At 39.9% G+C, this 121896-nt stretch overlaps 4 protein-coding genes across 7 annotated transcripts; 3 read left to right on the forward strand and 1 right to left on the reverse strand.

Moving 5' to 3' along the window:
- Nucleotides 1–22850: 22850 nt before the first annotated feature.
- On the forward strand, nucleotides 22851–42922 carry CCDC80 (coiled-coil domain containing 80). Its single transcript, XM_030943359.1, has 8 exons — nucleotides 22851–23502; nucleotides 23881–25781; nucleotides 29902–30058; nucleotides 33946–34082; nucleotides 34721–34869; nucleotides 38144–38247; nucleotides 39822–39902; nucleotides 41917–42922. The coding sequence occupies exons 2-8, from the start codon at nucleotides 23889–23891 to the stop codon at nucleotides 42261–42263; spliced, it is 2868 nt and encodes a 955-aa protein (XP_030799219.1). The 5' UTR covers nucleotides 22851–23502; nucleotides 23881–23888; the 3' UTR covers nucleotides 42264–42922.
- Nucleotides 42923–46575: 3653 nt separating this feature from the next.
- SLC35A5 (solute carrier family 35 member A5) lies at nucleotides 46576–58218 on the reverse strand. Of its 3 annotated transcripts, none has more exons than XM_030943381.1 (7): nucleotides 58123–58218; nucleotides 56640–56792; nucleotides 55801–55899; nucleotides 54487–54623; nucleotides 51127–51194; nucleotides 49148–49940; nucleotides 46576–47745 (listed from the first exon to the last, which is right to left on the reverse strand). In XM_030943381.1, the coding sequence occupies exons 2-7, from the start codon at nucleotides 56767–56769 to the stop codon at nucleotides 47677–47679; spliced, it is 1296 nt and encodes a 431-aa protein (XP_030799241.1). In that variant the 5' UTR covers nucleotides 56770–56792; nucleotides 58123–58218; the 3' UTR covers nucleotides 46576–47676. The 3 variants fall into 3 exon arrangements, with proteins under 3 accessions (XP_030799241.1, XP_030799233.1, XP_030799251.1); XM_030943373.1 differs by lacking the exon at nucleotides 58123–58218 and adding an exon at nucleotides 57796–58031; XM_030943391.1 differs by lacking the exon at nucleotides 58123–58218 and having other exon boundaries at nucleotides 56640–57441.
- Nucleotides 58219–58407: 189 nt separating this feature from the next.
- On the forward strand, nucleotides 58408–80961 carry ATG3 (autophagy related 3). Its single transcript, XM_030970211.1, has 12 exons — nucleotides 58408–58573; nucleotides 61260–61301; nucleotides 64451–64500; nucleotides 65620–65690; nucleotides 67408–67515; nucleotides 69086–69135; nucleotides 71744–71825; nucleotides 72340–72374; nucleotides 73117–73272; nucleotides 73864–73991; nucleotides 79430–79498; nucleotides 80740–80961. Exons 1-12 carry the CDS (start codon nucleotides 58502–58504, stop codon nucleotides 80819–80821), a joined length of 945 nt encoding a protein of 314 aa, XP_030826071.1. The 5' UTR covers nucleotides 58408–58501; the 3' UTR covers nucleotides 80822–80961.
- A 139-nt stretch (nucleotides 80962–81100) lies between these two features.
- On the forward strand, nucleotides 81101–121491 carry F5 (coagulation factor V). Of its 2 annotated transcripts, XM_030970096.1 has the most exons (26): nucleotides 81101–84810; nucleotides 87834–88019; nucleotides 91066–91157; nucleotides 92145–92267; nucleotides 93327–93539; nucleotides 96353–96496; nucleotides 97419–97640; nucleotides 98164–98329; nucleotides 100000–100177; nucleotides 101247–101349; nucleotides 101721–101932; nucleotides 102679–102829; nucleotides 103495–103707; nucleotides 105452–107393; nucleotides 109435–109600; nucleotides 110400–110633; nucleotides 111124–111334; nucleotides 112110–112289; nucleotides 113365–113481; nucleotides 113971–114042; nucleotides 115111–115202; nucleotides 116483–116638; nucleotides 117465–117609; nucleotides 117761–117909; nucleotides 118664–118846; nucleotides 119663–121491. In XM_030970096.1, exons 2-26 carry the CDS (start codon nucleotides 87859–87861, stop codon nucleotides 119849–119851), a joined length of 5814 nt encoding a protein of 1937 aa, XP_030825956.1. In that variant the 5' UTR covers nucleotides 81101–84810; nucleotides 87834–87858; the 3' UTR covers nucleotides 119852–121491. The 2 variants fall into 2 exon arrangements, with proteins under 2 accessions (XP_030825956.1, XP_030825886.1); XM_030970026.1 differs by having other exon boundaries at nucleotides 81101–88019.
- Nucleotides 121492–121896: the final 405 nt, after the last annotated feature.

Raw genomic sequence — 121896 nt, forward strand, 5'->3', positions numbered from 1 at the left:
TCTCCTTTTGCCTTCAGTCTGTTTTGTTCAGGGTCAGGGTCTGAGCACACACAGACTTACAGTGCTGGTCCTGCCTCACTGGGCAGCTGACGTGGGTAGCTGACACACGAGGTCTGATTGCATCACATGTCTTCAGTGGATTCCTTTCAAAAAAACTGGTTACACTAGCTCAAAAGTGCATGTAGCACAGTGTATCCTTCCAAAGCATGAGATCTTACTGCTGACCTGCTGCTCTCGGGTGAATACTTATGAAACACCAAATGTGTTTCTCATGAAGCTTTACATAATCAGTCACGGACCTTTCAACTGAAACATACTGTACCTTCCACATTGCAGTTATGCTGCCGTAGCCAAGGGGTAATATTTCATCCAGCTCAACACCACAAACATCCCTGGCTCTCTTTAATGCTTAACTGCAGCCAAAGATAAAGCTGAGTTATTTGTAGAAGAGTGATAATAGTGATGATGATGATGATGATGATGATGATGATGATGATGATGATGATGATGATGATGATGATGATGATGATTATTATTATTATTATTATTATTATTATTATTATTATTATTTCTCCTGTAGCATTTTCCCGCTCTGCTCTGCACTTGTGTGGCCTCACCTCGAATCCTGTTTGCAGTTTTGGGCAACACAAATGTAAGAAAAATATAAAGCTATTAGAGGGCTATGAAAATAGTGCCATGCCTTGAGGGGAAGCCGTATGAGGAGCAGCTGAGGTCACTTGATCTGCTCAGCCTGGAGAAGATGAGATCTCACTGTAGTTACAGCTTCCCTGTGAGAAGAAGAGGAGGGGCAGGCACTGATCTCTTCTCTTGGTGACCAGTGATGAGACCTGAGGGAGTGGCCTAAAGTTGTGTCAGGAGAAGTTTAGGTTGGATATTAGGAACAGGTTCTTCCCCCAGAGGGTGGTGGGCCCTGGAACAGGCTCACCAGGAAAGTGGTCACAGCACCAAGCCTGGCAGAGTTCAGAAAGTGTTTGAACAACATTCTGAGGCACATGGTGTGACTTGGGGATGGTCCTGTGCAGAGCCAGGAGCTGGCCTTTGATGATTCATGTGGGTCACTTCAAATTCAGCACATTCTATGATTCTAGAATCATAGCTTCTATTATTATTTGCAGTTTCAGTGACAGAAAAGACAAAAATTTTGCTATGCTAGAAGCTATATGAAAAACAGCTAAATACAGAGCTTTGCTACTCTACAATGACAATGTCCAAATTTGATGTACAGAAATTACAGAAACACTAAAACCACTCAGTGTTTTCATCTGAAATGCCTCAAGAGAAATACAGAATACAGGAAAACACCTATATGTGGGAAGGTGGGGAGAGAAAATGAAAAGACAGGTGATTGCAAGCAGCTGAATATAGTCAAAACTAAAAAGTATTTGAATTGGTGGTCATCCACAAAAGTTACTGTGGAAATGCAGTGAAATTTTGGGATCCTATTTCTTCAGTTTTTACCTATCCAGCCTTCTCATGAACCTTGTAAGAGCAATAATTCTACAAGTCCCTAGACAACCATAACTTAACTACCCTTACAGCTAGAAAGATTTTTTCTTTGTTTTTTTCTACCTTTCTTATATATCTAATGTAAGTCTTCTTTGCTGAACTTAGGCTGATTTCTCCTTGCTGTACCCGATCCTGACCTGTTAAACTGATCACTGCGTAACACCCCTGGAAATGTTCTAACAGTATCATATTTCCCACCTCTGCTCCTGCCATGTTCTTTTTCGTAGACTAAACAAAACTAATTCTCTCAGTCTTTACTCCCAGTTCATGTTCTCTCAGCCTCTTATCACTCTTTTAGCTCCAGAAGTGACTCTTTCTTACTGACGTAAGATAGAGAAGTCTGTCAGGATGTGGAATGGACTTAAAAGGAAGGGAGAGCACTTACTCTGTAAGAAATACAAGAAGATATCAGCATCATAGTAAGAGTTATTCCACATTGCCAGAGATTAATTAGGAGAGACCAAATGTATTGCTTCTACCTTTGGTTTCTTCTGGAATGGAAGTAGATGGAAGCCGAAACAGCCAGGTCTGCATCAACTCACACTTTAACAAAAAAGTCATTAGTAAGACAGCGCTTCCCCTGTGTCTGGATAGCAGTCAGTGCCCTGTCAGTGGAAAAGCTGGAGTGGAGGAGCCTGTGGTTCACAAGTTTTAGTGGCACTAAAATGCCTTTTTACTCCTGCTGCTGAAACAGGAGCATGATGGCATCAGATCACAGACACACAGATGCCCTGTGAGGCAATGGTAGAGCAGAAAATCATGTCCACGCTGCCCATGCTGTGCAGAGAAGCACGGTGGAAATGCCCTTCAAGCTGGTGTCTGCTGGGTCTGGCATAGGAGGCAGTCCTGTTGTACTGTAGGTGATGGGTTTGGGGGGTAGGGTTTATTAAATGCCTTGTAGCAGAATGAAGCCCCTTCAGCACATTTATAAACCACTCCAAAAGCCATCTAAACCATTCTTTATTTTTTTCTGGGCTCTGAGCTGAGATTTTTGTTTGGCTGTGTCACACTATGGTGGACCTCAGCTGCAAAGTAGCCTACCCTGCCTCCTTCATTTTCCCCTTCCAGAAGAATCACAGGGATGTACACACCTCTGCCCTGTTCTTCTGTGTGAATTCTCTATCTCCCTTGCTGGGCACATCTATCAACATCAGCTTTCAGGAGGAAAGACTCAGAATCTTTCCAAAACAGGTTAGAAGAGTGTGACAAATTGAGTGGGGAGGGAAGGGAGGGAATTTTTCTTCTAAGTTCTAAAGGAAAGTTTGAGCCTACAATTTGTTTAGAATTTGATTTATTTTAACCTTTACTATGGGAAATAAGGAAGGGGAAAGTTAAGGTTGTCTGTAATAGGCTTAGATCCAAGCTATGCTGCTGAGAAAAGGAAAAATAATCAGAAGAGTCACATGAGTAAACAGACAGCTAAGTCCAGCAATTCTTTGCTTGACCAAATAATTCCCCACCCTGTACACCTCAATTACTGCCTCACCTACAGCCACTTCAAACTGGAGGTTGTGCTGTGCTGCTTCTCCAGTATTCCAGGGGCTCTTATCCCCCATTTTTAAAAATCATTTACACCAAAGTCAAGAATGAGTAGAAAGCTATGAGGTCAAGAGACAGAGCTTCAGCTAATGGAAAACAGTTAACCATCATCCGTGTTAGCAAGGGTCTCTCCCTGCCTGCACACCTCCTCATGGGATGAGATACTGGAAGAGAACCCTGCAATTCCTCCCTAACCCACCTCAGCTTGTCTAGGCATGTACCAGAAGTTTCCTGCATGTACCTTCATCTCATCTCTCAATACCCTCTTCCTCACTGACTCCTCTGCAGCTACTGTCATCTCCAGCAGCATTTGTAAGAGGCCTTCTGCCCCCTAAAATCTTCACACCACAGAAAATCTTCTCAGTATTTCCTCTTCTGTGCATGTGTGGCAGGGGAAGGAGGGTGATTTTAGATTCTCTTCCTGCTTCTATCTCACTCTGAGGAAGAGTTCCAGACCCATCACTTGCAGGGGAAACAATTACCTGCACGGCCGAAGACTGCACTGTAAACATCCTGTTGTGGCCAGCCTGCATTACTAACCTAGATGCCTTGTGAGAGATTAAAAATAAAAAACAAAACAAAACCCCACACCCACAAAAAGCCTGAAAACCAAATAAAAATGAGCAAAATTAAAAAAAAAAAAAAAAACAAACCAACAAAACACTAAAAAGTAAAGGGGGAGATGAAGAGAGGGCTAATTTAAATCAGAACTTCAGGGGGCTAATTTGAATCAGAGCTTCAGTAATAATACTACCCCAAAACAGATATATCTGTTCTTCTGGAGTCTTTGGTCTTAAGAATTTACAGATGGAAAATATGAACGTCCTTCTGCATATTACTTTTCCCAGTACACTTGACTTGGCAGCTCAAAACCTTATAGCAGGAAGACGGCTGTAGAATTTCAGGGATCAGTTCAAAGCCTTGTGCTTTAGCAGATCATCTGGCACTTGACCTATACACCAGCTGAAAGCCTTGGTAAGGACTCCACCCTGGAGTTTTCAGCTCCTTTAAAATCAAGATCTGTGTGAGCACTGTGCACATGCACATTGCATCTAAAATACACACAGGGGCTTCTGGTCTCAGCGGGAATTAGGATGCCAGTTGATATCCTCCACATGCAACAGCAGCAACAAGCTGAGGCGCTTACAAGTACCCTGCTCACTGGCAAAATGCAAGTTTAGGTTCTAGCTCAGGTGAATGACGACATATGTCCAACTTTCACTGAGGTAATGAAAGTAATTAATGATACAGTAATTACAGGTTAGGCAATCTGAAGCTTACCCTGTTCTGGCAGCTCAGTTGGACTTAAATAATCAGGTAAGTGGTGATTACCTCACCACCTGTCTGAACCAGAAGGTGCTCCAGTCTTTTCCACGAGGATGAATTGAATCTGGGGTCTCTATTCCACCTTGCCCCTGTGCTCTTGCCTATGAAGGGAACAAGTGTCTCTCAGGGCAGTGTTTAGGATGAGTCCATGGAGAGCATGCACATCTGTGTGCAGGCAGTCATGGTCCATGTGCACAGAGCCCATCCTGTGCTCCAGTGCTGGGATCACACACTCCGTCCAGCCCAAACTCCCTGTGTCCCCTGCCCTCGTGAGCCAGTGCTCCATTCCTGCCAACAGGCCCTCTTGTTTTTGCTGTATCTGTCTGCCTTTCCTGCCACCCCACGGGGCGGCACCTAGGAGCCAGCAGTTGGGTGGATTAGCTCATTTTGTTCAGGTGCCCAAGTAGCCAGTGGGTGGGTAATGGCTTTTGGTCAAAAGCCATGCTAAGACAGTGTTGAAAAGGAAGGCTTGACGACAAACTACAGAACTCCAAGTGCCCAGTCTCTAATTAGATAAATGTAAACAAGCTAAAAATCTTAAAAAGCAATTTTCTTGGGCATTGGAGAAGTTAAGATCATGCTGGGATTTCAGGATTCACATTGTGACTCATCATAGGTGACACGCTGTTTTTCACTTACTTTCCTCAGCAACAGTCACTTGATGTTTTAGAATAAACATCTGTCAGGAAACAGATCATATCCTATAGGAACAGAAGGAGGAAGCTAAGCTTTGTTCATGAAATGCTAAGAATGTATTTTTAATGACAGAAGCCTGGGGCAGTTTCCCATAATTAGTTTACAGAAGTATCTCAGAAAGGCTCTGGCAGGCTGCACAGTGCTCATAAATCTGTACTATTGTGAAGTGTTCCAGGGTCCCTTCAAAGGGCCTGGACCAGAGGCAAAAATAGCAGGATACTCTTCATGTGGTAATCCCAGCCTCTGCAGACTGGGAGGTATCGGAAATCTTAATGAGGAACTCACTCTCTGGAGAATTTTACCTCTTATCTACACCAAAGAGAAGGGAGGGGAGAGTAAATAAACAGAAGTGCTCACAGTGCTCTTTAACAGGTCCAAAGTGGGCTTCCAGAGTGTTTTAAGTTCCTTCATTGCTGACCAGCCATGACCTCGTAGACAAAAGTAGTCGATATATTCTTCATTAAAACAAGATCAAGTTCCCAGGCAAGTTTAAATGCATCTTCACTGGTGTCACCTGCACCTTTTCCAAGAGAATCCTTCCAGGGGTGTATCAGTTAGCATGGAAAGCAGGATGTATTTTCAGCTAGGGTAGGAGAGATGGTACATTTAAGACTCAGAAAGAGAGACCTGCTTCAGAGAGATCCCAGGCTCGCAGTACTGGGAAATTGTTTGGATATGAGAGAGGGCAGCAGCTGCCTGTATGCCCAGGAGGGAGAGATGAGCTACCTCCATGAAAACTGCAGTTCTACAGTGGTTTTGGCTTGTGGAAATGGCTTATTCCCACAAAGGTGCAAGCACCTGTATAGCAAACTTAAACAATTTTCATTAATTTATCTTAATTTTTCTTTCAAATCCTGGAGGTGTTGCACAGATGTCCTGATGAATATCAATGCTCCACTGGTAGGTACCATAGCAATAATGGAGACATTTACTTTTGTTTGTTTGGGGATTTTTTTAGTCTCTAGGGAAGAAGGCTGTGCCATTAGTTCTCATTGCTGACCATCATTACGGCCCTACAACAAACTTCCTTTGCTTGCCTCCCACAAAGCCAAGAAAACATTTCCTTATTCTCTGCTTGTGGTTTCCACAGACTGAAGATAAAATCTGAGCAAGTTAAGAATAAGGAAGGAATAAAATTGAAACAATAATACTAAGAGACATAGCAGTAGTAACTACCTCCTTCAAACCTTGTATCCAAACATCTTGAGGCTCTTTACACACCCCTGGCACCCTGGTGATGAATGGTAAGCGCTATTGTCCTTTTCAAATGAAGGAACACTAAGCCAGAAAATGGAGTCTCCTGACATGCAGATCTGTGTTTTAGATCAGAAAAGTTTTGCTATACTGCAGTCTGCATATTAACACTGAAATAGTTACATGTTCCAAGACAGAGACACTTCTCTGAGAAATCTCATTTCCAAACTATTTAACAAATTTAAGAATGAAGAATCCTAATTCAAATCTTCTCTTGTAATAGAGCAACTCTTCGCCTCCAGAAAGCCCTTTTAGAACACGTAGAAGAACTTATGACTTTAATTCCATCATGAACGTTTATGCACCAGAGCACACCAAAGAGAGTCACACCTCCTTTATCTTTCATTCCTACAGAAGTTGTCTTAATTCTGTCAGTAAGAGACCTTGGGACCACCACATTTATTCATCAAACTCAAGATGCTTCACATGAGGATCTATAGTAGGTTAGACAATACGATCTGCCTCTTCCTCCCTCCATTTCTCCCTTCTATAAAATGAAAACCCTTCCACTTTGTAAAGAGCTTTGAAAGTTACAGAAGAAAAAAAACCAAACTGAAATGCAGTGAACCATCAACCAGATTAGCTTACCAGTATATTGATTGAAGTATGCCATGATCTGATGCCAAAGGCAATGCCTGCTGAAGGCATTTATTTTTCAAAGAAAGGATTTATCTTTCATTCTTAGTTGAAAAAATTAATTGTGCAGTATTTTGCATTTGTACTAGCTAAGACAACTTCATTCAAAACTGGAACCTGAGCAGCCCCAGTCAATCAGTGGCTTTAATTCTCATTACATTCAGAATGGCAGGGCCCAGCTGGGAAAGGCAACCAGCTACCTTTTCACCAGCTGGCAACAGTCAAGGACAAAGTGCATGGAGTAAGTGAGTGCTTCACTTCAGACACTTGAATGAAGTAATGTTTTACAGAGCTAATGTAAATACAGTTCAATGGACAGGATGCTGGCAGAAAGCCACAGCAGGGACATAAATTCATGGTGCTGGAAGACCAACTTGGATTGGCCTGCTGGAGTAATTTGCAAAGCAATCCAGCATTTCATATAAATAAACTTTTTACTCAGGTAGTAAACCAAGAAAACGGCTGGATTTCTGGATTTTCTATCAGATGTCATGATTCAACAGATGGTTCAATTTCCTTCACAACTCACCCTTGTTCTGAGAAGAGCAAGTAAAATGAAAGAGGCTCTCAGATATGTCTGAGTTGTTTCAGCTAGCCAGTTCAATTGGACAGTGCACAACACAAATTACAGGGTACTCCCTTCTTGCTTGTTCTCACTTACATTGCACAAGGAGCTAATTGATGCTGTCCCAAACTAGGAGATTTGGGCTGTGAACATGTATGGTGGTTCCTCCAAAGTCGAGAAGCTCTCAAAATGTTCCTTCAAAGAGGAGCCACAGAATCCTCTTGAATTATTGGTTAGTGGTATTCTGCATCCTTCCCACTTGCCTCTTACAATCTCTTTATAAGTTTTATGAATGCTTGGGAATTCCTCCAGCACCTGGTTCAAGTGACAGAGGAATAGCACTGGAGGTGGATGATGTCCATAAGCATTTGTGCAAACTGGCATCTGCAAATATTCTGACAAAGGCAATATCAACCCACTGAAAACATCCTGGAGGACTTTCACTTCTTCTGCTCCTGGTAAATCAAGTAGTTGTATTTCCATCATAAGTAACGAGTTGTGCCAGATTCAGTGTTAACTCAGGGAAGATGCTCAGTTTACCTCACTGTTTACAGGCTGCAATAGCCCAAATTTCAAGAAAAGTAGAGCTATTCCTTACAGGCTTTCCATTTCCTTCTCCCTTCCTTCAGCTTGAACCAGTGCAGTGGCTGATCACAAATACTTACTCAAATATCTACTAATATTTTTGCTCCCTCCTCTGAACAATTCTGCATGTTGGTATTTTGGTGATTTTTTTTTTTTAATATGGCTAACTTTGTTCTATCACAGTCTTTCAAATAAGCTGGAATTACATAATCCTCAAACCACCTTCCCTTTAATTAGAGAATCACTATGTCTGAAAATGTATCTGTGGCCACCAAGGCTGCATATTGTAACATAATATGTACCAACAGATTCCTTATCCCTGCTGTGGTTTTCAGGATGAAACAAAATTCTCTCCTCTCAAACCATCTAGGACCACAGAGCTTCATAGACATTGACAGCACTCATCCCAGTATCTTACAGGTATTACAGCATTCCCTGGGCTAACAGGCTCCCTCAGGCCACCATCTGCAGAGTGTTCAGAAACCAAGGAAAACATAACAAGCTGTTGCTGTACAGAGGACACCAGCAGTGCAGCATGCTCTGCCTGCTCTGCAGGAAGACACCTGGGATGTCTGAACTCAAGAGGAAGACTGTGTGTGTAGCTGCTTCACTTACATCTGGAGTTCATATAGTGCACTATGCAGTCCATGTCCTCATCCTTGTCTCTAATCCTTCTCTAGATCTATAAAATTTCCATGAAGATTAAGGCATACTTCAAGAGCCAAGACCTGGTCCAAACAAATTTAAGCTCTTTCTGAACTCAATAGCTTAGGTCAGCTCTCCAATATGCTCTTTCTCCTCTTCCTCATCAGAACTTCTACTTTTTTAACTGAGCTGGGACTCAGTTAAACTCTGAACTTGAGGGGTCAGTCTTCTCACATCCAGGACTGTCTTTACCATCTCAGATTTGTCATGCTGACATTGGGTACTGCAGGCAATGATTTAAGACCTGGCCACTGCCAAAGTGGAAATGAAATGGCAAAGTGAAAATGAAATGGCAAAGAGCAGCAATCATAAGCAAGTCATTCATAACCAGGTTTAACTCCCAGCCAGGGCAGGAGAAGAGAAAGGGAGAAGGGGGTCATCTGCCATGGAAGAAAGGAAGAGATGACAACACTTTCAGAAATAGTGGCAGAGTGTGAAGAGTTAGGACAGTAGTGCTTAGAGAGCTATTTTTAAAATCAAAGGAAAAAGTTTCTCAGCCGTGATCAGGGTAGAAGGGAAGGTGCTGATAAGGGAGAATTTAGTGGTGAGTTGCAATTTATAGGCTCCATCCTGCCATCAGCTTCCAGTCTGTCAGCCAATGCATTTATGTTCTGGTAGGCAAAGCCATGCTCTCTCAGTCCACTTGGCCTAGGTGAGCCTAAAAGCTCCTGCCTGGCTTTGAAGCCTGCCCTGTGCTCTACCTGCTGCTCTCCTAGTGTGATTTTGGATGTCTATCCTTTTTGGGTTTCCGTTTATATGCACAGCTGCCTGCCAGGCTCCCTGAACTGTAATAACCTCCCTTGACATCAGGGCTGCATAGTCATTGCTACTCATGAAGCATGCTCAGTCAAAGGGAGCAGGACACTTTGCATTGTTCCAACAAACCCACAGCTAACACTGTAGCATTTTATGGGGTGGAGAAGTTGCATTAATGGGAATCCTATCTTTTGTCAGTAAGGACAAAAAAAGGCAGAAATACACAGAGGAGGCGATGAGAGGCCCACTAGAAGCAGCAACAGAAAAAAATCCATTTTAAAAAATGAATCATACATTCCAGAGTTAAAAATATGCATTTTCTTAAGCCTGTCTGCTTTAACAGGACATTTATAGGCCATGCATTTCCAAACTAGAATGATGGAACTTGTGTCATACCCTTAGGAAGCTTTTCAAGAATTAGATAAGAATGAAGGATCATCTACATCTTTGTTCATGTACTTCCCCCCCCCCTTCTGCATAGTTTTATTGACTAGAAGTGATGATGAGATACAAACCCACTTTCAAGAACAGCAGGTCTGAGTCCATGTCCTATGCAGGCTAAAACAGAGTAGGAGCTGACATTGCTGAAGTGTATTCTAAATAGAAGGAGTGACAGAGAAAACCGCTGAATTTCTTACAATCTTTGCTTGTGTATTTACAGACTCTGGCTGACAGAAAGGCTATCATGAGGCAAAGGCTGTATTTCAAAAGTGCCTCTATTGCAGAGGCTTACATATTGCTAAATGTCAACTTCCAGTTTAGGAACTCCAATAGGAAATAATAGATATAGACAACATTATCCTCCAAGATAGGCCACAATGTGTGAAACAGGAAAAAACCCACAGCACTGCCATAATATCTCCTTTGTGAATGGCGCGACAGGGACTGAGGCTTGTATTTATATGAGTCTGTTCAGAGCCACATAAAAACACTGGCCTGAGATGGGTCAGTGGATGTTCTAAATGAAGGCACCATGGCATTGTTCAGCATTGTCTCACTTGATTCTAATAAAAACACTTAGCAATGCCTAGACACATGTATTTCTGACCTGTTACATAGTGTGTTATTACACTTGCTTCCTGGAATAACAGAAACGGAACTGACCTCCTACAGACGTGGATCTGTGGGCAGAGGTTTTATAGGTAAAACAGGTTTAGCACACAAATGTGGCTTCTGGTTATCACTGCGTCACATGCACCCTCACAGCTTCTGCTCAAGCTACAGGCTGCCTTCTAGAGGGCACCCAGTACTCAGTACAGATGATGGAGAATTCCCCGGGATAGAATGTGTTCATTTTTTCCCCACACACATGGAGTAGAAAGTTTTAAGTACCATTTTTCCCCCTACAAGTGTGTTTGGCCTGTGCTGGCTGCTGCTGAGAGAAGAGCATATCCCTTAATCACACAGCCCTCTGGCTAGAGAGTCAGCTAGAGAGAAGGATGAGGGAAGAGATGTCTGGTTTGGATTAAGGGATTGTTCCAAAACTTTCTGTTCAATGCAAAAAACACAGCACCAAACGTTTGTGCTGTGAAATAGAACAGAATGGAGCAGAACCTTTCAAAAGGGACAGGATGGGAAGAATTTAGAAGATACAAAGTAACTTCTCATTATGTCCTGTCCAAGAAAGCGAATGAAGAACCACAGTAAGAATTACCATTAGAAAGGCAGAGAATTAAGTTATTAACTTGTTACAGGATAAAAAAGGCTTCACCACTCCTCCAAATTACTACATTTTTCAAGCATAAGGTTTTCATTAATCCTTTCTTACAAATAAATTGAGAAAAAAAGTATCAGTTCCAAAAAAAAAAAAAAAATCCAACAATAATCCAACACTTTCCAAAATATTAAAGTTTTTAAAAGTAGGGGAGGAAATGGTTTGTTGCTTTCTAGACAGCTAAAGATTATAGAAGAATGAGGTTATTGGTTTTACTGGGACTATATCACTCTTCTCCCCTCTCATTCCTCAGAGATTTATAAATCTTGGAAGCTTGCTATGTTTCAGGTTCATCAAGTGGGGAACTCATCAGTAACTTCTTAGCAAGCCTTCCATTTTAATAGGCCTATGATTAAGTGAAGGGTATTTTAATTTGCTCTAAAAGAGCACCAGCATAATTTACATACTGTGCTTATCTGGGGGCTCTTTTGCCATGGAACATAAATGGACATAGGTTTTTTAATATTGACATTAAAAGCAAAGGGAATCTGGGTATCATGAAGCCTCACACCAAGACCTGAAGCTGGGGTGGGACTCTGAGTATTGCCTGGGAACTGGTTATTGCCTCAGTACACAACTTTTGTCCCATTTAGAATAAACTAACAGCTCAATTCCTATGGATCAAATGCTCCTCTCCTATCTGTTGGTTTAATTGTCAGTGCTGTCAAATGCAAACATTTCTTCTCCTTGCAAAGCCATGGCTGTTTAACTCGGTGCAACAGGATAAAAGCAGTATCCCGAGCGCTCCGAGGATCCCCGTGTGGCACTAGATGGCGGTGCAAATCAGTTACGGCACAGTTTGGTGGCAGACGACAGGGCTGGGAAAGTTGTGTAATAGACTGCTCTGTTACAGTGCAATGCCCCAGAGAGCCTGTTTATGTCTACCCGGTCACTAAAACAGGCTATCTCTTTTAATCATATTTAACTCACGTGTGAATAAACTGCAAGAATCAATGCATAGGAATCACCCATTTTCTTTCTCTACCACATGCTGCTCCTGCAAATGAAGCCACACACTCACTCATACCAAGCTAATCCGCTGAAACCAGGGAAAGTGGCAAAGTTGGGGGGGCTGTTTCCACACTGAATATGGCCCTAACTTGGAAAATTTGTCAGGCACATTGTAATGTCAAGCAGCCAATTCAGTCACCGCCTTCCCTTAAAGCTTGTGGTGTAGCTGATTTTCCAAAAACTGTATGGGGAGGTCATATGTCTATTAATACTTAAGATTAGCTCATGGAACCCTGACAATATGAAAAATAAAAACTAGGAGTTAGTTTGCTGCTTTGCTGGGAGCTTTGGGAATCAAGTCAGTATCGCATCTCCACCTGGCCCAGGGATGTCAGCTGAATTTACCTCTGAATTACAACTGCACTGCCCCTTGCCTCTGAGGTCTGTGCTCAGTTACAGCTGTGTAGCTGAACTGGAGGCATTAGATTTGGCAGATATTGAAAGGGAGAACAGTTTGGCTGTGCCTGTACAGTGTAGCTAATGAGTTTGCTGAGCCTGGCACAGCCCAGTTCCCTTGTCAAGAGCTGTGCCTGTTCTGCAGTTAGCAGGCTCATATTTACAAAAGGCCAAGTCACACCTGAAAGCTTGGGTGGGCACTTCCTATTTTCCTTTTTCTTACTGCACGGGATGTGTGTATGCACCCAACACTCTCCAGGACTGGAATGCCAGATTGAGATGGAGCAGAGACAAAAGGCCAATACAGTCATCTGGGACTTAATCCCCTGCCAACAAGAGATCCTCTAGAGCTCTGGCCAGCTCAGATATACATGACTCACAATGAGCTCTTGCTATCTCCCTTGGAGAGTTACTTGCAAAGTTTTAATACAAGTCCTCCTTAGCCTCCAAAGCTTCACCCTGGACTTGTCTTTGACCAGTGATCCCATCACTCTAGGCTCTCTAGCAAGAAATCTCCTCTCTGATTCTTCATATCACAGGCTGGTGGCTGATCATTTGCCCAAGCTTAACATGGCTACTTTTTTCATTACCTCCTCATTAGTCAGTCTCTCAGTCTCTCAATCACCTGTACTGTTCTTCTCAAAGAAAATTAAATCTCTCCTTTTATAAATAGTTCTGGTGTGTACTTCTGTCTGCTGCTGATCTTTCCATTACCAAAATTTCTTGACATTTTATAGCCCACCATCTGGCTGTGCATGATGGCATGCAGATGTTAGTCATGCAGATGTCAGACATTTTTGGCTACCAGTGCAGCAATAAAGAAATATTTCTCTAACACAAAAACCTGAGATCTCTCCTTAAATGAACTAAGTAATGAAAGGCTAGTTCTGTACTGGGCTCTCTTTGCTTTTTGCTGTTGATGAATAACATCACATTTTGCTACTTACATTTGGAAAAAATAGTGCTTATTCTTCTCCTTCATGTTGTTCCTTAAAAATCCCTGAAATCTCTTCTTAGCCAAAATGCCCCCACACCACTGCCACTGAGTTAATTGACAAAACTTTGGCCACCACCACAATGGCCTGACACTCCTGCCTCCATACGCTCATTGTCCCTTGAGCCCTGCATCCATCTCTCCACCTTGTCTCAACAGAGATTATCGTCTCCCTGAAGAGGAGATTTTCTTCATGTCCAGGTTTTAGACTGCAGATACAATAGAATCATGGCCACAGCCAGGCTACTAATAGCCACGGGTGAAACCATAAACTCCTTACAGGAGTTCATAGCAGTTAACAAGAATAAGGTTTTTTCAGATGTAATAGTATATTTCCAAGGGTGAGATTAAGGACAAATAGGATCAGTGTGCTGGCTACAGTTTTAGCACCAGAAAAATATTGGCAGTAGATATTTGCAGACAGTTTTCAAGGCGGGATGGGCAGCATTAGTTGACGAGTGAAACTGTATTTTTCAGTAGGTAGTTTTTGATAAATTTGCAGTACTGTTAGTCTACAATAGGACTGGGTTGCTTTCTCTGTTTTTTGGTGGTTGTTTGTTGGTTTTTTTTTTTTTAATTCCTCTGAAAGGGTTAGTAACTATAATCCTAGTGACGCAATGAAAATCAGAGAAGAAAGTCTGTGGAAAAGGAATTAAATGGACTGGGTATCTGATCATCTCCTTTGTATCCAGCAGAGATGAGGCTGATCCCAAATGCTTTTGGAGAGCATGGATATATTCTTATGCTTCTGGAGATTAGAAAATCATTCATTATGGGAGGTGAATTGGCTACTGTAATATGAGTCACCTCTGTGGAAAGGACACTGAAGAGAACTGGAGCTCCAAATACAGTAGCCTTCCCAACAGTAGCAGATGTCCTGTGTCAGCTGAAGGTGGTATTGGTGTCAATTGCGCTTCCTTATTCCAACAATGTGACTTTCAAAGATAACTGAACAAAATGAGATATGTAAATCATGTTTTACCCATGCCTACATTCCTGTGCATTACCTGGTACTTAAGACAATCTTTTCTTGCTAGATAGAGGTTTTTGGTTCCTTAGTCTGCATTTTGAGTGCATGGACACACAAATACAGTCACAAAATTTTGCTTTTGACTAAATTATGTCAGCTATATCTTTGATCTCCAAGTGCTGACATACATGAGTAAAAAAGCTTTAACAATTCTGGTCATTTGAGTGTTAAATTTCCATTGCTACTGGAAAAATCCCAGGTCACCTCCCCTCGGTGAAAGCAGAAGTTTGTTATAGCAATTATGGAAAAAATAACAACATCCAGACATGAAAACTTGGACCAATTATTTCACCTGGGATCTCTTTCACCACATATTTGCTTTCTCATTTCTTTCTCTCTCCTCTTTAAGTTTTGGAAGGCTGTGGTCTCTCTTAACTTTTCAGCTTAATTGTATCCTATAAATACGAGCAAAATCCAAGAGTCTTCACTGAAAACAGGAACCTTGCCATTGATTTCAAGGCAGCTGGGTTCCACATATCAGGAACACGTGTGGCTTCACATACAAGGCTGCCTTTAACATGAAGATAAGAAAGCAAAATCAGCAGTGGAAATATCAGTCCTTACCATGTATTTCTCTGAAGAAATCTGTTATCCCTCTCTTTTTTGTTATTTTTGGAGTTTGTGAATAGCTGGGGAGTTTTTATTACTAACATAACTCTCTAAGGTGAGGTGACACTGAGGTGACAGTCTTCCAGGTCTTCCTAGGCCTCCTGACACTTCCAGAGACTCAGCCCACTCATTGGACAGAAATCTTGGCAGCACTGAGCTGCTTTATTCCATGTATTTAGACAGAAGCTGCCTGGGCTAGAAAGTCTCTTATCATAAAATACGTACAGAGGTACCAAACTCGCTGGTAAGAGCTAGCTGCACTGTATTTATACCTGTGCTTCTAGCACTAATGTGCTCCATGAGCAGCCCACAATTATCTTTTGCAGAAAGGCACTGAGATTTTTTCTCTGAATGCTTAAAAATAGGAATATGCATGGCCCCTGTATATTGTAAGGGAAACTCATCCAAAGAATAAACCTTGAAATGCTATCTAATTTATAGACTATCAGATGTGTCATTGCAGATGTGAGCCTCTACAGGGGTATAATCCAAGAACAGCAGCAATATATTAATAAAACATGCTTCGACCACATTTTTTCTGGCAGATAGTACTTTTGCACTGTAGCCCAAAATACATAATGAAATCCAGATCTCACTAGTTGCTGGAATGTCCTTTGTCAATAACTGTGAAAAATGTCTCTTACCCTGCAGTGCAAAATTGAGCTGGAATTTATGTGCATAATTTCTTCCACCCTTTAAAAGTATTTTATCTTGAATGAAAATACTGATACTGATTGTGCCTGGCAGAGACCACTCCCTACCTCTGCTGTATATATTAATCCCTTCTGCACCAATTTTGTTTATGTGAATTTATTGCCTGTGAAGTTACTACATCAACAACATCCAAAAAACCAGCTTTTTTTATTATTGTTTGATTATAAAGTAGTATTGGTATTACCAATCAGCAAAGAGATACATATGTATGTCTCCTCAATGTGAGACATTCTATGTGGGATGAGTCTTTTCTATTCTTTTTTTTTTTTTCTGCTAAGGAAACTGTTAGGATTCAGCTGTATTATTAGGTTTTGGCCTGGTGGGAATCTATCCACATGACACCAGGGTTCATTTCCAACCTCAGCTGAGATTATGTCAAAGACTTTAAAAAAACAGACAAGAGAACTCCTAATTCCCAACCTTTGGGCCAATAGCATGACTTCTCACACTATTTTTCACCCTCTTCCTGTTACCAGCTGAAAGCACCAGAGTAGTCAGCATTGTTCTATTGGCAGCTGCTGACCACTTGCCATCATCTCATGAATTATGGTTTAAGAACCAGCTACCTACATTGTTCTGTGCTTACTTCTACTTCCAGAAGTAGCACAGGGAAGTCACAAGATTCATGTCCCTGTCTGTGGAATGATGACACTAACCAGGTTAGCCATTTTCCCCCTCTACCAGGTGAGTAGGTTCTGACCCTACATAGCCACAGAAGGGAAAAAAATTCTGTAAGGAAATAGGAATATCTGTATTCACCAGCCAAAGAGAGTATTCAGGAGGCTGGCATGGGCCTTCCTGAAGCAAACGAAACCCCTGAAAGGAGAACATGGATCTTTTTCTCCCTCTAAATAAGATAGCTTCTGGTTTGATTTTCTAAATACTCGAGTTTAAGTCGATATTTGTCCCCTTCTTCTCTGTCTCCCAGTGGACATTGGATAGTAGACACTGCTGCTGAAAACTACTTCAAGAAAATAACTAAAGGGCCCTGAGTTTCCACCTATTTGTACTCCTTTTCCCAATATTTTGATTCTACCTACAGACACCTGGCCTGTGGAGCACCTGACAGACCATCCCCTGCAGTGGGTGCCCCGCTCTGCCATCCATCAAGGAAAAATTCCAGAAATGTCTGGCAGAGAAGATCTGGTTCAGGCCAGATGAGACAAGGGAGAGCCAAAGGTTGCCACTGAGTGAGACACAGGAGTGCCTATTTCTATGAAGGAAAGAGAGAAGAGTGGCTCCTCTGAAGATTAAACACTGTGATGTACCTGATAACTTGTAAATAAAGACAAGGCCCATGAGTGCTTGCAAGTGAGCATAAACAGCCTGAAATGAAGAGTGGTACATTATCCACACATGATATTTCCTGCTGTCACTTTCAGGCTTGAACTGTATTCAGTCTGACTCGAAGTAATGGGACATAAATGGTAAATTCTCATTCTACCTCAGTCTTTTGCCTTGCTTTGCCTTCCCTCCACTGAGCCATGCAAGCAACAAAGTGAGGTGGTACTTCAGTATATGCTTAATTGCTTTTCTGACTTAAAACCATCAGAGAATTTGAATCTTCTCCATTGACTACCAATGAATGTTAGTCAAGAATGTGTGCAACCAGTAATTTTTTATATTCATCCCCAAGGCATTCTGACATGTAGTCCCTGAGAGTAATCACTGTGCACAGCCCTGTTTTGGAAGACTCTTCTACAGATGAACTGTGGCACAGTCTGTTTTTAAACAGGATACTACTCCATTTCTACCCTTTCAATTTCATAATCAAAACTAGTCTTCAAAAAAACCCAAACAAACAAACCAACATTTTTAAAAATTAAATTAAAGGGTGCAAGAAAAAAATTTGTAAGGCAGGATATTTTAGGGTAGGTAATGACTCCCACAAATACATAAGGAACAATCCCTCCTGAATCAGTGGGCTCTGTTTCCTGGCAGAATCTTGTTGAAGTTCCTCTACCAGTGGAGAGGAGAGCTGAGTCTTCCCTGGTAAGTGAATGAGCTGATTCTATTGCAGGACAATTTCTACTTGATCTTATTCCAAGTGTGCAAAGCCATAAGTGATTGTATTTGGAAAACAGCTGTCAAAGAGATCAGGCCTGGGAGTTCTACATTAAGAAACCAAGTATTTGTGCAGAGAGAAGTTGCACAAGCACCAGCTTCTATCCTGCTTCAATCTGCTTTGTACCAGAAAGTGGGGCTGTGAGAGCCATGAGACAATTTCCCCTCTTGTTCAGAAAGGCTCAACATCAGCTGGCAGCCCCCAGACAAAGGGAGAAGGACAAAGGAAGCACACCAGAGAAAGGACGTGGCATGGATCCGTGTTCAGACCTGTGCTAGCATAAAGCCCTCTGCTACAGAGGTGTGAAATTGAGATGGGAATCCAAGGCCTTGCAGCTGGTGACTTCACTGCAGTGTCCAAATTAATTTAGCTGTGCAGGCATGTGACTTGGGAGCTGTAACTAACAGCACTTCATGGGACAGTCTTCAACATCAGCATTATGAGATGCCTTAGCACAGCTTCACAGCGGGTTTCTATCACTGTAACAGAGGGATGCTGGCCTCACCTACTAACAATCTAATTTAGGCCTATTTTCATTATCATCTCAAGAACAATTCCTGTGACTGACTGTCTGTAACTATTCTGAAACTGCTCCAGTGGTTTTCTGAATGCTGCACCTCAGCAGATGTATCATGGAGAGACCACTTGCAGCATGCTGCAGCGGCTTTACCACCCCCCAGCCTGTGGCTGGGTAACACCGGTTGCAAGGCCAGCAGATGGCAACCTTTGTACTCGTTTGCTCTCTGTACAACACTTTCATCTTAGTGACCATAACACCAGTTGCATCAGTCATTTTGGTGCAGAACTTGTGTCAGTCCTGTCCAGAAGATATTTTGTTCTCCCCATCTGATGTTTCTATCCCAGATGTCAACCAGATGTAGAATGAGAAATGGGTCTATGTGAAAGCCTTCCTCTCACCAGGAAGCTCGGTAAACTGCACAAGCAGAGGTGCTAAAGTCAAGGTCAGCTTGAGCATAGGCCACTAATAACATCCAGGCATCAGAACTTCCCTGAATCTCAACTATAGTCTGAACTTTTGGGGCTGCAATCCTATCAGTACCTAGGAAGCTTAGCCTTGTTCAAAATATTTAATGTTATGGTTTGTAATATTTATTTTTAAAGCTTGAGGGTCATATTGCATCACCTGTTTCCAGGCAACATTCTTGAGGACTCCACAGAAAAAATGTATATTTAAAAAGTGAAGATTCAAATGAGTCCAGCCAACCCATTTATCAAAAGTTCCTTTCTATTTTAGGAGCTTGATCAACTAACCAGGCACTGCTCTTTTTATCATGGGTCACTGCATTTGCAAGCCTCCCTGTACTGACTCCCTTTCCTGCTCACATACAGGGGGCTGAAGTGCAGTTCCCCTGTTTACACTACTAGTTGTTATTTCTCCAGCTGCTGGCTGGGTTGTGACCCCAGTCAGATTACTAATAATAGCCTCTTTCCCCCTCAGGAAAGTGAGGACCCAGCAGGGTTCAAGAAACCTGGCCCTTCTTACAGCATCAACAATGTGTGGCTTCACAGGATTCAGGCTCTGGTGCTCTCCACTCTAACAATCCCCCACTGGCATCAGCAGGGGAGCCTACACCTGCTTATCTGGCTCCCAGCTTCCCAGCACTGTGCAGAGCAGATGATGCCAGTTTGCCTAAGCTCTTGCCTCCTTTCACCTTACTTGGGAGCAGTTTCTTCCACACTCTCTGGAGGATTGCCTTGGAGTCTACTTAAAGAAAAGTTCTTAGTTGGTCCTCTGGCTGTCTCCTTCTTGCTGCTATCTTATTTCTCCACGTTTTGAAGGACTGAGAAAGAATACTAGTTCAGGGAGTAGTCGACATTCCTATTAATTATTTAGCAGCTGAAACAGTGTACTTGTATGCACACCTCTCGACACATTTAATATATTTAAGTCTGAGGCCTAAAGCAGAGTATAATGACTTGCAGTGCTGTCATCCATAAACAGATAAATAATTTCCCTTTGTGGACATAGCATCAACTTTCAGCTCCTTATTGAAAGCCCTCTAAGGGATACCGGTTTTGTACCTTGCATTCCACTTTTCTCAAACTGCTCAATTCAGTTCAGTGGGCTACAAAATTCATTTCCATAAGACTCCAGTGAGCTGCACTTTTCAGGGGTGGGTATCATTTTGATCTCAGATTTCCCACGTAGAGCTGTCCAGGGGAAGTTCGCTCCATCCTTTTGTGATTACTTCCAGTTCAGCCAAGAAGGTCTCCTAAAGCCTTGATTTGAAGACTAAGCCAGAGAAAACAGCTACATTCTTGACCAAATTATCCCAGGGTTAAGTAAGATAATTAGTAAAAATTTCAAGTAATTGCAATTATTTCAAGTCTGCATTTAGCAAGATTTAATTCCTAATCATTGGTTATCCTTCTGCCTTCCTCTGCTGGATTAAAAAACAATTTATTTGCAGATGTCTCTTTTCTGTTTATGCATGAGAAAATAATGAACGTGTGGCTGTACCTTCCACATAGTTAATTCCCCACCTCCTTTTCAGTAGGATCATATCCAGCTATCACATCCTTTGCAATATTTTTGAAAAGCCTGACGTGTACAGCATAAATCACATTATTGGCACTACATATGACTTTCCAACTTTCATTGGGCTGCTGGCAGGCTTTCTCCTTGCTGCAATATCACACCAAAAGCCTATTTCCAGGGTCTTGTATACAGTGATCTTTAAGTCTCTTACTGAATAGCTCCCTTCAAGTATATTGTTCTGAATCTTATGAATGTTTTACATCTTTATTTTTTTTTTCTTCTTGCTGTAAAACCTTGCACTGGCCCTTCAAAATATGTCTTCACTAGGCATCCCTTGTTGGCCTGTATAAATTATTTACTTTCTAAGAAATTAAAATATTTCCAGCAGTCATTTCGAGTTTATTCCTCACCTTGGACAAAGGTACTATCAAACATCAGCCTTGAGAATAATCCCCATGGCTGCATGTTTTCTTGTGTGCTAGATCCTCCCTACACCTGCCTTACAACCCATCATCTTCACTGATCTGCCTCCCTTTGATACACTTAAAGCAGATTTTGTAGCATGCTACTTCTTCAGTCAGGTTGGGAAAGCAAAAGAAAGTCCTCACAGAAGTTCTTCAGCACATCTATGATTGGACAGGATAGACAGCAAAGCTAATATGGAAATCTGTTCATTTCCTCTGCAGTCATGTACTGAGCGTATTTTCCTTGGCATCATTCGACTTGTGAAGATGAGTGATGTTTTGCCTCTGTGTGGTTTCAAATTATTACCAAACAAAGCAAATTGAGGAATTTTAAGTTTTTTAATTGATTTACCGCAAATCAAATGCTTGGCTTCAGCACTGTAGGGTCACTTCTTTTTAAAATCTTTGTAATGAAGCTAGATGAAACACTGAAATGAAAACCTCATTTTTATTTACAGTCTGTTTAAAATGTCATCATGAAACAAGGTAATTTTTAATGACATTTTTCCCTTGTCATGATAAATAAACCATGAGGCTTGACATTAATTTAAGTGGAAAATGTTACCCACTCTTACTCCATAGAACTCCAGTTTTGTGATTCTTGTGAGAGGTACAGTCATCTTACCTCCCAGTGAATGTAGGATGTGATATTTTGGGAAAGGATGAGAATTTTTGCCCTCATGTTAATGTGAGCACAGACATTCAGCATTCTCCCCTACCTCCAGGGCAAATCATTTGTCACAAAACACAAACTGAATGCATATTAGCAAAACCACTACTAATGTTTATCGGTGCATTTGAAAACTTAAACAAAAAAACTAAGAAAATAAGATGGAAAGAAAGGAAAAGTTTTTTTCTTTGAAACATTAATTCCAAGGAAAGTAGAAGGTGCACCTTCACCTCCAGACAATATAACTGAGATCAAATCCAGTGTGTTATCACAGACATGTAACAGCATCCCTATCAATAAGCAAAATCTTGGACAATAGTTAAAGTAGTATTAAGGTCTCGGATATTTTTAGGTGTTACACATCAACTACAATTAACTGGTGTTTTACACTGAGGGTGCTCAGTATGCTGAAGCCAGTGTGAATCAGCTAAAGACCAGGTGTTGCCAACAAAACTGTGCCAGTTTACGTCGCTCAATAGAATGGTGTCATTTAGACCACGAAGGGAGAGCAAAGGACATGACCATGCCTTTACCCTTGTCTCTGTAGGTATTTTTGTACCTTTTCTCTTCTTTTTTTTCCGCTGCTCGTGCACATTCATAGGAAATAGATATGACTCTAATTTTAGTACAATAGTAAACAACCTGGTCTCTTTAAAAACTACAAATTAACAAACAGTCATGCCCATATGATGTTTGAGGAAAGAATATACTGACATACATGAGGACCTGAAAGAGAAACTGGTTGGAAAGTGGAGAAAAATTGGATTTCACTGAGAAACTCCCAGAAAGCAATAAAAAACAAGGAAAGGGGAAAGACAAGGCAGAAATAATGAGATTTAAAATAATAATTCTTAAACACCAGAGCTGTTGTTGAGACTGATGGAGAAACACACTTTTTTATCCAGACAGTGTCCATTTGGTGGGAGGAAAGAAAAAGCTGAAGTCGGCGAACACCAGAGAGCTGGGATGCGTGAAGGAAAGAGTTAAGGCTGGAGTCACCCTCTCTGAAGTGCTCTGTGATGCTGTGCAGTGTTTCAGCCCCCAGAGCCTTCCTCCTCCTCCCTCCCTGTGTCAGAGTGGGGAGGAGGCGGGTTCTGCTGAGCTCTTAAATCCTGAGCGAAGTTTCCCCCATTTCCAGTGGCCACCGTTGTTTGAGGCTGGTTCGGAGCAGGGCTGGGGTTGCCCTGACATTTCTGAGACTGCGGTCAGCCAAGAAGAAAAAAAGACGAGTGTTTAACAATTTGCTTCTGTCAAAGCGTGGAGAAAGGGGAAAGGGAAGCGTCCGTTGTTTTGGTTTTTTTTCAGCATCACATTCCTGTGTTTTTCTTCAGCCTGGAAAATATATTAGTGCTGGTGCTTTCGTCCCTGGAAACAAAGGAGCTAAACGGGACTGAGGAAGCAAGGAGTGGGAAGGAGGTTTGGGAAGTTTAAAAGAGAAGGACTCGGAGCCACCAGAAGTTCCCTTTTCTTAAATGAAATCCCTGCCTGTGTGGGCAACCGGTACAGCAAAAATCCAGACCTGCAGGTAAATGGAGAAGCAGAGATCACAAAGGAAATTTCCGCTAACCTCATCCCGCCTGTCAAGAAGGTGAAGAAGAAAGTTAAAAGACACACAACAGGCTCTGCGACCTGTTGGGCTGCTCAAAGATAAAAAACTGAACAACAGAAAAGCTGTATGGCATTGGTCTCCTTTTAAAGGAAAAAGACGTGAGAACTCGTCTCTGGCAGGGGAACTTCCCTGAGAGTGTAAGTTTCAAGTCAAATTCTTATCTTTCTAATCTGTACGGGACCCTTCCTCTGTGTGTCTTTGCATGTGTACAGTGAGAGTGTGAGAGAAACCGGAGAGTGAGAGAGAGAGAAGGATGCAGATCCCGGTGTCGTTTTAGATAGACAGTATCGTGTTACAGAAGGACGATCTCATTTTTTCCTAAAGAGATCCATTCTGTGTTTTTCCCAAAAATAACTGTAAAACTTACAAAGCCACTAGGGCAGGACTGAGGTGTAATCAAGCACTTATAAATCACACTAAATAACCAGCCTGTGCTTTGCAGTTTTAATCACTTGTGCAAGACATCATCATACTGTTAACATCTAATTTTTCTCCTTCTCCCCCCCCCAACACAGATTGCACAATGAACTGGAGGCCAGCTCTCAGCTTAGCCCTGCTGTGGGCAGCATGGTTAGTGTGTGGCTCTGAGAAGACAGAGAGGCTAGTGGAAAGGGGGAGCCATGGAGTTAGGAAAGTGCCCCTGGCTTACAGGGCTTCAAGCAGCCTTCTGAGAAGGTCTGGAACATCCCTGAAGAATTCAAGCCCAAACCCTCAACATCCTGTTACCAAGAGGGATTCTTCAGCACCTCCAAAACCACCCACCAATCTCCTGCAAGGGGAAGCACGCTCCCAGGCCAGGGGCACAGGGACCAGAATGAGATTGGTACAGAAACTCACAGCTGCAGCCAAATACCCCAAGTCTGAGATGATTAAGGATGAAGGGATATCCTCTACCACCCAGTCGCGAGGAGTACGTTTCCCCTCAGGGTCAAGTTCTCCCAATGTCCTGGCCAGCTTTGCAGGGAAAAATCGGGTGTGGGTCATTTCTGCCCCCCATGCCTCTGAGGGCTACTACCGGCTCATGATGAGCCTGCTGAAAAATGATGTTTACTGTGAATTGGCTGAGAGGCACATCCAGCAGATTGTGTTATTCCATGAAGAAGGGGAAGAAGGGGGAAAAGTTAGAAGGATAACCAATGAAGGAAAAATCCTGGAACAGCCACTGGATCCTGCCCTCATCCCTAAGCTCATGAGCTTTCTGAAACTGGAGAAAGGGAAATTTGGCATGGTACTGTTGAAGAAAACCCTGCAAGTGGAGGAAAGGTATCCTTATCCAGTCAGGCTAGAGGCCATGTACGAAGTCATTGATCAGAACCCCATCAGAAAAATTGAGAAGATGAGGCAGAAGGGTTTCATCCAGACATGCAAAGCAGCTGGGGTGGAGGGGCAAGTGGTTGAGGAAGGCAATAATGGGGGCACCATGCAGCCTACCCCTGGCAGTGAACATGTCCAGGTGTCAGCAAGGAAGGAGGATCCAAGGAAGACCAATAATCAGCCAACAAGGACCAAAACAGTGAGGAAACCAATGACAACCACAGTGGCCACTCCTCTGCCCACAGTAAAGACCACTACCCTCCCTCCCACCACCACAACTACTCATGCTACCACCCATGCAGTGACAACAGCTAGCCGGTCTACTACAACAACTACATCCCTCCCCAGCACACAGAGGACCTGGACCATGAAGTCACATTCGACCACAGAGTACCACAGGCTGCCAGTAGCCCCTGATGCCACCACACCACGAGTCGCAGCCTCTGAGGACTTCTACTCTCCTGTGTGGAAAACAAACCGCAGGGACCGGCAGCGTGGCCCCCAAGAGAAACAGCTGGCAGCCACACGGAAGCCAAACAAGGCTGCCCGCTACGACAGTTTCACAGAACTCCCAACACCTCCCTCAGTGCACTATACAAAGGCAAGTGTGGGTAGATTTAAAGATAATAGAACTGACAGAAAGGACTTTAACCACAGGGACCTGAATGTCACACCTGGGCAACACAAACCAACTAAGACTAAACCACCAAAAAAGAAGACCCAAGAAAAGATACTCAGTAATGAGTATGAAGATAAATATGACCCGAGCAAGCCTGCTAGTTCCCATTTAGAGGAACAGTTTGCAGCAGGAAATATTCCCCAAAAGAGAGGAAAAGAATCAAAGAAGCATGACCGAATGGATAAACCTGAGAAGAAGAAGAAGAAGGACAGACCTGACAAGCAGCAGAAGAGTGAGAAGCAGTCCAAGAAGGTCAAAGCTGAAAAAAAGAGCAAACAGGACAAAGACCGCAGTAAGAAGAAGAAAGGAAGCAGGACTGAGAATGAGGATTTCCCCAAGTCCAACAGGAAGACTTTCCTACAGCCTCCCAGGAAATCAGCAGCTAACCTCCTGGAATATTTTGAAGGCAAGAGGAGACTCATTGTAAGTAATTAATTAATCTGAATTTTATTACCTAAATAAAGTCTTATCTCCCTCGTAGTAGGAGTATGTGGAACTATAAGCTTATAGTGGGTTTTCTATTACTCTTTTCTGGTGCTTTTGTCTTAAGAGGTAAAATTTGTAGACCTAAATTATTGTTTTCAAAAGCCTTCTATTGGAAATCTTACATGCAGTATAAGAATCAGTCACCCAGAGATTAGGATAAAATCTGTTCCCAGCCACTTCCATGAGCCACCGTATAGCCATCAGATTATCTTGCTTCCAGTGGATATGTAGGTGTCAGGATCTGTATCATTAAGATCAATAAAATGAGGTTCCAGTGTGGATTACATCCAATCATCACCTTGGGGTCCTCGCCAAAGTTACCATGTTTCAGTGCTCTGCATGTCCTGCCAGCTGGCACACCTGCTTTGTACTGGTGCTGGTGTCCCAAAGCTGGAAGTAAGCCAGGTGGCTTGGCAATACTAGTGCACATCTGACTGAGGATATGCACAAAGGCTTGTGATCAGGTGCCCTGAGGGATGGGGAATTTGGGATTATGATCTGATGGGAATTTGACATTCAGATCTCCTAGACATCTTCAGAGATCCTGTGCAAACTTTATTTTGGTTAGGGTTTTCCTCCTGCTGTTTGTATTAAACTGTAACATTCCAGTAAGTTTTCAAGCCTGAGAAATTCAGCATGGTCTGGAGTTACTTGTCCCCAGGTTTTATAGCACTGTATGTTTTTCCAACTACTTATAAAAACCACTTCACCTGGGACAGGAAACAGTTTTAGTTGTAGTACAAATGTTTTTTCTGGCAGATGACACATATCCTGAAGGATACACTTTGGAAAACGTTTCTTTAAAAATATTATTGTGGGAGCTGGTTTCTTGCAATTATCCTGCTGCAAGCTGGTCTGTTTCACAGTTATTGTCCAGTAATCATTGTCACAAACACCTTTGACTTTCGTGCTCCATATTCCAGTACAAATAGTTAAGGTGCCAAGCTAACATGCCAAGTTAAGATTTCAACCGTTGGAATGTAATGAATCATTCTGCTGATGATTCATGGGCCTGAAAACAAGGCAACTTTCTTCTCCCCATCCCCATTCTTCAAGGTGTAGGGAATGTGCGGAGCTAGCACTAGAAGTTGAAAAAAGCCATATATTTGAAAAAATTCAACTTGACTGAATTCTGCAAATAATGCCTATTAGTTACTTGTTAACTAATATTTAGCCAAAACAAAAGGTCAGAGAGAGAAACTATGTAGAAGTTGGGATCTTTGAAATTTGATCCCAGTGTTGTAGTTTCCAAGAATATAGGTAGCATCAGGACAAATATAAACAAAGTTGACAATAAAAGTGCCAAAAGTAAATCTCACAGATGTCAGACCACTACAGTACTGGCAACTTAAAGGATTGTCTAAAATGTGAACCTTCTGATAATGGGCTACCTCACAGCTGGATGTCTGAGAAAAGAGTTGCACAATCTCAGGTTATCAGGCCAGAACTCACTGAAGACAAATGATTATGCCATGCTGCACCTCACTTTTCCTGAATCTAATAACATCCTCAACCTGCTTACTCTGAAGCTCTCTGAAGAATAGGTTTGGTTTGGCTATTAGTAAAAACAATGGTTGAACTCTATTTTCTCATTGCCATGTGGAAAATAAAGAACTTCTCAAGTTTCTTTGAATCCCCACATGTGCCTATTTGCATTCCTTCCAATCAAACTCTTCAGTTCCCTTAGGGGAACAATCCTTACAATTAACGCTGTCATTCATGAGTCTTTAAACTCCCTCTCTAGAAAATTAGCCCACATTGCTGCAGAAGCAGCTCTACCCAAGTTGATCCCCATTGCTTTGCTGTACTTTTGTCCTTCAGACTGGCTTCCAAAGACATTGTTTCAGTGCTTTTCCAAACATCTTTTAGGAAGGACATGGGGTTTTAAGCTCTATGTCATTAACAATTTCAGATTTCAGAGTGAATTTCAAACATCTGGGACTTTGAAATCTATTCTGGGTTAAGTTCAGTTAATGACAAATATAGGTCCCAAGTGCAGAAATTGAAAAAAACTGTATGGGCTTTTAGTCCAACAGCCTCACCTCTCTGTGGTGGAGGTTTTGTTGCAGTCTTACAAATGTTTAGAAATTTTGGCCTTGTGAGTCTGGGTTTTTTGTTTATTTCTCTGTAGTGATGAAATGCAAGCTGACAGTTTTTTTGTAACACTCCATATATACCCACATGCACATATACACATATATACATATGCACACACACACACATATGCACGCATGCAAATGAGGAACAGGAAGATAACCAGAGGACTGGAGCACCTCTCCTTTGGAAACAGGGTGAAAGAGTTAGGGTTGTTCACCCTGGAGAAGAAAAAGCTCCAGGGAGACCTTATAGGAGCCTTCCAGTACCTAAAGATTATAAAGAAGATGGAGAGTGATAGTTGTGGATGCTCTATCCCTGTAAGCATCCAAAGCCAGGCCGGATGGGGCTTTGAGCAACCTGGTCTAGTGGAAGGTGTCCCTGCCCCTGGCAGAAGGGTTGGAACAAGATGATCTTGAAGGTCCCTTCTCACCCAAACCATCCTGTGATTCTGTGATGCAAACACTGATAGAGACAGTACACATACAGCCTGGGTTAAAACAGACCTGGCACAAAACTTTGGTTGGAAATTTGCTTTGTTCTACAAGGTTTGATGAAGCAGATCAGATTCAGGCTTGACTCTGCATACCAGCTTATGACCTCCAAAAATAGGAGGAGACAATATAAACCAATGGTCTGTTTTTCATCTCAGTCCTCAAGCCTTTCTCATAATATGTTTTTTTATTTGAAGCTTTTTTATATGCATTTTAAAAGCAATGTGTTACATGCTGTAGCCCTGAAACAAAATCCTCTTTCTGTCTGTCACTCTCATTTGCCTTCTTGTCCCAAAGCTGTAGTCATGCTAGGGGTCCTTGCATAAATGAGAGGCAGATTTTATAAGCCTAGAAATGTTTTTACATTGATGAACTGGATTTATAATGAGTGTACAGTAAAAATTAGCCTTCAGGCCCAACAAACTTCAGAAGGCAGCCAGAAAATTATTTCTCCTGTTACAGGTTAAAGCATAAATTTGTAATTGAAGGATTTTGGTGATTATCTGTGACCTTAAATCATAAAACTTGAGTCTATATTACAGCTCCCTTTGTATTTGGGGGATCAGTGGCAGGTGTTTGATTGCAGTTCACTGCTGCCAGTTAGAACAATTACATTGCTAGAGTTGTATTATTCCTAGGAATCTTCTGCTGGAAACTGCTGTGTAGGATCACTGAATGTTGTTATGCACACCCCTTCTCTGGAATATTTTCATCTCAGTCACTGATGGAGGATCTGAGTTGTATGCTCTAAATTTTTTAAAAATTAAATCTTTGCAATCCTTAGAAGGTTTTGAAGTAAGTACTGTAGAATGTAGAGTTTTTAATACATCTGTTGTTGTAATTGTTCGTCTTCCTTTTTGCCCACAGCTGTGCCTTTGTGCAAGTGTAAGTCCCATAAGACATCAAAGTAGCTTAGAACAAAGAAAAGCAAAATCCGTTATTTTCAGATGAAGTCACAGTGGCCTTAGCAAGAACTCAAGGTCTTCCTAAATGGCCATCAGTTACATGAGTACTCATGTAGCCCTACTGTACTCACCCCCTGGCAGTCAAAACAGGCACAGGAGCCCTGCCTGGACCATGGGATGAGGGCAGAGCAGCTGCCCTGTGAGTGAGTCAGAGCACCACTGAAGGCTGTGAGGGAGACCTGGTGGGCCTAGCAGAGCAAGGGATAAAAGGAGAGTATGTGGCTTTTTGTAAAATATCATGATATTTCTTCTACCAGCATTGTGGTAGAAGCAGCAGAGGAGCTAGTGCAACTAGCTGTACCTGCTTCCGAAAGTTTTCCTGTAGCTGGCTGAATGTCATTGTGTCAGGCCTGGGCATGAGGGTACACTCCAAACAGAAATAAATAACAGCTTTATGGGAAAGAGAGCCCACTTTGCAGACAGCCACTGGTTCTCCTTCAGCAAAATAATCACCTGCTTCATTCCTTATACTAAACAAACTCTTTTGTCTCTGCCACCAACCAGCTGATCACAACCCCCAAGGCGGACAACACCATGTATGTACAGCAGCGAGACGAGTATCTGGAGAGCTTCTGCAAGATGGCAACCAGGAAGATCTCAGTCATCACAATTTTCGGCACCATGAACAACAGCAGCATGAAAATTGACCACTTCCAGCTAGGTTTTTTTCTTTTAATACTTTCTTTCCATCTCATGGGCACAATACAGACAGCAATGGGAAAAATCCCCCCAGCTTTTGACCCCCAGGGTCAAAATCTAAGATTATGCAGGACCTGAAAAGTAGTTCATCTAGACATATTTAGTGCCACCTTCTTCACATTCAGATTTTCCATGTAGATGGGTGATACTGGGCATCCATCTCTCTTGGGTAGCTTTGAAACAACTGCTGTCAGCGTTCATGTCCTGGGGAAGTACCCATCAAACCAGTGAAAACCTGTCCTTGTGTAACAACAGTGGCTGAGCAAAGACTTCAGGTTGCAGTCCAGCAAAGCACTTAAGCTTAGGTATCTCTTGAATCATTGAATTATCTCATTTCTGTCTCAATCTAAAGGTTAACACCACTGTGAGTGCTTTGCTGGATGAAGCCAAAGAAATACAAATATCCTACAATTCTATACTCCAAATAGAATAAAAGCTTCTAATTTTGCTTACAAGTCCACCACATCTTTCCCATCAAAGTTCATCTGGTTTTACCAAACTTTGGGAAAAAATGCGTGATGGAACAGAAAGCACAGGGCCTGACCAGCTGCAGGGTGTTTCAGGTCTGGCACATAAATGGTCAGAAGATCACAGATTTATGTCTGGCTTCCAGCTGTGCCTCTGCTACTCTCCGAGGGAAAGGATCTAGCCTTGTGTCACTGAGTGACAGTGAGTCACAAATCCTGCCAGACTGTCCATTTGTGCACCTCCTTGACAAATCTGGAGCAGTACAGGATTTTCCACATCAGGCCAAGGTTACTCAAGGTCACGTTTTGTGTACCTAGATCCATATGCCTGTCAGTGGACTGTTTAGGATTATAGTTAGCTCTAGTCTGGCTAATATTCAGACATTCACTCTGACATAGACCATATTCTTTCAGCCTGTTCCGAACTTAACCTACATCCAAACTTTCCCCAAACCACGTAAGAGTATGTAACAGCTGAGTTCTCATAAGAGGAATTAAATTGTTGAAGAAAAACAGGAGATTTAGAAGGGTATAGGTTAAACCTTACATGAAGTTCACCTTACAATTTTGTTCGAAACACCAAATCCCGATCTTTATAGCAATACATGCAATACAAATAAATAATACAAACATCTTTCTGTTCTACCTCCCTTTCTCCTCCACCCTTCCTGTTTGTATGGCCTCTTCAAGGCTCATTCTCTGTGAGCTTCAGAGGCAGCAAACGCTCCTAAGAAACATTTTGTACACAGTATGTTTCTGTAGTAAGAAGCTTCAGCACCCAGCATGATGAGGCCTACTAGGAGTGCTGCATATTGGGACTGAAATACAAAAGACAACAATAGAAAAGTCAACAGAAGAGACTTTTCACTTGAAATTTCAAACACATTTAGAAGTGGTGAATGAAGGAGCTCAGTGACACTGGTTGAGATTAGCTCACAGTGATACCAGAGAATATTTCCCTCTTTCCCCCTGGAATGACATAATAGCTGAGTGTCACTGCAGAGGTCCTCTCTTCAGACCAAGGTAGCAAATGTGGTTTCTTTTCCCTATGAGAAACAGGGCTTTAATCAACTAAACATCAGCCCCAGGCTACCCATCCTACAATCAAAGCAAGCATCTAATCTATCAGGCCACTGCACTGCTAAAACAACCTGCTGGCCTTCTTTGTAACCTTGTTGGAATTATTTCTAGGGATAAATCATCTTCCCAGCCTGTCTAGCTGCCAAAGATGTATGGAGAAATGTTTCTCCATTCTTTCATAGAAAAAGCAAAGACAATAAGGTCTTTGCACGTAGCAGCATAGTCTCAGCTCTGGTGGATCTTCATGCACATCCCAGATGTCCTCTATGAAGAGGGTGTCAGGGACAAGCAGTGACTTGGAAGGAAAGAGGCAACTAGATTAACTTCCTTTTTCTCCACAGAAATTATTTCCAAGTTTGAAAGGCAGGTCAGCCTTTGTGGTATTATTTTTTCCTTGATACAGAATTTTGTGTATCACTCTGTAATTTAATATTCTTCTTCTCATTGTAAGTTTTGAAAGAAAATCTCCTAAAAAGAAAGTTCTAAAGAGCTAATAAACTTCATATTGATACCTAGAGTTTAAAGCAGAAAGGTGACATAGGTCAGTTGGTCTAAGTTACTCCTGTACCTTAGCTGTTTTCCATCACATTTCACAATAACAACTTTTGCATTTTTCCATCTCCATCTAGGTCAATGAGATAGTCTTCACTTTTAAACATGAACTTTTAGTCTATGCTTTAATGGTCATACTTGCCATTAGTAATACATAAATCTTACTCTTCAAGCACATTTAGATATATTTGTGAAGTGGATAACCAATTAGCACATCTTGAAATCCATCCAATCAAAAGCTAACAGCATTGCTTGTTAATTCTTCATAAAACTTTGAACTGAGGTACATACAACAATGAAAACTCATATAAATTAAATAGATAGCATGATAAGTATAACCAAATTTTAATATTTTCTGGCTTGGCTTTTTTTTGTAAGCAGTGGATTCAATATGTGAAACCTAAAGATCAGATTCTAATTCAGACATTTTCCCAAAATTTTAATTCAGAAGTTTCATTCAGTCTATACACAGGATGGATCTACTGCAAAATTTGAATCAGATCAGTATGCTCCTTAAAAGCCATGTATGTTTAGAAAACAATTTTAAATGCTTTGCTGTATAATGACTAAAATCTTTCTTGTTGCTGTGGATCAATTAATCACATCTCTATTTGCTGACAAACAATTATGGAGCAAGGGACTGAAAAGTTGTACCTCTGGATTCCATCTCTTGATGACCTGCTGTGTCTCTGGCTTCAGGCAGGTTACTTAAGCCATGGCTGAGATTTCTGAGTGAGGAGATGAATATACCATTGATAGTGGTGTCACAGGGCATAGACAAGTTTGTAAGCTCTTGTTGCCCAGGTAACATTTCACTTGGTGTGTGGTTTAGCCTGTCCTTAGCTTTCCAGGCTTACAGTTATAGAGGCTTGTTTCAGCACTGTTGCAGTTGTAAAGAGCTGTGCTGGATGCTACAGCTGAGGCTGTGCTGGTGACACGGAGACATTCAGGACTTGACTGCAATGCACCCTGGTTGCACAGGATGTAAGGAACCTCAGTAGCTCCACAGGCTTGTCTTCAAATCTCTGTCTTCAGAAGTCATTTTCTCATTGTTTCAGAATGTTTTCTTAGAGTGGACCACTGAGTAGGTACAAGTCATAATCAAAACTAACTTTTTGCCTGTCAGACTGCTAGAATCAGCTAGCAGAAGGAGGAAGGAGTGCCAAAGTGGGGTATCTAGAGAGGTATGCTGCCAGCACTGCAGCATTCAAGACATGTTGAACAGTTTCTGGTTTCTTATAGTCACTGCATGTAAGTTTTTAAGACTGGTAAGGTTAACTCTACTGTCCTGGCCTACCTCAAGCTATTCTAGCTATATTTTACTGACCTATGCTGTTTCATTTGCACATGGTGCACATGGTCAAAATTTCTATTTTCAATTACAGAAGTGGCTACATTTCAGGAGCTCATGAAATGATTAGTACATGCATATACATGTATGAGCATATTGAAAAAATCTCAAAGATCTTTCCAGGAAAAAGCAAGATTTCTCAAAAGAATGTACAAATGATAAATACTGAAGTGCACGAGTCCTAGGATCAACTGATTTTCAAAGACTATTGGGATGGAAAACTAGACAGTTAAAAGTCATATGAATGAAAAGTTCACACACATGGTTTGTAATACATTGAATATGCAGCAGGAAGAGAGCTTCTGAGAAATGAATTCTCCCTTTTCTTTTGAGGCAAAATTAAAGACAGTGCTGTGTGATTCCATGACTATTTTTATTTCTCCTTTGCCTCACATTAAGATAATGAAAAGCCCATGAAAGTGATAGAAGATGAAGATCTTGTGGACCAGCAGCTCATCAGTGAGTTGAGGAAAGAGTATGGGATGACCTACAATGATTTCTTCATGGTGTTGACAGACACTGACATGAAGGTCAAGGTGAGGGTTTCAACTCTTTGAACTCAGGTCTCCTGAAAGAAAATGCATTGGAAACATATGAAAAAAATTTAAAAATTTAGGAAATTACACTTCACTTGCCTGTGAGGCACATAAGATACTGATTCAGGACCTGGTTATTGCTGAAGGACAAGCAAAAGAACAAACAGTAAGCGAAATTTTCAGAACTTAGGTAGCTATCTTCATTTTCTGCACTTAGAGGATCTCAGGAATTGTGTGTTTCTGCTGGAATGATGAGGAACAGAACCTTCTCACACCTGACTGGATTTTTATGTAGTACCTGGCATTCTAAAACACACAGTTTGGCTGCTCAACAGGATGACAGCACATTACATAAGGACAATCCTCTAGTTGAATGGCCTTACAAAAGGGTATAACAACTGCAATGTCCTGGCTTTACCACTTTGGGCAAATATTGAAAATATGACACTTCCAAACGGCAGTCTGACTGCAAAAACAATTATATTTCCATAGTTTCTGATCTGTTTTAGGCCTTGTTGCCTGCATGCAAATTAGAATACTTGGATCTCCAAATATACTACAGTGCTCTGATACATGCAGAAAGGCTGCTAATATGACCATCTTCATACCCACCTGTCTTGGTTTTTTTTTCTTAACAGCAATACTATGAAGTACCCATAGCAATGAAGTCTGTGTTTGATTTGATTGACACCTTCCAGTCACGAATTAAAGACATGGAAAGACAGAAAAAAGAGGGCATTGTCTGCAAAGAAGATAAGAAGCAATCCCTTGAGAGCTTCTTATCCAGGTATCACCTTCTGTTCTTATCTGCTGCTAGTTCTACTAATTATCTACTAATTATTATTACCATAAAAATACTCATGTAACTATTTCTGGGATTTTTAAATATATATTTGTCAGTATTTACAAGGTTAAACAAACACAGAGATGCAGCCAGAGCTGAATGTAGTCTTGTATAGAATGCTGAAAGACAGGAAGCATGCTTCCTGACAAACTATGTCTTCCTCGGACACTGATTTTCAGGGCCTCAGTTTCCCCATCCTGACATGGAGGTAATAAAACTGATTTGTATTAGAAGAGCAAATAAGGATTAATTCACAGATGTTAGCTCAATGTTTTGAATGTATGAAGCACATTGTTTATGTGTTTTGATCATCAACCATCCCAATCTCATTAATCCCATTCTAATCCTTCCCATGTAGTTCAAATCAGTAATTAATTCTAACTTCCTTCTTATCCTGCTTGAGATAACAGTTTGTCTTTGCCAGTATTAGTCATGCATATAATTAAAGGTCTTGCAGATGTTTTTTGCAAAATGTCGGAGACCTACAGAAACACAATTTTGTTTTTGCAATCTCTACATGCTGTATTATTACCCTATCCTGAGACCTAAATTCCAGGCAATAAATTTATCTGGACTGTGGGCATTCCTACCCACAGAAGAGCTGTGCAGTTACAGCCCTCTCTCAATTATCACAGGATAATTGACATGAAATTAGGGCTACCCATCATTCTAGACCTTACCTGTTACAACTGCATCCTCGTCACCTACTATGAGAATGCATGGGAATACACTTAATTTAAAAATAAGCTTTAAAATAGGTTTTAAAAATTAGTGAGGCAGCATGATAGATTATGACAAGGAGGAAAGGAGCAACAAGTAAATGAATAGGTTGTTGGTTCATAAACATTTTAAAATTCAATGGCCACTTCAACAGAAAGAGAACCTTTAAGAAGATCCACCCCATCCACTTCACCACCTCCTGTTTAGGTCCCAGTGATTCATCCTTGAGGCCACCAAGAAGAACCACAGTTTGGAAACAGCTGATCAGCACAAGAAAGATCTTGTATACTGGAAAGGGTCAGGCCCCAAATCCTTCTTTGCTTGGAAACAGCCCCAGTAATAAACACACATTAGAAAACTGGGCACAAAAAAGGCAGAATGTTGCATCTATAAACAGAACTGCTGCTGCACAGAATGCATTTGCTGTCTGTGAAACAAGCATCAGACTTTAAAAACTGGGTGGACTTCTCTAGCCACACTAACTGGTCGGATTCCCAGTAAAATTAATTCCATCTTTGTCCAGTATCATGTTCCCAGTTGAACAAGAGCCCTGGCATCATATCCCTGGTGTTACCCCTTGCAGAGCTCACTTATAATAATGCAAATATTGTTCTTAACAAACCTGCCTGGTGTGAAAGGAGACCATGAGAGCCAGAGCCAGCTTGAGTAATGCTTAAAAGCCATGTAGATGGAGGAAAACCTTAAGTTTGGGGGCAATTCTCCCTCTTAGATCTAGACGCTGGCTGTGCTGCTCTCCAGGCTCACACATCAGAACACAATGCAAAACAGGTGGAGAAGGAAGAAAGGATCCACAAAGGCATGGGTCTGGCAAATTTGTCAGGAGTATTGGTCCATGACTTCTGATGTCAGAAATAAAGCAGAAATTTGTTAGTGTTGGTGAACTAACAGCTGTGAAAGACCAGCTGAATTCATTTCTAAGCTGTAGTCCCAGATGAGCACACCAAGTTCTCCTGGGGTAGGGGAATAAACAGCTTGAATGGCTTTCAACACTTTTCAGCTCTGTGTAACTGTGTAACTCCAAACGAGATATTAAAAAAAAAAAAAACAAAACAAAACAAAAAAAACAGAACCAAAAAGAAATATAAAAGTATCTTAAAGTAACTTGTAGTTTTTCCCTAGGCAAAATATGATCCAATGGCCACATTCTCACTCATTGTTCATAGGTAACATGGGGTTTTTCTATACAAAATAGTACAAAGATTATTTTGTTGCCCATTTGCAGAACAATGACACAAAATTTCCCACCTTTTCTTCACATCACATATGTGATCCTTAATGCTTCTCATTCCTATTCACTTAGCTGTACATGTACATTCATGTTTCTTTGCTGTTCCTCCTGAGAAAGATGAAAATTGAGGAGGTTTGATTTTCAAGGATTTACTTTTATAGTCATTAAAAAACATCGGCATCGATCAACAAGCAAAGGCATCAGCATGCCCTGCTCCTCTAACAACTTCTTCTCTGACTTTGAGCAAGTCCCACCTTATCTTCAGCTTCTCTTAAGTGAAGCAGAATTGACCCTTTGCATTAGCCTTCATTTTGAGATCTTCACATGGTACAGCAGAAAAGCAGGCTATTATTATAACAGAGTAACATCTGCATCCATTTAAAAAATCATTTCCTGCTGTAAAAATATCTCTGCAGCTTTGCAAATTCCTATAAATCTGATTTATTTAGGTTAAATGAAGAAGTATCTATATTTAAAAAACAAGTTTTTGAGAGAGTATTAAAAACCTCTAGAGGTTAGAATTTTTAAAAATTTTAAGTGTCCTTATGGCACTGCCTTTCCTTGACAGGAAAGAAAGGAGATCCTTATGCAAAATCTTGGGTAGATGGTGCAGTCCCTATTAAAGATTCCAAGATCTATCTTACTGCTCCATGCATGCCCTATACAGCCATGGGCTGACACAACCACACACGTACAAACAAGCTCACATTTAGAGCCAGGTTGAAGGTATTTTGAGCAAATGCGGTGCAGGAAGGAAAAAAGAGGTCAGTGATTATTTACACAGAAGTATGAGTTATGTCTGAAATGAAGATCCACCCTAATTCTCAGACAGCCCTTGGACTGCAAAATAACTGTGCAGTTCCAGCAGTGGTGAATGACATAAAAGCTAAATGCCTAGTGAGGAATTCCACAGGAATTCTTCTCTCTTGAATATACACTTCTCAGTACTGCTGGAACTACTGAAGGGCTTTGAGCAAATATCATAAACTTTGCAGTGTTTGTTTGGTGAAGCAGCAGCACTTCAGGTATTTCTTTGAAAGTTTTGGAGTTGTAAAGTTCAAAACAAGCTGTAAAATTCAAACAAAACTTTATCCTCTCCCAGTGATGGACAGAACTGGGAAGATTTCCCACCCAGCTGTCACTTAGAAGTTGTGAGAGATTTGACATCTATCAGCCTACAGAAAACAGAAATGCTGAGAAGACTTTAGTCACATATCATGACCACGCCTGGCCATACTCTCTTTTCAGGTTCCGATGGAGAAGGCGCCTGGTGGTGATCTCTGCTCCCAGTGATGAAGATTGGGCTTATTCCCAGCAGCTTGCTGCTCTCAGTGGACAAGCCTGCAATTTTGGTGAGTCAGAAGGAATTATATTCTTGCTTCCCCAAACTGCATCCTTCCTGGTGATGTCATCACGATTCCTTTGCTCAAGTTTGAACCTGGACAGTCTGAAGAGTCTGACAACTGAAAATCTTCCTCCAGATCCAAATGGAAGATTGTGTTAAGCAGGTAGTACAGCACACTAGTGGCTAAGACAGCTAAACAAAGGATTCCCTGGAATCATTTTTGAAGCATTACACTCATGTACCAGAAAATACTAGCACTCCAAAGCTTCTCTTCTGCCTTGTACTTCAGGAGACTAATAGCTGTTTTGGGGCTTTTTTGTACTGCAGAACTTAACAAGACAAGGAAAATGCTTTGGTAAGGGCAGACCCTTTAAAATCCAACTGCAAAGTGGACCAGGCATCAGAGAAATGCATGGACACCAAGGTTTTTTTCTTTTCCTTACTGCTTCATTGCCAAAATCTGTAAGAATATTAATGGAATCCATTTCAATCCAATAAAGGCCCTCCCAGACCCATAACTAGGTACTTAAGGTCCACTTACATAGTCAGTGGAGAGAGAAGGGCTCCTCCAGGAGACAACTAAGGGCAAGACCCAGAGGTACTCTTCTGTCTTCATGTCACGAAGTGCAGAGAGACTTACTCCTTAAGTTCTTAGCAATGCACAAACCATACTGGACCTAGACTCAACTCCTTCAACAAAACAAAACATGTCCCTTTGAACAGCTGCTATTTCAATGCATTTCAATTGCACCAGAAGGGAGATCTGCACAGTATGATTGTTTATTCATAATCACCTGGCTTACATTCAGAGCATCAACATCACCTCATTTGGAAAGTACCAAAGTAAACTGCAACATGGGCCACTGCAAATTGTTTCTGAAGAATAAAATGTAGTCAAAAGAGTTGACTATCCCCACCCTTTGGTAGCTTGAACATAATCCAGTGAGCTTCTAAAGCACTTACCAACTAAGCACTTTTAACTAAGTGGTATGTTTCCAAGCATCTTACCTCCAAGTTATAAAAGCAGTTACATCAAAGATTTTGTAGATTTTACTGACTTATGTTACATGAACAGTTCCTGCTGTCCCTAATGTCTTTCTTCAAAGCAGAGGCAACAGTCCAAGCCTCTGTGCAGAACAAATGGAAGAAGTGAGTATCTGTCATAAGCTATTCCCTGCAGTCATTCAGGTTATGTTGCCTCTAAATAATTTTTTGCTGTGTGTATGATAAGTAAAAGCTTTACTAGTCAAGAAAACAGTATAGGAAGATCCTGGAGTTGGAGAATGGCCTCTGCAATTTACTGGTGATTCTGATGCTTGTATCCATATGCTACAGAACCACATCACCATGCTGCTGTCCTTGGAAGAGCTGTATGCAACTGATATCACATTTACTCAACACATCAGCTTATCCTTATGTTTGGGACAGATTACTTGACCAGCAAGGACTCCACAGAAATCAGTAATTCTCCTGAAGGGCTGGCTGAGACTGGGCCCTAATATAGCAAGCACAGACCTGGCTGATTAAACTGAAATCTGCCCAAAGATCTGGTCTAAACCAAAACCTTTATTTCCTCCACAGGTCTGCGCCACATAACAATCCTCAAATTGCTGGGAGTTGGAGAAGACATTGGAGGTGTCTTAGAGTTGTATCCAATTAATGGTAAGTGAAGAAATTCCAGTTTCTTCAGTACTACCCATGAAGGGCATTATACAGTGCTGAGTACTTCTTTGCTGTAATTCCTTTAGAGGAGTGAATATGATTGTTTTCCTGTTTTGTTTCTTTTAAGAAATAAGATGACACAAAAATAAACAAAAAGCTTTCTTGGCGTTTCTGCGCTAAATATTTTATAGGTTCTTCAGGAAAGAAAAGCACAAATATCTGAGGTTCACCTCACATTTTGATTTCCTGTGAAATCAGTCCCCAGGACACTCTTCTGCCAGCCTTGCTGTCAAAGACAGGAATGTCTGTGCCTCTTTACATGCTCAAGAGTTTGTAGGGCTAATTGAACACACACTCAGCAGATTCTCCTCTATGAATCCCTCATTTATATTCATAGAATGGCTTGGAGTGAATAGGACCTCTTAAAGATAATCTAGTTCCAACCCCCTGCCTTGGGCTGAGACATCTTTCACTTCATCAGGTTCCTCAAAACCCCATCCAACCTATCCTTGAACACTTTGAGAGACAGAGCATCCATATGACCAACCTGCTCCTGGATCACACCACCTCCATAAGGAAGAGGTATAATAAAAAGCCACTTCCTTATATCTAATCTAAATTTACCCTGTTTCTATGTAAAGTTAATACCCCTTGTTCTCTCTCTGGGCCCTGGTAAAAAGTCTTTCTCCATCTTCCTTATAAGCTCTCTTTAGTATTCCACTTGCATCCCAGCATACTCTTCCAGGTAGATCCTTTAGAGAGTCCTTAAGCATTGTCAAATGCTGTGGGTTCCTTTGCTACCTAATCCAAACAACTGCCTCCAACAGTGGAGGAACAAAGAAAGAAAGCAGCTTATTTATTCTGTGCATTAAAGCATTCTAGTCCTTCTACAGCACAGGAATATTAAGTCCATGTATGAGGAAAAAAATAAACAGAGGAAGCTGATGTCAGACTTCTTCCATCAACACTCTTGCAGCCTCCACTGATTTTTTCACTGGAGGCTTCATTACTTTGTTTATAGTTCCTATTTGTTAAGATCAACAGATCTTTGGCTAATCTCTCCTTGAATTGATGTTGACTTCTAGCACGTGTTCTACTGGGAGAGCTTCTAGAGAGGTACCTTTTATTTGGCCCCTATACCTTTGTTTGATTCCTCTTATTTCTTGTGTGGGGAAAAAAGGTGAACATTTAATCCCTAGCCATCCCTGCAGTAACACTGACATTCACTCCCACCTTGCTTCTGCTTCAGCGATGCTATCTATCATAGGACCTTTGGAAGCCTTCTGAAAATTCACATAGCCTTTATCAGCCAGGCCACTCTTAACCACCTGCTTGCTGACCTCTTTCAGAGAACCTCAAGTCTGTAAGGCAGGGTGCCACTGTGTTAAGAGTCCCATTGCCAAGCCAACTATGTATATATGTGCCCACTGATCTTAGTTTACTTACTGTCTTACAGTTTCTACTCATTTACCCAACACAGACTTCACACTTAAAAGCCTGGAATTCAACAGATTTACCCTAGAACATATACATTAAAGAGGAAATGACATCTACCACATCCCATACCACACATATCATGACAGTTCAAGAGTGAGGCTCTATATCCTGCAATTCTTCTATCACACTTCAATTATTTTAATTTCTTTCATTGTTACTGTTTTCCACATATGTCTTCTGCAATACATAAACTGGTGACCCAAGCTGAAAAGACATCAAAGAAATTAATGGATTTTGGGTGACAAAAAGATGTACCACACTACAGTAGCTTCAGGCTAGAGAACAAGGAAAAGTTTACTAAACTTAAAAAAGCTGTTAAAAACAGATCCTTAGTTCACAGGAGAGTAATTTCATTTCAGATCCAGGAAATGGATATGAACTTGCAAATGACAAGAATCTTATATTGCCAACTCTCGGGCTGTATCTTATCTCCTGTTGCTAATTTTTTTACCTAGAAATCATCATCATCATCTCCTGAACAAAACATTAATGCTGATTTTATGTGATCACTTTCTAGGAAGCTCAACTGTAGACCGAGAAGACATCCCAGCTAATTTAGTGAAAGACATTCGGAATTATTTCCAAATTAGCCCCGAATATTTCTCCATGCTTCTAGTGGGGAAAGATGGCAATGTCAAATCCTGGTATCCTTCTCCCATGTGGTCTATGGCAATTGTGTATGACCTGATTGATTCCATGCAGCTCCGGCGCCAGGAAATGACAATCCAGCAGTCACTGGGCATGCAGTGCCCCGATGATGAGTATGGTGGGTATGGCTACCACAGCTACCACCAGGGCTACCAGGAAGGCTACCAAGATGACTACCGTCACCATGGAAGTTACCACCATGGATATCCATACTGAACAGAGTGACTTAGCCTCTGGCTGCCCCCATGTCTGTCTTCCAATAGCTATCCAAGCAATAGGTGGCCAGTTGCAGAAAATCTTCCCAGGCCACCTAGATATCCTCGTTCTTCTGCTGTTCAATCAAGGGACTTTGGTTATTTGCCTCTCAAAAAATGCAGAAGCCTTTACAGTGAAGCAATTCAAACCAGTAGCATTGAAGCTTTAAACAATAAAGACTCCTTTATACTTTTAAACCTGTATAAACAAAGGCCATCAGCAGGTGCTGTTTGTATTAAAACCAGACAAAAGAATCCCACAGCCCCAGCCCGTGGGCACTACAATTGTCCAACAATGTGCTTTTTACTACTTTTTCTAAGGAGGAAAAAAAAGTATATTTATTGGAAAGTGAGATTTCATTATGCTTATGAAGAAAAACAAAAAACCACATTTTGGGTCTCTCCCAGAAAAGAAAAATTTAAGAAAGAAGCATGGGGCATGCTCTTTAATAATAACAACAACAGTAATAAAAACTTTTTGAAACACCATGTTTAAAAAGACAGCATCCCTTCTACAGTGCATTACCATTGTAATTAGCTGACTTTATGAATGAAAATAAGACTTATGGCTATGGCAGAACTTGTTCCAATACAATACAATGTAAAGTTCTTAACTACAAATCTTACTGCATGGCTATTTATTCTTTCAGTTGGGGTCCCTGTTCTTTTAGGTCCTACCCACCTCACTGTTAAATCCAAGTTAATGAGAGCTAAGTGGACATACCAACCAGGGTTAGCACTGTCTGAAATACAGAAATCTGAAATGCATTATTTTCATCAGAAAAAGAAATCTCATTCAAGTATATTTTTCATGAGTTGTAACTAGCTCTCTATAATAATGCTTTTAATTAAACTCTTACTCCAAATTTCAAATTTTCTTTTACCTTTTCTGCTCATACCCTTGCCTACAAAAGTGATCTGGATTAAATGTTTATAGAAGTATTTGAGATTATTTAATCTGCTATACCATCTCTATTTCTGCTACACTTTCAGAAATGTTTTTTTTCTCCCTTCTCGTTCATGTCTTTGGGCATTGGAGCTGTAGCACCACTCTACCCTACTGAAACCAGTGTCAGGAACTGCTTGCATAGCCATGGTTTCAACCATGTAGAGTCATGGTTTCTAGTCATTTGTGTTAGATTTCTAAATATTAAAGATGCAGCAAAAAGATTATGGAATATCTTGAAGTGAAGATATCATGTCAGCCTTTATAATGGAATATTGGTCACTTCTGATGTCGAAGGTGTGCCTGACCAATCATATTTCTTTTTATAATCCATGATGTGGGTGCACATCACGTATAGATGCACACAACAGGGCAGTTGTACTGGGTATTGCTATCACAGAAGTAGCACAGGAATAGGGAAAAGCTACAGCTCTAAGCTGGCCAGACCATGCCCTGCATTTTGACTTCTGCCATTTTCCTGATTTCTTTTTTTCCCAGATGAAAACAAAACTGGATAAAGCAACAAGTTCACTCAAAACCAGATGCTTTCTTTAGAAACTTAAGTCACAAAGGGTCAAGCATCACTTGCCCTTCTGAATGTCAAAAGGGCAGACAAATGGTCACAAGGCCTTAGCTGTACAAACCTGGTCACTCTCTGGGGCATGCTGCCCTCCCTATCACAACATCTAGTCAGTGCAGGGTACAGCTCCTGACTAACCTGTCTCAGGTGACTGGAGCTAACTGGGGGAAGGCATTTAACAGAATGATTTTGAGAGGACTGCTGCCGGCAGAGAGCTTCTGAGGTCTCAGTGGCAATAGCACTTCCACAGCTGAAAGCAGTGGACAGAGAAATTCAAAAATCCAAAAGAATCACAGGATGGAAGGGTTTCTAGAAGAAAATGAAATGTCCTGTAGCTTGCTTTTAGAAAACAAGAGCTCATTGCATTACTGTGTCAAGATATGCTGCCTAACTTTCCTTGCCTAAAGCAAAAGAGGAAAGTATACCAGACGCCTAACAGGCACCTCCTGTAGACAGAAAGAAACACACCCTTGGAGCATTTTCTTTCAGGTGTTCGTTTAAACTTTCCTGTAATCTTGTTTTCATGTAAAGTCTTTAAATGAAAGCCCTTTTAACTCACACTACAAATCACATAAATTAAATGTCCTGCGCTGCAAGGGTTAACTTACATTAAAAAGAGTGCAGCACCTGATCCAAATGACCTTTTTTTTATACCGCTGTCTGAAATTCAAAGTCAAAATGTGCAAGTACCAAATCCTGCCTAGGCATTCAGTGGGAATTGCATTAAAAAGACAACTTCAAACAAGTTGTCCACTTATCAAGGGAGGTAGGAATGGGCTCTTAACCAAAACTACACATCCAAATATTCATAGAATTTGTAGAAGACTCTGCATTATTCTACATTCTGGTGTCTATTTCTGCCTTCATTACAAAATGATACAAAATACCCAGAAACTTAAAGCAATGATTTAAAATCCTGATTTTGCAACCCACTTTTCCTTATGGAAAATTAAAAGCAAAGCTAGAAGGAGCACCAAGCCAAAATATTATTTCAATGACAACTTGTAGTTATCTTGCAGGTTATAAGCATTCAGAAGTTACATTTCTCCAAATGAAGACTTCATTTGGCAAAACAAATCAAATCCAGATCACTGGATCTGCCCCTGCAGCATCACTCCAAGGACAGACTTACTGAGATTAAGGTCCTTTTTTAACACATCTTAGTGGGAAGATTCTATGTGATAAAGAAAGTCTTTTTTCTTACACATATTTATGGCATTTGATTCAGCTCCAAGAGGGCTGTTTTCATCCACAGTCTGTCTTTGAAACTGCTACAGTCACAAAATAGATGAAATTAATCAAAATAAATACTTCTTTAATTGACTTATTACAAGCAAGAGGAACACAAACACACCTCTCTTCCTGGGATGTTTTGTGAACTATTTCCTCAAACCCAGAGGGAGGAACATAACACCCTTAGCAGCAATTAAGTTCAAACATTTGTGAATCTGGGCTCTAAATCAAAGCTTAGCATAAGCACTCTGCCCAAAGTATTCATTAAAGACTACGTGCCAAACTAATGCTGCTCTCCAAAAACATCCTCATAAATTTCTCTACTGTAATTTTGAGCGAATATAAGTTAAGCTTTCCAACATGGAGTAGTTTCCATATAGTGGAAGTACTTAATCAAGAGAGATTTCACAGGATCTATCTGAAACATGTACCTTCATAGAATTGCTCCCCCTTGCTCTGCAGGGCTGCTCTCCAGCTGACTATTGATCAGTCACTTTGTCTAACAAATCTCACCTATATACTAAATTTTACCTTTGCCATGAATAGCACAGCTGCAAACATTTGTATGTTATGCTTTGGGTTACTATTTACCCTATGTTACTGGTAAGTGGATACAAATTCTTACCCATTTTTAGACATCAGTTAACATTCCTGTTGCTGCAAAGGGGATATACAGTTCTCCTTCATCATAATAAGAAACCTGCCTGGCCTCCAACATAATTTCTCTGAGAACTCCAACCTGAAGATAACAGAAAGATTTGTACATGTTAGACAGAACCAAATCTGCAGCATGAGTAAAAACTTGGATCAACAGTTATAAAACCAATACCTTTGCGCAACATAGACTTTGGCAGATAAGTCAAGCATGATAGCACTGGAGAAATTTACAGAAAAGAAAATCATTAAGCAGGACAAGAGTTGAAAGCAAGAACTAAATGCACTTTATAATAGCTGAAGATCAGTCATTTCCAAATTTCCTGTCTCTTGATGCAGATAGTTCAGGCACAAAGGTCAAATATGGTTTTTAAGAGATTCATCTTTGGTTTGATACTGTCTTTAGAAGTAAGATCTTGGCTGATTTCTATGTTCTCACTTGATGCAAGGCAAAGGTCTTTGGAACTTCATGTAGAATGTTACTGCTCACATAAATGCAAAGCAATCTAAAGCTAACAGTACTTTCACTCTTTTTGGAAGTACCTGCCAAAGTTGGTAGCTGTGATTGAAAAAGGCAACAAACTCAGATATATATTGCAAAGCTGAATGAAATGAAAAAACGTCTCATTGCCACCAAGCCTTTAACAATTTGAGGATTTTTTAAAGTTTCATTTCTCAACATACAACATCATAAACCAATGAGAGCAACGGAGTTTCTGGAATTTACACTCAAATATACCTTCTATTCATTCTGTACAAACTGATTCTGATGCAAACAACTAGGATTCCTTATGTTGAAATGGCCTGCTATACAAGCAAAATGAAATTAGATGCAAAAACCTTCTCACCAACAACATTAAATTAATTTTATATGGTCATTCTTTATATATACTCTAAAAAAGACAGAAAAAATAGAAATTTTAGATTCATTTATAACTTGACAGTTATAAACCATGGGCCACATATGAAAACAGGCTGCCCCTCTTGATGGATAAATGACAGGAGGTATGTTAATATACCAATAAACCATTAATACAGTACACATAAGCTTTATACACAGACACTCGACAGGATGGCAGAGGGGAACAAAGGCTAGACTGTCTTCAGTCCAGAGAAATGCATCACTTACTGCTTACTTACACTCTGGTATGAGGCTCTGACACTGAATTCATTGCTTATCTTAAGAATTCTTCTGACAGTATCTTTCAACTATGAAAGACACATTTTTTGAAGGGAGGAGATTATAAACCAACATCTTTTCCACTGCTCTGAGAGAAGAGGCTTTGGAACACACCAGGAATCCCTTATCGGCATCCCTGTTCCCTTGCCTATTTCAAAATTCTCTGAATAATTTGGAACCTATTTTCCATCTCAGTCAAAATACAACCCAGCAGATGCCTCAACAGAAATTCTGAGATCACTATGCCTGGCATTCTGCAGAATGACTTCTCTCTCTACAAAATGAATGCAAGACCTTATCAGTCTGCCAGGGTAGAACAACACCAGAGGATATTGCCACTTGCACTCTCTTCCTCAGTGCTTCAGATGTTGAAGGGCATTACTGTATCTGGATAATATTTGTTTTCAGCAGTGGGCTCAGTGCAAACTAAGCCTCTACACAAAGCCCTTCTAAACACACAAACAAAAAAGATGATGCATTCATACTGTTTAATAAACTTTTGTTTTATTCAAGCTCTTTCAAAGTTAGGCCACGTAAGCTGCATGTAAAATTCACCAGCTGCATTCCAGATTTCCATTTCCCCAGACACCAGGAGACAGGCACAAATGAATACAACTTTCCATATATACAGCTTGAATATTGTCCTCATCCACATTTGACATCCAGCCCCAAAACAGTTCCAAATAGTCTGTCAGTGTGGGAAAAACAACTCTTCCCCATGTTAATAAAAGATTAGCTCTCTCTCACTGTGAGCAATAGCACTCCTCCAAGACAGCTTCATGCTAGAGGGAATCTTCATCTGTGTCGATGTCACTGCTTGGTTTGTTCAACCTCTCAAATTCCTCTCCATCCTGTAGGAACCAGAAGCAAAAGAGAGCAATGTGACCAAAAGTCATCTTGTTATTAATACCACTGAAAAAAAAAGACTAAGGTTTATTTAAAAGTATCACTTAAAGCAAAATCATGTAATCCCTGTAATTTAAATCTCTTACAAGTGTGTTATAAGGTTTAGAAAACACATATTCATAAAAAACATTCCCTGCATCTTTAACACTTTTTAGTGACTCACTGCCTAAAACAGCTTGTAGCCCCTTCTTCCATACAATCATAAAATGGTTTGTGTTGGAAGGTACTGGAAGGATGCTAGAAGGTGTCCCTGGAGCCTTCTCTTCTCCAGGATGAACATCCCCAATTCTGTCAGCCTGTCTTCATAGGAGAGGTGCTCCGGCCCTCTGATCACCTTTCTCTGGACTCACTCCAGCAAATCTAAGTCCACAGAGCTGGACACAGTACTACAGGTGGGGTCTCACAAGAGCAGAGGGGCAGAATCACCTACCTTGACCTGTTGGTCACACTGCCCTTGATGCAGTCCAAGATATAGCTGGCTTTGCATGCTCACATAGTGCTATTCTTTTCTACAACAGCTGCTTAGGTGTAAGTGCTAAAATAGATGACACTTGGCACACCAAAAATATATGAATTTGTGTTATTTATTGGTCATTAAACAACAACCTAAAAAGGCACCATGTGGAATTTCTGGAAAGTTTAATGTTTGCTGGAACGCAGTGGGAACAGCGCCCTCTGCTGGTTACAACGTGCATCCGCGGGCCGACGGGCACAAACATGAGCCCTTCCTATCAGGTGACTGCTCAGCCCAGCTGAACGACAGCGCTAGGAGCAAGCTGTCCCCGACACCTTCTAGCTAACCAGATCACTGTTCAAATCAGAACAAAAACACTATCAGGCCTGGAGGAAATATATAGCAAGAAAAAAAACCCAAACCATGTTAAAACTCTGAGTTTAAACATCACCTTTTTGTCTTCAGCTATCTTTGACTTCTATGGCACAAAGAACTTTAACATCAAATGTGATAGCTTCCTCATCATGTGGCCTAAGCTAGACAGACTTACCAGTTCTACTTAGGTACAATTACTTCCCAGACATTAATTCCAGTTTCTCAGTTGGGTAAGTAAAGTCTCTTGGTTATAAAGCTTTCAAGAAAAGATTTGTACAAAGCTGAAGTTGCTCACAGGACTGTCTACAGTTGCAGCAGGAAAGCAATGCTTACCTGGGCTTCATGAGTTCAAAAAGTGGCAAATGGAAAGCAATACTCAAGACTAAGAAATACTGCAGAACTTTGGTGTTGAGGGATGACTCCTGTTGCACACAAGTTGATTCTTCCAAACATATCATAGCATAAAGGGAGGTGAAACAAAAGAGAAACCAAAGGAGACAAGTACTGAAAAGCCTTACCCCACTTGATCTTTCCCATGCATCTCCTTTGAGTTTTCCCCTTTCCCTCAGAGTGGCGTATTCCAAGCCTCTTGCTTTACTGGCATTATAAATGAATATGGAGAGAAGCACTACAGGAGCTTCCAAAAAGAACTCTAGAGAAGGCCTGAAGTCAAAGATGACAAAAGACACAGTGGTGATGATGACAGTGTTGATCTGAGCAGTCATAACGTGGAACATGTTGTCTCGGAACTTCAAGATGAAGGCTACAGACAGCCCCAGGAAAGCTGTGACAAATATAAGAGCCACGGAGAAGATGTTGTGCCCATAAAAGAAGCCACAGCTCCCTATCTGCCTCCGGTCCTTAGCCTGCAGTGCCAGCATGAGCCCATTGAACAGCACTCCAAAGGCATAGAGTTTGCTGTTCTGTGTGAAGATGCTTTCCCCAAGCTGATCCACATCTTTCAGCATCTTTTCATTGTAGATGTTAGCCAGGGCAGACACAAAACACTGCACTAGAATAAGCAGATGGCCCAGGCTGAGGCGGAGAGGCTTCAATGCTCCTGCCATGGTACTGGTCACATTCCACTGGAAGCTGTGAAGGAAACTTGGTGCTGCGCAGTTGCCCTTTTCCGCACATGCTTCCTCAGGTCCAGTAGCGAGAAGGCAGTGGTTAGATGGCCTAAAAAACATACTGTGATGAAATCCATGTGCAGCTAAGCTGTGCTGATGGCCTCCAGTTCCTCGAGTCAGGGCGACGATGGACAGGAATAAAATCACCAGAGACGCCCACTGTACCCAAGAGAGTCTTCGCCTGGTACACAAAAAAGCCACTAAATTTAGAAACACAGTGGCATAAATTAAACGACAGAACATCCAGATCTATAAAACATATAAAAGACATAATGCGACAGATAAGGAGACAGACAGGTGTAAAGAAAAGTCTCTTCAGCATACAATAAAATGCAAAAATGCAACATGATTTACTATGGTAAAGGGGGCCGAATCTGGCAAACAAGTTTAAATTAAAGTATTCTGAAGAAATAAGGAAGGCCTTTCAAGATCAGGTTATTTCTAGATACTGATTGCCTAACAACTTAAAAGCAACTCTTGTCTCCATGGCAACAAAGGTCTGATGAAAAAAGTAAAAAACATCACAGACATCCAAATAATTACCATCTTTCTTTGGAAAACGTTCATTATACTGCTCTTTTCCCCTATGACTTGGAGTCCTTTTCTACTATTACATGATGGTAACTCTTATAAATCTACAAATGTAATTCATAAGACTATTAGAATTATTTATACTGTTTTTCCACTCAAAGTCTGTTTATCTTGGTGAAAATCAAAAATTTGGAAGCTTAAGTGAACTGTGACATCACAAGAGACAAAACTAAAATGAGAAAAAGCATTTTGAGTCAGACTATCAGGCACTGTTTTGGCATATTAACACATATAGGAAAAGCTTACTTGTGCCATATTCAACACAAGCAAGTTTTACAGTGAAAAGTTAATACTCATTTCCCTGACAGTCTTTTTAAAATCTAAATAATACTATAAAGAGCACAAATTCAGCAAAGTGGAACACTTAGTCTGGCTTTTGTCACATGAGTAATGAACCAAACACACCTCTATCTTTCACTCTTACGTATCTCATTTCCTCTTACTAGACCATTTACACTGAATTAAGAACTGCAACAGACTGGTAAGTACTGGCAATCATTAAATAAGATATTTAATGTATAAGTGAAGACTATATAATCATGATCTCAACTGTTTTCCACTAGAGTTGACCAAATGTATAGACATATGAAGGGACTCCTAATAACATGTTATTTCCTACACCTTCAGATGTAGAAGACAAAACCACCTCTCCTAGTTCGTACCACCGCAAGAAAAGAGAATTATTGTTCCCGTCAGACAAAGAGAAAAAAATGTAGCTTAAATGCATCCAGGCTGGGAAGATTTAAATTTCATTTACTGTAGTAAATACTACTTACTTTAGCACTATCCTGAAGAGAAGAGCTGTTGTTATAATGACAAAATTTGAGAAGAGTACAGCCATTGCCTTGAAAGAGAAGGAGAGGAATAAAGTTATACTTCAGACACACTGTGGACACCAAAATCTACAGACTTCAAGTGTTCACCTTCCTGCAACGTGACAGAGTGAAAAGCACTGATACTGAATTTTCTTCCTCAACCAAGTGGTACAATAACACACCTGTAAAATGATAGTCAAGTCCCATTTCAAAATCCCAGGGAAATAATAGAGCCCAAGCTTCACTGCAGTGGGGAAAGCTATACTGAAATGAAGATGTGAGGAAATCAGTGCAACAGAAAACTTACTTAGCAGAGAACAGTTTAGTTTTCAGTCAGATCAGTTCCCCAGCTGAGCTGACCAGTGAGCTGCAAAAACAGCTGTGTTGGCACAAAGGAGGAAGTTGTTCCAAAATGAGAATAAGCAAAGAATAAAGCAAGAGGAGGCTGCTCCTGGCTGCAGTGCCATTTGCAGTGTTCATGAAATTCCAGACTTGGACAAGCCACTTGCAGAAAACAAACTTCTTCTATGTCAAGTGCTTTTGCTGTAGAGTTTAATCAAAGATAAAGAGGTGCTTGGCTTGAATTTTTAACACTGCAACTGTACTTTTAAGAAAATAATATATTTTGAAGTACAACTGAAGACAACTCTAAAGTTTCTGTTTAATTTCAGAATAACTATATAATAACATCAGTGCTCTAATCCATGGCCATGATCCCAAGCTGCAAACTCCTTGTGGCAAGGATTGTCTGTTTTGTCTCTGTATTAGACACTCTATACTGGGAGACTGGACCAAGAAAAGGCTCTTTTAAGCACTCCAGCTACCAATAAAGACCAGAATCCACCAGCACCAGTAGGAATAAAAAATCCTCTTTATGAGAGTGGGGGTGTTTTGCAAACTTGATCTTTCCCGTGCATCTCCTTTGATGAGTTTTCCCCTTTCCTGCAGAGTGGCATATTCCAGGCCTCTTGTTTTACTGTCTGTTATTCCAGACTGCCCTGCATAGTCAGTAAATGTACAACAGATCCAGGCAGCTGAAGTTTTTGGTCCCATTGAGCCTCAGCTTTTTAGACAATTTTACACATAAGCATATATGGATTCAGGAGTACAAAACACAGACTTTTTCTTGAATTTTCTCATCACTTCCACATTCCCAATTCTGCTATAGAGTGTCTTTTTCCTTTACCAGAGGAAAAGCTCAGACTCTTTTCTCATTATCTTCATTTCACTTTATCCCAACATACCATCTGCTGAACAATGATTCTGATGAAATGGCACAACACAGGCTCTCAAGTAAGCTGAACACTTACTGAAAATGAGACACCTCCCTAAGAAAACACATCTTAATTTTCCACTTTGCAAAATTAAAACTCAGTAAATATTCATGTTAGGTGAACACTGTGGAAGGAGAAAAATATTGAATAAACAAGGAAATTTGGCAGAAATCACTCTGGAAAAAAAGAGCCTTTATGCAAAATGTAGACGTAGTTCATGCACACTCTCATTTTGCTTTGCAGTCAATGCTCCCCATCCAATATCTCTGGTAATATTACAAAAAAAAATATTTCAAAGGATAGTTAAAAAAATTAATTTTGACTCACTTTGTTCTCTGAAACCTCAAGAGATCTCTGTTTTAGATGAAAAGGAATATGAATATCAAAGTTCCCCATGCCACTAATCTGCACGTCACAAGTAAAGCCTCAAAAGCTAAGTCTCTAGGAAATTTAGCCACTAAAAAGTATCCACAGTTATAGCTGAAGTTTCAAGCAAAAGAATCTCACCAAAGCAACTCTAATTCCAGCAGCTGCTCACCCAGGTACTACTTAGGCCCAAAACTACATTGTATTTAAAGTCACATGACCAAGTTCAGTCAGGTATGGCCATCTTCCTTTTAAGCATCTTTGCATTTCACATTCATGGTCTTGTACATTATCAAGATATTCTATCTTAGAGATATTTAGTTATCTCTTTTAATATTTCTTTATCATAATAATGTTACAGTTTCAGCTAACCATCATAGAACTTCTCTAATTAAAAGATGCTAAAAGCTCTAAAAAGAGGAATCTTAGAGCACATGTTCTGAGGGGACAGAGACAAGGTATGCCTGGGTGTGTGTGTATGTAAAACAAAAGCTGTCCATTTCCCAAGGATTACCTAAACTGAACCAAATTAAATTGCTTAAGAGAAAAATAGCATTTATGTAACCTCCTATGCATCAGGCTTTTCTTCTACAAATATTATCACTGAATTTCCTTCCTAAAACTAAAAACCAAAACAAACCAAAATGACCCACAAATAAACAAAACAAAAACCCTCAAAAAACAAAACAAAAAACCCAAACTCAGCCCCTACCCTACCAATCAAAAATCACTCCAACCACTACCAAAAAAAAATCCCATCAACAACAACCAAAAAAAACCCACAAAAAAACCCCAAACAAACATACAAAAAACGACAGAACCAAGCAGCTGTGCATGTTATTTTAAGATATACTCTTGATTTTACTAGGTTTTTACAGCTGAGTCCTGGTCTAGACTCTGGTCTGGTCTGTCCCTGGCAGAAATATACACCTAAGAGAACAGTATTTTAAAGAGGAATTCTGATAGAGAAGGTAGAAAACCATTTCTTTTTAATGTTCAACAGGGGCAGCCACAGTACTTCATAGCAAGCACAAACCATCTGTTTCCATCTTACTGCAAACATAGATTCTGAACCAAAAAGTATCATGATACAAAAATAAAAGCAAGCACAAAACCTGTACAATTTCCTGCGCATATGCAGGTTCATCCAAAAGGATGAGGGTAGCTATAAGAAAGTACCAACTAAATTTTATACCCAAACACAGCTAACACAAAAATTAAGTCAGTTTTCTTCATCCCCTCCTCAGTTTCTGTTATACCCATTCCCTTTGTGAGATTACATTTATTCACTTTACGTCACATACACAGAGTGGCAAAAGCCCCACAGAAACATGCAGCTCAAATAAATAGCAAGAGAAACAAATTGATTGAAAGAGAAATACAGAGTTGAAGAAGGCAAAGGAAGAAAAGTACCAAAACCCCTCCCACTTCTTAAGCTCTTTACCCTATTTCTGAATCACATTGGAAGGAGAAAATATAAAGAGTTGTCCATGCTGAAAGCTGTACTACACTGACCAGTGGGAAAGAGAATGGGAAGGCGACAGATTGTTCTTTCTGTGTTAAAACAGCAGACAGCTCAGTTACAATCTTGCCTTGCCAGTGTTACCACGGTAGATAGCCTAAGAGCAGTATTACCCACTAAGACATGAGAAGTCATGTTATTCAGTGTAAGTATACTTACTGGCTGGAGGTAGGACAGTACATAGAAGACAATCAAGTTATCCAAAAAGTAAAGAAAGGCAGGAATTGACCATTTCATGGAATTGCATACATTCTTCCAGGAAAAACATTCAGAGAGATGATCCATACAACCCTTTTCTGAAAGGAAAAGAAATCAGTAAGAAAAATATTCATTCCTATTATTGAAAGCTTGCTCCCTTGTAACAGAATAGGTACCACTGTCCTCTTTTGAGGAACACCATTAGACTGAAAACCCTTGGTTCCACAGTTCTCAGGCAACACAGGAATCTGTGTTCCGGGGCAGAGCACAGCTGGAGCAGCAACCCTGTGTGGTGCTCACTTCCCTGCTTCAGTAAAGAAAATGTCACAGAACCTGTTACATCCATAACAGTGTTTGTCCACTCTGAGCAAAAATTCCATTGTCAACCATTCTTTGAGGGCCAAAAAGCACCCCAGAGTCCCTACACAACAGTGACATCCTTACTGGGTGTGACTTCCTGTTGATTACTGATCAAATCTACAACAGAAGCAATGACATAGACAGTAGATTCCTTCATAGAGCACCCAAAGGTCAGCCAGTAAAGTCAGAAGTACAAAATAAACCAGAATTCAGTATTTGCAGACCACAGCACACAATCTGGGTATAAAGAGAACATATAGGAAGAAAAGAAGAAAGAAAGGACAAAGCACAAAGAATGACATTTACTTAGGTATTCAGGACACAAACTTTAGGAGGAAGACCGTGATAAACTTTAGACTACTCCAGAGCTGCTGCCAAAAGTACTTTGTTATCATAGATTTAAAACTCCCCAATGATATCTAATCCTCTCCTGAAGCACCAACACATTGAGTTCAGCAAAACTCAGACATGTGGATTTTTAAAAAAAGAAAGAAAAATAAAGAAAACCAGAAAACATGCAGTCAGCAGTAGGCAATGATGGCAAACACTGATTGAATATATTTACTGTCTCAGATAAGTCTAAAAGGGGAAGGTGAAAATTTTATCAGCTTGCCAGAGCCATGACTGCTTCCTGGAGAAGTAGACAAAATCAACAGTTCAATTTAACATGAACTTCCAGTGCCTGACACCCTCAGCCAATTTAAATATTTGATCTGTACCATTTTGAAATGCTATTAAGTTAATATCTCATCGTTTTTACAGCAGGACAGGAAAGAAAGAAAAAGCAAAAATCACTTGCAATGCAAAACCTGGAGCAAGTGGAGAGTGTCATCTATTGTTAAAAAAAAAGTGTTTGTAGGACAGCAAATCTTAGAAAGTCAACACATTTTAGTTATTTAAAACATTGGTACTTACCTTTTTTCCTATTCCAGAGTGCCAACACTACACATAGGACCAGTTTTACTACTTCAGAACACATGTTCACTGTTGTAGGAAGGTAATCATACTTGTTATCTGTGGGATCCAGCAAGTCAGAGAGTACGCAATCAGTTTCTGTCTCCTGCATTCATAACTTGAGCAAGAATCTATTATAACCATTACAATCAAAATTTTAGTCACAAAAGGCTTTGTCAGAGCTTCAGTTATAAATGTTTCAAAGTTTATGACATACAACTTCCTGAAGAGTCTCTTTTCTGAGTTGAAATCTTTCCTCATTTGGTCCCAGTTTACAGCAGAACTTTTTTGGAAGAACTTAAGAACATGGCTGTTTTAAAAACAAATTAAAATGGGAAGGCTTTCCCCAAAGACCAATATGGTATTTTTTAACCCCCACAAAAAACGGCTTCAGGATGACATAATCTTCTTTTAGAACTGGCAATACCAGCCAGTTTTAGCACTTTATCCAGTAGGATACCACTTCTCTTCTAAGCCTGTTGCAAGGAAAACATTTCAATCAAATCATGTACCGTCAAGAGTGCGTACACACAATGTCATCTTTGAAGAGTTAGCTATAAATAAATCACCTGCCTCATCTTTTAAAGGTATATCATACACCTTGCAACCCAAGTTACACCTTTATGGTAGTCTACTGGCTACACAGAAATTTTCCAGTGTAGAAACACGTCCCTATAAATATAAGAGGATGTTTATGCAAAGAACTCTGCAGGTGGAGAAGTAGGTTTTTGGGGTATGTTTTAGCCTAAATATCAACGCTTTCTTTTTCAAGGTACATCATGGGTATTGCCCAACTGTACCTTCATTGGCAGAATACTTCATCAGGAGGATTCGACTTGAACCCAATGCAATGAACACTCCTCCAAGCAGAAACGTCTGGCTGGTTGTCTTGGAGCAAAGGGCAAGTCGACTACACCACTCCAACTTCATCCTGCTGCCTCACCGTCAGTGCCCTTTGGATGGCAGGATAAAAAACCACTGTAAACAGTACTTCCAGAAACTGGTTACACGAGGCAAAATAAGTGCATTTTACTGCTTTGTGTTATTCAAAGATGCTTACATAATAGTACAAGCCATGATCTTGTTCTACAACTATCGTTTTCTTACATTTAAAAAAAAAAATTGAATTCAACCTATGACCGAACACTGCCAAGTCAATTAGACCATGGCACCAAGTGCCACGTCCAGTCTTTCCTTAAAACACCTCCCAGGATGGTGACTCCATCAATTAGACCATGGCACCAAGTGCCACGTCCAGTCTTTCCTTAAAACAGGATGGTGACTCCATCACCTACAATTCTAATACATAATCATCCTTTCTGTGAATAACTTATTCCTGATGTCCAACCTAAACCTCCCATGGCACAGGTTAAGGCTGTGTCCTGTGGTCCTGTTGCTGGTTGCCTGGGAGAAGAGGCTGACCCCAGCTGGCTACACCGTCCTTTCAAGGCTGAGAGCGATAAGGTCACCCCTGAGAGAAGGACCCATTACAAGGACCATCGAAGGGGGATAAACGATACACTGCGACGCTGAAGGTGGCACAAGGAGGCTGGTTCCTGAGAAGTCCACAACTACGGCATAGGGCTAGCTAAAAGGATTAAATATTTCATATACTTATTTTTCTTTAATATCTTTTGAGGGCTCTTGCTCCTAATCCCAGTAAGGAGAAGCGCTACAGCAGCGGAGCGAGACCAACCCCTTAGGGCTGACCTGGCGCCGGCTCGTTCCCAGCGGCGGGGGGAGGCACAGGGCAGCCGGAGCCGAGCACCGGAGCCGCGTCCTCCGCCTCCAGCGCCGCCGTTACTCGCCAGACCCGTTAACGGGCCCCGGGGCCCCAACAGCCGGCCGAGGGAGGAGCGGGGAGGGAGAGCCCCCCTGGACCAGCGGCAGGCTGGGCTCCGTCCCATGCCGGCAGAGCGGCCGGAGCGCGGCTAACCGGACTCGGGGGACACCCACCTCGCCACCTCCTCCGCAGCGAGGAGGAACAGCCGCCGGGCTTTGCCGACCGCCTCCTGCCACGTCGCTGCTTCAGGCTACAGCCACGAGCGGCGGGGCGGCGGCCGCGCGAGGCGAGCGGGGCTCCGAGACAGCAGCGCCCGGTGCTCGGACACCGCGGCCAGGCGCACCCCGGCGAACCGGGTCCCGGGAGGCTGCGGCAGCACGGTCCCCCTCACTCATCCCCGCCGCCCAAGGCCGGGCTCCCCTCGGGGTCCCGCACGAAGCCCCTTCAGCGCCCCCTCGCTCCCGAATCACCCCCCCCCCCCCCCCGCCCTCCAGCCTCACCTGGCGGGGCGGGGCCGCTCGCGCGCGCCCCCCGCCTTGCCCCGCCCCGCACGGACACGCGCTCGCCCTCCTCCCCCGCTTCAGCACCGCCGGCTCGGCCCCGCCCCCACGACTTCCAGGAACCCGCGAGCTCCGCCCCGCAGCTCGTGCACGCCCCCCAGCTCGCGCACGCCTCCTGGCGGCTGCGCAAACTGAAGCCCCGCCCCCTCCGCCTTCCCGCCCTGCGCGCGCGCACCGTGCGTCGTCACACGCGTGCGACGGGGGGCGGGGGGAACGTGAGGGGCGGGTCACGTGGGCGGCGGCCGCGGGAGCGCCGTGCCGAGGGCGGGGGGGCGGCCGTTGTTCGTCTGTCCGCTCGTCCGTCCGACCAACCGCCGCAATGCAGAACGTCATCAACACGGTGAAGGGGAAGGCTCTGGAGGTGGCCGAGTATCTCACGCCCGTGCTCAAGGTGCCGTCCTGCGCGGGAGCCGGGATGGGGAGGAGGGACACCCATGGCCGCCCCTGCCTGCGGACGCACTTCCTTGCATGAGCCCCGGGAGGCGGCTGTCGGTGCCCTTGTCCGCCGGGCCCGAGGAGCAGCGTGGCTGCGGGTCTGGAAGGGCGCGGTGCTGGGCGGGCCGGCACAGCTATCGGCCCTCATCCCGCGCTGGGATGGGGAGAATCTCGGCTGGCTCTCACATCCCGCAGCGGGGGGAGCATCCATCTGGGAGGGGCGGGCCTCTCGAAGAACAGGTGTTGCTGCTCCTGCTTCTCAAGGAATGACTTAAATGTGTTGCCGTTTTCTGTAAAAGTCACGAAAGTTTTACGTGGTTGTGTGTCCAGGAATTGAAATTCGAGCGTACAGACAGGCTTGAGCCTGGTTTTAGGAATTGCGTTGCAATGGTTATTTTGGGTAAAGAGCAACTTTTTCAGCTGACATAAAAAAACCCAAATTAAAACAACAAAATTAGCCACACCTTTGTTGTGTGAGCAGGTTTTACATAGCCAGCTTATTCGTGTGTTAGAATTGCAGTATTAATATACAAATCTGTGTCCACCAAAGTAGCTGAGAATAGCAGAAATGTGCCATTGGGTCATTATAAAAGTAGGCAGCACATCTGTTATAGGTCCTGTCACTGCATATTTAGCTAGAAACAAATTATGGTTTTCTGCTGTTGTGAGACTACATCCCATTCTCTGACTCTTATTTGCAAACAATTTCTTATATAAACCCCAAATCTGTATACAAGTGGCAGCAGTTTTTTCATTACTGATTTTGATGCTTCTGCATGCTTTTGAAAAAAACACTTGTTTACGACAAGTATCTCTGCCTGTGGCTTTGTGGTTTGACCTTTTATGTGCTTTGCACCCTGCACCTTACTTCTCTGGGTAGATAGCAGGGGCAGTCAGTTATTAATTGAACTTGTCCCTCTGTGGTGTTTGGCATAGTCTTGCCTGGTCCTAGAGTTGCCCACCAATGTGAAATGTTATGGGTTGCAGTGAAGTTGTGCCGAGGGAAGGTGAAGTGAGTTGTTCAGTAGTACAGTTGTTGTTGCACAGCTGATGTAATAGTGGATGAATTCTTGTGTCCAGATGGATTACTGGGAAAAGGCAGGAGTAGAAGCTTCCAGAAATGGAAGGTGTTGATATCATGTGTATAAGTTCCCTTTACAAGGGGGAAATAATGCTCCAACTTGGTAATTTTTGAAAGAAACTAGACCTGTGTCTCTCACAATTGAAGAGTTTACTTACACAGAAAAATGAGGTATTTACCCTCAGGGAACAGAGGATGGATATTTTACATGTTTCCTTTCTGTAATTCCAGAGACACAAGTTTGTGCATGTTCCCTACTGCTTATGGTTCATTTTGAGGAGAACCCGTAAGTTGTCTCCACTGTGGTGTTGCTCAATGTGTTATTGAGGATTCTGAGTTTTATAGCGCTTGAAATTACTTTGGTTTCAGTCACCTAGCATATACTAATGTTTGTAGAGCTGCTGTTTTCCTTATCTTTGTCTTGTTCTTAAGCATTTCTTCCTTAGAATTGAGGTAGAAAGGCAGTAATCAGTACATATGAAACAGGTGTGCTCCTTTCATTTTCTGTAGCACAGGTGATAGCATACACTGGGTGAAGGAATGCAAATAACCAAGTTTAGCTGGGACTGCTTTTGTTCAATGTTTTCCGGCTGGTTGAATATGGTGAAGTTGTGGCTGGGAGCAAGACATATTCAGTTGATGCTTTTAGTCTAGATAGGGGGAAAAAATAGGTTCCTTAGAGCAAGAAGTCAGCTGTGCCATGGTTGAAATTGCATTCTCTGTCAAAAGCCGGTTTTGAATAGCTCTAATGCTGGGGAACAGTAGGATACCTTGGTACTTGAGCTTTTTCTGAAGAAACAAATTACCAGAAGTCAAAACATAATACACTTCGTCTAAATTTGAATATGACACAAGATGGGTTATCCTTAAGCTTCATAAATGTTGCCTTTAATGCTAAAGTACTTAATTTCTCTTACGCAGAATAAGTCTGGTGTCTGCTCACCATCTATTCATCTATTCTTGCATCAACAGAACTCCCTACAACAATATGCAAAAACGGAAGCTGTTTCCATGGGGTGCATGATAAAAGCACAGAAATGGGTATTAAAAGAGAGTATATTACTAAATCTTTGTATTTAACTTTTCCTACCCCAGAGAAAAGTTGGTTTGGTCCTTCATTCGTGACTTTACTTAACTGCAAAGCCTCATAGTGATGCGTTGCAATGCTGTTCAATGCCTACAACTCTGGAGTCCTTAACAGTCCAGATCACCAATTCCAACTGATTTTCTGTTTCTTACTGGCAAATGTACTACTGAGTGCCAGTCATCTTTTCTTCCTTGTTTCTATAATTGGCAGTAGCAAAAACAATTATTTTGTATAGGTGATAATTTTTCATAATACCTCATATTTTGCAACAAGTAATTTTGGGGAGCCTTACTTCCTTATATTCTAATGTAAGTTTCCTGTCAGTTGTGGCAGAGGTTGCCTCCACGCTGATTCTTGGATCTCTGGACAGAACTAATTGCAAAATGAGAGTAGAGAAGGTGTTTGTCTTTCCAGTAAAGTGGATTGTGTTGATTTGTCAGTAGTTCTCAAAATTTCTAAACTTTTCTCTTGCAGGAGTCCAAGTTCAAAGAAACTGGAGTAATCACACCTGAAGAAGTAAGTATATAGAAACTTAAATTTATTTTGAAAGTAATGATGCATTTTTTTAATGCAAAACGACCATGTTAAACAGATCATGTCTTTGCCAATTATTGCTTCTTGAAACAATTTCCATAAAGTGAAATTTCTAAGTAGCCTTTTTTACTCTACGGATTGAAGTAGATAAACATAATTTTTCCTGAGATCGCATTAGGCATCTGAATGTGAGATGCTTCTTTCCTCTATTATGCTGTGAAAAGATTGTAAATAAGCTGGGTCAACAGCTCCATTTGTCATGGGAGTTCAGGACTGAAGAGGGAATATATTGGTTTTTAAAATCTTTCTTCTGAGGAACTTGAAGGGGAGCTTTTATCTTTGGAACAGTCTTTGCTTACCTCTGTTTTTTCCAAGGCTCTGTGAAGATCATTTCGTATATTTCTCCACACTGTGTATCCAATGATTATTATTTTTCTCTCTTCTTCTCTATAGGCTGTTTTAGGCAGGTTGTATTTTGAATTGCTGCCAAGAAGTTGTATTTTTTAAGAACTCTAAAAGTTGCAAAGAGCAACAAACAGGATTTTTTCCTGGAACAGTAAGAACACTGTCTGTGTTGAGCTATTTTAATTTCTCCCTGACGCTTTTTCTCATATTGAAGTGCTATTGATCTGCAAATACTTTGTCTTTACAGAGTTCTAATAAAACAGTGTCAAGACTGTTAGGTAGAATGAAAGAAAAATGAAAAAATAAAAAATCGTAAAGATGAGGTGGAAAAAAAGCGGAACAAATGATGACTGATGCAGATAGATAATGTGGACAGAAGTATTTTTCCTAATATTGGTGCCTGTATTTTTCTACTGTGTTGCCCTGCAAGCAAACACCCATTCTCTTCCTCTGACACAGAAGTACCACACAGAAAAATAGGCTTAGCAACACGGTGTTTTGTTCTGATAACTGTATGTATGTATGTTTATAAATATTCATATATGTTAAACAATAATGCGTAGTCTTTATTGTATATAAGCTAGAATAACAGAGAAAGTCTCGACAAATGTTCTACCAATACTTAATCCCTTTGTGGTTTATGGGAGAGGAATTTGCAGTAGTATTTTAAGAAAAGGTACCTTCTATAGAACATAGCAAGAATCACACTGTATTACATTAAACAGTTTTCAGGCTTTAAACACCACTAGGAATGTGAATAGTCCATGTTCTCTGTGTCAAGTTAGATGCTGCTGGGATGAATAAATTGGATCCTTCAAAACAATAGTCAAGGGAACCAGTTATATAGGAAGATTAAATTTTTTGGTAAATTTAGATGAGGCTGAAGCATGGACCTGCTGATTGTCCCTTTGACAGTCTTTATATAGGAATGGTTACTGAATGAGTTTGGATTTCTCGAGTAATTTAAGCTGTATTTTAGTCTGAAGACACTAACTGGTGTATAGATTTTTGTGGGGTTCCTGTGGCTTGCCTCTGAGGATGAATAAATTAAGGCTAAAGATGACTCATTAATCAAACTCAACACCTACTCCCTTTTTTCACTTATCTGTGCACTTGATTTATTTTCAAAAAATTCTTGCCCGTCATGAGTTCTTACTAGTTAATACCTCCAAAAGATGACACCTGTTTTAATTGTGTGAATACAGGGAAATTGTTAAAATCATTCTCTTCAGGGCTAGAAATAAGATCTCCTAAAATTGATCTCCTTCCACTTTGCAGTACTGGATCAGATATGAGGTAGCATCAGCGCTTGAGAAATAGAAAGTGAAACCAACGAGACAATTTTTCTGCCTAAGGTGAAAAAATGTAGATGAAATTTCAAATGCTGTTTTAGGGCTATGTAAGTGTTAGACCCACAAACTACACTGATTTTTCATCTTTGGTAATATATCTCAACACTGCTGTCACAAACAGAGTTCCAATTCCTTGAACAGAGAATTTGAAATAATTCTGGAGTTTCATTTATGTTTACTATGTAAGAGATAATGAGTTTTAAAATTTCCGTGTCGTGTGTATTGGGAGAGTTTGCTGGGTTTTTTTTAAAGGATTCAGTTTTGCTAGAGGTTTCTGTTGAAAATAGATGAAAGGGAAGCACTTTTGCGGAGATTAAGCTTGTTAATCCGTGTGCAGAGTGCACTGTGGTGTTTTCTGCTGTGCTGATCCGCCTCCCTTTGGAGGACGCGGTGAGGAAATGGCCGTGACCTGCTGCAAGCCTGTTACGTCACACTGCAGCAGCTCCTGGGCAGCTGGGGAGGGTGGTTGTATAAACTGGCACTTCAAGACAAGAGAGCACCTGTAGCAATAGCTGTGCACCTCATATTCCAAAGGGACTGCTGCAAAGCCCACAAAAATCACTTGAGTGCAAGGTTGCCTTCCTCAATTTATGTTTACAAAGACAAGCCCAGAGGGCTAGGCTTTGCTGCATGAATTTTGAGTTTGTGCACAAGTCTAGCATGACATTGCTGGCAAGTTCAACGTGACAGTATCGCTTTGAAATAGTAATGCAATTTTATAAAAGGCTTCATCTTTGATACTAAGAACAAGCAGAGGGAATATTTTTAAAAACTATTTATTCAGAACAAAGTTACTGATAAGATTTTTAGTGTGCTAAGTAAGTGGTAATCTATTTTTAGTTTACATCGGCGATCAGCTATTATAGTGATGGTCATTATAGAAAATCTGTGCTATTTATTTCTTTGTTGCAGTTCTCTCACTGATTCAGTGGATTGATGGTCTCACTTTGCTTACTGCAAGATTGTTTTGAACAAGGAAAGAAACTTTTTTTTTACATTAAGCTCTTTTTTATCTTTGCAAAAGTTTGAATAGGGGCAAATAAAAATAATTTCTTTATTACAAAGTAAACAGTCTTACTAGGTCCAGATACTATTTTGGTTCTTACTAGACTGGCAGGTAGTATCACAGCTTTTGAAACACTGTATTTGCTTTGGTGCTTACTAAGCATTTCAGGTGAAGTTGATTTAATCTTTGCTTTTTCATGGGTAGCTGAGATACGGGGTTAAAATAAAGAATCATTCTGATTGAAACATTTGTTAATTATGCAGTTAATTGGTCAAAGGAATGTGGAACTGAAATACTAATGCTGAAAAAAAATTGAGATTGTTGCCTTTGGCCATATGTAACAGTAATATTTTTTCCTGCCTTAACAGTTTGTTGCAGCTGGAGACCACTTAGTTCACCACTGTCCTACTTGGCAATGGTAAGGAAAATTCAAAGAATTGTAGAAAGCTAGCATTCCTTACCTATGCTTTGGTGTGTTTCCATTGGATTTAGTAATACAGTTGTCAGAGCAGTAAGTGTACTTTTCCAGTAAGACTTTTATGATGGCTCTATAGAGCTTACTAGTTGCTGTAGAGCAGTAGTTGAGATGAGGATTTGCTTGGGGATTATTTGTTTGTTTTTCTAAGGTTTTAGGGGAAATAATCTGTTATATACTGTGAATGCTTTTAGTGCTTAGCTGCAGTAGCAGCATGTCTCTCTAGGTTTGTCTTGGTGATTGAAAAAGCAAAGGCCCTGTGCAACTGGAATTGCCAGGCAGTAGCTGTAAATGGTGTATTTTGACAAGCATTTGCTAATAAATGTATTCAAGTTAGCCCACAGCAGTTCACTTTGTGCAGTGTTTGCCCTTAGAAATGTCTTCTGTTTAGTGCACAGTAAGGGTGCAGATAAGGTGCTTCCTTATGTTTTACTGATGTCCTGCATTATGAAACTGCTCCTAAATGAGCATTGTTTGTGCAGTTGGTGTCATCAGAGTCTAGGCTCTGTACTGAGCCTCGAATTGCAGAAGGAAAAATTACCCCTTTGCCACCTCCTTCAGAGAAAACATGATGTTGAGTCTGGCAGCAGTTTGGAATGGGCTATTTAGAATGTTACTCTTATTTCAAACCAAAAACCACTAAAGGTGAAGGCAAATGCTTGAGTAATGTGAAATTAAGAGTAGTTAAGCACTAGTGACAATGGACAGATTTTGTATTTATAGATGTCTATTTCTTGCTTTTCTGAAGCTGCTTTCTTCAGATGTTTGCTACTTGGTTGATGCTGATCCTAGAAAATTGTACGTAGAATAGATTATTCTTTGCTTGGCCATCTCAAGGTGAAAGTTTTTGAGGCATAAAATGGTTTTGATCTCGGAACAGTTGGGGTGGCCAAGCTTTCTAACACCATACCAAATGTATGTAGGGAAGAGTAAAGTCATAACAAACCAATTCTGAGAATAGGTCATGACGATTAAATAAAATGTTCCTGACACAACGTGAAAATAGAAGGGTTCTTTTGTTTGCAGTTATCAAATTCTCAAATTGTACACTTCATTTTACAGGGCTTCAGGAGAAGAACTTAAAGTCAAAGCTTATCTGCCAACAGACAAACAGTTTCTGGTAACTAAAAATGGTAAGCCTGAAATTTAAATATAAGTGTTCTTAGAATTGACAGTATGGTTGACTGTGCTGTCAGCTCTACCAATTGTATTGATAGGGGAAGCAAATACCTCACACTTTGGATGCTCTGGCTTTGCAATATTGAAGAAGTTTTTCCTGCACTCCTTAGTGCTTTTTCTTAGACCACTTTATAGTAGAGCTTTATATGAGCCATAAAGCTTGCCTTGATGAAGTATAAATGAACTTTAAACATTATTAGCCTCTTTGTCTGTCTTTGCTTCAACTCATGTTTGGTGACTAAAATGAAGATATGTTTATTTTCCTCATTCCTTTGAAAACTCAGGCTATTAAAGAGTTCTCATAATATTTTTCATAGTGACACTGATACTTCTAATTCAAGTATGTAGTCAATGCCCTTGTCAATTAGAATCATATAAATACAATCTTGAATTAATTTTTTTCAGCTTCATAGTTGTGTTTATATAGTACATGTGGTGATGACTTTTTAATGCATAAGAAGGATAACATTTTGGCACAACTGTGGGGAAATCTTTTGGATTTTGTATGAAAATGTGGCAAAGCTATTTGATGAAGCATTAGCACTAAGAAAGCCTGAGGAAATTTTTGCCCGCAGAGGATTGTATTATATACTTCGATTTTCCTTGCTGGCTTTTGGAGTCTTGCAGTGCACTATCATGTGAAAATTACAAAGTAGCATTGGACATTCTCCTGACAGGGACCTCATGGTTTGATAGCCAGCTGATCTGCTTTGTTTCTTTTCCTGCCACTAGTGAGGTTCCTTGTTGCTCTGATCCTCTAGATCACATTCCAAAATAATGTGCTTCCTGCTGCTGGTGTCACACTGGCCTCCCACCGGAGTAAAAGTTGTGGGCTGTAGTTGAGACTGGGAACCATCCTACAAATCTCATTTTAGAAGTCTTTGGATTACTTCACTTTGACTTTCACACCTCTTTTTATCCCTTTCTGAAAGGTTAAAGAGCAGTTTTCAAATGCTGCACTTCATGCAGCAGATCTATTTTTCTCCATGTTAATAGAAAAGGAAGGAGGATTTTCTGCATAGTGCTTGTTTACACTATTGGAAAATGCCTGCTTTGCCTAGATCAGATATTCAGTCTTTGACTATTTTCTGAAAACGTTATCTAAATCTCTATTTAAATGGCTCTGTAATGCACATGACAGAAGTTATTCGTAATATTACATGAATTCTGACTTTCTAAACTTCTAGATGTTAAATTATAATTAGATGTACCTAATGTATTGCTTAAGTAGCTGCTGCAAACTTTTAGCACAATTCTATAGCCTAAATGAGTTTGGAAAACTCATGAAAATCCGGGCAAAGTTGTCCTTAGCTGTTTACCAGTATGAAGAAAACTTACAGGTTCTTTCCAGTTGTTAGCAAATGAGAAATTAATTCTATTTTAATCCTTAAGAGATTGGATGAAACTGCTCTAATACTTAATAGAAAGATGAACTTCTAAGGCTACAGCAATCATTGCATTTTACATTAAGTAAAATATGTGGGACAGCATATCAACATATTTTTGGAAGTTCATACTTTTGCATTTGAAATACAGCCTTAGGATTCCTTAAATGGGGATATATGAAAGATTGCCACATTTTAGAAGGCCTTGTAGGACAATATCATGCTCCAGTCTGGTTTTGTATAACAATGACTGACTGCATTCTTTTTGTTTTGTCATTTTTTGTAGTGCCGTGCTATAAAAGGTGTAAGCAGATGGAGTATTCAGACGAGCAGGAAGCAATTATAGAAGAAGATGATGGTGATGGGGGATGGGTAGACACTTTTCACAATGCAGGTATTCAAGGTCTTGCTGCAGGCTTTGCATTTGGCAATCTGATTTTCAGTTTCCACTCTTAGTAAAATCTTTTTTAAATACATGTCTAATACAGTATGTAGTCTAGAGGAAATAAAGTTACATTATCAGCTACCCACCTGATTGGTACACAGTGTTTCACTGTGTGGCTGTATATGCTTGAAACAGGCTCCTTTTCAGAGATGATGGCACTAAAGTTCTAGGAAATTATTTTAAAATATGGGCTGTGTAGTGACTCATTCCTTAGTAAGGAAATCCTGTGAAGATGATGTTAGTTTAAATTGTGGATGCTGTACTAAAAAGAAAGATGTTAAGTTCAGAGATGAGAGTGGGAGATGATCCTATTTTACAATAAGCCCTTAAATGAGCTTGTGTTTATAAAGAGGTCTAAAAAATACTGATTATGTGAATCTATCTCGTTGGCTTTTCTAGTACAGTTTCTTAAAAATACTTGTTTTTTTTCTAATTGGCAATTATATTAGTTTTAATCTGTTTCATGATGTGTTAATAAAATTCTGTCCTTCAATGATGTTTTCTCCACCATTTCCAAAAGTTCTCCTCTAAGTTTTTGCTTTCTTTGGTGTAAATTTTTTTGCTGTAATGTGGAGAAAGTTCTCTAAGTAGTTTGCCAGGGTGGGGAGATAAAGCATTGGAGATGATGCCTTTTTTTCTGTAGACATATATTTTTCATCACTGGCAATTCTTAAAGGTACCATAGTTCATAATTTAATGCCTCCACACCAAAGAAATAATTTGAAATAGCTTAGTCATGTCCTTGAATTAAGAGTGCAGTATCTATCCCTGCTGTGAATAGACTCCTTGCCAGGTTTTTCCTTTTAGAGTTGACTGGTTTGGGCACCATGCAGTACAGCACAGCTGTAACACCCTGGCTAAACCTTGCCAGGTCTCTAAATGCTGTCAAATGAGATAAAATCTGTTTCCACAGCTGAAAAGTTAATCAGATAAATATACTCTGTTAAAGCAGAATCTTGGCGTTATCCCAAAAGGTACTGTGTGAGAACTGTAGTAAGAATTAGAAGGCTTATTAGGGGGAGGATCTCAAGATTGGACCTCTTCCAATTAGGGATTGGATCTCTTCTATGATTTGGGGTGGTTTTATACCATCACTTCTCCTCAGCTAAAAGCATTGAGTGTTGTGCTACATTTTGCTTTGTCATTGCTTTCAGGAAGCTCAGAAATACTCATAAGTGCCTGCCTTTTTAATGAAGCTGAGTTTCATTGCTGTGATGTGAGTGCCTCTCCTGAATTCACTTTTGTGCAAAAATACCTTAAAATAGAAGTCCAAATTCACAGAGTTCTATCACAGATTTTTTAAGACGTGGCGCATCTGTGCTGTGGCGCTCTGTGTTACTGGTATGGTTTGCTTAGGGATGTCCAGTACCAAATGAACAGCCTCTCACGTATCAATGTTGTTGAGATGTGACTTGGAATGATGAGACACTGCGTTTGAAATCCTTGCAAACTCTTTCTATGCTGTTCTCTAACCAAGAACGAAGCTTTTTTTAACACAAACTTCCTGTTCAATTTACAGGTATAGTGGGTGCAACAGAGGCAGTTAAGGAGATTACACTAGACAGTAAGGTACTTGTTTCTAAATTTTTCTGATGCTTTATTACAGACCTGATGGTAATAGTGGTTTTACCAGTGTCAATCTAGTACTCCAGTACTCCCTGTGAAAGATTAAATTATATTTCATCATGAATTGTTTTGCAGATGTACATTGACCCTCAGAGCCTGTGATATTAGTCTAAGCATGTGCATCTCCTTATTGCTGTGTTTGTTGAAGCATTTGTCTTTTTGAAATGTCTTTAGCCAGTGTGCTCCTGTGCCAGGCTTCTACAAACTGAAAATGAACATAAACGTTCCAATGTCTTGAACATTTGTGTTCCAAGACATTAGTGTTTGGAAATCCAATGTAAAGAAATTTTTATGTGGAAAAGTAACGTGGGAATGTAAAGTATTTCTTTGTGGTCTTCAACTATAGCAGGCAGACTTTTAGCACATTGGTCCAGTTTGACAGATTTATGTCCTTCGGTTTAGAAGAACCTTACTTGTTTAAATGTATACATGTTATGAAGTCCTCAGTTTCTGCATGTTTCCAGAAAGTCACTTCAGCAGGAAACAAACCTGAAATTTAAGTCCTCAGGGAGTACTTGAAATGCAAAGGTATTGGCTATCATGTTTAAGAAACATGAAGAAAGTCACAGAGACACAAAATGCTTTTAAAGATGAACTTGTATGGGGAGTTCTGTCTGTGTGCTGTGAGCATCCAAGAAGCTTTGGATTCTAAAAATTAGGGGGAAAAAATGGGCAGCCCTATGTTACTGCATGATTATAAACAGCTCAAAATGCTATCGATTTGATGAGCAGTGAAGTGCAGATATTCCAAATTACTTTGCTGAATATAGTAAAAATACTGCTTTTTTACAAGTCAGTAACATGAGCGTGGAAGCAATACTCAAGGAATAACTAAAGTTGATCATTTGTTCTGCAAAACACAATACTTGCAGAATGTTACTTTGATTTATAACTCCTGTTTTGTGTTTTGCATTGGATTTTATTTCTGTTGTGTGTAGAAAAACTTGCTTGCTTGCAGGGCCAATCCAGGAGGACAGCTCTTTCATGCTGATGTTCTGTTTGACAATGCACTTTGTCACTTAGTTTTATATTGGTTTTGGTGGTTTGGATATTTTAAATGAAAAATCAGCTACCTCATGCTCAGAATTAGAGGAGCTTCTAACTGTAGTAGTTATTAGGAGTATTCTCCTAAAATCTTTATGAAATCTCTGTAAATTAAAACCTTTACTTTCTGAATTTCTTTGGAGTCGTCTGTCCATTGGATTCTATGCTATGCAAGGCCCAAAAGTTACCTGTGGGCTTGTGCTGTATTTGTTTCTGTTAGACTGTAATTCTTGCATTGCAGAATTATATAAAAATGTGATACCTTTTGTGATTCTTGTGTTTTCAAAAAATTATGGACAGGGCTCACAGTCTGGGAAACTAGGTGACTGTAGGAGTGACGGGGGGTCAGCATGGTCAGGATGGACGGAGACGAGGGATCTCTGAAGCCAGGTCGTGGAACTTGCGGTTTATTCCAAAGGGCACGGATGCAGGGCCCTGCTGGGAGCTGCCAGCTGCAGCTCCCAGCAGGCCCGAGAGAAGAGGGGGGTCAGAGAGGATGAGAGAGTAAGAGCGTAAAAGCATAAGAGAGTAAAAGGGGTAAGAGCTAAGAGGCAAGAGTGAGAGTATGGAAAGAAAGTAAGTAAGTAAGAGCTAAGACAGCAAAGTTCCTGTTACAATACAATAAATCATCTTCTGTGTTGAATATTCTGCTTCTCACTAACCAATCTAGTACAAGATACAAATCCTATAGCATTTCCATACAGCCTATAAGAATCACTACATTACCATACTGTGCTACATTTTAAACCCTAAAAACTACTCTTTGGACCCCTTCTGCCAAGCTGGCAGGGTCTGCTCTGACCCTTGGACCTGCCTGCAAGCAGAGGGTATTGTTTCATTAAAAGGGGATTACCTTCAGCCTGCCACATCGTTTTCCCATTGTTCAGTAACTAAGGGATCTCAAAGCTTGCTTTCATTTCAATCTCACTTATAGTTTCCATTTTCTCAAAGTCTTTTGCCAGGCAATCATATTTATAAGGCTTTCCTGTTTGATCCTCCCTAGCAGGTGACACTTTTAGTCATATAATAGAGTTTATGTAGTCCCACAAAGAGGAGGGGGTTGGACTCGATCATCCTTATGGGTCCCTTCCTTGAGATATTTTATGATAACTGCTGCACAGTTGGCTGTGGGTTAGAATTTAAAATATCTTAATCTACGTGTTTAGTCTTAGCTGTTTAGTTACTGCCTTTCATTTGAGATAGGTGGATCTCTTGATTGTTTAACACCATGGTCACTTTTCTTTGTTTAGGAATTAAATAATTCCAAATTGCAAAGTCAAAGGAAAACTTTTTAAATGGATTTTTGATATCATAATAGGACTTTGAAACAAGAATGAGTTATTAAGCAAATATTTGAGTTCAGTGTAGTCCTCTTTAATATTTCAGAAATTATCTTTCTGGCTCACTCAATGTGTTGACTGGACTTAACACCTTCAATTTTTTGGGGCTGTTAGGCTATGTAGATGCAACAGTCATTAAAGCAGTATTTTCAATTTAACTTCTAAAGGATAATATAAAAATACCAGAGTGTTCAGCATCTTGTGAAGATGATGATGAGGAAGATGAAGGAGAAGCTGCAGACATGGAAGGTATTTCTTTAACTTGGGTGGGACATGTTTTATTTCAGGTCTTTAACTAAAGCAGTACACTCTAAAACACCACTCATTCTTTGCAAGGAATTCATGCTGAAAAATTTCAGTAGGCCTGTGCTCTTTAGTGTCCTTTGTATGGTTTTATGGATGCATGTTTACTCTAACTTGTGTGCCAAAAACCTGACTGAATGTTAGTGACTGGAAAATTGTGTAGCAGAACAGATCTAAGAAAGTATAAATTAGGGATTTAGCACAGCTTCCTTCCAGCTTCGTACCTACACTTAAACTCAATCTGCCTATATAAAATCACTGAAATATAGCTCCACCTACTTACTGTAGTCTTGGTCAAATTTGTGTTTAAAAAGGGATAGTCTGGTTTGGGGATTGGGAAGGTGACCTGAATAAAACTTCTTTAGATACATGTAGATTTTTTTAAAGTAGTTGTTTATGAATGACAAATATAATGACTGGCTACAAGCTGAACACAGAATTTTATGGGTCTTCTTTTCAGAGTATGAAGAAAGTGGGCTATTGGAGACAGATGATGTGAGTGAACAGTTCTCTATCTTGCCTGTTACAATATAAGCACAAGCGAAATAAAAATAATGATAAATGGGTGAAATAACAAGATTATGAGTAATAGGGTTACTGAGCTTGGATTCCTATGGATTTGTCTCCTGCCAATCTACTGCACTAACTTGAACCCTTGGGTCCTCAAAGATTTTTCCCACGGAAATATTCCTTGGTTTTGCTAATCCTTTTTGCTCTGTTTGTACACACAGAGCTGTATTCACAAGAAGTTAAAAAATGCAATTGTGGTTCTTGGGGCTTACACAGGGAGGATGAGTGGCCTGTAGGTTCACTAGATTACACCAATCCATCAGACTTTTATAGAGAAAACAGAAGGCCTCATTATTTGTGGTACTATGCTAAGGTCTTCATGAACCTGCACAAACTGAGACCTTTGCATTCTGAATTTCATAGGAATTGTCTGTTGTTTATGAAAGAAGGTAAGGGAGTGTAACAGCATAGCTGCCTACTTCCTTACAAAATCAGACCTTTTTTGAAAAGTAAAAAAAAAAATCCCCAAAAATAAAACAAAAATACTTTTTGGGGGAGAAACTGATGCTCCTAATTTAGAAATAAAAACAAACCATAAGTTGGGTTTTTTTTGTGCCCACTTAAGAACATTATTAAAAGTTTTACAGTTTTACATAACTACTTAGGATGGGAAAGGAGGGAACTCAAGCAAGATTATTCTAATCTTGTTATTTTTACCTTGAACCAGGCAACGCTTGACACACGACAGATTGTAGACGCTAACAAAACTAAAGTTGATGTTGGAGGGGAAGATGCTATTCTACAGACTAGAACCTATGACCTCTACATCACTTATGACAAATATTACCAAACTCCAAGGCTCTGGTTATTTGGATATGATGAGGTATATCTATTTTGGGGTTTTTCCTACTTCTGTGAAATTAGGCTCACTGTATCAAGTAGACTATTTTGTTGCTTATTTACAATAGAAATGTAAAGGAAAAAATGGTGAGAAAACCGTTAAGCAGCATAGGCTTGTAGGCAGGACTTTTATTTTACTTGGAATAAGTTGGAACGATTCACTGAAAACTGCACTTGATAACTGAACACATTTTGAAGGAAACCACTGGTGTTTTTGCACTGTAGAAGCAGGTATGTCTTTTCATCTCCTTCAGAAAGGAAGGAATATATAAATAGTTCTTCCCTTTAATCACTACGTTTCTTGAGTTAAAGTTGGGTAGGGCCCACTGCTCAAATACCCAGATGGGAACCTAGTCGGTTTTTAAATACGTTGACTACACCACTCAAAGGAAAATCTGTGCAGTACTATTTTTATAACATATGGATTTTAACACAGTTCTTTCACTGTACCTTCAGAACGTTTATATTTTAGATGCCTGTAATTTTTGGAGCATCATCTGTTACTGATGTTAGAAAGGAGCAAGATTCTTTGTTAGTAACACTTTTTTTTCTCGTGTTCCTTGTTCCTCTCTAGCAGCGGCAGCCTCTAACAGTAGAGCATATGTATGAAGATATTAGTCAAGATCACGTCAAAAAAACAGTGACCATTGAAAACCATCCTCATCTTCCTCCACCTCCCATGTGTTCAGTTCATCCATGCAGGTAAGTCTTTTTTTCTGGTCTGATACAGCCTGCAGATACAAGGCACTTCACTGCTTTAGTTAAGGGTTTTTTTCAGGTCTTCTAGACATATGTCTACAATTGGCTACTGTAGTGGTCTGTTAGCTTCTGAGGCAGTATGAAAGGAAGTGACCAGCAGTTATCTGAGTTCATTCCAGTGCTCACTGCAGCGTGTTCTGCAGTTAGCACTGTCTTCACTGATCAACCTGCTTTTTTAACTCATCTTCTCTATGTACTCCAGGAGGTGGCAGACTACCAAAATTCCATTAAATAAAGTTTTATACTTTTGTCTACTTTTTGGGGAGAATAGCAGTACAGTGTATACTTTTGACAGATGAAAAGGCTATTTGAACATTAAATAGCAGTTTCTTGTTTTATGCTAACTACCTCCTGCTCCCCTTTAAATTTTGCACTCATTAGTAGAGAGATTGTGCTTGTTGCACCGAAGTATTTGTTGAACACAACTGCAAAACACAGTTGTTTTTTTTGGGTATTTAATGTACCATTTTCCATGTTTCTCACCTAAGAAATAGGCAGCCTGTAGTTTGAGTCTTTGAAAGGTGCATCTTGTCTTAGATGTAGGCCCTAACATCCTTTTAGGTGTCTTAGTGATACAGAGCCAGTATCTGAAACAGTGTAATTCTTCTTGACAGTATGAAGTTCCTGGAGGTACAAATCTGGGCTTTTACCTTTAAGAAAATCCTTGTATGATTGCATATGTTTAAAAGAAAAACATATAGAGTTTGGATTGCCAGTTTAAGTTTAATTTCCTTTGACTTAAACACTTGGGCTATCCATGTAACTAGCTGAGTGTCAAATAATCAACTTGTTGACCAGCTTGTGGTCATTTCCACAGACTCAAAGCATTCTTTGAACTCTGAGCTTCTGGCTTAGCATTTATTTGTTCATTAGTCTTTAGAGAAGAGAGCAAGGGAACTTTGCAACAAGTATTTTATGGCTAATTTTGGTCTTATTCATGTGCTTTGTAAATCTGTATATCATGTTTCTTGCAGTTCACAGTTCATTAGCTGCTGCTTTTTAAAAGTGTTTGCTTTTGCCAAGCAGTCTACATACATATGGACAGTATTGAGCAGAGAAGCCGTTGTACTGGGAAGTAATTTTTTTCCCTCTAGTGGTCTAGTTGAAAATTTTGGAGTAGTAAAATTTATTCTTGGTCTTTAAATCATCAGGTTTAAGTCTGCATTAACATGAAAATGTCAGCCTGGGTGCTCAAGAGTAATACAAGAAGCAGAACTGGAAGAACTGCAAAGTGAAGGATAAAGAATAGAGCGTAAAACAACATAAGGCCTCTGTTAATCTCTGGGACCACCACATGTTGAATGCTGGAGTACAGCTCTGGTCATCTGTTCTGTAGTCTATGAGGTGAAAGAAGACTAAAAACTGGGAAAAATGTGGAGATTTGTGTGCGATAACTGAAGTTATAAAGGTCTTTCCCATAAGAAAGGATTGAATAATCTCTGCCCCTTAATATTTGAAAAAAGCTGAGCAGGGAGTTATGATATCGGTGACCTTCACTATGAATGACACAGGAGGCGAAGTAATAGGATTTATGTTTTCTTCCAATAGTGAAACTGGTGGCATTGAATGCTACTCTGCTGGCATTTTCAAAGCTAGAAAGGGTTAATTTCTGCACGCACCACCTAACTAAACTAAGTACTTATTTAAGCAATAGTATGTTAATGAAATAAAAATTTGTCAAAGTTTAAAGTGTAGTTACTAGAAGGGTTCAGAATAAGAAAGTCCCCGGGTAATTTCCAGCAGTATGCTAGAAATGCAGTTCTAGTAGTGCTTTGGACAGAGCATTTATGAGATGCTTGTTCCAGCCTCTTTATTGAGCATGTACTATAAAATAGGAAGGAGAACCAGGTAGATCTTTGGTTTGAATCCTGTAAGGTGTTATGATTTGTACCTTGCATGAACAAACCAGTCATAATCTCAACCTGTCAGTGACTTAGACTGTCTTACTGTTTGCTGTCCAAAGGATTTTGGACAAAAAATGGATGTATCTTTTTTGTGCAACTAGTGTTTTTGATGGAGTGTCAAGTGGGAGGAATGTAGGAGGTCTTAACAGACTGACTGGGAAGATGATTAATAGGAGAAAAGGAAGAAAAAAATCCTGAAGCCAAAATTTAATTTACTTTGTGTTTGCTGGAAGCCTTGCTAGTAAATTGGTTGGGAAGAAGCTCCTGTTGATGTGTATTTGAAGGGCACTCTAAGAACAGACAAAGATGCAGAGATATTTCAGCATGATAGCCCTCACTGACTAGGTAGAACTGTGGGGTTTATACTGGGCTGTGGCTGCAATTTTATCTGCTTAATTTTAGTTACTGCTCTGCAGAGGTGTTAGCAGTGCGCTGCTAATCTCTGCATTTGGGTTGAGTCTCTTCACAGGTGAGAGCACTGTGGTCATGTTTTTACTTCCTCTGCAGCCAGTGAAGTGCCAGTTCCTTTGTTATGTAATCTACACTTATGCTTGAAGGAATGGTTTACATCATGAGACTTGTTTTAGTTTTAAGCATGAAGGAGATGGTGGATAGTGAGGTGAAACAGCTCTGTTGCTAGTCTTAAAATGGAGGAAACTGTAGCCCTTCTCAAAGAGTGTTGTCATGGATCTGCAACTGCTTAACGCTGGAAAGAGTTTAAAAGGTAGTGTTGAGGCTGTGAAGAAAGAGGCTAACAGCATATCCAAAATGGAGGTTTTAAGAATGTTTTCTTACTTTCCAAGTAAGCTATTCTGTTTTTTTCAAATTGGTAAGGCTAACAGCTGAGAAGGTCTGGGCTTCTGGATAAAAACCAACAGCCAAACTTGTTGCTTTGTTTTCAATTCAGCTAGGAGCTATGACTGTTTAGTTATGTCTGCTGCTGTTGCTTCCCATAATGTTATAGAAATTGTGTAATGTAGGATATTTGTATGATTCCAAACATTTTTATTGCAATGTGCATATCCTGGTGTCAGAGAAAGGAAAGAAACAGCAGTCGGATGCCACTGTCAGCTGCTTGAGATAACTTCTATTTTGAGTAGTTAGTGAAAATTGTTCATCTTACAGCCCTTCTGTAAGTTGTAGTTCTTTTCAGCATTTTTATGGTACTGGGAAGAACATAGTCAACTTCCTCATTAATTGCTGTAAACTGCTTTAATCACGATTCTCATCTTTTTCTTTGTGTGCTATGAAGGGACTGTCAAACAGGTTAACTACTAAACACATTTACAGTTAAATCATAATTTCTTGCACTGATTCCAAGGACTTGTTTGTCTCCATTTCAGAATAGTGATAGGCTTCTGAACTCTTTTTGCTTCTAATGTGCTCTAAATATCTGCAGGGAAAGATTTCTAGATGGCACGGTATTTTAGCTTACATTTCTTCAAAAGTTATTTATTTCCTTTGTGTAGTGTATTTATATATTTTATGCTCATTCCTCCAAGTTTTCTTACAGAAGGAGCTGAAAACATGGAACAAACTTTATGAAGTTTATAAAGCACCTGCAAAGCTTTTCATGAGTAACTGTATGACAGCGAGAATGACCATTACTCTGTGGCCATTATAGAATTAGAGGCACCAGAATAGTTCTTAGAAAACAAAAAAGAACTAATGTCATTAAGATGTATGAAGTTGGGTCAGAATGCTGTTGAGGACTTCTGATGGCTGCATGGTGACCTGTATTCTGTGCCAGTAAAAAAACCAGTCCACAGTTATGCATAAGGTCAAAACTTAAGTTTTGGCAGTGGCTAGCTTCCTACAGAGAAGCAGCTGGCCTTGGCACCTGAAATGGCATGTGTTCCGCAGGGCATCATGGGGATCCAGAATTGGAATCAGCTCTGAGGGTTAGTTGACTTGCAAAGACCAACAGTAAATGACAAATGCTGACCTTTAATATTTCCCCAGACTTGCATGTTCCTGTTTACAGTTTGTCTTGGTAACTTTGCAACAGCTTCCTTCCTTGTTTGCAGCTACTGGCAGCATGATGACTTTGGAGGCAATTACTAAATGCCAGTTGCTGGTCAGCTATTTAGATTGACATACTGGTATCAAGACATGGTCAGAAAGTTATGCAAACTCTGCTTCCCACTCATCCTTCTTTTCAGCTGGCACTTTGGTTGTTTTGGGATGGGTATTTTAAACTACTGCTGCTCACTTACCTGCAGTGCTGTGTAGATGGACGCCCACAGCCGTGTATTATGTCACTGGTGAAGATTACCTGCAGAATCCTCCATTTAAAACAAGGTTGAAGTATACATAAAAGTAAGATTAATTCTACAACCTGGGAGTTTGTGTTAAAGGTACATAAATAAAACATAATTTAACATACAGTAGTTCTCCCCTCTGATTTGATATGTTCTTCATCCCTTAGTTTACGGGATACAAGAACTGCTTTGAAAACAAGAACATTACTTCCAAATTGTAGCTGGTCATTAAAAGTTTTGAAGTCTTTATCATTAAGGATATTCCAAACTATAGCAGACAAGTTTTAGCACTCAACACTGAGTGATCTGTTCTAGTTGACTGCTTATTGAGCAAGGAGGGCTTTAGACTAGATGATGACCAGTCTCTTCCAGCCCTGGCTATTCTGTGATTTTGTGTTGCATTCCCAGGATTGGCTTTTTGCACAAATACCGTGTGGTTGATAGCAGGTCTGGGATGTCGCTGATAAGAATGTAAAAACTCAGTGAGCTGAGAAGTGTTTATCCTTCCCTGTAGTGCTTTACAATAATACAATTACAAGAAGAAACTAGCTTAGAAACTGTTGATTTGCTATAGAACCCAAGTTACCACCAGAGAAAGTTTCCATACCCTAAACCATTCCTAGAGCAATAGTTCTGAATTTATGCAGGGTTGATTTAATCTGCCTTTCCTGGGAAACTATTAATTGTTTTAGTGTTTTAAACCTCTTCAAATTTTACAAGTTTGAGTGCAGCAGAGACAGCTAAAAATGATACAGCAGTTTCTAGATATCATCTTCAGGGGTATCTAGGACTTCTGGTGGCTGGCTGCTTGTCAGTATTACCTTCTAGGGACTTAGCTGGGGACTTTATTGGCATTAAATGCTATTGGCATTTAGCGATTAAAAGTTATACTGGTGTCAAGCGGTATACATTCACTCTAGTGGCACTCTACATTAAAGCATACATTTGACATAGGGCATTGAATCTACATTTTAGCATACTTCATTCTTGGCTTTCTGTGGGAATGTAAGGAGCTGTTAAATAATGTTACATTCATCATTTAATGTTAATTTTCAGTTACTGTTGCTATTTTACTTTCTCGGTAAACTGAAAATTTCATCTTGCTGCTTCTGAACCTAATGGTCCAAAATTGTCTAATTTGCACAAAACCTATTCATCCTGATGAAGAGGGGGTTGCCTCTTCCTTAAAATGTTTTGTTTCTGATCTGTTTTTCAGGCATGCAGAAGTCATGAAGAAAATAATCGAGACTGTTGCAGAAGGTGGGGGAGAACTTGGAGTTCACATGTATCCTTTTTCATTATTACACAGATTCTTGGACACTTCTTGCAGTGTAAGATCTGTTACCTCAAGGGTCATAAGCTGAAGCACAATTATGTGTGAAAGCAGTGAATAGCAGCTTGGGGTAACATTTGCTGGAGTTCTGGCATCAGCTCCGTTGTGCTAACAGACTCCATTAAGTTTTTGGGGGAACATGAGGTGGTGTATGGCAGGAGCAGTGGGGAAGGCAGGCAGGTTTGAAGGGACAGGATTGAGCCCTTGTTTGTAAGGGTGTGAAGGAGGTAGCTATGAGCATCCAATGGAAGATGCCAGTATAGGAGTGTGAGACTGGAGGTTCACATACCCCATCCAGAGTGTAATCACTGCTTAGCAGAGCAGCTTTTGTATTGGATTTTAATCTGAAACTAATTTCTCAAAGATGTAGAAGTCCCACTATTCTCTATTGTGCATGTGAGCAATATCTTGGTAAAACAACATTGCTGACAAAAAGCAATGAAAATCACTTAAACCACTCTGAACATCAATATCAAATGCCTCACAAAATTTTCTTTCAGGAAGCTGAGTGATCTTAGTTATACTTTGTAGTAATCAATAGTATACTTCCTGACTAGAGCAACCTCCATGATAAAAGCAAATATGTCCTTTCAAAATAGTGTTCTTTGCTGCTGTAGGGCAAATAAGCAGGAATTACTGAGCAGCTAAAGGTCTTGAATCAGTAAAATTCTCATTTACTGTATGAGTTGAGACTTGCTCAATTTGTGCAACAAGCAGCTGGAACTGAACTGGAAAATAACTTGTCTGTCACGATTCAAGTCACCTAGTCCTCAGTAGTTGCAGGTGGCTTTTTGTTGTTGTTGTTGTTTTTCTTTTTTTTTAATCACTTAACAAATTGGTGCATTTTTAGCATTTCTTTATTCATTTTCATACATCTTCTGTTTGTGAAGAAATGGTCTGTGAGACTATTATGTCAAAACAGTTGGGTTTACTTACATCCAGTACCAATGTAACTTAATAGTCAATTGAAAGTAGTGATTTCTATTAAATTTTTAGTTTTCTATCTGCCTCTTTCCCACATGGACAGAGACTTTAGATTGTAATTATTCAATATACTCCAGACTGCAAATTCAGGCCCAGCATGCGTTTGAAAGTGACATATACAAGGGAACTCTTCTCTGCAAAGAATGTGACTTCTGCTTTGTTTTGCTGGATTTCTAGCTATTGTACATTTTCCTTAATAAGAAACTCAGGTACCTTCTTATTTTCTTGAAATTTGTACAGGCTGTCATTCCAACGATAGAATACGACTACACAAGGCACTTTACGATGTAACTAAAATAAGAGATGTGTTCCTCTAATTATCAAATCTTTTTTTAAATGACCCATCTATGTCACTTATACAACATTATACACAATTTCTGTAACTAATCTTTTATCAACTTGATGCATTAAAATAAAATGTTCCATTACCAGCCTTTTTAATGAAAATCTCTGTGTGTAATATAAATAAATCACTTTCATTCCAGTACAGATGCTTCACTAAGAGGTGGGATTTTTTTTCTCCACAATTCCTTAATTTCCTTCCATGAGAATATTTTCATGTATGTTAGAAACTGATCTACTTTTGTAGTAGAAGTAGATAAGAAGTAGAAGTAGATAAGCCGTAATAGTTACGGCTTTGTTGCTGATTCCTAAAAATGTACCTTTTTTTTCCCATTTAAATTCACTTGGGAGCTTTGTGGAGGTATTTTTTTCCAGCTGTGAATGGTTATATATCCTCTTGCTGGAGGAATATTTTAAAAGATGAAAAAATAAGTGATTGTCTTGTTAAGAAAGTCTGACTACAGCTTTAACAAGTAACTGTAACTAACCAGTCTTTGAAAGGTGATTTATACTTGAGCAAGACTAGAGATGGAATATTTGAGGAGGCAGAAGAAGGTTATTCATTATGTGGTCTGTTTCTCTTGTAATAAAGAACAGTCTTATTGACAAAAATACAGCTTGAGGGTAAAGGAAAAGATTGCTATGTCGGAGCAAGGTTCAATCTTGATTATTTGTCTGCCTCAGCTACACTAATTGCCAGTCTAACAGCATGGTTTCCTCCTTGGGATGAACATGCATGGAGTTGTTTGCGGATTCAGATATTGCAGAAGCATCCAGGCTTTAGCAGCCGCTTTCTGCCCTGTAAAATGTAAGGTTTATATTAATGAAACTTGGAGGAAAGGACCATCATGTCTCTGTATATATATTTGTGCATATATTTATAGTAATTAGATTCACTTAAACTGCCTTTCAGGAAAGCACTTTTGTCTCCCAAGCAACCATCTTGGATTCTGCAAGGTAATCAGAAGTTGGGTGTCTGCAGTGGACTAAATTTACTGTTGGGTAGGAAGACTGGTCCCATTCCTGGCACAGCTGGTCCGTGTTTTGGCTGTCCTTTCTACCATGCTCTTAGTTACATGGGAACACATAATCAGGTTGTGTGTTTCATGCTAAAATTGACTTTCCTCTTGATATGTCTTTACTTCCTCTTTTTTGGACATCTTAAGCAATGTCTATGTTAGTGAAGAGTAAGGCTGGCTGAAACCTGTTAAAAACTTAACCACACCCACTGAGTCATGCCATAGGAATTTGCCTAGGAGGCTAATCTCAAAAGATGTTTTGGGCTTTCTGGTAACAAAGGAAGCAGCTGTCCTCCACCCAGTAAATAGGGGAGCAAAGAGAGGGAGTATGACTTAAAATAACCAGTAGTGATGTATACTTTTTTCCTTTGATGCATCAGAATCTTTTGAAACATCCTTTTCTCTAAAAGTCTCCTGTAAGAAGGTGAATTAGTTTCATAAGTCTCCAGTAAGTGAAGTTATAAAATACCACATTCTTCCTTGTCAGGCTTTTGATGAAAGCAAGTGGCATAATTTTTTTATTTTTAATGTATAAACCAAAGAAGGCCTTTTTCTCTGACCCTAACAGAAAAAGAGGCATAGCAGAACTGAAGAAAACTTGCCAATGGCTTCCATCATCACCGTGATATTAAATACCTTATGGCATTTTTAGCCCTGCACTGTCTGGTGTTGAAAAAGCCAATCTGTGGTGACTAAGACATGGTGTTCTGCTTAGCTGCTTATCAAAGTAGCTGTACTTATAAGCAAATTTCATCTGGGTGTACTTGTAGCAGTTGTACTGTACCTTAATCCTCCTCTTCCTTTGGGATTAATGTTTAAAATTCTGATAGAACCAAAGATTGCTGCTGTAGGAACTACTATAGACATTTAAACATAGTAACTTAAGTTAAAGTTTCTGTCAAATCCTACATGATTATTAATTACCTGAATTTTGTGTTGGCATCAGAAGAGCTTCTGAGGGGTTCTGCTCTGCTCACTTTCCTACAATACACCTTACAGTTCTTACGGCTTTTTGCTTGCCTTCTGTTTCTTGATCTTGGACTTTGGGTATGTTCTTGTTTATAGGTGCTGCATGCAGTGAAGGTGTGGGTGACATTTTGATTCTACTGATTAGGCAGAGTGGATGAGTTATGATGCAAAGGGAATAACCTCACAGAGATGTAAAATAATGATCATCACAGCCTATTGTCAAACTTCAGATATCTAGTCTTCAATGTACATGAAATGTAAAAATAGCATAATAATAGTAAAAAATTTTTAAATACCAGTAAATACTTGCTTCCAATAAAAAATTCGTGTGGAAGATAAAAATCAAAGTATTAAGTGTGGGAAGTGCAGTTCTGTATTAGTGTTTTAAAAGTCTGATCAAAGCCTAAGCTACAAGTAATAAAGGATGGAAATAAGTGTTAAACAGGGCAATTTCAACTTTGTCCTTCTGCGGCAGCATTTTTAGGTATGGGAAGGTAGAGTTTGTTTAACCAGCTTGCTAACAAACAGCCTGAGCCATTGCTAGAGAACTAGAATGCTTTGAATTTGTCTGTGTTGTGAAGTCTGTAGGGATGCTTATAATTTAGGGTCTTACTGTGCTAAGAGCTTACTGATTTCATGTTTCTTTCTGAAACGTGCCTAACGTGCCTTTTCACTTTACTAGTGAAAAATAACTTTTTATGCATGTAACTTGCAAGATCTGTTTTAAGTCTAGTATTTGGGGGAAAAAAATTATATCTGGATTTAGAAAATTCAACTGTATAAAGGATGAAAAATTTATTTCATTCAGAATATCAGAATATCCTTATTGTTGGAAGTAGGTGTGTACAACTTGATAAGAGGCTCTCTTTTTTGATAGTCCAGTTTCAGTTGCAACGATGATTTATGATGAAAAGAATATGAATCTTCCTAGCTGCAAACTCTTGCACTGGTATCCTTGCTGTTGTTCTCTACAGAAAGAAATCCAAGATGAATATGCTGCTAGACTGACTTAGCATGAGGCCAGCTACTCCCATGGTGCATATCAGTTGTAAGCTTGGACAAATACAGAAATCTCTTAGTAAAGAAGACAAACTGGAACACAGAGAACACAAACAATGAGTAGGAGGAAAATTGTTTGTTGAGTCAAACCGAAATTTTTCTGGCAAAAGTTAAACACACAGGAAGAAAAAAATGGGCTTCACTTGAGTCAGTCCAGAATTTTAAGTGAAATATCATTAATGCAGTTTTTGAAGAGAGGAAGCTTGTATATTCTTGTTTGTTCCTTAAAATGATTTTTTTCAGACCACAAGCCAGTGGTTTTAGACAAATTCGTTAAAGCACTGAAATTAGGTTTTAGTGTTTAGAAAATAAACATGTTTATTTTTTTTCATGTAACCTTACTGACTTCAGCATCTCTGTACCAATAGTTTTCGGTCCTGCTAAATAATTGGTTTTGGTAAACATCAACTGGAGAAACACCCCAATTCTAACAAGGGACATTTGCATTTCTGCTAAAGAGAAATACAAGTTTAAAACATTAATGTATTTAGGTTTAAATTAACATGATTATTTGTCTTCTGAAGCACTTCTGAAGTGCCAGGGCAAACTGAAATGCTCTTCTACATTCTTACTGCCTTTTAGTTTGTTTATGACCACAGAAGTCACACAGCCTGCCTCCCCTTAACAGTGTACACAATGTGTTCTTGTGTGGGCTGTCATCAAGAGACATACATCTTCTTTTGTGTGACTTGTTCTCTGAAAGAAAGCCTTCGTTTCTCTTCCATCTTTTCTTTTTGCCTGCTTATATGTCTTTTTTGGCATAGCACGTCTACTTTCGGCTTCTAAACTGAGCTGTTTCACAGGTTAACATTTCTTGGCTTTAGCACCCACTTGGAGAAGTGAAGATATTTGGCTGATGGCCTGTGTTCCCGCTAGTGCCTGGCAGATTTGGTAAGTGCCCCCTCTGTCTTTTACCTGCTTCAGAACCACGTGTTCCCTGGCGATTCAATAATTAACTCCTTGTTTGCCCATGAAGCCTGTTCACCCTGCACTAAACCAAGTGTGGGGCCTTGATTGGTGCATTTGAATGAGAGAGAGATCTCTCTTAGGACATTATTAGCAAGCAATTCCACAATAATTGTACAACTTTTTCTTCTCTGTACTAGCTCCCTGTCTGTCACCAGTTGTGAAAGCTGATGGCAGGCATCAGGATATGATGCCTTCCTGCTGGCGCTTAGGGTATCTTTTTTGATGAAGTAGAAACAAGTTTGTTGTGGATCCTAATTTGTTATTTGCAGCAAGTTACATATCACCACTTTACATCTCTTTTTAAAGATCTGTTCATGATTGCTCAGAATCAGCCTAGGCTATTTCACCTAGCCTAGGTGGAAAACTGGCACTGCCAGTTAATTTTACTGGTCAGCTTTTAGAGCAGGACTGCAAGTATACCCTTAGTGTGTTTTCACATGTAGCATAACAAGAAATCAGGACCATAATTACTGGGTGTCAGAATAGACAATAGTCTTGCCCTGTTGGAAGATGCAGACCTGCTCTTAGTGTTAAAAGATATTTCCTAGGCTTCTCTTTCCATGCCCAGTTTTCATTTGGCATTTCAGAATCAGTACATCCCAAAGGTACTGCTTTATTTAGGGAATACTCTTGTTCATTGTGCTGCAGAGATTGTCTTGCCAGCCTGCACTGGACCCACATTCTGCCATGCATGGCTTTTGACCACATGATTTTTTTATGTGGTTGACTTGTAATTTACACTTGAACATGTCAGTAAGCAGTGAGGATAAAATACGAAGTTTGCAGCATGTGCCGTGTTGTGAAGTAGAAAAAAAGATCACAGCTAAATGTATGAATAACCAATAAACTTGCATTGTCTTGGAAGATTCCAGCCTGAAAGAATATATTCTGTTGTCACTTCTCATGGACTAATAGTAATAACTTGCAGGCAACCAAGACTAATTTTAAAAAAAATGTATGTATTAGACTTTTACAACATCAGACAAGATATAATTACAAATATTAGAAATTAATGATCAGGTGGAAGGGAACAACATCTTTGGATTATTAATAATGATTTTCAGAACACTGAAACTTCATAAAGCCTAGAGGATGTGATGTGATGGAATAGCTTAAATAAAAGAAAAAAGAAAAAAACCTAAGGCTGATGCAGATGATTTCAGGCAAGTCAATTTTACATTGATACTTAAAATGTGAGAAGAGGAGAAAATAAGCAAGCAGCCAATATTGGATTGCTTGTTCTTAAAGGATTAAAGAAGAGTAACAAATGGTAGTCAATGTAGCTTAATGGAAAGTATCTCTAGTTCAATTTGATACTGATCTTTAAAACTATCAATATGATCAGCCACACTTATGAAAGAAATTCTTACCTTTAGAGTAATGCTGCATAATTCGTTGACTAAGAAATTTCAAAAATACAGCTCCCAAATTCCTCAAAATGGATAAAAGGGAAGTAACCAATTGGCGTCAGCTTTGATGATTCCCAGCTCACAGACACAAAGCAGAGGGTGTTAATCACATAATCTAGGTATTAATTTTTAGCCTGCAATATTTTAGCTTTTTATTAAAAGGAAAAATTCTTAGAAGCCTACTTATAATGAATATTTCTAATGCAAACAGTTCATTAAACAAAATCACAGGAAGATTTGTTTAAGGAAGTATACCATGATGTTGGTAGTCGTGTGCTGTCTAAGTGAGCACGATTGTTCTCAGGTTTATGCACCAAATGATCCTGATGTTTGGTAGTGAGCATTTAGCTGTTGGTCTTCAATTTTTTTTTTTTTTTCCATCTCCCCTAGTTCTTTCAAGTCCTTATGGTACCATGTAGTTTGGATAGAATTAACCAAGCTGCCAGTTAGGCCATTCTGCTGTTAAAAAATATATCAAACCTAGAATTGATCAGGTTTTCTTTTGAAGTAGTCCAAAATGAAATGTTGTCCTTTTTGTCTAGTTCTGGACTGGAGTTGTTTTGATTTGGGGTGTCAGTAATTTTTTCATTAAAATATTTGGGAAACATTATTGAAAATATTGTTTTCATTTTTTCTTGCGTTGGCCACAACAAAAATAGATAGGATTTCTTCTTTTTCTAGTAATTGAGTGTGTGGGAAACATGATCAACAATTTACTTGTTGTTTTGACCAGCTTCTTAGTACTGGCAAAAGCGGGGAAACATTTTTGGTAATACAGTTGACATTGGTAATTATCTTATCAAAAGGTATTTTCCTAATCATTTCTTGTTAGATAAATGTCAACTGATCCTAGTCAAGACTAGGTTAGAAGTCTCCTGTTTGACCTGGTAGCTGCCACTGAGAAGCCCATTGGTTACCTATTACCTGAGGTATTTGGGAGTGTAGTGGGAATCAAGCTGAAGCTGGCAACATTTGGAAGGGCGGCTGCCTTACTGTTCTGAGCATGCAGTGCATGGTGATCTGAACGAGATTTTAGCTCTGCACCCAATTCTACTCCCTGTACCTAATCCTTCAGTATTTTGCTTTTAACCTGGGAATGATTTCTTAGGGGTGTAGCATCAACCTGGGAAATTTCCATCAGTGCCAGCCATGTGCTGGGTTTCTGTTTTCTGGGAAGATAGAAAATATGCCCCCCTTCTTCGTAACCACATAAGTCAAACATCCTGTAATTGAAGTAATCTAAATAATCTTCTGCCTCTGATATCCTGCTGCCTCAGTACACAATGACCCAACCACCTAATGGGGCTGAAGCTGCTTCTTCTTGGTGCATGGTGGTGTGGAGGAGGGGAAGGAAGATCGTTTAAACAGTTTTTTATCTCTATTGGATCCCTGTCAGTAAGGGGAGGCAGAGGTGAAGAGCAATGACCTGAGCATAGCAAATGTTGTTACCCTGTTGCATCATAATTATTTCATTTCTCAGGGGAAGTTAGAAGCAACAACAGCAATAAAAGCAGTGGTTTCTGCCTTGTCTTCCAGAGCAGCTTTAACAGGCATCTCTACCATGACTCTGCACTGCTTGCAGCTTTTTCTCTTGCTTCTGCTTGGTTCATGGTGGCCAGACTCAGAGCAGCATGTGGCAGGAGCTGTGAAGGTCAGAGAGCACTATATAGCTGCACAGATCACCAGCTGGAGCTACAAACCACAACCTGAGGAGAAGTCCAGGTAACAAAGTACAGGATAAGAAGGATGAAATTAGTCCTCCCTTGGGACTGACAAGTGGTTTTTGTCTCTCATCTCTTGTGGAATTGGAGAGACCAGGAGGACTTTGGAGCACAATCTGTTGATTTCAGAGGAACTTGGTTGACCTTAAACAGCATGATCTGAACTAGAGCCAGTGACATATTAAAAGTTCCTTTTTATTTGCTGCATTAGTGGATAGAATTATTTTTATGCTTTCAGAGCACTTCTGTTAAATAAACTCCAGGACTTGCTTTTGTCATTTTTGAATAGCTTAATGTTGGTTGCTTGGGGTTTTTTAATGTATTTATTTTAGGTACATGGATGTTGAGCAATGTTATGTTGAGCCATGGTTTGGTAAGATCTCAAAAACTTTAGGACTTTAGAATTTGCTGAAGGAATAATGATGTTCCAGTTTTGATGCTATCACTTTCACTTAAATCAGAGCCAGATGAACTTTGGAACTAGTACCATTTCTGAGTTGTTCAGAACTTTTGTGAAATGTACATTCTGATGAGTAGAGGTGGTAAAATCAAGCATTTCTCTGCTTTATTAAGTGAAAATACTGATTTTATTTTTTTCAGATAGCATTGCACAGTGGCCAGCCTACCTGCACCCACCAATCAAGAATATAAAATATGTTATTTTTATTACTACTGCTGTCCTTAGGATTATAAACACTGCAAGTGCAATGCTACAGATTTCAGAACTTGGATGTAATCTCGAGTTGTGTTTAAATTAGGGAGGGGAACTACTAAAAATGAAACATTAAAATTAATTAAAAATTACTTGTCCTCCTACATTAAAAGGGTTTTTTGTATACTGCTGCTTTTTTATATGTATATATAGGTGGATGACTTGGGTTTTTGTCTTTTTTTGTTGTTGTTTGTGATTTTTTTTCTGAACATGTATTGCATTTCAGGATAGTATGGAAAAGATACTTCCAGTTCAGATTGTGACTTTCTAACTTTTTTTCCCAAGATCTAATTATAGCAAAGTTCTTGTGATTTTAAAACCCCCTTGACAGTTTAATAGAGCTGGTATAAGCATAATGTCAAACCAGCAAGACAGAAGAGAATAGGATTTAAAGGCAGGAACATGAAGCCAGCTGCCATTTAAGTATTGACCTGGACATGTGAATTTACTAGTTAAAGCTTCATTCTCTTCTACACTGGGTGCATCAATGTAAGCATCAACTGCTGTTTGGTTAAATTCACATTGTGGATGGAGTGTTTTTGTGCAGTAGAGACTCACAAGACTGTCTAAAACCTCAGCTGAAGTTCTCTGAGATAACCCAGCAGTATTTTATATGCAGTGTCTATTGGGTTACCTTGCCAGTATTTAGAGCCAGTCACATCCCAGATGGGACTAATGAATTTTATAGAGCTTATAGAAATTTAACTAAAACGCAAAACAAACAAACAAGCAAACAAAACCACAAACTTAACCCCAAAAAAACAGAAAAACAAAAGACGTCACAACACAAATACACTTACTGAGGAAGAGTTTATGGCTTGATGGCTTGGATCCCAAAGGTATTGGGATATGTAACTTGTGCTGATTTCAGTAGAAGCTGAATGTCTATATGCAGTGTAAGAATCTGTTACTTTGGTGCTTTTATTTATAAATAACTTGAGAGATTGAAAGGAAAGTGGATTCTGTTTCCTTAATTTTGACTAGAAAAGGACACCTTATTTCTCTGAGTGTCAGTTTTATCTTTGCAGAGGTTTGTTACTATGTACAAGTGCTGTTTATTTATAAGGCACTTCAGCATAAAGTGAATATATATTATCTGTGCATCTTGCAGTGTTGCTGCTGCAATTCCTGGAAGTTCTGTAACTAGAACTGCTTGCATAGTGTGATGTTTCTGAAGTGTTAGTGTGCTAGGTATTTTATTCCTCCTCTCTATACAACTGGCACTGATAAATTTCCTCTTCTATCCTACAGTCTTAGGTGCATATTCTCATGAACCTTGCCACATTAGGGCAGCTCTTGTCAATGAAGGTTATGGATCCCATCCTTTTCCCCTTAAAGAGTTAAATAAAATTTTATCAATGTCTTTAAGGAGGGGGGAATTAATTGAAACACCAATTGCTTCTGCCTGACTCTGCTGTGGTGAGAGAGGGGTGCAGAGGAATTTACAAGAGATCTCTTCCAAAAGAGATCTCCCCCTTATGGACTCAGGATGTCACTGAAGTGGGTTCTCTCTGCTCAGCCTCCCCATGCTTGAGCAGGCCATCAGCTCCTCACTGTGAAATGTGCCTGAAAGGGCATTACAAAGAGAGCAAGTGGAATTACTATTGGATTCAGTCATCCTACATACTATAGTAAATCAACCAATAAATGTGAAGGGCTGTTACCCTTTCAGCCCTCTTCTCATCATTGTTTCCATTGCAGAAATGTCGTTTGCTGGTTTCCTTCTGCTTGCCTAAATATTTTCTAAGAAAACATTTTGTGGTCTCCTGGGTGTCAAATTGTTTATGTAACAAGACTAAGGGCACTTTGCAGTGTTTCTCATTTTCTAACTTGCTTGCCTTCAGAGTCATTCCTATGACAGGAGCTTGCTGTTAATGCTGTTTAAAAACCCTTCTGGTGAGTCTTAAAGTTCAACCATATGGCTGAATAAATAGAAATTCAGGTTTCTTTCTCTCTCTTTTGTCAGATGCTTTCTAGGTTAAGTATGGTTGAGACATCTTCCTCTGTGTCTTGGACAAACAAAGGCATGTTTATACCTTTGTAGAATCAAAAGGACCCATAAAAACCACCTGTAAAATCATTGGTGAACTATTCTAGGTATGGATATTGGATGCCCTATATGACATTATCTGCTTCGGGAACATCATAAATTCAATAGAGTAAGAGGGAGAAGTGAAGACACTACAAAGAGTTGGACTGTGTTCTTTCCTTCAGCAAAATGTGCAAGTGATTAAATATATTTCCAAGATTCATCTTTGAGTTTTCCATCAAACAACAATGGCATCTCTGAGAATCTTTGTCCTCTCAATATTTTTTATAACTCTTTTGGTTTCAGATTGGAACATTCAGATCCTGTATTTAAGAAAATTTCTTACAGAGAATATGAAGTGGATTTTAAAAAAGAAAAACCAGCAAATACATTTGCAGGTAAACAGGAATGAAATGTCCTGAGTATTTTGATTCGTTCCTTATTTTAAAGCCAGTGGCAACCTAAACACACTTGTATTTTTGCATCCATTATTTGCACATAAACCAAATAGGCACAGGGGATGAGGTCTCTATAGTGCAGGAACGAGGCTTCCAAAGGCCGTAGAGAGGTTGGGCTTTCAGAGGATGTGGCTGTCTGCAAATCAGTTGCACCATACAAAGTTGTTCCCTTTGTTTTCAGCATCTGATGAGATTTACCACGTGCATTTAGATTTGGCACAGCCCCAGCGATGACACTATGAATTCCTTGTGAAGGAGCCTAAGGCCTGAAACTAAATATATACAAAATAGTTTACCAAAAAAGAGACTTACAAGCCAAAAGTTATCTTAGCAGCTTTTTCAATTACTTGTTTTTGCAACATGGGGAGTAGGGATACCAGCTCTTGAAATCTTTTGCAGGAAATGCCTCAAGAAATTTGCAATGTGGAAATGATTATTTGCTTGGATAACTTTTGGGAATTGAAAGATCTTTGTTCTGTGACTCCTGGCATTCAGAGTGCTACTTAAAATAATGTGTTTGAATGCCTTTCTCTAAACTCTTAAATTATAAAATGTTTATCTTCTAAAATGTTTTAATTAAATTGTATGTGAAAGATGTCTAGAAATTTTCAATGAACCTCAGGATGAGTTTTTTGATAGAGTTTCTGTATCTGTAAATAACTATTTCCCCCTTATTTTCCCATGATTTTTAAGTGCTAGTTGCCAAATGCAAAATTTATAACATTTTGGAATATGCACTATATCCTTTAGGTTCCCATATGCCTTTTTATGGGTAAATCTTCCTTGCAGTGTTATTACATTCTCTGTGTTAATTTTGAAACTTGTATTTTGAGAGCTAATATTTTTGAAGGGGGAGAAAATTATTTGTTTCACTGAACATACTGTTTTATTAATATTTTCGTCTTTCTTTATCTTAAATAACTACAGGACTTCTGGGACCAACCCTGCGTGCTGAAGTGGGAGATACTTTAGTGGTTCACCTTAAAAATATGGCTGACAAGCCAGTCAGTATTCATCCTCAAGGCCTAGCTTACAGCAAAAGTGAAGAAGGTAAATACTGTAGAAACTCCATGTTTTATTTGCTTGTAGACTACTGCATGAAATGTTGAAAGGGATCCAGATCAATGTGTGAAGCTATGTGTAACACAGATATCTGTTGATCTGGATTACACCTTCATTGCTAGCTCCTTTCTTGTTCATCACTGTAACACTGGGAATGTGAATGTCGTGAGCACAGTTTCCTAACAGTGCTGATCATGCTGTTCTGATACTCAGGATTTAATGCTCAGCTTTGTGGTGCTTTGTTCCACACCCTCATGAGACCAGCAAAAAGAGATTATAAACTATGACCAAATGGACAGTAAAATATCTGTACCAGCACGAAGTGAGTTTGGTTGCTCATGCTTCCTGGATTGCCCTGCCCTGGGTGCTGAGCCAGAGCTTTGACCCTCAGTTTACAAATTCATGCAAGGCTTTGGTTGCTGTGTGGATGCAAAATGAGTTCTGCAGCTCCATCTCATGGAGTTGAACAGAACATCTCATTGGAAGGGATGGGCAGTTCAGTTTGACTGTCATATTAATTAATGTTCCTTTTGCACTTCAGATTTCGATTCTCTGTCTCCCCTTTGTCATATTGCGGATCTGTTGGATATGGCAGGCGCAGACACGAGCCATTACTGCCTCCATATGTGGATGTGCAGTATACAAAAGGCCTAAGGCAGCAAGGCAGTGCCAGGCCATGCAGTGGCTTTGAGAGACAGAAAGGTGACAGAGTGGGCAGCATTTCTCTGCCAAGCATCAGTGAGCAGAGGCTGAAACTTCATCCCATCCTAACCCTACTCAGACTGATGAAGAGCCCAACCTTTTGGCAGTGATAATACTTCTAGGAAGTCTTTAATCTGTAAGAAACAGGGTGGTGGTGGTGGATTAGCTACTCTCCCCATGCTACTCTCAGCAATATGTGAGTGGAATCATGAGTTAACTCTTTGAAGCTGAAGTATCATATAAGCAAGATCAAACCAAGCTTTTGGAGTTGATTATAGGAAGATATTCCAAGCATTTTAATTGCTCTTTTTCTTCATGCCACCCTACTGACTCTTTTCTTGGCAGGCTCCCTGTATGATGACAGAACATCACCTGCAGAAAAACAAGATGATGCTGTACTTCCAGGCCAGCTCTACACATATGTGTGGGATATACCAGAAGAAGTTGGTCCAAGAGAAGCTGACCTTCCTTGTCTTACTTATGCTTACTATTCTCATGAGAACATGGCAATGGATTTTAACTCTGGTCTGGTTGGAGCATTGCTGATCTGTAAGAAAGGTAATGAAATGCTGTAAGACTATTATAAGGTAGTATATTTTCATTTCTAACAAAGATGATCGTGTATGGTAATGAGATATATATTATTTTCTTTGTCACATCTTTACATGCAGTGTAAAATGAATGGTTTTTAGCATCATTCTTTTAGACGTTAGAGTTTTTAAATGCCAGCTTTCATGCAGTTCCATCCTATAATTATAGAACAGGCAGGAAACATCATTATGTAGATACATTTGTCTGCGCTGGTTGCATCTGCAGTTGCTTAACTGCTAAATATATGACCTCAAATGTCCTGTCTAAGAATAAATATTTTCTAAAACTTCATTCAAAATGCTTTGGCTATTTCAGAGAGTAAGGCAGGAAATAATTGTTTTACCCATTGTCTTTTAAAGGCTGTCTGATCAAGAACCTGGAACACACTCTTTTCTGTAACCTGGCTTTAAAATTGCAGAGCAGTGTGTCCTTTGCTAGTCATTTGAAGATATGGCCAAATTCGAACAGATATTAAGTCTTAAAATTGTTTTTGCATGTGATCAGAGATTTTAGATTTTAGCAGTCTGAACCATTGAATTCCATCTCCACTAATAACTGGTATCTTGTAGCACTTGTAAATAGCTGCCAGATACATCTCCCTGGTTTGAGTGATGACTGAAACAACATGCCACCGTGTAAAGTACTTAAACTACTTACTGGTCCCTAAAATCCAAGGTTTTTCCAAATTATATCTCCTTCTTGTGGTGAACATGCTGTGAGTTATTTAGCCTGATTTAGTTTGAGTCAAAAATTTGTGTAGGCTAAACTGCATGGACTTGGACCTTAAAGCTTCCCTGAAAGTAAACAGAACACTAGTTCAGTGTGAGTTGCACAAGGACAGTTTCCTCACCCATAGATACCCATTTTAATGCAGAACACATCTACTCTTATCACCTCAAAGGAGTTGCTTTATTATTAATTACGTTCCTCCTGATTTTTTTTGATGATCGGTGCTTTTAGTATTATCTAGGACTTGTTATTTTCCTGATTTTTCTTGGGTTTTCTTTCTTCGGGTTTCTGTGTATGTGCATTTTTTATGGCATACTGGTTGAGCTAATCTGGGCAAATACTTTGAAACTACTTCCTTCTCAGGCTTCTCAAATTCATGCATTTTGGGCTTGAGTAGGACACGAATTTGAGATGGACTGATGTGACCACTGCCTTCAAGAAAATTCGGGTGTGTGTTTCTGGCTAGAACAAAGACAAACAGCTCACTATGCATATTTTTAAGATTTCCGAACACAGATTTTTGACTGGGCACTATGTCTGGTAAATGTGCAGTGTACCTGAGTATTTGGTCTGCCTGGCATGGTGTTTAGTTTCTTCACAGCAGCTCATAGGGTACTGTGTTTTGGATTTGTGGCTTAATAGCATCGATAATACACTCACCCATGTTTGAGCTGTTGCTGAACAATGCTTGCACAGTGTGAAAGCTTTCTCTTTTTCCTCCTCAGACCTCCCCAAATGGTGGGTTTGGGGTGGACAAGGGGTTGGGAGGAGACCCATCTGGACAGATGGAACAGATTGGCCAAAGGATTATTTTCTACCATTAACATCATTCTGCAATAAAAAATGGAGGCAGAGGAGGAAACAACAGTGTGGGGAGAATGAGGGGTGTTGAATTCCAAGATGACAGTTTTTGAGATACTGACTGGGCATCAGGCAGCTTGTGGGACATGATGAGGGATTTTTTTTCTGTGTTGTTTGTTGTTTTCCCTCTTTCCTTCACCTTTGAACCGTCTTTATTGACCCATGAGTTTTCTCATTTTCGTTCCTCCTGTTCTCTCTCCTGTCCCATTGGGGATGGGAAGGCATTGAAGTGGGTGTTTGGCTGCTGGTTGGGGTCAGCTCCCCATGGTCTGACACATTTAAGAGGTGGTTAAGGTTATAAAAATTGGACTATTCAGTTAAAGCACTGCCTGAATGTTCTTTATGTGGCAAGTAGATAAATTCCTCTGTATCTGAGGTTTCTTTTGCGAAGAAAACCAGAGCTTTGTAGCTTCCCATAAATTAAAAAAATATATTGAAGATAATTTCTTCCACTGCCTATTCCTAGGTAGAATAATCAATACGTTTGCAAATTTTTCATTCTTGCAATCCAGAGGGACCAGATTATGTTTGGAAAGTAGCAAGTGGAAGTTTTTGATGTGAGCAATCTACAGAAAGAATCAGTAAAAATCACACCAGTTCTGTGTGGCTGTCCAGAATGAATTCTACTTCTTGACAAAAATTACATCTGTATCACAAAATTGCCCAGGACAGTTTCTTGTAACTGATCCAACACAGCAGTGTCTGTTGAAGTCTTTTGTGTGTAAATGTTGTTTGCTGAGTGGTTGGCTTTAAGCTTTTTAAAGGTGCTGATGACCTCAGTGCTTGAAAAGGTGCTGTTCACACTGCTGGTAACTCTGCCATCACTCTTCTCCTTGTCACACAGTCTGAAAAGAGAGGGCAGCACCTGATTGTGAACCAAAGGTGTTTGACACTCTCCTTCTTTAAGGCGATCTCTGCAACACATTGCCAGAAATTGTCTGAGACAATTCATTGCATGATGTTTATCTTCTCTGGAATACTTCAGACTTTTGATTTTGTGGTTACCCAATCCAAAAGTACTTCCAGAAATAAAATCACATTATGAGCATTCTTAAGGCTTTGTTTTGATCAGGCCCAGCCAGCACATGCTAACAGGTGAAACAAGCTCATTAAATATATATTAATGCAACTGCATGTGAAATCTGCTTTATTTCTGCTTCAAACTAAGACCTGTTGTTTCTCCTTCACAGGAAGTCTAAATGAGGATGGGTCACAGAAACATTTTGACAGGGAATATGTACTGATGTTTGGTGTGTTTGATGAGAACAAGAGTTGGCAAAAATCAGCATCAGTCAAGTATACAATTAATGGCTATACTGATGGAACGTTACCAGGTACTGTTGCAACTTATATGAAATGAAACTAGCATTTATGAACACTGAATATTACCTTTAGTTACTTTTTATGCACAAGAATGGGAATGTGGAGAAAAGGGATACAGCCTTTTTTAGAATGTGTCTGTGAGCATCTAAATTCTGGAAGAGAAACTGCTGCTGAAAGGAAGTAACACCAGATTACTGATAGGAACAATGAGATTACCTCTGAGAAGACTTCCACTAGAAGAAAAGGATTACTAACTTTAAAAATAAAAATTAATAAGCTCCTCATTTTTTTAACAAGCTGATGATGAGAGAGTGATTTAAATGAATTGTTGGTTCTACAGCATATAGAATATACTGGGTGCAAAACTTCCTGAAAGTGGAAAGTCAGTTATCATTAAAAGACACAACTAAGTGAGAAGACGAGGAAGATGGTAGTGGGGCTTTTCTCTTGTTTTCCTAAGAAAAAACTTAAATATCTCCCTCCCATCCATTGAGCAAATACAAAAGGTTGTCTTAAGTGGGGATTTTTTTAAGAAAATATTGAAGAATGTAGTTACTGTCACTAGGTACCACATCAATCTTTAGCTTAGATCCTTGCTTTGTTCTTTGCCTTCCCTGCCCTGTTTTCCCCTCACTCCCCAAGCAAGGACAGGTCAGCTTTCCAAAAGAAGGCACTGGGTTTTTTTCCATTTTTTGCCAGCTTGTTGTAAGTCAGTTTATCGCTTGCAGGTAAGATTTAAACATTTGTCTTCCACTGACACACGATTTTGGTATCTGCTCCATTTACACGCTTCTGAAACTTCCTCTTGTTCCAAGTATTGATCACAGCAATTTTTTTTAATGTTTTCAGTGAAGACTCACTTCAAACCTAGGATGCATGGGGCACTTGCATGATTTGCCTGTATTCTGAACCCTAATTTCATGTCTCTTTTAGATTTAGAGGCTTGTGCATATGACAACATTAGCTGGCACTTGATAGGAATGAGTTCCAAGCCAGAAATCTTCTCCATTCACATCAATGGCCAGTCCATGGAGCAAAAACGTCACCGAGTTTCTGCTGTGAACTTGGTGGGAGGAGCCTCAACCACCATAAACATGACAGTGACTGAGGAAGGAAGGTGGCTCATATCTTCTCTTGTCCAAAAGCACCTGCAAGGCAAGGAAACATCTAGTTATTAGGCACCTGTAAAGCTGTTCTTCTCCATATCCCAAATGGCTTCTGCTGTTTTGCAAGAGTACTGTTTCAGGTGGTTTTGTCATTTCACTAAGAAAATGACCAAGAACCAGGCGTTCTGTTGGAAGTGCATGTTGAACTGAAAGATGTTCTTATCTGCAGCTTTACTGCAGTGTCCACAGCACAGAGCAACAGTGATTCAATACTCCAGCATCAAGTCTCTGTGAACTGTTCAGATAAGCACCACTATAAAATTAGTAAGAAACCACCCATTTCCTGAGAAACTGAGTACTTTCAGCTAAGGGTACTTCAATGTGATGAAAATATTTTCTGTTTGCCATTTGAAAGTGGTATCTTTCAGCAATGATCAGAATTCTGTTTTAAAGAATGAGAAAAACATCTCTCTTATAAGAGCAGGGAGCTATCTTTTGGGGGTAAAAACCAGCTGAAGTGGTAAGAGTTCCTCAGATGGGAAATCACTATGGTCGTGTTTCCTCTCAATTAGCTGGAATGCACGGTTACCTCGCTGTAAGGGACTGTGGGGACAAAGAGGTGAAGAAGAGTCGTCTCTCCTATAGAGAACGTCTTATGGTCAAAACCTGGGACTATTTCATTGCTGCAGAAGAAGTTACCTGGGATTATGCCCCAAGAATTCCAGACACCCTTGACAGGTAAAATACTAGCTTGTCAGTATAATAGGGAATGTTAACATGAAATCACAGGCTAATTGTAGTTGGTAAGAACCTCTTGGTATCCAACAGCAAAACTGGATCCAGTTGCACTGGACCTTATGCAGTTGCATTTTTATTGTTTCCAAGTACAGGGACCCCTCAGCTTCTCTTGGCATCTTTGCAGCTTCACAGTGAAAGAGTTTTTCCTGATATCTAAATATTCTTCCTCATGTTGCACTTTGTGGCCATTGTGTCTCATCTCTTCACCATGTGGCTTTGAGAAGCATGTTGTCCTGCTTTCTCTATAACCTCAGTTTGATAGTTGAGGTTAAACATAAGATGCTTCCTTAGCTATGTCTTTGCCTGACTGAAGAAACTGGAATTTTGCTTCTATGCCAAGTGCTCTGGCTCCCTGATCACCATGGTGGCCCTTCACTGGACTCTTACCAGCGTCAGTGACTTTCTTTGCTGAGAAGCCCAGCAGTGGACACCTTCTTTTTCCTCTCACTGTGAGCCCAAAATAACAAGGTAGCTGAGGAATTGTCCAAAGTAGCATACAAGATTATTTTCTAAAATACTTTTCAGCATCAATTCTGGTGAAATAAACAATCCTTAAAAGGAAGAGAAAGGGAGGGAGGGAATATTTCTGGAGATTAAAAGTTTTTAAAAGTTCAGTACAATAAAGTGTTTAGGGAACAGGAGAAAGAGCTCTCTATAAATGATGTCTGCGTAGTACCAATGTAGATGGAGTACAATTCGTAATAAAGAAGCGTATTGGGCTATTTTGCTCAACTTAAGACAAATAGAAGGAATTCTGTAACATACATGATGTCATTGTGTACAGTGCTATCAGTGCACTGTGGGGTTAAATTTGCAATCTGTCAGTTCCCCAGTGTTATTTGTGCCTTTATGAGCCTTTACAAGCTGATATTCATAAGAATCTTTAAGGATTTAAGCAGAACAAACAAATTCCTTATTCTGTAAGGGTTATCATTTCATATGCCTCCTTGGAAATAGTGTTTGCACAACTCATTCTCCTTTGGCATGATTTGCTTCCCTTATGTGCTCTTGAACTGCACAGAACAAACTTGATATATCTTTCCTGCCAGTCACACTGCCTTACTTAACCATCTCAGTGCTCTGATTTTTCCTCCTTTGTTCAAAACTGCAGTTTATCCCTTTTCAGTAACCTTTTTTGAAGTGTGAGTGACAACAAAAAAAAGTTTGAAACTCAGTATAACACTACTTACTGTATAGTGCCTGACAGGGACTAAGATTCTGTTCCTATTTCTCCTAGAGTCTTTGCTACTGTGAGCAAATTGGGGTTTTTTTCCTCCATGCTCAACTAGGCCTTTGAAAAAGGAGAACAGTGATTTCTGTCTTACCTTAGAAGTGTACCTGCTGCTTCAGTTTGTTTCATACTTATATGTACACAATTAAATTAAATGTAAACTCTGATATTAATTGGTCATATATAATGCCAAAGTACAAGTAATGATCTAAGATTCTTCTTACCTAATTTAGGTTAGAATTTGGGGTGAAAAGCATTACGTTAGTTTAGGGTTTGGCTTTTTTTTTCAAGCAGTGAGATTTCTACCAGTTGCTTGAATACTAATTTGATGCTACTATTCAAGTTGTGTTGATCATTTTTCTTTTCCTTTATTTTTAAGACACTATAAATCGCAACACTTGGACAACTTCTCCAATCTCATAGGTAAAAGGTATAAAAAGGCTATTTTTACACAATATACTGATGCCAGCTTCACTAAGCGTCTGGAAAATCCTCGTGTCAAGGAAACTGGAATCTTGGGCCCTATTATCAGAGCTCAAATCAATGATAAAGTCAGAGTAAGTAACACAAATACAGAGATTATTTATACTATAATATGCTTTATATCAAGGCAGAGATACAAAGGAATTAGTTTCATTTTTGTTGTCTTTCAAATAATATAGCTAATGTTCTAAATATTGGCCCTGTTAAAAAGTATGATCACAAGTAACACTGTTTAGCTTGCATTTTTCAGTGTTTCTTCTACAGTTTCCATGATTGTGCTTTATTTTACAACATCAATATGCTTCAGTCACACTCTGTAAAATATATGTTGGCACTGGTCCAAAATGGGAAAGAAGCCCTAGACCTGGGTGGACTTCCTAGGGGATTTGTATGTGAGGCTGAACTTAATGAGCCTCTTGTTTCTTATGCTGATATTTTTTTCCAGCTGTTTTAGACAAAGGTAATCAGTTTCTATAATCAAATGTTATTTCATGAGGTTATACCATGAAACTACAAAATATTTGCATTACAAGCTTGTGCTGCCACTTGTCTTTCTGTTGTCATTTAATGATGCATCACTTTAAAGTTCCATAACCTTATCTTCTATCATTTCCACCATGACTCTGTGGCTCTGAATTTGAGCTTAGCATGTGCCTTTTTTTCTTTTCTCTTTTTCTCTCCCTTTTTTTTTGGTTTTTTTAAATCCTAATTTTGTCAAGAATAGGCAGGAAATTTTGCCTTTTCTGTACATATCCCTCTAGGTCTTAGAATCTGGGACAAGCTTTGGTTTGAATTTTTTTTTCTCCCACATTGAAGGTTTTTAAGAACTTCAGTCAGTAGCTTCATATTTCCAGAGCTAGTGTGTGCCTAGTAACTAGAAGAACAAGTGTTCTTTTTAGACCTTCCACAGCCCAACTGTAAGCAGCTGAACTTCACTCAGTGGGGTCTACAAAGTCCAGCAGAATGGTAACAGCTTTTTTTCTTTGGGTTTATATATCAAACAATACTTAAAACACCCTTTTGTCTTTCTGGCACTTTCTGGGCTAAAGCCAGGCGAATTCTACTGTAGTGGTAACTTCATTATGTATTCAGACAAGGATTTGTTGAATCCTAATTTTTCTTTTCATTTACCTATTAATATAGATTGTATTCAAAAATAAGGCCAGTCGACCCTACAGCATTTATTTCCATGGAGTGACACTTGCAAAGAATGCAGAAGGAGCTGATTATCCTCTGGATCCCACAAGTAAAAAATTTGTGAAATATGTTTTTGTATATCACTAACTGTTATGGATGGTTTTGTTGCTTTGAAGGAGGTGCTGTGGCTGGGAATGTGCATGACTGGGAGACCTCAATTCTGTTCTCTGCCTCTGCTTACCTGTTGTGTTGCCTTATAGAGAAACCAAGGTATTATCTGCAAAGCAGAGACAAATACCCTGTATTCGTTGTATTGGTTTTCTGTTCTTGTTTGTAATTTTAGAGAGACAAAAGTTCTTGCTGAATTTCAGTTATCTCAAGGTAGCTTTTAATGGCCAAACTATACCAATGTCATTAGAAGGTGTTGATACTAACATCTGACTCTGAGTTTGTATCATTACTGTTCTTGTTTTTCCTTAGACAATGGCACCCAGAGTAGAGGAGTTGAACCAGGGAATACGTACACTTATGAGTGGAAAATTGCTAAAACAGACCAACCTACTGCACAGGATGCACAGTGTATTACAAGGCTGTATCACAGTGCTGTAAATACTGAGAGAGATATAGCCTCTGGACTGATTGGCCCACTTCTGATTTGTAAAAGTGAAGCACTGACGCAAAAGGGTGTGCAGGTAACTTGTTTGGGCAGATTTTGCTCAAATAATGCTATTTATTCTACACTGAATTTAGTTTTACTTCCCTTAGAGAACTGTTCTGTGGAGAGCAGTTAAACCAATAGGCTCCTGAAGAAACAGTCCTCTAACTGTCCACAGCAGTAAAGGAATTATGTTCTGTGTTTCTTAGCAAGTGCTAAGGTCAACAAAAGGTCAGTGTGATTTTAAAGTCTATTTCTAGACTTGATAATAAATTTTCCTGCCATTATTATATTTTCATACTCTGAAGATATTCATGTCTTACCTGGCTCCTGTCTGTAACAGAGACAGCTCCACAGCATCTGACAATCTCAGGCACAATGAATCTAGAACAACCAAAACAGCATGGGAGAGTTCTGGGAGAGAGCTTCCTTTTACCAGTTATTGAAATCTTGCTTGGCAAAGATTTAAGGATCACTTGAGAGAAAAAAATGTCAGAAGCTTTGTCAGGTCAAACCAGAAGTCTGGTTCTGTTACAGAGAGCCCAGTCATAAACCATCTGTGTATCACCAGTGCTAGAGGCTTGCTCAGCATTCTACTGCAGGTTGGTTGCAGTAGCAGGATTGAAGTCTGGAGCCTCTACTTCCTTCCACAGAACCTTTGGATAACACCAGGACTCTGATGAAGCTTATGTTGCTTACATAGTAAGAAAGAGATTGTAGGATTGAGTTCTTAATAGCTGTGCCTGCTGATAAAATGTAACTGCTATGTTGATTGTCTTTCAGAAAAAGGCAGATGAGGAGCAGCAAGCAATGTTTGCTGTGTTCGATGAAAATAAGAGCTGGTACCTAGAAGATAACATCAAGGAGTACTGCAGCAACCCAGCCACTGTTAAAAGGGATGATCCCAAGTTCTATAACTCGAACATAATGCACAGTGAGTGGAATACTGAGATGAATAATAGGAACACTTATATGAACCTGAGCACTCAGTGATTGCTTGTTCTCAGAAGTACATGTGATCGGGGAATCCTCCAGAGAGTCAGTGAACTTCTAACTGTGCCAGGTGGTGCTGGACAGAAATAAGAAATATCATAGAATTAGAAAGGTTGGAAAAGACCTCCAAGATCAAGTCCAGCCTCTCACCTAATACCAGCATGCCCACTAAAGCATATTGCAGAGTGCTACGTTCACTTCTTTTTTGAGCACTCCCAGAGATGATGACTCTGCCACTTCCTTTGGGAGCCTGTTACAATGGATATCCACTCAGTGAAGAAATTTTTCCTAATATTCAACCTGAACCTCCCCGGATGGAGCTTGAGACCATTTCCCCTTGTTTTATTGCTAGCTGCCAGGGGGAAAAGGCCTAGCCACACCTTGCCACTAGTAGCTAGGCTAGCTCTGGATCCTGAAGCAAAGACAAAGGTTAACTAAATTTTGATACAGAACCTTGCTGCCTTAGAGATAATATTTCCAGTGATGGAAATTATCATGGTTTCAGTCTCTTTCCAGTGCAAACATGAATCCAGTGCACTGACATAAAAGAATAGGAAGTTTTAAAACAGAAATACTGAAACCACTTTTACTTTGCTTTCCTTTTAGCAATAAATGGCTATGTGTCTGACAGCAGTGAAATCCTTGGATTTTGCCGAGATACTGTGGTTCAGTGGCACTTTTTCAGTGTTGGCACCCATGATGAGATTGTCTCTGTTCGCCTTGCTGGACACTTTTTTCTGTATCAAGGGAAATACGAGGATACATTGAGCCTTTTCCCAATGAGCGGAGAATCGGTCACAGTGGAAATGGACAATGGTGGTAAGTGGTGGAACTGTAGTGTTTGACAGCTCTTCTAAGACATTATTTAATCTCCAGTCTATAAGGACTTATCTAAATAGGAGAGAAAATTCCTTTGATAAACACAGTGCTAGAAAACATTGAATCATTCCCCAGTGCAAGTGATGTGCACAGAGTCTTTCTGGCTACACCAACTTAGCATAACTGTATGCTGTACTGAGGCTCTTTTTGTTGGTCATCTTGTGATTTGTTTTCTTTTTCACTTCACAATTAATACTGGGTTAGTAATGATAATTTTAAGGCAAGATTCTTCTCGGAAACTGGTGTGAACTCCATTGTATGATTTCCAGGTTTGCCACATTCTTGTCTATTCTGAGCAGTCTAAAATGGGCTGAAACTGTCAAATTCTGCTAGTCATTACTGGGCAAAATGGCTACACCTGACCTTAAGCTTGAAGTCATTCAGCAGCAGTAAAGTCTGCCTGCCTGAACTGGGTCACTGGTCTGTGGGATGCATCTCAATATCTAGCTAGAATTAACACCATGTCTTGGAAGAGGGGGCATCAGAACCCATGTAATCCACATTTAAGGCATTACTTCTAAAAGGACAGATTCTGTGTCACTGAAGTCTGTGCACTTTGAGTGATCATTATAAAATCCCTCAAGGTTTAAGTATCCTTATCCCATTTAAAATATCTTACTTTTTAAAAAATATATTTTATATATTGCACAGCATCAAGACCTTATAATTTAAAAATGTTTAAGTGGCTTGTATTGCTCAAGACTAGAGAATCATTAGAATTCTATTAGACTTTATGGAAACTTCCCCAGTAATAAAGTTGTATTTTTGCTTGATTTTGGTATGCAGTCTATTCTTTCCATCTAGAGCATATTTTCTTTGATAAATTTGCTGTTGTTAGAAATCAGGAAAGCTGTGCAGGTCACTTCAAGCTGATCAATACAGGAAGAATTGTATGTGACCTTTTTGAAAAAAACCCTGTTTCTCAGGGTGTTAGTTCTGTCTATTCTGTCATTTCTACTAGTTCCAAAAGCAGGGTGTAACAAGCAATGAACTTGATTTGATGTTGTTTAGGGAAACAGATTTAATTTTCTTCTCTGAATATTCTAGTTTCTAATAGAGAACTTAGCTTGTGGTGAGGTTTTGGAGGAATTATTAAAATCTTTAAATTAATCGGAGATCCTCAGATAGGCAGCTTAATAGCTTTTGTCAGATTGGAAATTCAAATTGCTTTATTCTTATTTTACTTATTAAAGATCATCCATGATTCATCCAAAACCTTTTAAAATACTGTGTTTGTCAGATGTTTGCCAACATTGCCTCAGAATGCATTTGCTGTGCTCAGAATGTTCTATCTAGGTAGCAGTGCATGCACCAGTAAGAACAGGATAAAATTGAAACTTTATCTTGAGAGGTCTCACTCTTAGATCCAGATCTAAACATAGGATCCTTTAATTTGTTTCTTTCTTTTTCATATCCATCTCTTTCATGGGTTATTTTTGGATTCGGGTTCTAGTTACAGCTTAATCTATGGAAAAGAGTTCCATCTCCTACATGTATTTATATGTGCTCTTATTTGTCTATATTTAATAATTATTTTTCATTGCAGTGAGAGCTCATGAATATCCCAGATAAACATTAGCAGTCTGCTATAGCAGGTGCTTGTAGAAGCAACGCAAACTATTTGCCTTGGCCACTTACATGGCAGGCAATGTCCAGTCTCATAACACTTTTATTTCAATTGCAGGTACTTGGCTTTTGGCATCCTGGGGCACCCCAGAAATGAGTTACGGCATGAGGCTGAGATTCAGGGATGCAAAATGTGACTATGAGGAAGATGAAGCATTGGATTTTGTGGCTTTGAGTCCCATCAAGACTGAAAGAAAGGCTGTTACCACCTCAGCTGAGGAAGTTGTGCAAGAAAATGAGGAAAACAAGGAGGAATTGGATTACCAGGATTATCTGGCTTCTTTTTACTCCATACGAGGCTCAAGAAAGGCAGCAGGTGATGAGGAAAAACAGAATCTTACAGCACTGGCCTGGGAGCAGTATGAAGGCATTGATGCCACGAGTTCTGAGGTGGCAGCTGGCTCAGGTCTGACAGCTATAAATAGTAGTGGAACAACAAACAACTCTAAGTTCTTAGAAACTCATATCACTCCTCTTCCCCCAGTCAAGGCTGAAACATTCCAGTCAAATCACACATCAATCACAGCAGAAGAGGATTTATTTTTAGCTACCACAAGTGATGGAGAAGCTGACTTGGTATTTGAGAATAGAAGCCAAAGCAACTATGAAGTAGCTCACAGTAACATGTCTGCACGTGAACACTTACTGAGCTATGGGGGAGGTCCAGTGAATGTTGCAGAAGAGCTTCCAGCTGATGGAAAGGACAGTAAACCTTCTCCAGAAAAACATCAAGAGCAAAGCACAGGAAGAGGAAATTATACCACTAACAAGAAAAGGAAAAGGCGAAGCTCACTGGCCATTAAGTTTTACTCTGTCCAAAAGATGAATGCCCTTCTAAATCATGTCCGAAATAAAAATGTCTCATTTTCTGACATGACTGATGCACCTCATTTTGTGCATCATACAGAGAACACATACACATCCAATGAAGCCATGGTGGGAACTGGCCAACTGCCAAATGAATATGATAATGATCTGAAAGAGGAGGGAAAGAAAATGGAAAATGCCATGCACGCAGTTAACTTGACACTGGATTTGGACCTCATAGTAGGAGATGGGTCTAATGCATCCAGCCTTTCTGAACCCAGGATATCTGAAGATAAACCAGCAGATGTTTTTTCTTCAGAATATATGTTAGACAATACAAGCCCTAATTCCAGCCCTGCTGTAGTGAAGAACTTACTAGAAGCGTCATTGCCTGGGGCTAGGAAATTTTCATCTAAAATGACTAGTGAGGAATGGAATTTGGTGTCTGCAAAGATGAATCCGGGATTAGAGGCAAGCTTAGATAAATCTGCTGGTGATAAGTTAAATCATCATGGTAGAAACTGTACAGCATCCATAAATAAGGAAGATATGAGGAAGTATCAGGGGTTCTCACATCTAATGGGGGAAAACCAGAAAGGGAGCCACATTCACCCGACTCAGAAAGGAAAGGAGGGAAACAACAGTACCTTGACTTCATCTGGAACCTTCATCAAGATCCGAAGGAGAAAGAAGGAAGATGCAAAAATTACCTACTTGCTGAGCCCAAGGAGTAGAAACCCCAAAAAGCCCAGCAATTCCATGGCAGGGTTTGGCCGCGTGCTTCCGGGTGGGACCAACCACACAGCAGCGCAGTGTTGCACAGATGCCACCAAGGCAGCCAGTGAGGTCAGCCAGAGTGTGGATGTGAGCAGAGCCAGGCACGGAGAGTCGCTGGGTGACACCCTCACCCCGCGGCAGTTCAGGCCATCCATCACAATCGGGCTTCCTCAAGCAGACGGAGACTACGAATATGTGATAGGAGAATCCTACAGCGATGAGAGCTCGGGTGGGGAATACGAGTACCATTATGTAAGCTTTGATGACCCCTACATGACAGACCCCAAAGTGAACATCAGCAGGCAGCGTAACCCTGATGACATTGCTGAGCACTACCTGCGCAGCAGAGGCGATAAGAGGAGATACTACATCGCAGCTAAAGAGGTCTGCTGGAACTATGCAGGATATAAGAAAAGGTTTGCCTAAATCCTTTGCTTTCACTTGGCACACCGTCCTGAAATCTCCTTGCAGAATGTTGATTCACATGCTGATAAACTTAAAAGCGTCTGTAATGTGCCATCTGATTTTGACATTTCAGTGGCAGAACCATAAGAATTTTCCACGGGAGACTCACACCCCTTAGAAACGTCAGAGTGAGATTACTATAATCAAGCACAACACAGCTAAGAACTCTTTTTTTTTAACCCCCTTTTGTAGACTCACTAGTAACAGTCTTTAATACATCACTTATAAAACTCACTGTGAGAGGTCAAGAGGGAATCTTGCAGCTTGTTTTGTTGTACTTGAATGTTTGTGCTTCAGTTCTTGGTACATGTACACAGGAGAGAGACCTCCTTGTGCAAAGTATTTCCAGGAATTTAATGGACTAACTGATGGAATCTAGAATGGGATGTGCTTATAGGCAAATTCAATCAGTTTCTAGCACTAGCAGGAAATGGTTCTGGTGTCTCAGTTCTCTGTTGGAAAATGGGATAACAGCTCTTTCCAACTTCACAAGGCTGCAGTATTAAAAAGTATTTGAAAGCTGCAAGGTGTTTAATCACACTGGTGACTGCCTTGTGTTAAGAGTAAAAAAAAAGCTGCATAAAGTATTATTGTTGCTCCTGCTGTTTAGAGAAATCAGAAGGTGACTGGATCACAAATCCTAATGCTGGGGGATTTTCGTACATTTTGACAGGCAAGACTGGCTACTGTGCCGCAGCCAAGAATATGTGAGAATATACTGAGAGAAACAATATACTAAAATTCACTCTCTTAAATGATACAGGTTAGGATCAGTGCTCACCCAAAAAGGCATAGAATTCCTTGTCACTTTTCATCAAAAAGCTGAACCAAAACTTGCCCAACTTTGGATTTTTATCAAAAGCAACCAAAACAGGAGCAAGAATATTTTCATTATGCAAAGTGAATCTCCAAACATAGATTCTTTCTTAAACTGAATTTCCATTTCATTTGATGGAAATAAAAATAAAACTTTTTCAGTATTCTCCAGGTTTACTCCTGCCTCATCTCAGTCTGTATAAATGGCACTTGCAAAAAGAGCAGAAACAAGACAATTTCTTTGGGCACTTGAAAAATCAATAAGTTTTTTATACTTAGACCTCTATATAGGTCTCTCTAGGGGTGTTTTTCCTCAGCTGGTGTGAGCTGAATAGTTCCAGTGAATTTAAGAGAGCCCATGGCATGTCCTCTCAGTGTGTTGAAGAGCTAAAACCCAGCCTTTCTCCTATGTAACTTATGTTAAATTTCTGGGTTTTGCAGAATTTATAATAAAGCAAGATTTGTAGGTAATTGTAATAGCATTTCAGCACTTCTGTTCAAGATCTGAACAACAGTTTGAAGGTGTAAAGGCTTATTTCACCATACCAGCTCTGTGATGCAAAATTCAGGTATTATCAGATTAAAATATCTGAGAGACAGTACTGTGTAGGTGATAGGCTCACTACACTCAGCCAAGCTCCAATTCAGATTATTAAAGCTAAGAAAAAAAGGAAAATAGAGCTCAGATGGGTTTTGAGAGATTTGTTGGAGTTTTTCAGGGATGGTTAACCAAATGGTCGAGGGATCTCTTATCCAACTGTAGAATTTGAATTGCTTAAACATTGCAAGCCATGATTTTCAGAATCATTGGAAGCTCATTTTGTAGATTCACAGAAGGTTGGAAAACACCTTTAAGACCACTGAGTCCAACCTTTAACCCAGCACTGCCAGGTTCACCACTAAACTATCTCCCTCAGAAACACATCCATGTATCTTCTAAACACTTCCAGGGAGCAAGACTCAACCACTTCCCTGGGCAACCCTTTTGGTAAAGAAATTTTTGCTAATATCCAATCTAAACCTTCCCTGGTGCAGTTTGAAGCCTTTTGCGTGTTTATTCTTTATATTAACGGAATTCTAAAATGTTTCTGCTGTATGAGTTCCCAGGTTTCTTCAAAGCTAATATTTCTGATTCCCTCAGAATCAAAGGGATTTTAATTGGGGTTTTCCTTTCAGTGCAATGAGGAATGACAAAACCTGTAAAGAAGGCAGCAGACGTAAGGTGATTTTCCAGAGCTATACAGACAGTACCTTTTCGATTCTTCAGGATGAAGATGAATATACAGAACATCTTGGCATCCTGGGACCAGTTATTCGGGCTGAAGTGGACGATGTTATCCTAGTAGGTCAATGTTTTGATTGTGTGTGCAGGATAAGATTCTTACAGTGATCTTGGAATATGGCAGAATAGAGCTAAAAATACCACAAATTTTTAAAAGATGATGGAAGGGAAACAGTTTTCAAAGCTAGAAATTGCACTGTGAACTTGTAAGCACTGTGATGTGTTTCTTAGAAACACATCTTTTTTCACTCCTGTCCACAGCAAATTAAATTCTGTTTTTCTTTATGTTTCCCAACATGAAATACTGGCTCATTGGTCTGCTGTAAAATAAGATTTAGGTTTAGTGTTAATGAAAAATGAGTTTTCTAAACTTAAAAATTAGTACATGTGTGTTCAAGATTAATATATACTTTTTGGGAAAATATATCATTTCCTCTAAAAAGTTTCTCTGGGAGAAGTGGGAAGCACCGATTTCAGCGAGAATGATACATACAGAGATCTAGAGTTACTGTATTGCAACAACTGCAACAAAGCATAAGAGGTAGACACTCCCCATTTCCCTGCTGGCAGTAACTAAGCAGCTCCAGGTATGAGGGGCAGCAGTCAATGTCCTGGGAGCCTCGATTTGGTGGAAGACAGGGAGCTAGACTCGTGATTTTTCAGAAAACTACCTGCATCAAAGGTGGAGACTCTGCATGGAGATCAAAAGCTCTCTCTGCTGGCTTTTTCATGTACAACGTAGCCTGTAATCTTTATGCAAAAGATAGTTTGACCTGGTTTGAGGTCATGGGAATGTAGTGTGGGGCGACTTTGGTTTAGGCCTGAATTTCCTGAACAGAATCTATTTTTGGTTTTTTAGGTTCATTTTAAGAATCTGGCATCCAGACCATATTCCCTTCATGCCCATGGAGTCCTCTATGAAAAGTCCTCTGAGGGAAGTGTTTATGATGATGAATCTACTGCTTGGTTTAAGGAAGATGAAGTTCAGCCAAATAACAGCTACATATATGTATGGTATGCAAACCGGCGATCGGGCCCTGTGCAGTCAGGAGCAGCTTGTCGGTCCTGGATCTACTACTCTGATTTAAACCTGGTAAGGGAATGGAAATAGAAGGGGTGGTGTTGCTGGGGTTGATCACAGAATCATAGAAGCACTTGTGTTGGGAGGCATCACCAGAGATCATCCAGTCCACTGCTGCAGCCCAAGCAGAGTCGGCTGGAGTAGTTTGTTCAGAGCCAATGTTCAGCTGGGTTTTGAATATCTCTGAATGATGCATGGCTGTAGAAGTGCAAGCTGCAGAACATGTTTTTTTGATAGCTGTCCTTTCTTTTGGGCTCGATGTTCCCACCTGACATTTAATGTCTTGCACTCAGTTAAAGCAGGACATAAAGTATGGAAGAATTTGAAGTGGGCAGCTCTGGTAAGACTGAGCAGGGAAGAGTAAAGATAGAAGGGAGCAGTAATTCTGGGACCTGCTTTAGATTTTTTGGGGCTGATGCATTCCTGCAGAATGCTATGGGGTTTTTTTTACATCTTTTGGGAAATCCACTTTTGCCTCTAATATGAGTTTATTACCTTCTAGGAGAAGGACATTCAGTCTGGTTTGATTGGGCCAATACTGATTTGTAAAAAAGGAGCTTTCAGCAAATCAAACAGCAGCAGGACATATACAAGAGACTTTTTCTTGCTTTTTATGGTCTTTGATGAAGAGAAAAGCTGGTACTTTGACAAACATTCTGGAAAGCCTTGTAATGAGAAGACACAAGAAATGCAGCAATGCCACAAATTCTATGGTACCTATTTCATTTTGCCATATGTGCAGTTTACTGAGGTAGAGGGAAAGATGTCAGGGGAAGTATCTCAGGTCCTTTGCATAAATTCCCCACATTAGTTATGTGAATTTTTTTTGTTATCCATTGTACCCATAGTAGTCATGGTTTTACATGTAAAAATTATCAGTGATGGGAAATTTGCTATTAAAATGAAGAAAGAACATATTAGACTGAAACTTTCAAAAGAAAACTTCTCTCTTGTATTCGCATATATATTCCCCTCTATTAAAAAAAGAAACAAAGAAGTCTTCTTTGCAGTAAGAAGCTAGTACTCTGACAACTTCTTGAAAGAAATTTAAAAATATTTTAATAATTTGACCAATCAGATAGTTCTGTTGAGGAATTTGAAGCAGCTGTATAACTGCCCTTCATACACCGCTCTGTGGATATAGAGGTATGTCAGTTGTGCCTGTGGAAATGGGAGCTTTAGAAAGAGTTTTGGATAGCTGTCCGTCCTTTTGGGCCTGATATTCCCATCTTACATTTAAATATTTTTGTTCTCCTGGCTGACATGTGTTGCTACCAAGCTGTGCTCAAATCTTCTGGTGAGGTCCCTGGATTTTCTGAATTGATTTACATAGACCATAAAGTGTGTTGCACTTTAAATTGGAAAAAACTGTTTTCCCCAAGTGCATTGCTTCATTAAATATGGTGCTAATTTCAATAATTACTTTCTAGCACTTTGAGACCAGTTTTGTGAGCAGTTTTCCTGACTAACAATCTTTTTTTTTTTCAGCCATTAATGGGATTACCTACAATTTGCAAGGCTTGAGGATGTATGAAGGTGAAACAGTCCGATGGCACTTGCTGAATATGGGTGGCCCAAAAGACATTCATGTTGTTCATTTTCATGGACAGACTTTCATAGAACAAGGAGAGCCAGAGCATCAGCTTGGTACATACACTCTCCTCCCAGGTAAGCATCAGAGCTAAGTTCAAAGGGGTGACCTCTGAAGTCTGTCGTTATCATACCAGTTTAAAGGTCTCTGTGTGGTGAGAGTTTGGAGATTTTAATGTCTGGGTAAGTGATACAGAACAGAAAGAAGAAATGTGAGCCCTAGGAGAATTCTTATTCTCTCTCCAGGGAGAAATAGGCTGTAAGTTTTCATTAGACTGAAGGATGAAATCCTTTGCCTCATCACTGTCAGCAGTACCAGTGTGCAATAACAGTCTTATGAAGCCTGTGTTGCCAGCTACAAGAATTCAAGGGAAAAAAAAAAGACAACAAGGAAATCAAAATAATGGGACTGGCTTGGAATACTAGGAGTTTTAGTGAACATTAGGGGTAGTTTATTCAATGTTTTATTTCCTTATTTTAAAGTAGTGCTTTGAATTGGGAAATCTACATATTTTTGTTTAAATGAGAACCAGAATTAGCTGGAATTACCTGGAGAATTGTCTGCAGCAACCAGGAATATGAGAAAAACAATGAGAACACGTCCTGTGCTTTCTAAAAGGTGCATCAAGCAACTGAAACCATACCTACTTCCTGCTCAATCCTTGGCACTCCTGGGGCATGAAGAAAGTGAGGGGAGGGCCCATACTTCTCATTTTCCCACTTCTCCTATTGGCTTCTTTACATCCTTTTCATTACTGGAACAACGCACTGGCGCAGCAGGAGTAAGAATCATAACCAGCATCACAGACTTAACATCCATGTGTTATATAATGAACACTGTTCGCTACACTGTTCAGCACTGTAGTTAATGTGCAGATATCTGTTATGTTCAGGCAACCAAGGTTTTGTGCTTTGCACCATCAGCAAAGGTTGGGTTTTGATCTGCTTCTTGATTCCAATCTCAGTCTCTATCTAGAACTAGTTTGCTAAGAAAAAAAATCATTGAGATTGTGGAAGTTACTGCTCTCATTGCAATGTGTATTTAAATTTTCTGGATTAGGTCATAGGAAGGTCTTTGGTTTAAAATTCAGCCTCACTGACATCAGCCTTGTAATGCAAATGTTTCTGATACATTTCGTTTCCTTTTTTCAAGGCGCATTTAGAACAATTGAAATGAAACCACAGAGACCTGGCTGGTGGCTTTTAGACACTGAAGTGGGGGAATACCAGCAAGCAGGAATGCAGACATCCTATTTGGTTATAGAGAAAGGTATGAACTACAGTGGTTTTTAACTGGGAAAGCCAAGCTATGAAATCTTCTCTACCCTTTCAGGATCACTAAAAATACATTTGGGAGATTGTTCTGCAAAAAAATGTAGGAAATTATCCACATTCAAGGACATGGTGGAGTGGTTACTGTAAATTTGTTCTAGAAGAAAAATTTTTAGCTTCCAGCAATGCTAGCTTTTAATTATTTAGCACACTACCTTAATTCCCTTAGCATGCTAGCTTTGAATTTGAGGTTTCCCTATAGTGACCAGTGGATTAATCTGTTGAGAGAAATTGCAGAGATTAATTTAGACTTCTCTGGAAGAAGAGTGATGTTATAGAATTACTAGATAATAATAACAATTATTATAATTAATAGTGAACTAGAATTACACAGTTGTCCTGAGTGATGTTGTCTTATATTTCACCAGAATATATATTGGAATAGTCCTCATTTTCTTTAACAACAAACTTACTGTGCTCCCTTCAGAGTGCAGGATTCCAATGGGACTGGCAAGTGGGGTTATACTCGATTCGCAGATCGATGCTTCACATCACATAGGTGAGTTTATCCCTGATAAGGTCCCTGAACACCCCCAGCAAAGTGTTGCAGTTCCGTCTTCTTTTGGCTTCTTTGATGCCTTTCAAGATCAGTTCAGCAGCAATCAGCTGTCAGGCTAAAAGTCTCTCCAGTGCTGCAAGCAGAGACAGGGAGTTCTGTTAGATAACCATCATTATTGTATTTTAAGTATCACAGGTCTGCTGTGAGTGTCACAAGATTGAAAGTCAGGGAGTGCTCTGTCTGTGGCCTGCTGGGTGATCAGGAACAAATCCAGCATTCTTTTTGTCCCTTGGATTCCCTGCTTGAAAATAACACCAAGCATTCAAAAAGCTTTTGAGATTTCAGTGTGGTATGAGATACGAAAGGACAAAATATATCTGTTATGAAAGACTTGGGAACCCTGGCATCCAGAGCAATTACAGAGTCCTTAATTTGTCAAGTTTATCTGTGGTACAAAAGTGGGATCATTACTTAGAGACTTTTCTTCGCATTTTACATGGACAGTGTCAAATCAAGGCGTACAAGTTACACACACATGCATCCTTTCCCTTGAAATAAAAAATAAGTTACTTATTTTGTAAAACCCAATTTTTTGTGGATTTGATTTTCTTTCTTTGTTTCCTCATAGAGTGTTATGAAGGCTTGAAAGCTGTAATATATATTTTGTAACATATATTCTATACCAGTTTTTAACGTGAAAACCTTGTTATGCAGAGGGGAGCTCTCTCCCATGAATGTAGAGCACATTTTGTATCTGATCCTGCTGGGGGCCAAAACTTGTTTAGCAAACTCTAGACCCTGGTTCCAAATTAACAGACAGTATATTACATAAAAGGTTATTATTTTAGTAATTTTGCTAACTTTAGAGGTTTGCAGGGTACAGATACTGACCATGTCCAAATTAGCCTAGATTATGGTTTTTGATCTCTTGTTTGTATTTTTTCCTTTTTTTTTTCCTTATCCTTTGGGTAGGGGTTGGAAATGGCGCGCTCAAAGCTAATAACAGCCTCAGTTTATGTTTTTTAAATGCCTCTTAAAATTCTTCCTTTAATCGTATTTTCTGTCTAGACTATTGGGAACCTAAGTTAGCCCGATTAAATAATTATGGAACATACAATGCTTGGAGTACTACAGTGGAGGAAGAACTGCCTTGGATCCAGGTAAAGTGCAACATCATTGAGTTATGATTTTCCTACAGCTTATTTTAGAAGGTCAAGCTGCTCTTGTCACTGAGAAGGCTGTTGGAGAAGACAGAAAGATGTGGCAAGATTGTTGATGCCATGAAATGTTCTTCTTCCCTGGGGTAACTCAGTGTCTGCTGCTGTTAAGGCTCATTGACTGGACAGTTACCCTCACAATTTAAGATTGTAACCATTTTGTAGGTAAATGGAGTAATTTTTTCTACTAATTTATTTTTCCCTTGTCTGTCTAACAGTACATATTTGTAGGTTTGTGCTTAAGTGATCATTTAACGTGTAATATCCTCAAGCCTTTGTTCACATAGTTTTTTGCTTAGTTTGTATGTTGCTGTCCCACTTGACAGAGCTCAGTTGCCTTCACTTAGGGAAACTAAGCTTAAAATTATGGCTTCAAGCTCTGTATCATTCAATCACCTCACTTTTGTGGTTTTTTCTGTCACCCCCGTGACTTTTGCACTACACAGGCAGTTTGCGCCCAAATTTGGGGAGAATAGCTGATTTCTTATAAATCTCATTAAAATTGGTTGGAAGACAAGAGAGACTCAAGTTCAGCAGGTGGCTGTTGTGTTTGACTTGCCAACATTTGACATACTGGAAAGTTAGTGAAAGTGGAGTAGGGGGAGAACCTTGGGAGATCTGATGTAAAATTGGAAATATCACTGGGAAGAGAAAGAATTTAACAGGGGCCTGTGATGGTGGGAAGCTGAAGTTACTGCAGTGAAGCATGCAGAGAAGAGATGTGGAGAGCATGTCCCAAAGAATGAGTTCCACTGCTGTCAGGCACACCTTCCAGATTTGTTTTTATGTGCTAAGTGCTTAGATATGGTATCAGCAGGAATGGTGGCTTTTCAGCACTTCAGAATGTCATATGCCTTTCTGCAGCTTAAGTATCCAAAATTAGAGGTAGCTTCTAAAAGTGTCAGCCTTTAATTTCTCTGTGCTCCTTGACCTATCTGTAAAATGGGGCAGGGGGGCGGAATTGTGCCTACCACAAACACACAGATATTTTTGAGGTGCCTTTGTGTGCAGTGCTGAACCCTGTAAAATGGCCTCTGAAATCAAATGCACATGCAAAACCACAAATGAAATGAGAGAGCATTCATTTGATGGATCTCTGATAGATACTCTGGTATCTGTTTTTCCTTTAGAGAAGGTTAGGGCTATGCATATTAAAATGCTGAAGAATTATATGGGTTTTGCTGTACATTATTGACTTTATAAACACTCTTTGCTGTTCCTAGGTGGACTTTCGAAGACAAGTTTTGCTCACTGGGATACAGACACAGGGAGCCAAGCAGTTTTTTAAGTCCTTGTACATCCAGAAGTATTTTCTTGTTTACAGCAAAGACAAACGGGCATGGAACACCTTCAAAGGAGACAGCTCGCCAACAGGAAAGGTCTGTTTGTGCCATGGGGCTTGCAACAACCTAGGCAGCATCACTGAGGGATACAGTGAGTCTTATTTAATGTTAGGAAAGAGTGGAAAAAATTATGGCCTTTGGAGCCTTAATAGGTACACCTGGAAGCCCCAAAGGGCATTTACCAAACTAATGAAATTCAGACTAGAAGACAAATAGTAAGGTGAGACACTAGCTGGACTGGGGTTTGGATTGGCCTTGTGACCTTGACTGTGTGGAGTCTGGTTTTCTCACAGGCATCTCTCCCTACTGTTATTTCCTAAGCCCATGGCAGCTTTTTTGAAGAAAGCAGGAAGCTGAACTAAAAATCAGGCCTTTACCTCATTTGGGATTAGATTCTGCTTCTCATCCCTTCCTTTGATCTGTCCCAGCAGCTGAATGTTGAACTGTCTGATTTGCCTGCAGAAGGCCTGTGTGGTGAGTGTGGTTGTATGCTGAAAGGTTCATCTTACACCCGCCAGCTCCAGCCCTATCTATTACAGCTGCCTTCAATTTACACTGAGGTTTCTGTGGTACAACTCCCACATTGAAAGCCTCTTGTCTTTTACCTCTTTGCTCATGCAATTTTATAGACTTACATTAAAAAAAGGTTGCTTATTTAAACTGAGGCCTTCAGACACTTCCAAATATGCTAAGATGGGACCATGAGATATTTCAAGTGGCCCTGAACATAGGGTGTGCTATCACTGTGGATGGGGCTAAGGGCATAAAAAAGACTACATTTGTAACAGAGCAGGCTTTCAGCATCCAAATTTGTGTTTGCATTAAATTAAGTATGTGTGATTTTTTTCTTTCTTTTAAACAGATTTTTGATGGTAATTCCAATGCCTATGACATAAAAGAGAACATCATTGATCCCCCTATTATTGCTAGGTACATCAGACTCTACCCCACTGAGGTCTACAACAGGCCTACTCTTCGCATGGAGCTTCTGGGCTGTGAAGTAGATGGTAAGAATTGGTCAACTGCTTCCATTCTGGCAAATGTTTTGCCTAATACTCAAAATGAAGCTTCAACTGTGGGTCTTCTCCATTCCAACATTGTTGCTTTTGCTGTGGCCACTTGAGTGCACTGGAGATGACACAGTGCTCCTCTCAACAGGCTGCTCTTTGCCACTTGGAATGGAAAGTGGAGAGATCAAGAATACCCAGATAACAGCCTCATCTACAAAGACATCCTGGTTTAACACATGGGATGCTTCACTTGCTCGTCTCAATCAGAATGGAAAGATGAATGCCTGGCGAGCCAAGGTAACAAGAGAACAACAGTGAAGGCAAGGGCAGCTGGTTAATAAATTGGTGCTGCCTGTATGTTCATGCTGCTTCCTGCATGCTCTGTCCAGTGCTGAGTGTGATTGGTCACTTCACAACCGTTCTTTGGGAAGAGCACCACTCAACTCTTCAGCAGAAATTTGTTGAGCCTCTGGCAACAGCAGTGAAATACTTTGAGAGATGGATGCCCTCCTCTGGGCCACAGTCTGTGGGAATAGCCTGTTTAATTTCAGGAGATTAGTGCAATTTGAATATTTGTCTCAAAGGAGTTTAAGAAACCCATTCTGGGTTGGCTTATAGGCAGTGCAGCCTAGTGGATCTGGGGGTGAGTGACCTTCAGCAAGTCATGTGAGCTTTTGTGTCTTTGAAATGGAGCTGCATTTCTTCTCAAAGCACCTTGAGATTTGATCAAAGCTGCTCTTTTGTATAAGCATTGGGTATTATTTAACAGTATTATTTAACACTGGAGGTAAATCTCTGTTATATTTCATTATGTATTGGAAATTAAAGCATAAATCTTCAGACTCCAAACATACTACCTGTAGTAATGAAGTTAATTATATAGGTCACTAAAAATGCTTGTGACTTCCCTCAGCTTTATTCTTCTGGACTTCTTTGATACAGTTTTGATGCATTTTGATACAGCTTTAACTACCTGTAAATATGATTTTCACTTAAGCAAATACAGACATTTACATATTTGCTAATTCACAAACTTTCATATCACTTGTAGTTTAACAACAACCAACAGTGGCTACAAATCGATCTCCTCACAGTTAAGAAGATCACTGCTATTGCTACGCAGGGGGTCACATCCATGTCAGCTGAAAACTTTGTGAAAACTTATATTCTTCTGTACAGCAATGAAGGCTTCGAGTGGAAATCCTACACAGAGGGTTCAAGCTCAATGCCAAAGGTATCACTGTCAGCTCAGGCAATTGAATTATTTTGTTGTTTCAAATTGAATTGAATTGTTTGGTTTTAGGTGCTGAACACAGTCAAGGCTTAAAGGCAGCATGCCCAGCCAAATTGATATTCTCACTGGACTGTAAAGTGCTAGGGAGCGGGGGTTGCTACAGATAATGTCACAGTATCCATCTGATTTTGGTGATCATGATTAATCATAATAAAAGGAATGAACACTGTATCTGCAGAGAATGCAGCCAATATTGTGATAAAAGGAGCTGACACTGTTTGTGAAGGAGAGCATTTAGTTTGAATGCACAAGGACATTTAATTTGAGTGAATAATGGATTCCCCAGGGCCTCTTTTATTTTTTTTTTTCTGCCCTGACTTTTTAAGTGAAATTAATGTTAGTAAGCAGTATTGCTATAGCAGAGCTGGGGAACTTCAGGTACCCACAGAGCAGACACAATACTTTGTCTTTTTTCCTGTATTACCTTACACCAACCTAATCCACAAAGGCAGTTGGCAGTGGTGAAATAAGGGGAGTTTGGGGGTTTGGTCAATTAAAAATTAGAATGGCAAATTTTCTGGTGTGGATGGAAACAGAGGCTGTTTAATCCATTCAGACTCAGCTATTGCTGGCCTGAACTACTTTTAACCCAGCACATTAGGAAGAGACTTGTTGTGGTCTTGTTTAAAACCAGAAATGAGCCAGTCCATCTACCCTGGGTGTGACTAATACAATGGCTGGGAACTGTTGGAAAGAGAAAATGCAGGGTTTTTTTCAAATGCCACCTTTTAACTAATTGTGTTTGTGTATTTGCAGGTTTTCCTGGGTAATGCAAACAGCAATGAGCATGTCAAGAATTTTTTTAACCCACCCATTCTGTCCAGGTTCATCCGCATTGTTCCAAAAACATGGTACCGTGGGATTGCCCTTCGGGTAGAACTCTATGGCTGTGATTTTGGTGGGGGTCTGGCTGCAAAAAGGACTGATGAGTCTGGGAGCTCTTAACCTGCCAGGAGTCATCGTGCAGAACAGCCTGTTTGTTAAGAAACCCTCACGCTTAGTAGTTTGGATGTGTGCTTCGTCAAAGGAACATAATATTTTACCAGCAGGATTGAGAGATTTCTCTGGCAGGTGTTTCATTCCTACAAATACACACTTTAGAAAACAGCTTATTTTCTCTGGGAAAATCTCTTTTCAGCTTCTTTTCTCTGGAAGAAATAGTAGTCCCTTCTGATTAGCATTATCACTTCTTCATTATAACCAGTACTCTGTCTTACTTTTTACTTAATTTTAAGTCCTAAATCCCTAGGAATGGAGACTCTGGCCTTGATCCTGAGCCCTGACTATCTCCATTTTGAAATGCTTTTGTAGCACAGATGAGGAATAGAAAGCTTATAGCAGGTGGATGTTCTCCATACATAAGGCTGAGAGGGAAAACCAGTGCTGATCTGGAGATATGGTGCTGCATTCCAGCAGTGCTTTGGTGAGAAATGATTGTAGGGGTGGCCTCTCCTCCACGTGTCTTTCACCTACGCTGTGGCAAAGACAGGACATGTCTCAGCATTAAGGTATGTGCAGCCCCTTCTCAGAGAATGTATGCTGGCATTGTTGGTTTGGTTCTTGCATACCCAGCACACCTGAATGGTGTGGATTTCACAGAATTCATCTTCAGTGCCCTGGAAAGAGAAAACGGGGTCAGCAGTGCCTTTCCATCCCAGAAACAAGAAGGGAAGTGATTTAACCTGGCAGGTGATTCAACAGCAATGGGAGAACCAAAATGAGAATTCAGAATTCCTGATGCTCAGTCCCATGTACACTTTTAGACTGTTGGGACAGGGAGCTCCCTTGATGAGGAAGGCTTTGAGAACTGCAGCTGTTCAGTGACAATACAGCCTGGGGGTGGCAGAGGAGGATTAGATGAAACTGGGTTACAGAAACAGCTGCATCTTCTCTTACAATTTAACAGCAATTTTCACTAATGGAAATACTCTTGTGCTTAGGTTTTACATGGATATTTCCCAGGATAACTACATCTGAAAATAGATACACAGTCCATAAACTCATTATTCCAGCAGAATTTTAACTAAGCTTTCAGTAGTGTTCTGGACTTCTATCCTGTAAATTCTTTATTTACAGCACTTCACTTATCACACTAGGTACCATTCAGCAGGCTGGATTTTTAATGTAATTTGTCTTTGAACCTTGAATGGTGTTAGCCAGTTTCATTTCAGTAGTTTTTCATTTCTTCCTCTTACAGAGCATGCATTTTAAAGAGAAGATATAGAACAGGAATGAAAAAAGTGTAAAAAACTAAACAAATATTCTATTTTTTTCTTTTTTTTTACTATGTCACAAACTGTTGTAATTTTCCACTGGAAAATAAAGCTAATATTGTTGCATGAAAGGCATCAAAATTTTGTTTTGCATATTTGCCTCTACAGTAGTAACTCTGGTAATAGTGAAAGTTTGCAACAGGAAAGTAAAATTTTCAGTGCCAATTAGAATTAACTTCAAATGGTGAAACAGTGTAATTCCTTCATCTTTAAAGGTTGGTTTCTTAGTATTTTGTAATTATGCTTAATTTATTTTTGTTTGACACCACCATGAAATTGCAACACAAGCCATATTCACTAAAAAAAAAGAAAGACAGGTAAACTTTGGAATGAGGTTTTACCTTGGAAAACAGTCAATAAATGCTTGCTAACTTCAGCAGAACCAAGTTTTTATGTGATAACTGTGAAATTGTTTTTTAGAAGGCAGTGATCTTTAATGTTCTAAATAAGTAATTAGTTCTTTATATATACATATATACACACACACACATGTCTAATTCTGTGTAAAGTTACATAACTGCAAAACTGATTGCAGGAGCATGATTCAGTCCATCTGCATCAATTTTACAAGTTGAAGATTCTGCTTCAGCTCACTAATGAACAGTACTTTTGTTAGCTGGGGTCAGATGTCCTGCTTGCATTTCCTCCCCAGCCCCTTGTCCATGCCCAGCCTGAGCAGAGAGGCCTTGACACCGGGCAGACACTGTTCAGTGCCAC

The sequence above is a fragment of the Camarhynchus parvulus genome, chromosome 1, assembly GCF_901933205.1.
Source record: "Camarhynchus parvulus chromosome 1, STF_HiC, whole genome shotgun sequence".
Classification (NCBI taxonomy): domain Eukaryota; kingdom Metazoa; phylum Chordata; class Aves; order Passeriformes; family Thraupidae; genus Camarhynchus; species Camarhynchus parvulus.

What these genes read in the sequence shown, in the direction of transcription:
- CCDC80 (XM_030943359.1), top strand. Translation starts at nt 23,889, where the DNA reads ATGAACTGGAGGCCAGCTCTCAGCTTAGCCCTGCTGTGGGCAGCATGG. An exon ending in AAGGCAAGAGGAGACTCATT is followed by an intron (nt 25,782 to 29,901) that starts GTAAGTAATTAA and finishes GCCACCAACCAG; the next exon opens with CTGATCACAACCCCCAAGGC. An exon ending in AATTGACCACTTCCAGCTAG is followed by an intron (nt 30,059 to 33,945) that starts GTTTTTTTCTTT and finishes CCTCACATTAAG; the next exon opens with ATAATGAAAAGCCCATGAAA.
- SLC35A5 (XM_030943381.1), bottom strand. Translation starts at nt 56,769, where the DNA reads ATGAAGTTGGAGTGGTGTAGTCGACTTGCCCTTTGCTCCAAGACAACC. An exon ending in TACTGTCCTACCTCCAGCCA is followed by an intron (nt 51,195 to 54,486) that starts GTAAGTATACTT and finishes TTCTCTTTCAAG; the next exon opens with GCAATGGCTGTACTCTTCTC. An exon ending in CTCTTCAGGATAGTGCTAAA is followed by an intron (nt 49,941 to 51,126) that starts GTAAGTAGTATT and finishes TTTGTGTACCAG; the next exon opens with GCGAAGACTCTCTTGGGTAC.
- ATG3 (XM_030970211.1), top strand. Translation starts at nt 58,502, where the DNA reads ATGCAGAACGTCATCAACACGGTGAAGGGGAAGGCTCTGGAGGTGGCC. An exon ending in GGCTATTGGAGACAGATGAT is followed by an intron (nt 72,375 to 73,116) that starts GTGAGTGAACAG and finishes ACCTTGAACCAG; the next exon opens with GCAACGCTTGACACACGACA. An exon ending in GGTTATTTGGATATGATGAG is followed by an intron (nt 73,273 to 73,863) that starts GTATATCTATTT and finishes GTTCCTCTCTAG; the next exon opens with CAGCGGCAGCCTCTAACAGT.
- F5 (XM_030970026.1), top strand. Translation starts at nt 87,859, where the DNA reads ATGACTCTGCACTGCTTGCAGCTTTTTCTCTTGCTTCTGCTTGGTTCA. An exon ending in AAGTGGACGATGTTATCCTA is followed by an intron (nt 109,601 to 110,399) that starts GTAGGTCAATGT and finishes TTGGTTTTTTAG; the next exon opens with GTTCATTTTAAGAATCTGGC. An exon ending in TGAATGCCTGGCGAGCCAAG is followed by an intron (nt 117,910 to 118,663) that starts GTAACAAGAGAA and finishes TATCACTTGTAG; the next exon opens with TTTAACAACAACCAACAGTG.